This window comes from Strix uralensis, chromosome Z, assembly GCF_047716275.1.
Source record: "Strix uralensis isolate ZFMK-TIS-50842 chromosome Z, bStrUra1, whole genome shotgun sequence".
In the NCBI taxonomy this organism is placed as follows: Eukaryota; Metazoa; Chordata; class Aves; order Strigiformes; family Strigidae; genus Strix; species Strix uralensis.
In genome coordinates, this window is record NC_134012.1 from 52,828,161 (window position 1) to 52,972,339 (window position 144,179).

Genomic DNA, 144,179 nt, shown 5'->3' on the forward strand with positions numbered 1-144,179 from the left:
TGAGGGACTGTGTGCTAGCAGAGTCCTCTGGTCTGCTCCATGATGTGCTGAGTACACTGGAGAACATTTGAAATGTCCCTGTACTAATGTGTGCAGCACCGTAGCCATCTCATTGGACATAGGGTGTGGAGATTCATGCAGTAGCAAAGATGCAAGGATTGTTGAAGTGTTAGAAACCACGGAAGCATCTGAAAACAGTCGCATAGGAATTAGGGCTTCTCCTCCAAAAGAGGTGGCAGGATCAATAGACCAGCCAAAGTGCATCTACACCAATGCATGCAACATGGGCAGCAAACAGGAGTTGGAAGCCATTGTCCAGCTGGAAAACTATAATGTAATTCAAATCACAGAAGCATGGTGGGATGACTCACTCAACTGGAGTGCTACAATGGATGGCTATAAACTCTTCAGAAAGGATGGGCAAGGAAGGAAAGGCAGTGAGGTATCCCTGTATGTTAGGGAGCATTTTGACTATCTAGAGCTTGACGGTGGTGATGAAAGCTTTGAGTGTTTATGGGTAAGAATCAGGGGAAAGGCCAGTAAGGCAGACTTCACAGTGGGAGTCTGTTATAGACCACCCAACCAGGATGACGAGGCAGGTGAAATATTCTGTAAGCAGCTAGGAGAAGTCTCATGTTTGCTAGCCCTTGTTCTCATGGGGGACTTCAACTTACCAGATCTCTGCTGGAAATACAATACAGCAGAGACGAAACAGTCTAGGAGATTCCTGAAGTGAGTAGAACATAACTTCCTGACACAGATGGTGAGCGAGCCAACCAGCAAAGGCACCCTGCTGGACCTGCTGTTTGTGAGCAGAGAAGGACTTGTGGGTGATGCAATGATAGTTTTTGATTCCTGGAGAAGTAAGGAGGGGGGTCATCAGAACTGCCACCATGGACTTCCAGAGGGCAGACTTTGGCCTCTTTAGGGGCCTGATTGACAGAGTCCCTTGGGAGGCAGTCCTGAAGGGCAAAGGAATCCAGGAAGACTGGACATTCTTCAAGAAGGCACAGGAGCAGGCCATCCCCACGTGATGAAAGACGAGCTGGTGGGGAAGAAGACTGGCCTGGCTGAATAGAGAGCTTTGGCTGAAACTCAGGAAAAAAAAGAGAGAGTTTATGACCTTTGGAAGAAGGGGAAGGCAACTCAGGAGCACTACAAGGCTGTTACAAGGTTATGCAGGGAGAAAATTAGAAAGCCCAAAGCCCAGCTAGAACTTTATCTGTCTACTGTGGTAAAAGACAGTAAAAAATGTTTCTATAAAGACATGAACAATGAAAGGAGGGCTATGGAGAATCTCCATCATTTTTTGGATTCAGGGGAAACATAGTGACAAAGGATGAGGAAAAGGCTGAGGTACTTAATGCCTTCTTTGCCTCAGTCTTTAATAGTAAGACCAAGTGTTCTCAAGGTACCCAGTGCCCTGAGATGGAAGACAGAGATGGGGAACAGAATGAAGTCCCCATAATCCAAGGGGAAATGGGTAGTGACCTGCTATACCACTTAGACACACACAAGTATATGGAGCCAGGTGGGATCCACCCAAGAGTAGTGAGGGAGCTGGCCGAAGTGCTCACCAAGCCACTTTCCATCATTTATCAGCAGTCCTGGCTATCCAGGGAGGTCCCAGTTACCTGGAGGTTAGCAAATGTGATGCCTGTCTGTAGATGGAAGGACTGGAAGGAGGATCTGGGGAACTACAGGCCTGTCAGTCTGACCTGAGTGCTGGGGAAGCTTATGGAGCAGATCATCTTGCGTGCCATCACGTGGCATGTACAGGGCAACCAGGTGATCAGCCCAGTCAGCCTGGGTTTATGAAAGGCAGGTCCTGCTTGACTAAGCTGATCTCCTATAACAAGATGATGCACTCAGTAGACAAGAGACGGACTGTGGATGTTGTCTACCTAGACTAGTAAAGCCTTTGACACTGTTTCCCACAGCATTCTCCTGGAGAAAATGGCTGTTCATGGCTTTGATGGGCATACTCTTTGCTGGGTAAAAATCTGGCTGGATGGCTGGACCCAAAGAGTTGTGGTGAATGGAGTTAGATATCCAGTGGTGGCTGGTCACAAGTGGTGTCCCCCAGGGCTCAGTATTGGGGCCACTCCTGTTTAACATCTTTATAAATGATCTAGATGAGGGGATTGAGTGCACTCTCAGTAAGTTTGCAGATGACACCAAGTTAGGTGGGAATGTTGACCTGCTTGAGGGTAGGAATGATCTACAAAGGGATCTGGACAGGCTGGATCGATGGACCAAGGCCAATTGTATGAAATTTAACAAGACCAAGTGTCTGGTCATGCACTTAGGTCACAACAACCTCATGCAACATTATGGCCTTGGGGAAGAGTGGGTGGAAAGCTGCCCAGCAGAGAAGGACATGGGGTTGCTGATCGACAGCCAGCTAAATATGAGCCAGCAGTGTGTCCAGGTGGCCAAGAAGGCCAATGGTGTCCTGGTTTGTATCAGAAATGGTGTGGCCAGCAGGACTAGGAAGTGATTGTCCCCCTGTACTTGACACTGGTGAGGCCATGACTCAAATACTGTGTTCAGTTTTGGGCCCCTCACTACAAGAAAGACACTGAGGTGTGGGAGCGTGTCCAAAGAAGAGCAATGAAGCTGGTGAAGGGTCTGGAGCACAAGTCCTGTGAGGACCAGCTGAGGGAACTGGGGTTGTTTATCCTGGAGAAAAGGAGGCTGAGGGGAGACCTCATCGCCCTCTACAACTATCTGAAAGGAGGTTGTAGTGAGGTGGGTGTTGGTCTCTTCTCTCAAGTAAACAAGTGATAGGACAGGAGGAAACTGCCTCAAGTTGCACTAAGGTAGGTTTAGATTGGATATTAGGAAAAATTTCCTCACTGAAAGGGTTATCAAGCCCTGGAACAGGCTGCCCAAGGAAGTGGTTGAGTCACCATCCCTGGAGGAATTTAAAAGACAGTGTAGAGATGGTGCTTAGGGACATGGTTTAGTGGTGTACTTGGCAGTGTTAGGTTTATGGTTGGACATGATGATCTTAAGGGTCTTTTCCAACCTAATGATTCTATGGTTGTATGGTTCTAATACTGTCTTCTATTTTTGGCTGCTTCTCATACTCCTCCTTAGTAATTACCCTAGATCACTGAAGAACTAATTTAGCTAAACTATTCTTCCCATTCCTTGCACTGGAATACTTTGCCTGCACATTCTTAAAGAGTGTTTTATAACAGCTACAAACTCTCCTAAACCACCTTTCTAATAAGCATCTTTTCCAAAGAAATCTTACCCATTTAGCCTTTCAGTCCAGTAAAATCTGCTTTCTTGAAATTTGTTATGCCTTTTACTAACAGCATTTTTTGACCCCAAACTGGGACAACCTAATGACTCTCAGACTTGAATGAATATATTAGAATTGCAAGGGCATCTAAACAGAACCATATAAAGATAATTATTGTATTAACAAGATTTTAAATGTTACTGCCATGCAGCACACCCCTTTTAAATAATTTGCGAGATGGTTTTTAATCTATCTGAAAAATATACACTTAAAAAAAATGGGCTAGAGCAGTCAAAAGATAATCACTAAGAACAATCAAAGCATTTTATTCATAAAACAGCCTGTGTTAAGCTGCAGTTTCTATAACACTCTATGAAAGTAAATGTGTTTTTCCATTTTCTGAGTTCAATTGTTTAATGCACATTAGGCAAATGAACGTCATTATACTACTCTTTTAGGAACAGAATTAGAACTGTAGCACTTTCAAGATTCAATTGTCAATTTATAATTCAATTTCCATGAAGAGGATAGAGTTTGTCCAGTACCTTTTTCTTCATTACTATCTTCACTTATTCCACATCTCTAAGGAATCATTATAACTAAAATTATGTAAATACAAATGATAATGTACCTCATAAAAGCAAATAAGTAGTGAATATTAGGGACCATATTTAAATTAGTATTGGTTATGAAATTTTCTTCATACAGCTAATGGTTAAACTAATTATTGAATTTATAAATTATGACTACCATTATTAAATGCTTTAGTCAAAATTAGTTGTTTTCATCTTCTTGTATTAGAAGCTATTGAGCTGTAACAGTTCTTCATAATTATTGACTAATTTTCCTTGGCACAGCTATTTTTTCAATCCCAGATTCACTTCCCATTGATATGACATGTTAATTTTGTCTCCATATAATAAGTTATCCCTCATTTTACGAAGTTACTTACTCTGCCTTCTTTGCTTTGTTCTTTTAAATAAACATTTTAAAATTTATTTCTATTAACATAGAAAAATTTGTACTTGTTACATTTCTGTCTAAACTTACAACTAAGATGATTGAGTTATTCCTGCTAAAATTACGTCTTTGATCATTCTCTTTATCTACATCTTAGGTTTCTCTTCCTACATGGCATTCATAATTGCAGTAGCCATGCCAAATTAAGGCATTGAATATTGCAACTAGCATGTCTTAGATGTTTGGCCCTCTCCTTAATAAGAATATACACAAACAATGTTTGCTTTGGATTTATTTTTAATAATGTATGCTTATATTAAAAATGCCAGGGAGGTGAGCTTTCAAATAAAGTGAGAGGATGATGAGATTGGTAAATGTTCTGTATCAGTTGCAGGTTCACCCCACTCAAGGCAATCAGTCCTTTTCCATCAGGCATGCCTTCTATTTGCTCAAATTGGGAACATTGTATTTCCCATTACAGATCAGATGAGCAGTCAGTCAGCTGTAGTATGGCATTACTGAGGTTTCACAGCATGTTGTGATAGCTTCAGAGATTCCCCTTTGCCACCTCTAACAAGCTGGAATAGCAGCATCATGTGTACAGCTGAGAACAGGTCATACACAATGCAAACAGGGATGAATTATCCTCTCCATTCAGGAATCATTTCAAGGTAGCTTAGTCCTGAAGATCTTCCTGCTTGGAAGCTGTTTTGTTGATTAAGGATACCAATTAAACTCAGACACCAGAGTGAAAAGAGTAGGTGTATTTTATTGGTGATAACTAAATAATGTAACAGTGTAATACAGAAAACATGCAGTAAGAAAAGGCAGAATAATGCACCTAAAGCAACAAATAGGAAAATACAAGGCAATGCATCAAATCATTACTACATGATGGGGAGAATAGTGATTAAGAAAGATCCATCACCACTTGCATACGTTACCATCATCCAGACCTGCAGTCACTGGGCAGCCCCGGTTACAGCGAGGATTTGGAGAGCCTGTCCCGGCAAGTGGGAAATCCTACGCGGTGCGTCCACCCGTAGGTGAGGCTTCCAAAGTCGCTGTGAGCGGGTCCAGCCTTATATACCAAAAATCAGCAAGCCAGAATAGCTGGCACCTTTGTTTTGAGCGGAAAATTTCTGGTTTCGTTCTCCTGTTGGATTCCACCCGAAGCCTGGCCAGGGCTCGGGGCGGGAAAACCAAGGGAGTTTCTAGCAAGGCCAAATACTTGGGTTCTCAGCCTTGAACAAGGCTGAGAAAGGAAAGTTGGATACATTCTCTTGGCCTTTCATCCTCACTACTGATTATATTCTGTCTAAGCTGCATCTTTCAGTAGTGAGTTTACATATTTTGTTAATGACTACATGCTAAGCAGCTTTGGCTTGGGGCCTGTTGTTCAGGCTTCGGAATTTCAACACTTTAGCACTTTCTACAACAGCGTAAGTGGGTTGTTATAAGTTAGTACAATACCTACTAGCACAATGGTTATCAGTTATAAAATATACAGGATTCATCTGTAGGTCAACTCTGGCTTGGGCCTGTTGCCCAAGCCTTAGCACTTCAGAAGCTTGTGTTGTTTCATTCACTATTTGTGTTGGAGAGGGTTCTATAAATATAATCCCGATTTAAAAAAATGACTGGTGCTTTTAACTTCATGTTGTTTCCAGCATTTTCAGCTCAAAATGCATCATATTTATTTCTGAATTAATTAACGAATAACCTTAGGGTACCTATTAAGTGACTTAGGATCACTTATTTGGTTCTTATTTAACCTGTCTTGCATCTTCTTTAACACTTGCAGATTGTTAATGCACAGAGTGTGGTAAATAGCTGTATCCCTTTGTAGCAAGGATTTAAATTGCACATAAGTATAATATGTGTTCTAAAAGGGTAACTTGAATTACTCTTCTTATGGTCGTTTGGTTACACTTTGGAAGTGTTCTTAAATGTTCTGTTTGTTTTACCATAAACCAGAACTTCAGTAGGAGTATACTTTATATGGAGGTTGAATATGGCAAAAAGATATAAAATACTGTCTTTAAGGCAAAATTTGGAACTGCAATCACTGATCCTTGGTGCATGACCTGGTATTCTCAGGAAGAGCAAAATGTCATTTAAACAGACAAAATTTAAATTTAAGAAGAGGGGCGGCTGGAGGCTGTTTTTAAAGATTGGATTAGAAGAGCTATAACCTTTATTTTCCTGGAAAAGAGAGAACTGAATGGTAAGATATATATTTCTTCAGAATAAGTAGGAAAATGTTATTTCTTCTCCACTGACAACAGTAGCACATGTAACCAAACGGTATAGATGTCACTGGAAAGTTTACTGTGATGCCTAATTCACATAAACTGTAGTCGTAAATAGTGCTATCAATGAAAACTAGAAAACTGTTGTACTGGGTTTGCACGGCAAGGTTTTGGTAACAGGGAGGGCTACAGGGGTGGCTTCTGTGAGAAGCTGCTACAAGCTTCTCCTGTGTCCTATAGATCCAATGCCAGCTGGCTTCAAGACGGACCCACCGCTGGCCAAGGCTGAGCCCATCAGCAGTGGTGGTAGCATATTTAAGAAGGGGAAAAAAACCTGTGCAACAGCAACTGTAGCTGGGGAGAGGAGTGAGAATATGTGAAACAGCTCTGCAGACACCAAGGTCAGTGAAGAAGGAGGGGGAGGAGGTGCTCCAGGCACCAGAGCAGAGGTTCCCCTGCAGCCCATGGTGAAGACCATGGTGAGGCAGGCTGTCCCCTGCAGCCCATGGAGGTCCACAGTGGAGCAGAGATCCACCTGCAGCCCGTGGGGGAACCCCACGCCGAGCAGGTGGCTGCACCTGAAGGAGGCTGTGACCCTGTGGAGAGGCCGTGCTGAAGCTGGCTTCTGGCAGGACCTGTGGACCTGTGGAGAGAGAGGAGTCCACACAGGAGCAGATTTTCTGGCAGGACTTGTGACCCTGTGGGGGATCCATGCTGGAGCAGTCTGTTCCTGAAGGACAGTGCCCTGTGGAAAGGACACGAGGAAGGGACCCACGCTGGAGCAGTCTGTGAAGAACTGCAGCCTGTGGGAAGGACTCACGCTGGAGAAGTTCATGGAGGACTGTCTCCTGTGGGAGGGACCCCACACTGGAGCAGGGGAAGAGTGTGAGGAGTCCTTTCCCTGAGGAGGAAGGAGCAGCAGAAACATCAAATGATGAACTGACCAACACCCCCATTCCCCATCCCTCTGTGAAGCTTGGGAGCAGGAGATAGAGAAAATTGGGAGTGAAGTTGAGCCTGGGAAGAAGGGAGGGGTGGGGTGAAGGTGTTTTAAGATTTGGTTTTATTTCTCATTATCCTATTCTGATTTGATTGGTAATAAATTAAACTAATTTCCCCAAGTTGAGTCTGTTTTGCTCATGATGGTGATTGGTGAGTGATATCTCCCTGTTGTCATGGATGAAAAGTATCTCACACAGTTATGATTTAATAACAATTTAAGATTTATTTGTGGTGTGAGGTAGATCAAAGGTTAAATTTTAGCAGCACTCAATGGTTGATTGATTTAAAGAATAACAAAGTGATTCAGTAAAATATATTCTGATTAAAATAGTGACTTGATTATAGATTCAAGAATGACAAGATTCACACTAACTTACTATAGGGCATTCTAAATCAAAATATGTATATATGTGTATATATAAATAGTCAAAACATACACACACACAGAGACAGTGTGGAAATATTTGGATATCCAGTGAAATGTATAGACAGCTACACTCATAAAGGCAATTGTGTGTATTTAAGCACATAAATAAGTAAAGAGGTGGATGGAAGAGGCTAGCCTATAATTAAAATTTCCCTCAAGTTTGGAGCAAATATTCCTGATGCATTGGTATTTCTCAATGGGTGATCATTTAGAGTCAGGAAGACAATGACTTCACCCTGGCCTTCCGTCAGCTTTGTGGGCAGACAGTCTTCAAATTTTGAGAAATCTGTGCCTGAGAGGCATCCCAGCTCAGGGGACATGCTGGTCACAGCCCGCTCTGATCCAGGAGAGGTCAAAGGGTCTAGCTTAGAACTGTTATTTATAGGGTCTGAGGTAATTGACTTTTGTCAGGTACTTTTTCATCTCAGTCCAACTTGGATGATGGAATATTCCAGTACATTCTACCAGTTGCGCAGGCCCAGAACTTGCTAGATCTTGGAGTTCTGGTATCACTGTGGCTTTGGGCCACAACCAAATACAGATGTACTAGGCTGTCAGGAATAATTGATGGTTCTTATTGTTCTTTAAATGTAAGAGAGAGAGGCAGAAACCAGGTGGTCTAAGGGAGTGCGTTAATGCTCTGGTCCCTTGCCTTTGTCATTGTTCTCAAACAGTAGGAGAGGAGGGGGCAGGAACCAGGTGCGTTAAGGGGGCACCTTAACGCTCTGGTCTACTGCCTTTCCCAAGCCATTTGAGTTGGCATGTGGTCTGTTCCCAAGCAACAGGGGAGGCAGGAATCAGGAGCATTAAGGGAGTGCCTTTGTGTTCTGGTTCCTTACCTTTCCCTGTTCAATTTGGGTTGGCATGTGATCCAAGGGGGGAAGATTGCGCTAAACACCGAGCGGCCTGAGAGAGGGGGGTTGCACCACCACACCTGTCCTCATCTCAACCCATGAGCCTTTTGTTATATTCTCTCTCCCCTCTCCAGCTGAGGAGGGAAGTGATAGAGCAGCTTTGGTGGGCACCTGGCGACCAGCCAGGGTCAACCCACCACAGCTGTTAGAAGAATTGAATCTGAAAAGGAAATGGACAGTTACATATATGAAAAATGAATGAAAAGTATCCAGTGGATATTCCCAAATTAGGTACAAAAGCAATGGCTTTGTTCCTCTTTCAAGTCTAGGACTATCTAGAACTGTATGATAAAAAATTAGACCATCCTGAAGAATATTGGGATATATGCTGGATCTCCCTTTAGCATGCCTGTGCTGTGACGCTTCCAGCAGTATTCATGCAACTTACCACATTGTTCCTGCTTCTTTCCAGAAATTTTCAGTGTGAAAATATCTGTGATAAGGATTTCTAAAACTGAAAACAGCTAGTGGCTTTTAATATCTAAAAATGCCATCACTGGATACATTCCTGATGATCTTCTGTCACATGGTCTCCTGTTATTTGACTGCTTACCTAGTAAGTATTGCTAATATTGAAGAACCAAGAATTGCTAAATCCTAAGTATTTAAAAGGAGGAAAACTTTGAGTCAATGTTTTTTGGGGAAAAAAAAAAACAGTAAAAGTGAGCATATTTCACAGACTCAATTCTTCAGTGCTCTGGTATTCTTAGAGAAGTTTACATTTTTCAAAGTTTTAACGTACGTGTCTAGAGATAGGACTTCTTAAAGGTTACACTGTGAATGAAATTTAAACTGAAATAGTTTCAGCAAATGGCATTTCCTCATGATTAATAATGAAGGGAATCTCTTATATCATGAGTTTCCCGTCATCACTCTTTCAGTTCCAGGAAACTCCTTGCCTCTTGAGAAAACTAGTAAGTTAAAAAGGAAGTTAAACTAAGGGCCTAATTCCAAACCTATGTGAGTCAGTGAGAAGGCTTCTTTGAAGGTATAACTTTAGTGGATTTTGAATCTTGTCCCAGGTGACCAGGAACATACTCCTACATCTCTGCAAGCAGAAAGGTCACCCGCACAGTTCAGGTCCTATTTGAACAGCAAACACAGTGGATTTTTGTCATTTAACCAAAGGGAATGGTATCATTTTGTCTTGTGTAACCTGAAAGATCAGTGAAAAACTGAGAACCTTGATCTCCTGAATCTTAGTTCTTTTACCTATACACTAGGCCTTGCTGGTTTCAATATAAATCAAGTGTGGTGGGTTTGAGTGGCGGGGTTTTGATAGCAGGGGACGGGGCTACAGTAGTGACCCCCTGTGAGGGGAGTCTTAAAGCTCCCCTGGCTCCAAGTTGGACCCACCTCTGGCCAAGGCTGAGGCAATTAGCAACAGTGGCTGTGCCTCTGTGATAACGTATTTAAGAAAGAAAACATGAGGGGGGGTGCTTCGAGGAGGGGTTACAAGAAGGACACTTGTGTGATCACCAAGGTCAGTGGAAGGAAGGAGGAGGAAGGAGGGGAGGTGCACTGGAGCAGAGAGTTCCCTGTACCCCATGGTGAGACAGTAAGGCCGCCCCCCTGCCATCCATGCAGGTAATCAGAGAAGCAGAGATTCGCCTGCAGCCTGTGAAGGACCCCTGGCACTCTATGGGAAAAAGAAGCCCCCATTGTTGTAGTTCAGTGCTGGGAGGACTGCCACACATGGGGGTGACCCACACTGGAGCATCTCGAGAAGAATGCATCCCATGGGGAGGAGTCACAGCAGAGAGAGTTTGTGGAGGACTGTCTGCCATGAGAGGGACGCCACGTGGAGCAGGGGGAAGAATACAGAGGAGTGCTTCCCCCGCTCCTTGGAGGAAGAAGCCATGGACTGACTGCACCCACATCCCCTGCCCCGGTGGCTGTGGGGGAGGAGGTAGAGATATTGGGAACAAAACTGGGAGGGGAAAGAAGGAAGAGGTGGGTAGAGGTGTTTTTAAGATATGGTAAAGCTTCTCACTGTCCCATTCAGTTGGTTAAGTGTCATTAGTGTTTTGAATTAAAGTGATGTCGTTTTTCTTCCCCTAAGGAGCCTGCCTTTTGCCTGTGACAAAATGGGTGAGGGACCCCTCCCTGTCCTTATCTTGATTCCTAGGCTTTTTGATTCATTTTTTTCTCCTTCCCCCGTGCTGGGAGGGAAGGGGTGAGAGAGTTTCATGGTGCTCAGTTGCCCTCTGGGCTCAAACCACAACATCAAGACATTATCTTCCTTTTTCAAAGAGACCATTTGTGAAGCTGAATATGCTGTGTAATATAAGAAAGGAGAAATTAAGGACAAAACCATCAAAATACTTCTTCAGACTGAAGTCAGTGGCAGCAAAGATGCTAAAATGAGATACATTTTAGAGCTTTTTAAAAAAAAGTCACTTGGGTCTGGTATTCCAGTTTGGGTTGCTACCGGATCCACTGTTGACAATGGGATATATGCATCTAATTTATTTAGACTTGATAGGTTAAGAGTAGGCAGAAGCACATCTGATGAAAAACAGAAGAGAACATGGACTCAGAGATGACTTGGATACTACACAGGAATTTGGATCAGCTTGTCTGTGCTAAGGTTACATAGTAAGTATTCTCCACTTTAGTGAAGAAAAGAAAAAGGAGTCCAAACCCTCCTTTACACACAGTGTTACCCCTTCGCCTCACCTGCCCTGCCTGTCTCTTCTGAAGAGCTTATAACCATCCACCACAGCACTCCAGTCACAGGGCTCTTCCCACCAAGTCCCACTTAGCACAACATTGTCATAGCTCTGGGACTGAGCGAAAGCTTCAGGTTCCTCTTGCGTATTTCCCATACAGCAGGTATTAGCGTACAAACATTTGAAATGTGCTCCACTGCATTTGGTACATCGTGGAGCAGAGGGAAAGCCCTCACTTAGCATACCATCACTCAAACCTTGTCATGCTGTCCCAGAGTTTATCACTAGTAAACCTGTCCTGCCTCGCACCTCTGCAGAGTCACCTTCCCGAGCAATGGCCGTGGCCTGGGCTTCTGCAGGAGAGGACAGCCAGCACCTCTGGCACGTGGAGGGCTGCTACACTTCAGTGCAACCCTTCAAGCAACAGACCACAGCACGTGCCACTGCACTGAAGCTTCATGCTGTGGACCCAGCTGAGACCTTGGTCCTTGGAAAGACAAGCTGGCCTGAGAAGGCAGGCCAGCCCCTTTGCCGACTGCCACCTTGTACTGAGTGGCAAGGATGGGGTCAGCCTTGTTTTTGTGGGACTTCAGCTTGTCCCCATTGCACAAACACCATCTTGAGAGCTCCAGGATGGAGAAGCTGTTGGGAGGCCTCTTTCTTGTTTCTGTCTCTACTCCCTTGCAAGCTGCGAGTGGCAGAGGAGGACAATGTCTCAGAGCAGAGCCAGGAGTGTGGGGTAGAAAGAGGGGGCAAGTATGTGATGTGGAGCAAGGCTTTGCCCCCACCCGCTGGTGCACCGTGCAAGTGCCTAAGCAGAGTTGCAAGGGAAGAAACAGGGGTGTGCAGAGCACCCAGTGCTGGAGGCAGTTCTTGGTGCATCCCTGAGGCTGAGCTTGAGTGGGCAGGAGGCAGCAGCTGAGCATGCCTTGTGCTCTGGCTGCTGAGACACCTTGACCCAGGCTAGTCTTGGGCAACCAACCAATCCTCCCAGTTCTACCAGGGCACTGCTAGGCCTGTGGGCATGAGTGTACATGCCATCGCTGGTGGCACAGGTGCAGGACAAGGCTCCCAGGCCAAGACCAGCACACACATGACACAAACACAGATCAAGGGAAAAACTCCACTTTCATTGCACTCAGGGACAGCTGAAAAGTGCTGCTACACCCCAGTGCAACAGACCACAGCACATACCACTGCATTGAAGCTTCATGCTGTGGACTCAGCTGAGACCTTGGTCCTTGGAAAGAAAAGCTGGCCTAAGAAGGCAGGCCAGCCCCTTTGCCAACTGTCACCTTGCACAGAGCTGTATTGATAGGATCAGACTCATTTTCATTGGGGCTGCCCCTCCTTCCCATTGCAGAGCCACCGTCTTGAGTAGCCTCCAAGTACCAGATCACCCCCAAGTCCTTCTCTGTTCGCAAACAGGTCCAGCAGACACCTTCCATAGTTGGTTCACTCAGCAGCTGTGTCAGGACGTTATGTTCTGCTCACTCCAGGAACCTCCTAGACTATATTGTATTTCCAGCAGAGATGTGGTAAGTTGAAGTCACCCCTGAGAACAAGGAATAGAGATCATGAGAATTCTTCCAGCTGCTTGCAGAATATTTCATCTGCCTCTTCATTGTGGTTGGGTGGTCTGTAACAGACTCCCACCATGCTATCTGCCTTACTGGATTTTCCCCAAACTCTTACCCATAAACACTCGACCCTTTCATCATTAATGTCACACTCTAGGGACTCAAAACATTTCCTAACATAAATGGCTACCTCGCTGCTTTTCCTTCCTTGCCCTTCTGAAGAGTTTATAGGCATCTATTGCAGCAGTGATATTTAATGTTCGTGAACGCTCTTGAAAGATCTCAATGTCACAGCCCTCTATTTCCTAATAAGAAGACATAAACCTATGTTTTCAGCTCACAATAAAAAGTAGATAGAGAACAGTCCAGGATTTACAAATCCTCAATCAACTCTTAAATCCTCAAGCTCTTTCAGAAGAAAGCTAAAGGCAGTTTAGGGATCAACATAATAAATGGTCAGGTACAATGATCACAATTCACTGGATCCCTGCTTCCTTATGATTCACACATCCATCAAGTGCTTTTAAGTTTTCATGAAATTATGAGTATCTGATTATCACCAAAGGCCATGTATCAACAACTTCCTTGTTCCAAGCAATAGAAAAGCTCAGAGCACTGAGGTAGATCTGGTGTACAAAACACCTTTCTAAAAACTAAATACAGTCTCTGCCACAAACATGACAATAGCCTAACCACTCAAATCTTTACAAATTAGTTTGAGTGTTCCATATTTTTGGTTTGTCCATTTCAATCTAAGGGTTAAACACTCAGGGCTAGCTAAACACTCTAGTGCTTTTCAGTACAGAAGAAAACAGAAGTGTAGTCTGAAAAACAACTTGCATCTCAAGCTAGTCATGAAGTTGGTGAGTAGGTTGTGTTGTTTGTTTTTGTTTTAAACAGTACTTTTAGATTCAATAGACTTTAATGACAACAGGGTAATATTCCAGAGCAAGTTGTATGAAGACTTAAATCTCTAGTATCTCTAATGGCTTTTATTCTATGTGGCACAGACAGCACAGACTTTAATCCATGGAGACCCGGAGCAGATTTCACAGTTACAACCATGTGCATTGCAGTCTCTTCACTCTATTGTTATCATTAGGTGTATTAAAGCACATATAGTAACTCCTGTTAACTAAGCAAACTATAACTGCAATGTTGAGGTAGCATATCAAGTAACATGCTTTCAGAATCCTTGCTGTCCACAAAGATTAAAACTGTTCAGCAATTCTTGGAACAGCTCCCATTATTTCATCCAAGACTGTAGAAAAGGGAGAAAAAAGGCAAGTTTTAAAAAACTATCTTTATTTTTTTTATCTTACATTTAAACAGGGATGTATTGTATTTCACTTTTAGACATTCAGCCAATATTGACTTGATTAGCTTAGACAGGAAAAAAGGATACAAATGTAAATCATACTGGCATAACCTGAACATACCTGCATTAGTACTGACTGCTCTTCTAGAAGAAAACCTTCTTCAGCATTGAAATCAAGCTCTTAAAAAAATATTGCTGAAAAGCAAGTGCCTAGATACCAGTAAACTGCTTCCATATATTCAAAATATTTTAAGTCCATAATATGCACACTTTCTTGTTATGTGTATGGAGTTCAGCTCATACAAACGTTGTACAGATCAAAAACCTCTGAGAATAAAACTAATCAGGTGTGTGAGAAATACACATACCACATGTACTTAGAAATCTTATGAAGCAACAAATTTGGTCAAGTACTACAGAGAGAGATGTGTTTTCATATGAGAATGGTCAAGTAATCTACCTTTTCAGCTCAAATAAAAACAAGGAAGTAACTTCATGAGTTTGAGATAAGAACATGACCTGTTGTACAGTATGTTTTTGTAGGCCAAGTGCAGGTTTTTTAAAAGAAAGACTTAAGATCATGAACAGTAATAATGACAAAGATCAAAGTATACATATGAGCACATAATGCAAACAAATACAATACACTTTTGGCTGTTAAGGAAAAATAAATTACAAAATACAATTAAAATCCTTGTAAATGCAATAATGAATTCAAAGGTGTGCATTTATTTTCAAATACATTTTAAATGCTATCACAAAACAGATTAAAAATAAATAAGTATGCCAAAAGACATGTGTGGATAGAAAAAAATGCTTATTAGCTCTTGAGAATTATTAAAAAAAAGGAGATAATCTGAGTTTTGGTCAACAAGTCTGTCTAGTCACTTCCATCTTTCACACCCCTTCAACAACTGGCAGTAAACCTCTGTCATTACGGCTTTTAAAGAAGCATATATTTTCTGAAGAAGGAAATTAAAATGGGATGCTTAGTCTACAAAACTGTTGGTTTGTTCATATTGCAGGCACTTCATTCAACTGTGGGGAAGTACCTGATACATCCTTGCCATCCTACTATAGTGGTGACATTACACTGAAAGACAAGAAATTTCCAGGAAAAAAAAATCTCGGGAAATTTTGGGTGCTATGGGCTAGTAGGCAGAGAAGGCAGAAGTTCAACCCACTTTCATTTAATTTGTTTTCTAAATTAAAGAGTAGAATAATTTACAGATATCTAACATTACATGGCACATCGATATTTTCAAGTTAAAGATGTTGTCAATCATCATTTACCTTTGTGAATATATAGGCTTTAATACATATTCCACTAACCAGATTCACATTTATTTCTTCTTTTATAATTCCTCTGTAGATATCTTCTGAAGGTATTTCAATTTTATTGGCATTACAGGAAGCACAACTTAAATTATACAAACTTCTATATTTTTTGTACAAACTCTTGTCATTACTACTGTACTGCAATTCCAGTATGTTATGTATGCATAAAAAAAGCAGGTTTTCAAACCCAGAGACTACAGGAAATAATTTCTGTTCATTAGTAGAGCCAGCATTTAGACAACTGTCAGCAGTTAAATCAGACTTCTCAGTACCTCTAGACAGTGACTGTACCACAATATCACAGACAGGGTTTAATGCTGATACAATTTGACTACAGTATCACCAGTAATACTGGAAGAAAAAAATAATCAATACAGCTGTCAGAAAATAAAATAAATCTCAATATTTTGTTATTTTTCTATATGGTTGTGCAACTGTATTTTTCTTCTATATTCTTGAAGAAAATTGCTTTTGATATGCTGCTACAAAATCAAATAACAGATTTATGCCGTCTGTCTTCAGCTAAGACACTGCTAGTACTTCCTAGGACAGGAGGAATACTTTTCAGGTTCAGTTTTGCTGAAGACACCTTTCATTTGTACCATTTCATTGGTCCATTTGTTGAAGGTCAAAGAAGCACTCATATTTGACAAAACCTTAAAGCTTTCAGAATAGATGAACTGAAAGAAACAGAAGATGGATGCAGAAGAACTAAATCAAACCACACAGGCATGACATTGTTTCTAAGGGAGTCCTTGGAAAACATATGGTCATTATGGAGGCTTGGTTGGGTTTTTTTTTTTTTTTTAAGATTACAAGACAGCAGTTGAACAAATAATTTCCCATGTTCTGCTTGGTTCTAGTCATTTGTGGCGCTGAATGGTTTTCCTTTTCCTCCGCTTGAAAAAACAGCAGCACCTGCAGGTGTGACATGAATTACATATGATATAAAAAGAAGTCACAAAACTAAATTGTTTACTGTATTTTTTTCCACTTGAAGTATGAGTTCAGGTATAGCCAGCACCACAATGAACACATTAAGCTATATTGTAGGTGATTGACTTATTATTAGTGAAAGAAACTAAAGTAAAGGTATTTGACACATTTCACCTTTTTTTTGAAAAAAGTATCAAATGAAAAAAGCTATAATAAAAATAGCTATTAAGTTTAGAGTATTGTGTGATGTTATCAAAAGCATGGGCATTATAGGCTGACTTAATGTATTTGTAAGAATAGAACATTTCATTATCTGAGTACTCTTCAATATTAACTGGCAATATGCCAAATAGAAGCTTGAGCTTAAGATTTTGTCACGAGAACTATGCACTTAAGACACTACTGTTCCTCATACAAGAAAACAATTGATCCTTTGTCAACCACAACTTGGAAAAGCCTTCCCAAAGGCTATTGCCCAAAATATTTTAGAAATGAACCTTTTTTAAAATGTTCTGATTCACTGCTGTGATGCTATTACTACAGTGAAAAATCACAGCTTTAAGTATAATGAAGTATACTGACATTCATTCTTCTGCTTTATCGCATACTACATGAAGGAAACTCTAAATAGGCAAATACTGCAAATTTCACTTAGCAAATAGAGACAGTCTGAAACTAACTGAAAAAACACTACAAAAGGAAAAAAAATTGGAGGGAGTTAGAGATAAATACAGAGGACTGCAGAAGTCCAGGAAGTATTTTTGAAAATAAACTAAAGAGGAAAGCAACAAATACACAAAGAAAACTTTTTCATTCGCATGTAATGTTAGCCTTATTTTAAGCAACTCCCAGCTCCTCACCGCCACCTTTAAAATAAAGCTTCCACTTAACATTCACAATTTGTAAATCAAAAATGAACATTTCAGCAGTCTACCTTAACAGAGCTTGCCCCATGGAGCTCTGCAGTTTGGTTATTGAATTCTCACTCAAAAGAGTCTGTCAAACTATGAAGTACAACAGATGTGAAAACACAGAAGTGGTGCATCAATAGCTTATCAGTAAATTCTTAAGTTCACCAAGCATTTTATGCCACTAAAATTCAAAAGAAATCCTGATGATTTAGTTTGGAATATGGGAAATGGGGAAAGCATTTGAAAACCATGGAGAATAAAGATCTAAAAATAAGGTTCTACAGGGGGTGAGAACAACATCCAAAGTAATGGGAGACAGAAGTTACCTTCTCAAAATATCCAAGTGCACCCTGTCGCTCAGTCACTGAAAAAGTAGCAGTGGGCAGAGGCAGACCAGAGCTGCTCTGAGAGTTACATAACTTTCAGTAGAAAAAAACATTGGTTATTGATGGAGAGGAAGCCCAAAATTAAAATTCAGTAGGGAAAACTACATAGACAAATATTTTTAGAGATGGCAGAAATAATCACACTTATTTATTAACTTTAAAGTACTTCTAAAAGAGACATTGTTGCTTCTGAAGGCTAGTAGCCACCAACTAAAACTGAAATTTCCCCATAACTACTAACCTTTTTTCTTAGCATTTGTCTATAACCACTAATATCTATCATCACTTAAGCTTTGAATTTATATGCAGATATATGGAGTCCAGCTTAGTTTAATCCTTCTTTCACCCCAATCTTTTCCCAAGTATTTTACACATGTATATACAACAAAAAGAAAAAAAGAAAGGTTATAGACAAATTTTGTCTCAATTCATAATTTTAGTATATACAGAACACAGGTTACATAAGTAACTGTAGGAAGATAGAAGTGTGGCAGACAATTTATATTCATAGAGTCATGGAATGGTTCGGGTTGGAAGGGACCTTAAAGATCATCTAGTTCCACCCCCCCTGCCATGGGCAGGGAGACCTTCCACTAGACCAGGTTGCTCAAAGTCCCATTCCAGTCTGGCCTTGAACACTGCCAGGGAGGGGACATCCACAGCCCCCCTGGGCAACCTGTTTCAGTGTCTCACCACTCTCACAGTAAAGAGCTTCTTCCTTATATCTAATCTAAATCTACCCTTTTTCAGCTTAAAACCATTACCCCTCACCTTATCCCTACACTCCCTGATAGAGTCCCTTCCCATCATTCCTGTAGCCCCCTTTAAATACTGGAAGGCCACTGTAAGGTCTCCCCAGAGCCTTCTCTTCTCCAGGCTGAACAACCCCAACTCTCTGCCTGTCCTCATAAGGGAGGTGGCTCCAGTACCTGATCATCTTCATGGCCCTCCTCTGGACCTGCCCGAGCATATATTCTAGAAAAACAATCTAGAATTTTAACTCTTCACTGTCTAGCTACATTTTGCTTATACGGAGCATGTCTCAAGGGAACAGCAGATCACACTTCTTAAATGTTTAGGACTGTTTGGATCCTCTGTGTAATTCAAGAACCCTTTAAGTTTTCTTGCTTTCCTTCCCAGAAAATTTTAACGCATCCTTGCTGCAAATCTCATACTGTCCTTTATTCCTTCTCCATAGCCTATTTCATTTGCTACTTCTCTGTCAACCAGAGAAGGGCATCATGCAATGGGGAGTTCAAGAGTTCTATCTTTAACGAACATAAAGCACTGTTTGGTCTTCTGGAGTTTGCATAATAGTATTACAAAGGGTATAATTTATATTAACGGTTGGGGGTTTTTTTAATTATAAGAACTATTCAACTGTATTTTAGTTCAGGGAAATTCGCTGAATGCTGAAGACTTACTTGGTATGGGAAAATAAATTCCTTATTAATATATACCTAAAATATGTTAAAGGAATGCAAATTCCATAGAGCACTGTAAACCACAGGACTGGCTTGGAAACTTACTGAAATGTATGTTTATCAGCCTAGAAGTGGTAGACCTGTCAAATGTTCCAAGGCCAAATAAATGTAATTTTAAAATATATGAACATTTACATGAGAATAAGACAGGTCTAAGTACATTGCCTGACAATAATTTTTATGAAAGAAAAGTAACCCTGAAATTAGAGATCCATAGTACATAAACCCTTGAAGAGTATAATTAATAATAAAAATGCAGACATGTTCCTAAGAATACTGTCACTAGAGAATGTCATTATCACTTTTATATATACATATTATATTGCTTGAAGCTGTATTTAAAGCTACAGATAAGTGCATTATTAATGAGTATTAAACCACAGACATCACATTATTCACAACGCATGCAAAGTTCATAAGAATAAAACTGAAAATTTCTGATTCTAGGAAAGGAACTTCTTTCTTTTTAAAGAACGCATTTAGTGTCTGCTAACCTCTTTCTCTGTAGGGTATAAAACATTTCTGTAGCTGGCAGTATAATACCAATTTATGAAACTCAAGAAACAACTTAATTTTCCTGCACAATCTAAAGTGACCTTTGAGATATTATCTAAGATAGCAATCTCAGTATTATGGTTACAAAGATTTCTTTCCTATTTAAAACATTATAATACCTTTTTTCTGATAAATACCCTTCCCACTACTACTTGAGCAGTCCTTTGGCACAATATGCTAAAGCAACTTCAGTTCTCATTTGTGTTTAGATAGCTGTGTTTTTATATTTGTCACCTAGCATGTGGCAGCACTTCAGGATTATTAACAGGTTTGAACTGTCAAAAAGAAGATGCAAAAAGACCAGATTATGTAATCTTTTCCTGTTTGCCCTTCTCTGTTCTCCTGTAGCAGAGCCTTTTTGTTACCCAAACTACATACGCTTCATAGAAGCAACTCTTTGGATGGTTAGCAAAGAGTTAAGGAAAGAAAGGCTAATTGCTCAGTGATAAATGCAAGTCCAGCTGTAGAAAGCAAGATTTACAAGTGCCAGGGCAGCAGAGTGATCAGGTTATAGTTTTCTCTCTGCTTTACAACTCCAGTAAGTAACAACTGAAATAGGGCTGAAAGCTAATCTTCTAAAAAAAAAAAAAAAAGAAAATAAAAACCAACCACACAAAAAAATCCAAACACACACCAAAACCAAAACCAAGAAAGACCCCAAAAAAACAAGCCCTCCCAAAACAAACCAAAACTAAAAGAAAAATCACCCCAAAAAAACCCAAAACCCAACACCCACTGCTAACTCATGCTTGCTGCACAGCAACAACACCTGAGGAGCATGAAGATGACAAGGCATAAGATTTAGAATACATATGGCATGTGAGTACATAAACATATATCAAACAACAGAAGCGTTACATAAATGTCTTAAAACAATAAAATTCTTACTGAAAAAAATCCTTATCATTTCTGATTTACAGCACTCCACTGAAATGGTAACAGATGATCTAATATTCAGCTAAACAATGTTTGTGTTCATAGTTAAAATCACACATGATAGGGCACCCATTCTTCAATCTTTTAAACAAAAATATAGTCATGCTAAGCTTCTAAAAATATGAAAACATCTAGAACAAAGAATTAAGTGTTTCTAAAATATATGCAAGTTTGTCTCCTTAGAGTATGACATAATGTTACAAACAGAAGATATCAGCAAGGGAGGTTAACTTTGTTCGTATTTTCAGATGGAGAAAAAAAAATTATGAAAGAGGCACAAAGTAAGAGTCTTTTGATAAAACAATGTTTCCTTAAAAACAAAAATGCATCACAGACATGAAAGATACTGGTAGGTGCATTTCCTTACACTCCTCAGCAGTGTAAAAATCTATAAATGGTTGTTAAATATCTCACAATACCTTTTGATATTAAGCTTGTAACTATCATGGTAAAATGTAAAATTACCTAAACCCTCTAAAGTATTGTTACTGTGAAGAGATATATACTTATACATTCATGTCTGATAGCAGTGCTGGGGGCAGGGGGGGTGTGGTGATGGGGTGTCCTCTGATATGAGGAAATTAACTTCTACACTTTTAAAGCAGCTGCAGCATCTTGGCTTCTGAAAATTCTGGTACTTTCTGTACATAACTAAGCATAGGTTTAATTGTGCTACACACTATTCAAAGCTTTAGAAATTTAATCTTATCCTGTATGTATATAAACTGGGCATAACGAAGGTTATCACTGCACTTGTGAAGGGAAGGGATAGGGAATTTATCTGCAGCCTTATCAACAACCTTGCTCTTTGGGGTCTTTTTTTTTGTTTTAAATATATATATATATTTTATATATATATATATATTATATATATATATATATTATATTTTATATATATATATATATATATAAATAAAAGAAAACTGAAATCTTGCCAGAAAAAAAAATACAGTGAACTGCAAGGATGGCAGATGAAGAACTGGTCTTCTCAGTGCTCATAGAAAACCAGTGAAAGTGTGGCTCAACAGACACCTCCATTCACAATTTTTAACTACACATGTACATAAGTCTTACATTCCAAAACCAGAACCTACAGAACACTTCAAGAAAAATTTATACTTGGAAAAACTTTCCCTTATCTAGAAGTTAAGAAAACGAGCCCTCCAAACTTACTGCTATTAAGCAATGCTTACTCGATTTTTCTACTAATGTATCCTTCATACTTGAATGCCTCTATTTTATGAAACTAGATCCATGCCCTTGTAAAATCCTATTCCAAGCACAATTAAAATAGAAAACACGTTGAAAGTTATACTGCCTTTAACTATCAAGAATATTTTTCTTTACTATTTTGCAAGTCTGACTTTACTACTCAAATACATATATATTAAGTTGTCCATCCCATGCTAACAAACCTTAATATTTTCCCCTTTCATTACACTGTAACTTTAAAGAACCCTGAAGTTACGTTTTAGTAATTAGTTAGCAGGTTGTCAAAGACTAATACTCTGGTAAATACTATGTTTACAGAGATAATGGACAAAGTTCAAACATTTGATAGCATTTATTACTTGTTTGGGTGAGGTATTTTCTAAATGTTAAAATACTAGCTGAATGCCACAGCATCTGAAAAGAATGTTTGCCCCTCTAAAACAGTATTAAAAGTGAAAAAATATTCTACTACCCACTAAAAAGGATTAAATAAAGTACACTACAGACTACATAAAAGCAAGCAAGATTTGAAGCAGGCAAAATAGCTCCTGAAGCTGGCTGTTTGTAAAAACAGCTGCTTCACAATATTAAAAGATGTTTTGTGATTTCCAAATGGACTTGTTAGTTTAACTTTCTCTGAAATTAGTTTTAAACCAAGTAACAATAACAAAGCCCCTGGGGCTATTTCTGCCTGCCTGTGCTGTAGAACTCACCACATGCTCAACACTTTCTGGCAGCTATACAGAAAGAGAGTAAGGGAAAAAAAGAGAATCAGAATACCACACAGAAGAATAATTTTACATCTTTCATACGTAACTTTTGGTAGAGAGAACAGTATCTTAAAATACTTCAAAATTAGTTGAAATATCAAAAATGCATGCACTTCTCTAGTATAGAGAGATGTGCTGCTGAGGGCTTAACCTAGAAAGCACAAGCTACAGAAAATCTATTATTGAAATATTTAAAGCCAAAATTAAGTATAGCACTATAGTTTTGCCCCTCACCAGTGACTATTCAGTTTAGACAGTATTTTTTGAATTAACTATACAAGAAAAATTTTGAAGCAGCTGAGCACACAAGATCCAAAGAATATGAAAAGATGGACATACTTAGTTTCATCCATTACTTCTACTTCTGCAGGAGCTGTGATGGGTGCATTTGAATGGCCTGCAGTTGGGTCATCTGTGTTCAGTTCTCCATTTGTTGAGCTTACTACCTGAAATCACCAGAAATACCTGAAATTATGCTAATGCCAGACATACATTTGTCAATTCCTAAAGTTACAGTATATCTTCAAAAATCAATAGTTTCTGTTAGTTCCATAATTCTTTTTATTCCAATATTATCATCTTTTCCAGGTTTTACTTCTGCATCCCTGCATTTCTGCCATTCTTCTTTCATATCTACTAGTGGAACTGACATCTACTTGACAGACTCAAAGTGAGTGGACTAAGCAAAGCAATTTTGTTGATCAGATTTGCTGATCTCCTTCATATCTCTTCAGAGCCTTAAGGGAAGGCACTAACCCCTTTCCTGATATCAATTCAGTCAGTCTCACCCTATCTCTGCTTCTTTACTGTGTTTAAGCTCCTTAGTTTCCTTCTTTGTGTGGCACAATTCAGTTGTACCTCAAAGAGTACTCACCAGAAAAGGGGAAAACCAAGACATTTTTTAGACCTAAGAGTGTGGGTGCTGTTTAGTTTTCACTCTTAAAGCACAAGAACACTTACTGCCATCAAAAAAAGAAAAAATTCAGATTACTCTTCATTCCCATTAATTTAGACTCAAATTCCATTGTAAATTCTTGAGCCACCTGGACAGCTCTGGTTCTCTGGGAATGTTTGTTTTGATTTTAAACCAAATGGAACCCAATATTCTCTCTCTCAGTTCCTGTCAGCTTTTCTGCATGATAAATGGAGCTATTCTAAAGGCCCTTCCCTTATTCACCTCACAATCTGCCAGGAAGATGGTTAACTGAATACAGACAAGTACATATCTGACCAGGGTAGTGATAACTAACCCATTAAAGTTTCAAGAGGTCTACTGGCTACAATGTATCAGTAAATGCTTGTCAAGCAACCGCACAAAAATATTGTCTGGCCAAACAATGTAAGAGCCTGCAGAAAACATCTGTAAAATATAATCAGCTACAGGAAAGTGGACCATTAGTAGTTCATAGTTCAAGATTCTTACCAGCTGTTGCCTGAAGGTCAGAGATTAATGTAGAAGAAAACAGAGGGAAGGAAAGTCATCATCATAGTGTTACTATTTTGCTCACCCTTTCAAACTCTCTTCTTAAAGTAGCAGTTATGTCTCATCTATGGGAGTCCAAGAAGGCTGGACATACTTCAAGAGAGAAGTCTTAAGGGCACAGGAGCAGGCTGTTCCCATGTGCCAAAAAGCAAGCAGGAGGGGAAGGAGACTGGCCTGGCTAAACAGGGACCTTTGGCTGGATCTCAAGAACAAAAGGAGAATCTATGACCTGTGGAAGAGGGGCCAGGTCTCTCCTGAATCACAGAACCTTATAGGTTGGAAAAGACCCTTGGGATCATCAAATCCAACCATCAGCCCTACTCTACAAAGTTCTCCCCTACACCATATCCCCCAACATCTCATCTAAACGACCCTTAAACACATCCAGCGATAGTGACTCCACCACCTCCCTGGACAGCCTATTCCACTGTCTGACCACTCTGTCTGTGAAAAATTTTTTCCTAATAAATTTCCTTCTCAGTGGTGGCTTTCAGCTGGAAGATTTCTTCCTATCCTTGATTCTTTTACAAAAAGCACAAAAAGACCCCCTAGAGCCCCTGACTCTTAACTGTAGTGCAAGTGAGAAATCCCAGTTTTGTAGTGTTCCTATGTAAGACATCATCGCTGAAAACCTGTTTGCAAAATTGGAACATGAAAAGATTATTCTGATGGTATGGCTGCATAGCAAGACAGAATCACAGAATCAGAGAATTGTCTAGGTTGGAAAAGACCTTGAAGATCATCTAGTCCAACCATCAAGCCAACATTAACAGTTCCCAACTACACCATATCCCTCAGCACTATGTTGACCCTACTCTTAAACAGCTCCAGGGATGGGGACTCCACCACCTCCCTGGGCAGCCCATTCCAACACCTAACAACCCATTCTGTAAAGAAATGCCTCCTAATAGCCAGTCTAAACCTTCCCTCGTGCAACTTGAGGCCATTAACTCTTGTCCTATCACTTGTTACTTGGTTAAAGAGGCTCATTCCCAGCTCTCTGCAACCTCCTTTCAGGTAGTTGTAGAGGGCGATGAGGTCTCCCCTCAGCCTCCTCTTCTCCAGACTAAACAACCCCAGTTCCCTCAGCCGCTCCTCATAAGACCTGTGCTCCAGACCCTTCACCAGCTTCGTTGCCCTTCTCTGGACATGCTCGAGTCATTCAATGTCCTTTTTGTAGTGAGGGGCCCAAAACTGAACACAGTAATCGAGGTGCGGCCTCACCAGTGCCGAGTACAGGGGTAACATCACTTCCCTGTGCCTGCTGGCCACGCTATTGCTGATCCAAGCCAGGATACCATTGGCCTTCTTGGCCACCTGGGCACACTGCTGGCTCATGTTCAGCCGGCTGTCAATCAACACCCCCAGGTCCCTCTCTGACTGGCAGCTCTCCAGCCACTCCTCCCCAAGCCTGTAGCGCTGCTGGGGGTTGTTGTGGCCCAAGTGCAGCACCCAGCATTTGGCCTTATTGAAACTCCTACAGTTGGCCTTAGCCCATCACTCCAGCCTGTCCAGGTCTCTCTGCAGAGCCTCCCTACCCTCGAGCAGATCAACACTCCCACCCAACTTGGTGTCATCTGCAAACTCACTGAGGGTGCACTCAATCCGCTCGTCTAGATCATCAATAAAGATGTTAAACAGGAGTGGCCCCAAAACCGAGCCCTGGGGGACACCACTCATGACCAGCCACCAACCGGATTTAACTCCGTTCACCACAACTCTTTGGGCCCGGCCATCCAGCCAGTTTTTTACCCAGCAAAGCGTGTGCCCATCCAAGCCACAAGCAGCCAGTTTCACCAGGAGAATGCTGTGGGAAACGGTGTCAAAGGCCTTACTGAAGTCAAGGTAGACAACGTCCACAGCCTTTCCCTCATCCAGTAAGCGGGGTGTCCTATTTTAGAAGGAGATCAGGTTTGTCAAGCAGGACCTGCCTTTCGTAAACCCATGCTGACTGGGCCTGATCATCTGGTTGTCCCACATATGTTGTGTGATGGTACTCAGGATGAGCGGCTCCATCAGCCTCCTGGGCAGCAAAGTCAAGCTGACAGGCCTGTAATTTCCCGGATCATCCTTCCGACCCCTCTTATATATGGGCGTCACATTGGCCAATTTCCAATCTGTCGGGACCTCCCCAGTCAGCCAGGACTGCTGGTAAATGATGGAAAGTGGTTTGGCAAGCACCCCAGCCAGCTCCTTCAGCACCCTCGGGTGTATCCCATTCGGTCCCATAGACTCGTGTGTGTTTATGTGATGCAGTAGGTCACTGACTGTCTCCTCCTGGAATGCGGGGGGAGTCGTTCTCCCAGTCTCTGTCTTCTGGCTGAGGAGGCTGGATTCCCTCAGTACAACTAGTCTTGTTACTAAAGACTGAGGTAAAGAAGGCATTAAGCATCTCAGCCTTTTCCTCATCACTCGTTGCCATGTTTCCTCCTGCATCTACCAGGGGATGGAGGCTCTCCCTGCTCTTTCTTTTGCTGTTGACATAGTTATAGAAACATTTTTTTGTTATCCTTGATTGCTGAAGCCAGGGTAATTTCCAGCTGGGCTTTAGACCTCCTGATTTCCGCCCTGCATAGCCTCAAAGCATCTTTGTAATCACTGTGAGTGGCTAGCCCCTTCTTCCAAAGATCATAAACTCTCCTTTTCTCCCTGAGTTGCAGCCAAAGCTCCCTGTTTAGCCAGGGTGGTCTTCTCTGTCGCCTGCTTCTCTTACAGCACCTGGGGACAGCCTGCTCCTTTGCCATTAAGACTTCCTTCTTGAAGAGTGCCCACTCTTCCTGGACCCATATACCCTTCAGGACCATCTTCCAAGGGAACCTGTCAAGTAGATGCCTAAACAAGTCAAAGTCAGCCCTGTGGAAGTCCAGGATGTCAGTTCTGCTGCCCCCTCTCCTGGCCTCTCTAAGAATAGAGAACTCTATTATTTCATGATCGCTGTGCCATAGTCGGCCTCCAACCGCCACATCATCCACCAGTCCTTCTCTGTTCACAAAGAGGAGGTCCAGCAGGGCACCTTCTCTGGTCAGTTTGCTCACCAGCTGTGTCAGGAAGTTATCTGCCACACATTCCAGGAATCTCCGGGACTGGTCCTGCTCTGCTGTGTTGTATTTCCAGCAGATGTCTGGGAAGTTAAAGTCTCCCACAAGAACAAGGGAAAGTGATCGTGAGATTTCACCTAAATGCCTACAGAATATTTCATCCACCTCTCTGTTCTGGGTGGGTGGCCTATATTAGACTCCTACTACAACATCTGCCCTGTTGGCCTTCTCCCTGATTCGTGACAGAACAAGAGGGAATGGCTTTAAACTGCAACAGGGGAGGTTCAGACTGGACATCAGGAAAAAGTTTTTCACAGAAAGAGTGGTTAGACAGTGGAATAGGCTGCCCAAGGATGTGGTGGAGTCACCATCCCTGGAATGTGATTAAGGGTCGTTTAAATGGGATGTTGGGGGATATTGTGGGGATATGGTGTAGGAGAGAACTTTGTAGAGTGAGGTTGATGGTTGGACTCGATGATCCCAATCATCACTTGATGATTCCAACCTGAATGATTCTATGACTCTATGATCTATACATAATCAGAGCTAATAGCCTTGCGTACTGAGGTTTGCTTTGTGGTTCCTATTGTAACTAAGTACAGAGCTTCACAAGTTTGCTGAACTTAAGCCATTTCCGATGCTGTATGCCTATATCAGGTCGAGCTTTATTCAAGTTTTACTAAAACAGGAACCACTGCCAAAAACCCTGCAGCCTAATAACAAAACAAAAGATGAAATTGGAAGAACCTAATTAAATTTTGGTCAATATAACTGAAGGAATTCTAGGAGATTGGACTTTATTTCTTTGACAACAGGTAAGTCAGTGAGTGGATTTTCAACCAGGTGCCTTTAGCTTAGTTACATATCATTGGAGATTACAGAAGCACTAAACATTCAGTGACAGAAATAGGTAGAAACTGTACTTTAACAAATCACAAGATGGTGGGTCAGGCATCTTAAACTAAATGCCCTGGGTTAGCAGATTTTTTTTTTTTAACAACTATCTTAATGTTTGTTATCATCACTGTCCATATTTGCTAGTAAGGGGAAATAGTATGGGAAACAGTAGATCCCAAACATCTCACCAGGTATCTTACTGGGTAGATAATTTCATTGCTTGCAAAATACCCAGTTGTAGCAGTGATAAGCAGAGCAAAACCATATGGTGTTTACATGGGAAGTACTTACTAAATAAGACAGGATCATTCATGAAAATGTAAGGTAAAAAAATTTGCTCAACTTGTCCACCAAATGAATTCTGGATCCAAAGGATTCAAATCATAACTCCATAACCAACCATAACTCCATAACCAACCATAACTCCATAACCAACCATAACTCCATAACCAACCATAACTCCATAACCAACCATAACTCCATAACCAACCATAACTCCATAACCAACCATAACTCCATAACCAACCATAACTCCATAACCAACCATAACTCCATAACCAACCATAACTCCATAACCAACCATAACTCCATAACCAACCATAACTCCATAACCAACCATAACTCCATAACCAACCATAACTCCATAACCAACCATAACTCCATAACCAACCATAACTCCATAACCAACCATAACTCCATAACCAACCATAACTCCATAACCAACCATAACTCCATAACCAACCATAACTCCATAACCAACCATAACTCCATAACCAACCATAACTCCATAACCAACCATAACTCCATAACCAACCATAACTCCATAACCAACCATAACTCCATAACCAACCATAACTCCATAACCAACCATAACTCCATAACCAACCATAACTCCATAACCAACCATAACTCCATAACCAACCATAACTCCATAACCAACCATAACTCCATAACCAACCATAACTCCATAACCAACCATAACTCCATAACCAACCATAACTCCATAACCAACCATAACTCCATAACCAACCATAACTCCATAACCAACCATAACTCCATAACCAACCATAACTCCAGCCTACAGTAATCCATATAAAGCAATATCACCCAATTAAGACTGTAGTCAACCTTGCCTGCACTCCTAATAATTCAGCATTTCTGTTCCATGAGCTAGACTTGAAATGAACTTTTCTAAAGAGATCCTCAGACCTGTGCTCAAGGTTTAGTAAACAAGGATTGATCAGAAACAGAAGCCTTTATCTTCAGTTCACTGAAGTAAGGGTAGGGTACCTCAAGAAACAAAACAGGTATATATGCCCCTTTCTGGATGGGAAGCAAACCCATACACCTTATCATTCTTTACTTCTTACTGTAAAAAGCAGGTGACAGTTTGCACAGGTATTTGCAAGACCTCCTGTTTTCTTCTTTCTTCCTACAAAAAGCAAATGAAAACATTTATGACTCTTACTCAAATCTCTAACACACTGACCAACTCTAGCATCTATGGAGCATGGCATTCTCCTTCACACTTCTTTCCCAGGAGTGCCTATACAATCATTCACCTCTATCTTCTTGGACAGAAGATTCAAAAAAAAAAGGAGATCAGACTCAAGTAAGTATACATTCTTCATTTGAACTGGAAAATATGAAAGTAGTTATCTGAAAATCCTTTCTACATCAATAATCTAGTTATGAATACTATTTTTCAACAATAGGTTGAAAAAATCCATCTTTCCCTTCTGATGGATAAAAACATTAGGAGAAAGTAAAAACATTTTGACAGGAACAAAACTCTACCTAAGCATGTTTTTACAGTCCGCCCTTTTATTACTACTAGAAGAAGTCTATTTTGGAGAGGCAGACAGATCAGCAAAAAAAGGTTTGCTACTCCGGTTCAGGATTCATGGACGGTTCCTATCAGTCTTTGTCAACAACTTTCTTCTGGTCTCTTTGGAAACTCTTCTGGCAATTGCCAGACATCTGCAGATATTGTCAAACATCTGCAAGATTTGAGCAACTCACAGAAACAAAAAACTTCCTGGTTCATAAAAGGTTTGGGTTTTTGCTTGGTTTGGTTTGGTTCTGGTCTGGGTTTTGATTTTGGGGTTTTTTGGTTGTTTTTTTTTTTTTTAAATCACAGTTGAAGTCATACTAATCTAAGCTGACTTCAGCTTTAAAGGAGTAATAGTAATTTTCTGCTTGGGTCAATGCACTGCCATATGATAACAAAGAACAAATTTCACCGTTTCCCAACACATTTATATGCTTTTAAAAGAGGAAGCAGAGAAGCTCTAACAACCTGTTTCATGATCCTTTTCTTGAAATTCTTCAAACTGGCTTCAAAACTGAATAGTATTTCTTGACAGTGGTTTCACTTTGTGGTAGAACTCTTTCTTTCCAAGACAGCATGTGTCCTAAGGTGGTTTTTTATTAGTTGAAGATGACTGTTTAAGAAACTTTGACAGAAGCTTTGTAGAAAGCTTCGCACCAGATAGCAGAAGACCGTCCTGCCTCACTCTGGGTTGGTCTCTATCAAAGAGATAGAGATCATGGAGAAAGAGACCTCAGTCCTTCCCATATACATACACTAGACACATCCACCAAATACACAACCAAATATGATCAAGTATAATTGCCCGTGCATGGCTTAGTTTAGATGGGAGGAAAACAGTGTTCATCTTTTCAGAAAAACTTGTGACCTCTGAAAGCATAAGTGAACCAAAGGGTATTGGTAGTCAGAAACACAGCATCAGTCATGTTTCTCTAGAATCACAAATGCCAAGTTTCCCTCTAGTCTACTACTGCTGAAAACAGCTCTAGGAACAGTCTCAGTAAACTGAAGAACCAAGGATGAACACACCTGAAACAGAGCAAAATATTTACCTTTAAAAAAACCTAACAAAGACTCATTTAAAGGAGCACAAGAGATTGACAGGAGTGCTTCAGTTCCATTAGCAGTAAGGCTACAACTGTATGATCTTACAATTATAAATTCTGTACCTTGCTAAAAAGAACTAATACCAGAAGTTAATTCTCTGTGACATCAGTAAAATATTTTGCAACCTGACCAAAAAAGTTCATTTGGTACAAGTCTGATAATGCAGAGTAAATGAAGCACTGTTAACACTCAGTAGTCTGATGAAAGATGAGAGGCACAATTCATCTCTTCGCAGATTTGTATACAATAGTAGTGGAAAAAATGGGGTTATTGAGTTATGTTTTTGCACCTAAAAATTCTGTTAACAAGAAATACATGCACATTTTTCCATGAACAGTCACAGAATTACGTTTCCGAAAACGAGTATTTTAAACTAGGTTTCAAATTAGAAGTGTTGCAATGTCAAAGATTAACTTAAGCTCCTCAATTATACATAAATGGGACATTAACTGCTAAACTGAAAATCTCTAACAACTTTAAGCATTTTGATAACAGATCTTATCCTGGTTTGTATTTAGTTCCTTCAAAATTAACCAGTTCTTCAAAAGTTAAATTTGAAGAGCACATACATAAAGAAGCATATGCATCACATTGGCTGTTTCCTGCTACCCTCTAAGGCTAACAAACTTAAAAGTACCAGACCCACTACCTAATAATGAGACACATTAACTGTGGAACAGATTAGTTTCTTAGATATATGGTCCTTTAGAAGCTTGACAAGGGCCAGTAATAGTAAGACAAAGTTAAGCCTGCATATAACAGTAAATCTTCAGGCTAGCCCCATGCTTTGTTTTGTATGTAAACTAATTTTTTACTTGCTATGTTCAAAAATGAGTCAGAAAGTCTCTCAAAACAACTTCTGCTGATTTTTATGCTTATAATCACACTAAGGTACTGTAAAAATTTGAAAAAAAGACATAGAAAATACTCCTTCATTTCATTACCAATCTCAGTAACTGAATTCTTCACTCTTCAAAACAATAAAGCCAGACTTCATGCCTAAGCAATTCCTTAGTGATACCACAGAATGCTGTATTTTACCTTCAGAAAGGTTCCTGTTAAGACAAATGAATGAGAAAGATTCACACTACCTTTTTAATTCACAAAATCTTAGGGAAATTGATTTGCTTCATCTAACACATTGCTATCTTGACTTCTTGAAGGAGAGGTGACTTGCAACTTAAAACTGCTTACATCAAATACCTAACCTTTCAAGCTGTTCCTAAGGACCTTTCAAGACCTGTGGCACTTCACTGGGAAGTTTTTAATCTGAGATTTTAATCTAAGATCCTTTTAAAGAATTTCCAAATGGGAAAACAGAAAGAGAAAGGTTAAGAGGAAGACTAGTTAGCAAGTGATGAAAAAAGTACAGGTTAGTACAGTCTTTATCAGTGCATAAGCAGTTTGCAGTTCATGCAGAGAAGGAAACAATTCGGTGTTGTATAACTGACATTTCTGGGAACCGAGGCAAACAAAAATAAAGTCACAGGAAGCTGCTGAATGAGTTGCTGGGAGGTACAAGTTGCTCTCATTAATAAGGCTACACAAACTAGAAAGACAGCGTGCCATACTACAGCATTTTTAGATTATTCTATATAGAGATAAGTGGAAGAAGGGATGTGAACTATTTCTAGAAGTCTTCCCTTTAAAACTCAATTTACTAATAGTATTTAAATTTTAAACATGAACTGATGCTACAAAGTAAAGTCAGACAGGATTAAGCACATCAGTATATCTTTAACATAGCCCTAGAGAGTCTGGGATAACTTAATACAAAACCAAGAATGATTACTATTAATGAACAAACCATTTAGAACCTGTATATTTCCCACCTGAATACCGCTACTAAGAGCATAAAATGTATTCTAACATACATATACACACAGAGCAACATTCAGTCCACTTGCATTTAATGTCATGGTGAAGAATCACTAACACATTTTAATAATCTTCCACAAAAGAATCTCAAAGATGACATCAGCAGTAGTATTACAGATGACTAATAGCAGTGACCTAAAAAACCATTCCATTGTCACTTTAAAATAATCTGCCCGATTTTCATATCTTGCAGAAAAACAGTTAATTCAGCATAAAACTGATCTCAAAGATGAGCAATGACTCAATGTCACAGAAAAAATAAATAACTTTAATTTCATACCTCAGACTCAACTATCCTTTGAACAATTATCTGTGGCACTGCTAGAACTTGTCTTCTTGGGGACAACTAGGAATCCAGCTAAACTAGCTAGCTAATCGTCCAACTTAATAGCATGGTTCAGTTGGTATCACTACAACAAAGGGATATTTGACAACGGTGCAGGGCTCAAACTTCAAAACAAAACTGAATATATTATGTGTTTTATAAGTGCCTTTAACGAGAACGCATGAACACTCAACATTAAAAAGCAACCCAATTAAGCTGGCTTCTGTGCAACACTTGATCTTCAAAGACAGAGACCAAATGGTTGCACTTGTGCACACTGTTCTTTTTACATGACAACTGTTTAGTCTCAACTGATTTAAGTGATCTGAACTCAGAATGCCCATATCCTTTGAGAAATAAAGGAAGAACATATTAACAGAAAGGAATACTACTGGCATTTCCTAGAAATGTTCTCCCTGCACCCAATGAGTATTTAACATATTACAATGCATCAAATCTCTTTTGATTGTTACATTTTATCTGAGAAAGAGTAAAAGGTTTCTTAAGTGCTACAATTGCCAAAAGAGTAATATGATACACAATTTGAAAGTTCTACTAACTGGAATTTAACATGTGAAATATGCGTCTTTCGAACCTAAAAAATAAAATTAAAAATATTACAAAATGTAATAATTTTGAAAGATAGAATTTCAAATCCAATTTTGATTTCACATTACTATACTGTTCTCAAAAGATAAATTACTACCTTTAAAACTGATGTTGAGAGAACTATCTCAATTCAAGTTAAATTTACAGCAATGTTTTTTAAAATATTTGTCAATGGGAAGCACTGAACAATTTTTAAACTTTTCTTGATACACAGTGGTAGTTATAATCTACCAACTTTTCTTACATGACACATGACAGTACTTTATAAAGCAGCAAATTCTAGAGAATGTTAAGTTTGAATTGAGTTTTGAAGCATTTAAAAAAGATACTGAATTATCACGCTGGTGAGAGTACAGCATTGTTTTCTTTACCCTAGACTTCTCAATCTTTCTTCAGGCACTGACAAATTTATTCCAAAACAAAACTTCAGAAGAAATATATCTAACTTAGATTGTCAGAATCAAAAAAAGCAGCAGACAAAAAAAATTTTTTCTCCAGATAACAATTCACAAAGCTAAATTACTTTCATTTCGGACTGAAAGCTCAAAAGTTCATACAGACTTTGCAGCTGGCATTTTGCATCCTTCTACATTAAATTTAGATTTGTGTTCTCCCAACCATCTTGTCCCCAAACATATTCAAAGAGCAAGACACCAAAAAGTAAAATTAAGACCAGATCAGGAAAAAAAAGCTCTTTCAAGACAAAATAAACTAATAGTAGAAAAAAGATTGTTGGGTTTCTACTCATTTTTCCACTGATAAGTGTGAAGTACTGCCCTGGGAAACATTATTCTAGTCAATTGTTATTTGAACAAAAGTAGTAAAGTTAAACCAAAATTCATTACTTAACACTTTCATTTGGAGTTTGCTTAAGGAACAAAAAACATGACTTGAAAAACACTGAATTCAGTCAACAGTGCTTTTGTTGCTAATACAACTAACACATCAAAAGTCTAAACTTCAGTTGCTTGCACTACTGTAAGTGGATATTCCTTCAAAAAGGGAGAGTTCCATTGGTTTAGACTTTCACTAAGGAACATGTAGCAGAAATTACACATACAAAAAGATCCATAGTTTTCCGCACCTATTTTAATTTCTGTTTGGCAATTGTGAAGTAGGCAATAATAGGAACATTCTGAACATTACTGGAAAGTGAGTTTAATATGAAAACAGGAATCATGGCATGCACTAGGAAACTAGTATTATATAATGCAAAATGACTGGTCAAGTTATGCAAAGAAGCAAAAAATACCTGTACCGAGCCACCATGTTTGTCAGCTGCTAGGTGAGCCCTCAAATGATGTGGATTGGCTTGCTGTGAGTCCCAAGCTGCCCTACGGTCTGTTGACTATCATTTTTGAATGCATTAGAAATATATGCAAAAGAAAAAAAATTCAAAAATAAACAATTCATGCATTAACTATATATTATTTTTTAAAAGCACAGAAGCAATACGTACTATGTACACACATAGATTGTACATTATCTGCATACTTATATATGCCTACACATACATTTTCATAGAGAAGTAAAGTCAGTAAAACTCAAAATTCCTATTAAGAAACAAAGTCCAACACAACCTTATAACTTAGCTTAGGTAAGTGGACACAGATCTCAATTCCTAATGTTTTTACCACCTTGGTCATTATCCCAATTTAAAAAAAAAGTGAAAGTGCTATACATACATGTTAGAACCACATTAGATGATATAGCTTATGGGGAAGAGAGTTAAAAACAGAGAACTATAAAAAAAAGAAGTATCAGCAGAGAGAAAATTCACTACTAATGTAAGCTACATTATATTATAGCATCAAACAAGCAACCTTTTAGGACATTTAATGTCTACAGATACAGAAATATATTAACAAGGATCTTAAATCAAACAAAAAACAAAGAAAACCTGGAGTCAATTTTATTTTGGAGTTCTAATAAAAACAACAACATAGGACAAATCATTAGACAAAAGACAAAGTAATGCTGATAATCTTAGATGAGCAGTTTACCTGATTTTTGGATTGTTGTATTTTATCTCTGTGCTGATATGCTTCTCTGTTTGAAGACAGTGCAGGGTCTGAATGTACTGAACCCACTGGAGTAGGCTACAAATATAAATAATACGTAGCAACTGGTAAAAAAAATAAATTTCTAAGTCTTACCAGAAGTTACTGGTTTTTAATAGCAATTAGTCTTTAATCTGACAGTTTCCCATAACCCAAAATTAACAAATTAAAGCAAAAGCTTCACTAGATACTTACTAATACCAAAGAGAAGGAATCGCAAACCAACACCCACATAATTTCATGAAGTAGCAATTCTGTGTATTATCAGACATTGATTTGCTGAAAGACTTTAGGCTGATATTTTCAGTAGTTAACAGTTAGGACATTCTGATGAAAGCCTGAAGAAAGGCTTAATGTTTAACAGTAAACACTGAAAAAAGTTTTAGCAATTAAATATTACGATTCTTCCAGACACACAAGGAATTTCAGGGTGAAACGCATAATCCAAAATTGACCAACACACACACAATCCCTGCATTACTTATTAAGAAGCAGCAAGGAAAAATTTGAGGTGCTGAAAAATTAATCTTTTACCCTTTCTTTAAAGAATATAAACACAGTATTTTCCGAAACTTTAGATGCACTGTGATGGAAACTGATATTCTATATCATATTTAATTAGAACAGTACATTATAGACAGTTTCTTCACAATGAACTGATAAATATCTGGAGCATACCTCAGATGCACAGAAGTGGTTGCTCTATATTTTAAAGACACTGGGAGCAAGAAAGTCTCCAAAGCAAGAAATTACATGCAATAATGACAATCACCTGCAAAGTTTCAAACTTTCTTCAACAGAAACAGTCTTCAAACTTCAACCAGTCTGAATTCCTACAACCTTGTTTTGGACCAAACAGAGATTTACTCTGATATTAAGAGTACATGTTTGGAAAGAATTCAATATGAAAAATCTCAAGCCAAAAGATAATGTTTGAAAATGCATCTGAAAACAGGTTTGTAATAGCAGCTGTTCATAACTCTAATAGCAGCCATGAGATTCTGAAACTCAAGACTAACACTGGCTCAAAACTGACCACACAAAGAAAACTGTATATTGCTAATAGCTTAATTGTACTCACCAACTGTTTGCCAATCCAGTCATATTCGTAATCAAACACATAGCCTTTCCGATCAAGTAAGTCTGTGAAGAGCTTTTTTAAGTAGTCATAGTCTGGCTTTTCAAAAAAATCTAGCCTTCTTACATAACGTAGATATGTCGCCATTTCCTCTATATAAATAAGAAATGTACATAATTGCCATACCTGTTATAATGGCACTCAAAAAACAGTACTTACTACATTTTAAAGCAACCTCTACCTCTCACCATAAAACCTGAACATCTGTTCACCATGAATCTGTGAATTACCAGAAAGGTTAGTTAATAGTAATAATATTCTTCAAGATATACTGCCATATTTAATTTTCCCTTTGCATTATCTGTCGAGATCTTCCATTCAACCTTCCAACTCTGATGCACAGTGTGCCAAAAAAAAGCAGAAGAAAAACGCCTCTACTTTTCAGGGGTTGTCTTTTGGTCAATTAATTGTACAATGGCAAGCCTAAGGAAAGGTGAAGAAATGGGTATATGAATGTAAAGGGTAGACTATGTCTCAAAGACCACCTGTTACTGGAATGTAACCTTCCTTTCTTTAAAAGGAGATCCACACACATGTTCTAAAGTGGGCAACTCCAATTGTCCTGACAAAAACCACTAGGTGTAGGCTCTGTTAAGCTGAACTATAGTATGACTGTGGAATGCTGCAACAGTGCTGAATGCTTCAGTCATCATGTTATGTGAAGGTGTTGAGCAGAATTGGCAAATATCCTGAACAGAAACACTGCAGAGAAGTACTAAGGTTACTTGAGCTCTTGTAGGATGATTTCTGACCAGTGCCAGTTTAATATCACTGTTTAAATACCACGTCAGCACACAAATGGCAATTCATTAGGGTAGGTGTTACATGGAAGTTAAGATTCTCCCAGTGGTGGAAAGAACCACAGAGATTTCTGAAAGGGCCTATACCTGTAAAGATAAAAGGAAAGAGCATTCCTAGTCATTAAAGGATATGAAGCCAGGACCTTCTAGTTAAGACAAGAGTTCCAGCATAAACCTCTTGGCAGGTGAGCAAGGCATATAGAAGTCCCATTCTTGATAACGGGTTTAAACCATGAAAGGCTTCTGTGACAGTAACTGTAAGGAACAAACATCCTTATAGATGGAAGACTTCAGGAATCCAAGGGCTGAAAGGGAGGACCCATGAAGCACAAGCTTCAAATCCCATTGAGAAACTGCTCAGACACGTGACCACATTTGCAGTAACTCCTTCAGGAATCAGTGAAATAATGGGCATGTGGAAATACAACAATCAGAAAAAAAGCAGATGGTGAGAAGAGATAAATGTTAACAAGCTTTCACAAAAGACCAGGTCCTATAGGTCCTTCACTCCAGCAGGTATTGTAAAAAACAACTGAAGTATTGAAAGAGTGAAGGGAGCAACAACCTAACCATGCTGAAGTTCTGGTTCATTCAGACTGCATCCATCCACACCTTCCTGTTATACAAAGAAAAAAGGAAAAAAAAAAAAAGAGAAAAAAAGTATCACACTGCAAAAACTTCTTACCATCTGGTATGAATCAGGTGAAGCACTTAACCTGAGTCCTGGGTCATGAATTCCAGATGGACAGAACTCTTAAAATCTAACATGTTTAGGAACCTTTGTAGTTCATGAAAGAGTGGGAAATGACCACTGGCAAGCCATTCTGACAAAACCAATGATTCCCCAGTCTCAAGCCAAAAAGGCCCCAAAGTACAAGAGAAGGCACCTCTGTAAGACCAGAAAGTCAGAAGAAAAAGTTAAAAATAGATGCCACCAGCACTCACTGATCCTATGAAGAGGTATGTATCAGAAGCAGAACAACAGTATCACTGCACACTCACCCTGACCCACACATCACATTCCACTTAATCTGGTGAAGCTGACACTTTATCATACAAACAAGGTGCTGCAAGAAGTCTATATTCTGACAGAGGGTGGCTGAGAAGTGCACAGGCAGTGCTAAGACTGACCTGTGCTAAGTCAGACTTTTCCAAAGATAGTGGGGTAGAAAGACAATAGAGAAGGTTTGAGACCAGTTCGATAACAAAAACGTTGTGAGGCAGTGTCATGTTGGTGCTGTCAAGAACGTGCCACAGGAGGAATTCCTTGGCACCTAAGGTCCAGCTCAACAGACAAGCAAGACTCTTCAGCAATACTAGCCAAGATCAGTGTTTGAAGAAGGAGAAATGTTGACACATTGCTAGGGACCTCTTTAACCATACTTCCCAATGTAAACTGGAGATCAAAGCATGTAAGGCATGTCTTCAGAGGTATGAAGCCTGGAACTGAGCCATTTAATGCAGCTGAATCTCTACAACTGACCGACTCCAAAAACCAAATACCATCCTTACCATGCATTTGAAGGAGAAACTCCAGAGTTTAGAACCTTGCTCATATTTTATACAGTACAGTTGCACAGAACAGCAGATGAAAGAAGTATTTCACATGTGACAAATCTTTCAGAGATACTACAGAGTCCTCTTGCCTTAAAGGATATCAAACAGCTAAACAAGTCGGCAGGCTGACTGAAAAGAATTGAAATGACAGCTGGTGTACTTCTCATTCTATTCTATGTCTTAAGTGACAAGAAGGACAGAAAAAGGTAGAAAAACCTTGGACATCTGACATGCAAAAACTTCCACATACAAGAATGTATTTATTCTGAAATGTACATATGTACTATCAAATAAGTTTATCTTTTGTGTTCTCCCAAGTTCACGTATCTTTTCCCCGCTCCATTTTCAGATCCAATCCTGTCAACAAGCATGTACTTGACTAAATTTGGAGGAAACAGTCCACTAGATATATAGAGATACTCATGCATAATTATTTCCAGGAATTGCACCATATACACCTTAAATTAGACGTTTAAAGGATTCTGTCAACTACATAAAAATTAACATGCAAGACATGCATGCATTACTGGATGCAGAAGATTTATATTCCAGAACAGGGTTTTTTCCCCACATTCAAACTTTTGTCAATTCACTAAACACATGTTCAGGCATTTGCTCTAAGTCCTGTAACAGAAGTCAACTTCATTTTTTGTATTTTTTTTAATACACAGAAGAAAGTGAAGTGAAAAGCATAAGAAAAATTGATAATGGACTAATTTTTACCACAGGGTTGGAAAGAAATTCAAAAGGCCATATAGGGTACTCCCCTATCCCACAGCAAATCAGTTACAGCCTTGTCGGTCTGGTTTGTTTTCACACAACTCCTGTGAAAGAAGCTCCATAGTATCCCTGGCAATGGCAATCCTCTCATGCTCTTCACTATATTGAAACACAGGAGTTGAAGTCTAAACTTCACTGATTTGGATTACATCCAATACTTCATCCTACCTGCTGCAGATGTAGCAAACTGATTCCTTTCATGTTTGTAGCAGCCAAAAGGTACAGCAGAGCTTCTTTCCATCACAATCTTGACTAAACCAGTCTAAATTCTTTCAGCCTGGTGATAGGACTAGCAAATATAGCGTACAAGCACTCCCACTTCTTTATGAGATACCCTTAAAATAGGATACATTTTCCTGAAGTACAGTCCACAAAATTGATCACACTGCTTCAGCTGAGTCTTTAGAAAACCGAGAGTAAATGGCAAGTCATCCATCTTACAGGCTATATCCTGTTTATATAATCTAATTCACTATAGGGTTTTTTTGTTTGTTTTTAAAAATATAGCAGCATGACACTTAACTTGCATTTATTTTGTGACTGAGTCACTACCCAAGGAACTTTTTCATACTCAGTAATTCTTAATTTGGATTTGACCCTATCTTCATATACTACCTTGAATATGATTTATTGAACTGTACCTTGCATTTTAAGACAGTATTTGTAATCTGTAAGGATCCTTTCAATCTAACTCCACTGCTGAGCCTACAAATTTCAAATTTATAATTTTCAAGTTTAATAAACATTCTCGATTATACAGGGCATTCAAAAATACTGAACAGATCCAGCATAGATATCTGTGGAATACCATTTCATGTTTCAACATGTTTCAAATTTCAACAATTGCAAATGTTGAACATTTGGCAAAGATGTACTTAACTATTTCAAACTGTTCTACACTCTTCTTCCCGTAGTAGATTCTTCTTGATTATGCTTTTAGGGTTACTTGTGAGGATATTTAAAAAGAGCATCAAAAGCAAAAGTACTAAGATTTCATGACATAAAACATCTGCCTCCTATCCACAAGGCCTGCTGTGGACAGAGTTTTCTTTCTTAAGAGGAAATCAAATCAGTTTGTCATGAGCTATTCTCTGATTTGCCTATCAATGGTACTGTGATTATTTGCCAAGGTGTTTACTTTTATTCTGGAAAAACTGTGCCCATGTCATATGTGTGTGTCCCCTGTCCTGAGCTGATTAGTTCAGCTTTCAAAAAATGTTATATTTGCTTCTCTCCGATTTTCCAATACTTCACTGATTCTCTGTGCACTTAAGAAAAACTAGAATTGACACCTGAAGCTACTTGCAAGTTAAGTATTATTTCAAGATGTTCCTAATGAAGTTTGTTCAAAAAAAGAGATATGATATCAGATATGAGCTGAAAAGGCTTGTAAAATTTTATGTGTGAAGATCCAAGTGTAGACTAGTTGATCACTCTAAGAGTCTGTATCATAATTTTTTAATGTTTCCTTCAGAAGAATCTATCTTTAAAGAACACCAGCACTGGCTTACTGCTTCTTCAAAGGATAATTCTTGTATCTATTACCATAGTAATTACTATAGTACATAATACCCATATTTGGAAGCATTATTTCATTTATTTTTAAACTTAAAATTAAACTATTATCTATGCCAGTTACATTTTCTAAATCAATACACATTAACAGTAGATATTACCTGGGAAGTTTTCACATAATACTTCTATAGGGGTTGCTCGTTTTGTGTCTCCAATTTTCTGATAACGTTCTTTCAATGTATCAGCCTATGATACAAGAACAAAACAAGCTTCTAAAGTTATACAGCTTGCAGACAAACTTTCAAAAAGAGAAGGATCATGGCAGAAAAAACAGGATAGAGGGAGATATAAAAAACACTACCTTTAAACCTTGCCACGGAAGGCTTCCTCTGAGAAAATACAGAAACATATGACCTAAAGCTTCCAAATCATCTCTTCTGCTTTGCTCTGTAATGAAATTAAAGTATTATTAGAATATTCAATATGTGTAATTTTACATAAGATGTAAATAGTTAGCTTCAAAATTATGTAAAAAATAATTGGGAGGGATAAAGTACTTGAAATCAAACTGGGCATGTGGGGGCTTTCTTGTGTGCTATGGACTCCATTGAGAACACAGCTAAAACAAAAAAAGCAGATGCAGACTGCAGGTATAGTCAACTCAACAGTGCTTTAAACACGTTATCTCTCTGTAAGAAACTTAAAATATATTTTGACCCTTTACATATATAATTGCATTTTAATTCTGATATTTTTTTCATCCATTAATTGTGAACCTGAAACAATTTAAGAAAGCTTTAATTGAACTCATTTTTACTGTATAAAATAATGGAAAAGACAGTAGGTTTCTGAGGGACCCTTTATAGAATTTCTGAGGAAGCCAAAGGTGACTGAAGAAGGCTCAGAAGTTGTATTATTTGATCAGAAAGCAGCATGGAGAGGACATACAGCCTGCTCTCAAGTCTAGCTGACTTAAAAGCTAAGTTACAGAAGACAATGTCTGGCATGGTTACAATTTTTCATCTGTAGTAGAGCAGTGGCAGTCCTTCAAAGAGTTCTCACAAGATTAAAGAAAAAGGAAAGTAAAACAAAATGCAGTGCATTCAAAGTTCAAAGTTGTCAAGGTACATTCCATTTTATTTTTAAATAAAATCCACTATTCTCAGGAAACCTGAATGTAACAGAGAACAGTAGAAATCTTTAAATGACTAGTAGAAAACAGATTTTTACATTTTTACCTGACTTCATTCTGTACTGCTGTCGAAACAACTGTTACAGTATATTATGTTTTGTAGTAACAGGTAGTATTTACCTCTAACTCTGATTTCCTCCCTGACACAAGGCAGAAAAATGAACTATTAACATTGCTTCTACTCAGTATTTTCACAAAGACAAAACCACTATGCTCTGACAGCAAAAGAAATAGAGCAGAAAAGTCCACAAAAAAAATGTTAGATTTTGAACACAGGGAAGTTAACAAAGCCAACCTGGCTTTGATTTGATCCTTACAAACTATTGCCACAAATACACTGCATCTGAAACATAATTCCTAATCGTCATATAAAAAGAACAATTTACTTATTACTTTGTTTTCCATCCCCATCTTCTCATTTGAAGACTGAGTAAACACACACTAGCAAATGAGTAAGAAAATGCAAAAGAAAAAAGTATGGTAATTCAGAGCATGGGCTACATTTAGCCCCTTCATCACACATCTGCTGGCCATATGAGGGTCTTTCACCATCATTAGCCCTTCACTCATTTCCATGTTTCCAATTCCCTTGTCAACACTCTTCTTGTTTGTGTCCACAGTGCCACTGTGTCCACTCCTGTTGTCCATTGCTGTCACCTTCCTCAGCGAGCGCTCTCCAGACAATCTGGTCTTATTTGAATTTCCTGTCAATCCTGCAACATCCCATTTGTTGACCATATGCTATCCTGATGCAACCTCATACATTAAGAAGAACGAAGGAATAAGCAGTAGAGTTCTGTGCCTGACAGGTTTCAGTATGTGAAAGTAACATTTGACTCCAATTGACTGCAGAAATCCTGTGCTCTTTATGGGACAGAGTGGACATGGAGATAATGAGTACTTCGTGAACACTGGTCGTGACAAACGTTTTGTGCAATGCAGTGTGTTTTATGTAACAGATCAGTGGTAAGATGATGGCAAAACATACAAAAATGTTACAATGGCACAACAGATTGTCCATCTATGGGTAACATTACAGCATGGCCCACAAAAACATATTGGAAAGTTCTGTTTGGTCTTTGCTAAGGGAAAGTAACTTCCCTCTTTTGCATCACCTTCTACAGGTTATGCTGATGAAAAATTAATCTCTTCTTCAATTGCTCTTCATTGAGAGTCCTTTCTATGAAAGGAGAAACTCAATTGTTACTCTGAAATTATTTCTAATTAGGAAGATTTTTTAATTTTTAATGAGCTTTGGACAATTGGAGACATTTCTGCAGGATAGTTCTGTGGGAACTACACTTTTAGGATATCCTCAAGAATTTTTTATGTGAAAAATTTTTTTTGCTTGTTTTAATTTTTGGGGAAGGGGATTGTTATTTACAATCCATTTGAGTTCTTCACTGATCACTTTGGAGTAATTAAAGAATAGTAAATATCCTTTCCTATGCATGGAATTCTTCAAGATAAGCCTGAGAAACAGGAAACCAAAATATTATATTCCTATTGTTGGAAGAAGGACCTCTGAACCCTGGAAAAAAAAGTAGCAGTGGACTACCTGGAACACAAAAGGATTTCAAGCATCAGCTGAAGGAAGGGCTGCTGATGGATGCTGATCCTAGTGCATCACAATTTAATGAGATTGACAAGATCTGTTGCCTAAAAGGTAATGCGATCATAAGATGACAAACACAAAGCTTTGGGGCACATGGCCTCCTCTCTCTCAAGGACGTCACCTGAAGCTGTAAGAAACTAATACCTGCTATTTAGTTCACAAGCTATAGATAAATTAATCACCTCAATTCAAATAGGTTGATTTTAATAAGAATTAGTACCTCATTCAGCAGACTGTCTTCAGAAATTAATTTTTTTTAGCACACACTGTAACCATAACACAGTTAAAACAACAGACATTCAGCTTTCAGTAAATATCTGTTATAAACACTGCCTTCCCCTCCAAAGAAAGTTTTACTATAGGAATCCTGAAACAGTAGAAACATGCTATCTATTTGGATCAAAAGACACAGTATTAGCTACCTGGTTTGATACACAGACTTGTTACTGTAATCACAAAGGAGATGAGAAGTGATAATCTACATATCCTGAACTATCAGTCTATAAAATTCAGCAAAAATAAACTCAGAAGTTATCACCCGGAGTCTGTAGTCTTACTAAAAATTGTATGATTACATACAATTATTCCATATAATACAATTCTTTGAGGAAAAGAATACCATCCCTTCCTGAATAAAATCACAAATCCTGAGTTAATGATTCTGGTTCATAAAAATGACACTGTATGCCAATTTTATCATAAGCGCACATTGTATGCCATACTGTTTATGTTAAGAATAATGTGGACTTTATGGAAAACATCCTATTTTCAAGTTGAGCTTTTTGTTAAGGAAGCAAAGATTTATTAGCCCAGTTTGTCTTAGAAGCATTGTTTCATCTAATTACAGATTTATAAGGTTAGTTAACACAAAAAGAGGTGTTTAAGTAAGGCAGTTACAGTCCTGTCCCTGAGGTCCAGTGATAATTCAGTGGGTATGAAAAGGAGACTAGTGAACTTCCTACAGGTGTCCTAGGTCTGGAAAAGTTGTTCATCCTGCACCACTGGCTCAGTGACAAGTAAAAGTTACTAGGACTCCTAGAGGGTCATCACCACAAAGCATAGCCTCTAACTGCACACAACATCTTTCCCTCTGAGTTTGTGGAAAAACTCCAGGATCTAGGCTAATACAATTTTAGGTCCAAACATTTACTGTCCTTATAACAAGAAATGCATTAAAGTTGATCCAATTTAGAATTATTTTTTGCTGATTTAAGATTATAAAATAAGTCTGGCTCTGTCCTGGTTCAGCTAGGATAGGGTTAAGTTTCCCCAGCAGTGGGGGGGGAGCTCTAGCCGAGTTATTCAATACCATGCTGACCTCACATCCTGGCGCCCAAGCGCGGGAGCGCCAGAGCGTCTGTGAACAGGCGTGTTATGCGATTTCTCTGCTCTCACTGCAGTATCAGTAGATATCTTGCTCTGTTCATTGTTATTATTGTTATTGTTGTTGTTTGTTGTGTTGCTGTTGCACTGTTGTATTAAACCTTTCCTTATCTCAGCCTCGGGGCTTTGTTTTTTCATTCCCTTTGTGGGGGAGGGGCAGCGGCCACGTGGTCTCAGACCCCATCAGAGCCTAAACCACCACAGGTCCCTAGAAAACTGATTTTAAATCTAGAACATATGGCAGCTCTGATAACAGAGTAGATTTATTATAAAGGTAAGGGTGGGGTTCTTCTGGTTTTGTTTGAAGATAATCACTGTTTGAAGAAATTGACTTCATTTGGCCTTTCAATTAGCATTAAAGAGCAGAGTTGTTTCCTTCCCAAAAACAGTCAGGCATTCACTGCAAGATAACTAACTTCTGCTTCTTCAATAATTAAGCACTACCAAGAAAAGACCAATACAATCTAAGACATTGGTTGTTCCCCAGAGACCACTGGAGACAGCCATGTTACAGTAATTACAAATTCATGTGCCTACACTTCCTGTAGCCAAATAACTTAGACAACAAGTCAGTACACTGTTTTTCTCAATTTAGGGATATCCCCAAACAATTACCAATTTAGATTTCCAGCAAATACATAACATTGACTACAATGCTTTTACAGATGCAGATTTTTGTCTTCCTTAAGCTCCCTGTCAGAATCTACATCTTCTGTGATCCCTCTGTCCATTCCTGAAAATGAAGAGGAGTGGAAAAGAAACATGGAGTAGTTTTATCCGCAAGAAAAACTACCTTATAGAAGTAAGGGCACCAGCTAAATGCTGATAAGGGCTGCAGTATATTTGTAGTTCCTTCAAATAGCTATCTGAATAAAGACACATTATTTCTCACATAGACAAAACACATTCTATTCCAGATACAAACTCCCAACTTGGCCCAAAACTACCAGAAACCCTTGAGCAAACATCTGTTTCTGGAGCAAAAGTTCGTTGAAATAATTGGCTATACAGTGTTCGGTAACTATACATCACCTATATACACCTCAGAAGAGCGGGCATTGGTAATTTTGTGCAAGTTTTGACTAATGATATGCAAACATTTATAAGTCTTTCTAGTTACTATGCACTTATAAGAGTTTTAAACACTATGGATCCTAAAATGTACTTTTGATCAAAGGACAACTACTTCCTTATTCATACATACTAATGTAGAACAAGTTATTGTTCAAAAAAATGCATACTTGAAATAACCTATAAGAGAATGTGAACCTGACAGTCTTGCCCTTTACTGAAAACACTTATTTTTCACAAGGGTCATCTAACACCTTGGATAGTCAAGCAACAGTAATATATGCATTAGTTTTGCTATCAGACCATTCAAGTTGCTGGGAAAATTACTTACAGACTAAAAATACTGCCCTAAAAGATTCTCTTACTATCAGTATTTTCAATGCTGAATGTATCCTATATGCCACTGACTGCAACCAAAGGGACAACAGAGCATGAAGAGCTTCAGTGTTCTGTGCATCCCACTGCATGAATTAAAGAAATATTACATTTTTAGAGGGGAATCACAGAACATACAGAAAAAACAAACTCCACATAAAGGACAAGCTATGAAAGCAAGAGCCCCATTCATACCATTCAGTGTTTGTTAGACCTACGAGATCATGACAAATACTTCTGTCCCCCAATAAATTCCTGCAAAATAGGTCAAGAACCAGCACTGCTCTGAGTTTGAATTGAAGCAGATCTATTACATGAGGTTGTGCTCCTTTACATGGCTTAGCAACATCACCGTGAAGATTTCAAAAAGGCATTCTAAGCCTTTTCCATCTACATTTAAGAATTATCTGTATATTTGAGAATATCTTGCAAGACAGAGACTTACCACAGTAAAGTAAGACAAGCTACTGAAAAGACTATTAGCTTTGTCACAACTACCTTGGCCAGACGAGCTAGTATATACCTACCCACTCATCCTCACAGCTTTGCATCAGGCTGAGGAGTACAGAACCACCCATGATACACAACTTAAACTTGGCAGAACTTTAGTACATATTAAAGAAGTTACACTAGACAAAAATAAATCTGTCCGACCAGAGATCAAGATTCTATCCTAACGAATGACAAAGTCTCCCTTGAAGGAGAAATTGTCATTTACTATGTTCCTCTGTTAATATCAAACATGTAATCCCCTCAAAATTCAATCATGTTCTTCAAGCAATTACCAGTTTTACATTTTGGTTTATTTTCTTAAGTGATATGGGGGGGGGTGGTCCTTTTATTTAAGGAGGACTAAAAAAGCCTCATTTTATTTTAAAATTCGTTGTATCACCTTAAGTTGACACCAACTTGATATACCATGCCTGAAAAATACAGTGAATGCTTCCTTTACTTGAGGAACTTGTGTTCTAGAAGTTGTGATTAGGAAGCTCAAACCCTGCTACCTAGGTCTTTTTCACTATGTGAATGTATACAGAATTAAGGCCAGCTTCATATAACAATTCAGTTTGGGATGGTTAAGTGTGGTGGGATGTCTTTCATTATATTTAAGTTACCTAGAATATGCTATTATACTGTTTTAATTAATAAACTGCTTCTTATCAAGAATTTCAAAACCCACTGACATCAATGATAACAAGACTTGAAGCCATGACAAATTTGTCACCGTTGTGGACAAAACTATAAAATATCATAGCACTCTAGTAAATACTGCTGTAATAGGATTCCACTTCCGTTTTCAAACATTAAAAGGAACTGCTCAAATAAAGGTGGCATACTGTACTTCATTTCTAATGTGGAGGAAAAGCCAAAATTGTGTTCTAGTAGGCCAGTTCTTGGATCTGGTTTCAATATCATCATGGAAATAAGTTTAATTGAAAAAGGAAAAATATTCCTACTTTTACACAACTGAAACAATAACCAGAAAAAAATGTTAGTTTAAGCTCATGACTTACTTCTAATAAATATGAAATAAAAAAGTTAATAAATAAACCTTTCACCCATCTGACAAACTTCTAACTGCAACTACTAAAACAATAACAACTTATTGTGGTGACAGAGTAGGGAAAGGTTTCTGCACTGTATGGACTACAGGAACATGTATTACTGGTACAGCTTGCCCAGAGAGGCTGGAGAGTCTCTCTCCTTGGAGATACTCAAAAGCTGTCTGGACTCAATCCTGGACAACCAGCTCTAGGTGGCACTACTTGAGCAGGGAGGTAGAACAAGACTACATCCAGAGGTCCCTGCCAAACTCAACCATTCTGTGACTAGCAGTCCGCTACTGGAATCTTTCTTTACTTGCAAAGGCACCAGACACTTCTGTAATGAGTAAAGGAACCACAGTGACCATGATGCTATGGAAAATGGGGATACTGATATTTAAACTGTCCACTACTGAAACACATAACCAGTACCTTCTAATTCTGAGACATTTTCTAAGACTTAAACCAGCAGTTGAAGATGCAAAAAACAGAATGAGCATAATACCTTGATGCTCTGAATTATCGGTTGTAATAAGGAGAGATTTCCCATTCCCCTCCTTTCCCCTGTTCACATGAAAATAGGTGAGTAGACAGTTGCAAGCAAAGACAGCAAAGTCATCTCTGAAGTAGCCAGTATCTAACAAAATCAACCTCTGGAGGCTACTGGTCACTAACTGTGGAAGATGAGTATCAGATGGCTTACACTAAGTTTGGCCTTCTTACACCCTGAAATTGCAGCCCTGTGGTAGGGATAATTGAATGCTTTGTGAATCAACCTCTGAAACATGATGGGGTTTTAGTGTAGTTTAGATTTCAATAAACTGAAGGGTTTGTTAGCTTTAATATCTAATGCTGAAACCTGTAGTTGTTCACAATCTTCTTCATTATCCATTTGGTCTTCCTTTCCATGACAGCTACTACTACTCATCATTCTTTCCTTCTACAAGTAGGCATTACCTTCAGCAGCCCAACTTTTACTCTGCTACCACACTGCAAGCTATATGTTTTAATCTGGAACCTACAATAAACCACTACATAATTTCCATAAATTTTACTTTCATCAATTTATTGAAAGTCTTGAAATTCATAAGCTTTTTATCACTATATTCTACTTACAGACAGAATAAATCATTTAGAATAAATACTAATAATCTTTAAAGATATCAAATACAAACTTGAAAATTTGCATTTTTAACTCTGTAGATTGCTTTGCTTTCAAAGGAACAACTATTCATACTATTTTATAAAGTTTACTTTCACTTAAAAATAACAATCTTTCTCATCAGTGAAGAGCTGAATAGAAAAGTACATGAAAACATCATATATCAGATGCAAAAGCAAGACAGTTACACATTAAACAGTAAACAGCACTTTTTTTTTTTCATTTTCCTTAAAAAAAATATGCAGTGTGTGAATATGTAAAAAGTTACTTAAAAGTTATTTAAATGTAGATGTGCAGTACCCAAACTTAACTCTTACAAATTGACTGGGATCATCTTTTGCCAACTGTCCAATTCAGTGATTTCTGACCATATGCTTCTAATAATCAGGGGATTTCAGACACACTGTTAATCTTACATATGGATACATAACATAGCCGTAGTTACACCTGTTTTTTTCTCACAGAATTGTCTAGGTTGGAAAAGACCTTGAAGATCATCCAGTTCAACCATCAACCCATTAACAGTTCCCAACTACATCATATCACTCAGCGCTAAGTTGACCCTACTCTTAAACACCTCCAGGGATGGGGACTCCACCACATCCCTGGGCAGCCCATTCCAACGCCTAACAACCTGTTCTGCAAGAAATGCTTCCTAATATCTAGTTGTCCTGGTTTAGCCAGGATAGGGTTAAGTTTCCCCAGCAGTGGGGGAGGAAGCTCTAGCCGGGTTATTCATATGCCCACATGCCCAGGTGGGGTTGGCGCAGCCGGGTTTTCTCTAACTGCTATATTGGTAGATATTTTGCCCTGTTCATTGTTATTACTGTTATTGTTGTTGTTTGGTGTGTTGCTATTGCACTGCTGTATTAAACCTGTCCTTATCTCAGATCGGGGCTTTGTATTTCACTCCATTTGTGGGGGAGGGGCAGCGGCCACTTGGTCTCAGACCCCAGCAGGGGCTAAACCATTACACTAGTCTAAACCTTCCCTGGTGCAACTTGAGGCCATTAACTCTTGTCCTATCACTTGTTACTTGGTTAAAGAGACTCATCCCCAGCTCTCTGCAACCTCCTTTCAGGTAGCTGTAGAGGGCGATGAGGTCTCCCCTCAGCCTCCTCTTCTCCAGACTAAACAACCCCAATTCCCTCAGCCGCTCCTCATAAGACCTGTGCTCCAGACCCTTCACCAGCTTCGCTGCCCTTCTCTGGACACACTCAAGTAATTCAATGTCCTTTTTGTAGTGAGGGGCCCAAAACTGAACACAGTAATCGAGGTGCGGCCTCACCAGTGCCGAGTACAGGGGTAAGATCACTTCCCTGTCCCTGCTGGCCACGCTATTGCTGATACAAGCCAGGATACCATTGGCCTTCTTGGCCACCTGGGCACACTGCTGGCTCCTGTTCAGCCGGCTGTCAACCAACACCCCCAAGTCCCTCTCTGACTGGCAGCTCTCCAGCCACTCCTCCCCAAGCCTGTAGCGCTGCTGGGGGTTGTTGTGGCCCAAGTGCAGCACCCAGCATTTGGCCTTATTGAAACTCCTACAGTTGGCCTTAGCCCATGGTTCCAGCCTGTCCAGATCTCTCTGCAGAGCCTCCCTACCCTCAAGCAGATCAACACTCCCACCCAACTTGGTGTCATCTGCAAACTTACTGAGGGTGCACTCGATCCCCTCATCTAGATCATCAATAAAGATGTTAAACAGGAGTGGCCCCAAAACCGAGCCCTGGGGGACACCACTCATGACCGGCCACCAACCGGATTTAACTCCGTTCACCACAGCTCTTTGGGCCCGGCCATCCAGCCAGTTTTTAACCCAGCAAAGCGTGTGCCCATCCAAGCCATGAGCAGCCAGTTTCGCCAGAAGAATGCTGTGGGAAACGGTGTCAAAGGCCTTACTGAAGTCAAGGTAGACAACATCCACAGCCTTTCCCTCATCCAGCAAGCGGGGTGTCCTGTTTTAGAAGGAGATCAGGTTCGTCAAGCAGGACCTGCCTTTCATAAACCCATGCTGACTGGGCCTGATCATCTGGTTGTCCTGCATGTGTTGTGTGATGGTACTCAGGATGAGCTTACTCATCTCTTACTCTCCCTACTTAATGAAGAAATTTGAGGTTGTTTCAGGAATCCACACAGAGAAAACAAGATCAACTCATGCCAAAATCTGCAATGAATGTCAGAATTGGTTTGCACATCATGAAATTAAATCCTTGAGCTTTTTTTTTTGTGAAGAAACAAAGAAGCCAGAGGATGCAGAGATGCAAGTCTGGTGAAACACAATTCAAAACTAATTTTAAATTAGAAAGTAATGTTTGGCTTTAAGAAATCAAGACCCTTTAAAAATGTTAACATAGAAAAACATCATCTTTTCATCATCAGTTAAATGTATCTGTTTAAGTCTTCCTCCTATCTGTTTTGAAGAATTAAAGGTTTTGTTTAATTTGAAGAAACTCCACGTTCTTTAATTTGCCTAATGATGATGCAAATTTCCCAAGTTTGTTGTCCTGCAGTGCTGTTGAATAACATTCTGTAAACATAGAGCTACATTTGCCATGGAATGCGCTAAACAGTAGTTGTATATATATTTTCTCTAAATTTTCACAGAAAAGGCATACCTAAAGTCAGTTTAGTAGTCAAGAAAGTTAAACAGGTCTTCCATCCTGATTTATTTTGAGAATAAAGCAGGCACCAAGAGAAAAGCAGAAGTAGACAGAAGAGCCTCATACTGATTAAGTAAAAAAAATTTTGCCTATAAACGAGGTAATTCAATTCCTTTTTAAAGTAGCATAATGACTGAACACACATGCCTATTATCTTTTAAACAAAATCTATTATGGCTTTATTACAAAAAATACATTAAGTTGAACTACATTTTTGTGGTGCTGGAGCATGTCCAAAAAGCAGCGAAGCTGGTGAAGGGTCTAGAGAACAGCTCTTATGAGGAGCGGCTAAGGGAACTGGGGTTGTTTAACCTGGAGAAAAGGAAGCTGAGGGGAGACCTCATCGCCTTCTAGAACTACCTGAAAGGAGGCTGTAGCAAGGTGGGTGTCAGTCTCTTCTCCCAAGTAGAAAGTGATAGGACAAGAAGAAATGGCCTCAAGTTGTACCAGGGGAAGTTTAAACTGGATATTAGGAAAAATTTCTTCACTGAAATGGTTCTCAAGCACTGGAACACGCTGTCCAGGCAAGCAGCTGAGTCACTATCCCTGGATGTATTTAAAAGACATGTAGACATGGCACTTAGGGACATGGTTTAGTGGTGGACTTGGCAGTGCTAGGTTAACGTTTGGACTCAAATGATCTTAAGGCTCTTTTCCAACCTAAATGAGTCTATGGTTTTACACATTAATATCCTTTCATCAGCTACTGCTGCTAACCACAAGCTACTATGGTCTGATTTTATTAAGCACTTTATTACTACCTGGAAAATGTGAATGGATTCTCATTTGCCATATTACCATGAAGTACCTTTGAACTACAAGTATTGTGCAATAGTTTGTACAACCAATTCAGAGAACAATCTAAGTAGTGACTACCATACAACGATAAGCAACTGATTTACACAAATTCAAAAGTGTCAAACCTGTTTTCACTAGAAAATCTCTATATAACTGGAATAAACCAAGACCATTTTGAATGCTCACTCACCATTTTCCACTTAAATTTATTCATTCAATAATAACAACTTGCCTCTCTATATGTATTTTGTAATTTCTTGAGCTCATCATATTTACAACACTACCATAACCTGTAACTACCCTGACAAAGCCTTATAAACAGTATAAGCATTAAAAAAAAAATAATCAAGAAATCAGCATCAAATATAAGCTATTTTTATTCCACTACATGGTGTATTTCAAAGGGATCAAAAAACTGGTAAGGTAGCATTGAAAGCCTATGTTGTTGCAATCTATTAATTTTGATATCTTTAATAGGCATATCTCCTTCCTGACCATGAAGATGTTATGATACAGGAAGATACACCTTATCTTTCTTTTATGTATATCTACCAAAAACAACAATTGTTTGCTGCGACATGACCATGATAATTAGTAATCCAGAGAAACTTATTCCCATTAATAGTATTTTCATAAGGACAAACTATAATTTTGCATAGTACGCAAAACTTGCAGTTCTTAATGACTTCAGACCGAGAAAAATTACAACTTGAAAACAAGATGATTTTAGACAAATTACTGCTGTTGAATTCTGGTTTCTGCACTTAAAGCACACATACCTTTTCCTAAATGTGTATTTATACTCATGTATCTAGCTGTTCCTGTAAGGCTCTTGTGTTCTCGATATGGTATGTGCTTCTTTGTTTCTGGATCTACGTACTCCTTTGCCAACCCAAAGTCTATAATATGAATAGTTTGCTGGGTTTTGTTTCCAGGTCGTCCTATTAAGAAGTTCTCAGGCTTTACATCTCTGTATATCAAGTTCTTTGAATGGACATATTCCATACGAGAAATCTTTAATAAAAGAAAAAAAACAGAAAGTTTAAGTTTCAGGTTGCCACATTAAATTGTGGTAGAAGCTAAGTATCTTACACTGACTTTATATTTAAAAGGCAATCATCCCTCCTATCGCCTCAAAACCAAAGGGCTATGGCCCTCTGAGCTCAAACCACAACACTCTTAAAGGTATCTCCCAGTTAAAGTCAATGGAAATTGTACACAACCCCTAAGTAGATACACCACACTGTGTATTGGAAACTTTTACAGTGGACATTAGACATGAACCAGTATATAACAGAAGTTATCTTCTTTAAGAACAGCTGGCACCAAGTATGTTTTGTGCACATTAAAACTATAACCAGAAATTATGTCATCAAGCAGTGAATAGAGTTCCATGTAGATCTATTACACATTACAGGTATAAATGAAAGAAGTACTGAAGGTTCACTGCTATGCATATAACCTCCATTCTAGATGGATCACCTTCTGTCAAGATTTATATACTCAGAAAGGACCAGCAAGTATTAAATAAAGATGATCTTTGGATCTGTGATGATTTGAGCAATTTAAAAAAATAAACTTTATCATTTTAGCTGCAAATAAGCTGAATATGTCTATATGTCTATACTTGCAGACCTGTTATACAATTACAGTCATGTTTTAAACAGCTATTTTTGCCCTTCATGGGTAAAAACTACCTATTTAGGGAAGTGGAGGTTCAGTATCATCATTTCATAAGGACTTATTTAAAACACATTGTATCAAAAGAAATATTCAAAGCCTTATTTCTCTTTCTCTCTCTTTCCACTTCCACCCACCCTTGAGTGGGAAACAAACCAGGAAATCTTAAAAAAAAAGAAAAAAAAGGAAGATTTCTTCATTGAATGATTTTGTGCTATTTTAATATTTCTGGAAAAGTTTGGGGGATTATTTTGTTTGTTTTCTTTATAAGAAAGCCCAGGAAAAATGTTTATGCTATTTAGAAGTCCCACCATCCATTAATGGATTAAAATTGTTTTTATTTCAGGAAGGTTGACTTTTTAACTGAGTATATGAACCTGAAATTCATTATTTCAGGTTGTGATTATAAGAACTCAGAAGACAATGGAACTACATTCATGAGATGATTCTTGAAAAACTAGCACTAAGTAAATTAAAGTGACATAAGACAGTCTTCCTGCTAAAACTCTATCACAGGGTCTTTAGAAGCCACCAGTATCAATTTAAAATATGGGAAGTACAAATCTCTTAAGTGAAAGCATTTAATCCACTGAAAACTGACTTAGTTATTCTAATGAACACTCAAATTAACATCTATTCTACTTACCAACTGCACGGCTATCATAAGAACGGTTTTAAGAGAAAATGTCCTACCACACAAGTCAAATAAATCTTCCAGACTAGGTCCAAGTAGTTCTAGCACCATAGCATTATATTTGCCACATGGACCAAAATAGTAAACCTGAGGTATTCCATCTGTAAAATGAAGATACAAAGTAATTACAAAGGGTTAAATAAGATTAACGAACATACCAATAAAATTCCTACTCGATTTCAAGTTGATCTGAAGTTAAAAATACATTTTTCACACAAGAGAAACAACAAAACCTCATAAAAGCTACAAGTAAAACATACAACAGGAGTCATGACAATAGTACCAGTTTCATTAAGTATTTTATATTACATGTTTGACTTGTAGAAGATTTAAAAAAATAATAAAAATCAGGATCTATCTGTTAGGTTTTGTAACAGTAAATTGAAACAGGATTTTAAAAAGTTATGTAGAGAGGTTTAAATAAGCTCCTTTTCAAAAAAAATAGGGATTTAAACTAAACTTGTTAAATTAAGGTTATGACAAACATACATCCAGGAATAAAGCCACATTATCTTTAGAAATAATTTAAAAATCAAAAAGAGATTAATGAATCCTCAAGTTTAATGAGACCTTAAGTCAAGTTTTAAATACGTGATCAAAATAAGAATACTATAGATGACAAACAGTTGTAGTCATCACTAGTTAGTATTAATTTTTTTCAAAATACAAGTGTTTTCTACTTAAATTTGCACTGGAAGGCTTCTCCTGTCTTCTCTTCCTCCATTATTTTTGCTTTCTGTTTAGATAACACATAAAAACCCCATCCTTCTTAAATGCAAGCTAGCCCATTAAAAAAACTAAACACCACAGAGTAGAAGTTTGTTTTTTTTAAAAAAAAACCTAGATTTCTAGTAAAATGTGTGGTAGACTGCAATTTATTGATTCAAACTATATGAAGGACAGGAATTTTTTTTATGTATCCGTAAGAACAGATGACATAGGGAATTTTCAGAAGTCTCAGTGGGAACCTATTATAAAGATTCACCCTGATTTCACTTGTGAAGTATCACACCAGACACCACCCTTAACTTCTTAAATTCTTTCAAAAATTGATGTCCAGACAGAATCCATTAAATTCTGTTCTTACAATCAAATCATTAAAATTATTTAGAAGAGTAAGATACTTGAATAAAACACAATTTCACATTTAAAATTTTAAAGTAACAAACACTATTTTTTAAGTTTTTGTGTTTGGGCATTTTTTTTAAACTTAGAAAACTATTAAAATAAAAATTAAGTTCAGAACGAAACATGCATCATTTCCAAACACAATGTATGGGAACAAAAATATCCTACTGCATGTTCAGTTAGTAAACAGGTATAAAATACATCTACCTAGAAGAGCAAAAGGAAAATTTAGTGTTAAAGCTACATTTGTTTTCTAATGTTGTATGGAGTCTAAAATGTGAACTGTCATTCTGATACCTTATTTCCAAGTCTAACAGTTTTCCTTATGTAACATAGGTGTTATATTCTCCAACACAAAACACATGAAAAATACGTTAATTTGTTGTTCATAAAAAAATATAAAAAACTAATACCGTACTAAGGTGTTGAAAAATTTATTTTTGTTGGGTTTTCTAAGGCGGCACTCCACAAACACTGGCAGGAACACATACTTAACAGTACACACTTCCTCAGCCAGCTGGTGATACCAAGGCCATAAACGTCTTGAAAACTAGGGCTAAAAGTCATATGCATTACACTGAGATCATTCCTTTACTGTCTAGTCTGTTACCGGAATCATTGAACAAAGGTCTCCTGATGTGCACAGCTTAGGCCAGCAAAACTACATGCTACCTGAAAAAAATTACTTCTGTTTTTTTCCCTGAGCAGAACCATAACAAGCATGTCCATATAACAAGGCCTCTCCTGGCACAGCATGAGAATCAGTTAAATACATTTAACAAATCAGAGATATCTAAACCTTCAGCAGAGACATAATCAACTTCCAGTTTAAGTTAGCAGTGCACATAATCACCCGCTTCATTAGAAACTGCTTCCTGAAAGAATATTTGACAAAATAAATGCAGGCATCAAGACTAGAAATGTTCTTTAATATTTTCAAGCACTGCACTTACAATTACATAGCAATAATGCCACGCTCTATTTTCATTTTCATATAATTCTTATATATACTTTATGAACGATGAGCACCACATATATTCCAAAAATTAATACAAAAATATTTTGCACTTCTGGACTTTATAGCTTTATATAAACACCTGCCTTAAGAAGCCAGGCAATCCAGGAGTTTGAAAATATCAATATTCAAAGCCTTATTATCAAATTTTACTTTTGCTTTTTTGTACATATGTGTTGTATGACTGCATAATTAAAAATAACTTGGTAACACTACCTCTATTCATCTTGTACTTCCCCATATGCACAGAACCTTTTCCTCATTCAACAGAATAAATTTTGTTCACTCAAGCAAGCCAATTCTTCCAGATATTTTTTGTGTTTCAGTATGTATTGTCTCTTTCTTATTTATTCTAAATATTCAACACTGAAAAAGTATTTCTCCTTTCATGTGACCTTCTTCTGTGGTGTCCATTGTTACAATACAGAACAACAAATTCTATTCTCAGAATACCCTAATGAAATAGTGTATTTCGCCTTCCTTCTCTGTAGATCACATCTAAACTTAAAAATGAAAACATCTCTAACTCTGGGTGTTTTTTGAGCTACATCAAGTCTCAAGTTTTTCATACCTTACTATAATGCTACCTATTACACTTAGGGCACAGATCTGTAATTGTGTCCACTACAGCTTTGGGTAAAACAAAACAACTTACTATTTTAGCAAAACTAAAAACAAATGATTGCATCATGTTTAAGACCATATTCACTGATCCCATTTTCTTCAACTGAGAATAACGAAAACATAACCCCTAAAAAAATCCAGTCTAACTGTTCAATTTTCTGAAGACTAGAGCTTCCATGTTTTTTAAATGTGTAATCATACCCATACCTATACTAATATTTAACTGTTCAGTCTTCTGAAGACTAGAACCTCCATTTATTTTTCAAATATGTATAATTATACCCATATCTATACTAATACACCTAACATGCATAATCACACTGATTTCAGAAAGACTTCACAGGAGTAGCTTATTGATACTAATGAAGGAGCATAGACCACATTGCACACTATATCAGAACATGGTACAAGACAGTGGTTTTAATTTTAAAAAGATCATCCCTAATTATCAGATAATGGATCAGAAAAGACGTTTGTACACAGAAGGGAATATCATAACTCTAGAATTCAAACTTTCTGCCTCCACTTTCTGCTTTGGTGGAATTGCACATAGAAATGTGGATGTATCTGCAGCAGCAAATTAAGTTATCCAACAGATGTACAGAAACATCAGTCAAAAAAACCACAAAACCCCAACCACCTGAACACAGAAAGAAAAGAAGAAAAGCACTTGGGAATTTGAAAGAAGGAGCACCACTTGTAATAGCCTGAGACAATATTCTGAGAATCTCTGTTCATCTATTTGCATGTTTAAAAACATTAACTCCAAAATATTCTGAATAGAAGTTAGTTTCCTCCATTACCACTGCATCTGCTCTGTGTCTCTTTATAACATTTTAAAATATTAAAGGCCCTTCAAAGATAAAGACAGAACACTTTTGAGCTTTGTCTAGATTTCTAGAACTCATTTGCATGTCTACATGTTAGCAGAAAGGAATTTGTGATGTCAGACTTGTAGGCAGCTGCCGATTTCAGAAATGTGTTTATAGATGTCAAAACCAACCTTTAACATTTTATTCTACCCTATCATATCATGAAAGCACCACAGAAACTCCTGTTAAGTATAGGTCCAGGGCAGAGAGATAGCAGTTCAGCATCTCATTTTAACATGGCAAGAATAATACTTACTCTACCTACAACACTTGATCCTCTCATTAGATGAAAATTCTAGAATACCCCATGTGGTTAACATGCTGTTACTAACTTCTGCAAGGCAGATATGCAGTATTATGTCTAAAGTTCCCCATGTTTACAAAATCATCTCATATTAACAGTTCAAAGCACTAGAAGTTTGGGGGTTTGTTTTTAATCAAAAGAGTCTTACTGCTTTTTCTTAAGAACAGTAACCTAACATCATTCTGTTATTTGTGTTATTTCATGTCTCCAGATCTCCAGAAGAAGAGTCAGAAAGTTACATGTTACTAATAAAGAGTACCTGAGATTTTTTTCCCCACAACAGAGATATAAACATAAATCAGCTTAGAAAAAACAAAGAAGCTTTCATTTCTAGAAAATGAGGAATTCACCCTTTTGTTGACAGGATATTCCAATACTTAGCCAATTAAGAACGTGTATTTTATTGCCATTTTTAAGTAGTCTGGCTTCAACCATTGAAGCCCTTCGGTGTAAGAATATAAGGAAATACTGGGAAGCAAAAAGACACATACCAGTCTTCTTCCTGTGAAATTAAAGAAGTCAGTGTTCTTAAGTATCTTGCTCAATAATTACTTTGATTACTATTCAACCCTTTCTATTAGCTTGATGCAGCTTCTGCCGTGTTCTCAAAAATCTTTTTAAAAGTACACACACACACACCCAAATTATGTGCTGAATTCCATGCTTGTCACACTAATGTCACTATAAAGTTACAGCTAACTTCCTATTCTTCCGCCAAAGAAAAAATTGCCTGTGGACAAAAACAGTTGCCCTCACTCGGTCAGACGGTTGTGTCACATGTGGTATGCACAGGAGAGATCCTCGCATAAAAGTGGGAATGCGGAGATGATGACAGTAGTGTACTTGTTCATTCACTCACTATTGGCTTATTGCAGTTTACGTGTGCCCAATGAAGTGGCTTTATGGATTATATTGTCTAGTTTTCACTAAACTACCTCTCACAAAATGGATAAGCTGCTTAAAACGATTCCCACAAAGAAACCATACATTGAAGATAATGCTACTAATGCTAACACAGAAAGAGACAGAGCTGACACTTCTCCTTATAAGAGATAATTTTCAAGAATTTCTTGAAAAGCTAACTACCACCTTGTGTTTATTGGATCAAGAAAACTGCATTAAGTATTCTGCATAAATTATCATGTGATAAAATTGTGCATCAAATTAAGAAAATATTATCAAAATAATAATCAAAATATCAAATAAGGAGCACATATCCTCCAGTTATGCGTTTTTTTCATAACTGTATACACTGCAATCCTTCCAGTATTTCACTATTAGTAAGCCAGATTTATACTTTGGTTCGCATTCAGAGAGTAGAAAAGGAAAACAAGTGTTGTTTTCTTTTCTCCTGTTCCCAGCTTCTTCGCACCGAGTAATGAGTTACTGAATAGAACCACCTCTGTCATCTGTCAAGACTGGTTTATCACTCAAAAGCTTTAATCCACCATGTTTAGGTACATGATGTCCAGAGAGTTTTTAAAGCTGACATGTGTGACTTACCCTACAACAATGCCAAAGTAAAAACATTACAATAAAAGGAAACACCATTAGTAGATTACAACTGTATCTGTGAAACAGCTTTAAAATAAAGAAAATCAAGTACATTATTCCTAGTTCATAACCATTATACACCTTTGCTGCTATCTTTTTCAAAGACTTCAGTATCAAACCTTATTTAAGCCTGAGGCCACGTATGCTGTTCACTGCAATTACCTAATGCAATATTGGGCTGGTTCTGGCTGGGATACAGTTAATTTTCTTCATAGTAGGTAGTATAGGGCTGTTTTGGATTTGTGCTGAAAACAGTGTGGACCAAACAGGGATGTTTAACTTACTGTTGAGCAGTGCTTACACAGAGCCAAGGCCTTCTCTGCTTCTCACACCACCCCACCAGCGAGTAGGCTGGGGGTGCACAAGAAGTTGGGAGGGGACACAGCCAGGATAGCTGACACCAACTGACCAAGGGGATGTCCCATACCATATGACGTCATGCTCAGCATATAAAGCTGGGGGAAGAAGGAAGGGGCAGATGTTCAGAGTGATGGTATTTGTCTTCCCAAGTAACCATTACACAAGATGGAACCCTGCTTCCCTGGAGATGACTGAACACCTGCCTGCCAATGGGAAGCCGTGAATGAATTCCTTCTTTTGCTTTGTTGCATGCACAGCTTTCACTTTACCTATTAAATGGTCTTTATCTCAACCCATGAGTTTTCTTCATTTTTCCTCTTTTGATTCACTCCCCCATCCCACTGCAGGGAGTTGAGTAAGCAAGCAGCTGTGTGGTGCTTAGTTGCTGGCTGGGGTTAAACAACAACAAATATACATAACAACTAGGATGAACACAGATCCCCATCTTAAAAATTCCAGCTACTTGCATTAACACAGATACTACATAGTACCGTCAATTACTGCATGTCTGTGTCCTCATTCAGAAAAGAATAGCTTGATAAATAAGCAAAGACTGTCGAAGTAGTATGTAACACAAGTCAATGGCAATACCAACTGCACTTAACCTTGTGTTCCAAATCAACCACTGACTTAATTTTGAGCCATATCTTGACAAAATATAGATACAATCTAAGTTTGTAAAGCTATTAAGCAAGTAAGCAGCTTTTCAGTGCTTTTCAGTTTCTTGTAATATTAGTTTCCTTTTAGAGTTTCCTCTAAGCCAGTCAAGAATCACAGCTACTGATGCTATTTGCGTTATATCTTGCTGTTTAGATTGTCTGTTAAATCAGATCCATAAATGGCAGTAAAATACATAAGATTGCACTTGCAGAACAAGCCGTTTTGTGTTCAGCTTCCTATGCCCCACTGCCTTTTATCTGTAGTTTTAATTTTCATATGTAGTTTTAATTTTCATATTCACTGGACACAAGCAAAATACCCTGAACTGAGTAGACTGAAGATATGCAGTAACAGCCATCTTCCATGGCACATTTGTACTGGTACGCTGTGAAGGATGCAATTCAACAACTGTCACAAACACAAATATTCTGTACTAAAACTACAGAATCTGGCCTGAATCCTCTGAAAGTAAGTGATCATAAAATATAGGATAGTGCCATTTGTGGTTTTTGACTTGAACCAAAGCAGTATGCACAGAAAGCCATACAATCTCTGGAAATGTAGCACTTCATGGCTACTGAAACCAAGGTCATCTATGCACTGTAAAACTCTAAATATGGAATGAAACATTATATAAGCAATATGACTTCAGCACTGCTAAAATGCCATGTTGGAGGCATGCACAACACACTTAAACTACATTTCTTGTTTACAAATATAAGAATATGTTTGCAAATATAAGAAAAAATAATATAACAGTAAGCTTTTTCCATTAAAATATAACTATTTACGTTACTAAAACAGAGTCAGAGTTAGAAATGCATTTTTATTATAAGCCTTATTAAAACAAATATTCATTTATCTAACATTCGCAATGTTCTGTGAACCATACTGTCGAGTCTCCCTCACAATTACCGCTATCTATTATATTTTCTATGAAAAACACTGATTAATCTCTGTAATCTGTGTGTGATATCACATTCCAAAATCAATACAAATTTCTGTATACTGCCAGGTTTCTTCTGGTAAGTAATTATTGTTACTCAAATATTAACATGTGCATTCCTAAGCTATATTTAAATTTACGCAGCTGCCGGTCTTACCAGATCTCTTGAATTTAATCTAGGGAAAAAAATTCTTTTAAATATAATTGAGAAAATTCTGTACATTTCCTTAAGCCAAATGCTAGAAAGGACTGCATAAAACAAGAAAAACTGCCAGCAACATTTCTTACAGTTTTTGTTGGACTGTACTTAGAAAAATAAACATAATCATCATCGTTTATTCAGTTAAACATAATTATTAGCATATTCACATTAATAATTGAGCAGCTCAACCTTCCTGTTAAAGTATATTGGCAGCAATGGAACTCAAAACTCTGTTAGCTTTTTCCCCAAACAGCTCACAGCAAAACCCTAACAGTCATCAGTACACAGATTAACAGTGCATCTGCACAGACACCTCTTCAGTCAAGAGCTTCATTATTTCATTCAGTTTAAGTGCTTTTAATAATAAATTGTTTAATTAAGCATAAAGCATGATTTTCTAAGTTCACCCGCCCTATATTTTTATTATTTAATAGAGATTAAAAAAACACAACTAACTGCTTATTATTTATTCTTCTACATAATCGCAAAGTAGAACAAAAGTAATAAAGCAGGACAGCATTACTAAAAAAAATTAAAAGTGAAATAAAGTTCAGTTTTCAATTTAAGAGCAAATTGTCAGCTACCTACCTAAGACTATATCTCAAAGCAACATTCATGGGGAGTTACTACAAGAATCCACTTTGCATTTATACTGAATGACTGTTAACAAGATAAATGGACAGGTTATAAAGTGAGAAACTCTTGACAAACAGATAAGAAATAATGACACATAATTTACGTATGTAAAACTACGACTACCCTGAACCAAGTTACTTGCTAGCTCTTATAGTTAACAGCTAGGCACTCTGTCTCCAATTTTAATTGTTACTGATTGTTTGAAACATACTGCACTTAGAAATGAAATTATACTTTAAAATCTGAAGCTCTAGTAAATTATTACCACTTTAATTAAGTACTGATAACATTCAACTACTTAATATGTTTGTATATATACATTGCATTAGAGTACCTGTAAAAAAATCTTCTAACTCACTTCAAACCCTGGCAACTTCCATGATTTTCATCCTATAGTAACAGCAAGTGCAGGATGCTATTCCCAAAATATTTTTAAAAATATACAATGGGATAAGTTATTTTCCATTGTTTCTATAAGATCCATGAACAAAAATGATCACTTGCCACATAAATTTAGCAACAATTTACTTCTAGCGCTACAATCAAGCAGACTTGTTACTGAGATACTTCCTCATGATATGGTAGAATATCAACCTAGTATATAAATTACAATCTACCAGTTGAGAAAGGAATTAAGAGATCATAATAAAGTGATGATAATTTTGTCTTGGGAAGAGTTACAGGAGAGCACAGATGCTGATACACTGTGATGAAGTCACATTTTCTTCCACAGGCTGAAGTGGAAAGCAGAGTAGCTATGGCCCAGGGGATGAGCTAGAGGTGATCTCAATAGCTATCTGAAATCCCTTTGTCTCCTACCATGTAAAAGTAGTATTTTTAGTGGCTCCCAATGAAAGATTAAAAAAAAAAATCACTTATGACTACCTTAAATACAAAAGATAGACTTCCTTTCAGTGCCAATATCTGCCTCATGAATTCTATATACTGAATAGAGTTGTATAAAAAAATTGAAAAGGTGTCACTGAACCTTCAAATCACACACACACTCTCAAGCTGGTCTGAACTGAAATTAGATGAAGAAACATATTTTTATTACCATAAATATTTTTGTCTTCACCTACAGGAAAAAGCACAGAACACTGAAGTACAGAATTTCATTCTTGTCCTTTAGCACAAACACCTTTTCCACACAGAAAACAAGGAAAAAACTATGAACAGCAACATCTACCCTACAGTCAATATTAAATTGTGTATAACGAACACTTCTTTGTTACAAGGTACAATCTCGAGCTGAAAAAAAAAACAGAAATTCAGAGTATTTAAAACTGACTCTGCTACATTCCCAAACCAAAACACCATCTGGAGAATCTTGATATGCTCGAAATGCTGAAATAAATATTCTACTAAGCTTGATGATGAAAATGGTGAGAAGACTCCAATCCTCTACAACAGCAGCCAACCACTATGCACAAATGCTTTATGCTTCCCTGGCTGCAACTTCAAGATTACTCTTTCTCACACTAACAGCATTTAGTAGCCAATACATACACAAGTGAACTGGGAACATTTCTGTATCTTCCAAAATCACATTATGCCAGCACTGCAATCTTCTTCAACCACTAATCCAACAACAACCTTTTCATCACCACTGTCCAAGTAGCATGGTTCTGCTACATCAAAGTCAGGCTCTCATGACCTCAAAACTGAAAAATACATTTTTAGTAAGCAATGCAGAGCACATTTACCACATAACTGTTAGTACCAAACCAGGAAAAAGATTCTCATGTACAGAATGCAATACTTAACATTCATTTCACACTGGCCGTAACCTTTTAAAATACAATACCTTTTTCCATAGTACACAAATACATATCTTATGCATAAACTGGCCAATAGTCACCCTGTAAGAGAAGTGTTTGACTGCCAGTTTTAAGAGTCTTAAGTGTTAGACTTCAGCTAAAAGAACAGAAGTTCAAAAATTAAGAAAAATAAAATACCATTAAGAGTATTAAGCATCTGCCTTCTCCAGAACATCAATGCAGCAGTTTCAGAAGTAGGATAATCCACAGCTGACCAGGTCTTTGTCTCTTTCAAAAATTACCTCAAATGAAAAACTAAAATTGAACAATGGATACACCTTCTTGATATAGTCAGGTACTACAGTTAACAGTCTGCTCTTAGTAAAACAGCAGCATCGCAGACACAAGCTCTACTAAAGCAGATTAAGCAGCAGGACTCGTCGGCCATTCTTTTGTTTCACTTGTCAGCTAGGTAAGTACAAAAGAGTCCTCATTCACTTGTAAAGACTTCCAGACATTAAGATCCATGACCCACAGGCTTATTAAAAGACTTTAGAAAACTCAGACAATAGAAGTTGAACAGTTTTTATGCTCTTCAACACATACAGTACGTAACTTCTTTAATATATACACAGACTCCTTATTGCAGAAGGAACTGAATCATACCATAAATACCTACCTGTCAAAGAAATAAAAGCATTTTAAAAGTTTTCACCAACAAGGTTTTTAAATTGAAGAAATCCCACACTAAAAAAACCCTCAGGTTTATTCCTCAATACGCAAATTGAACCAGCAGTTCCCCCCTCAGTTCCTCCTAGTAGGAACTACACTGAATTGAGATGCAGTTAAATTACGGCCATAGCACATGAAATAAATCTACAGTTCATCTTCTCACCATGAGGAGAAAGACTGATAGCATTGAAAATGAACACAAAAATCAATAAAACCCACAAAACTGTTTTCTACTTGTTCTAAAAGTCTTAGTGTAATTTCAGGTAAGAATTCAGCTACAGTTTTATTTGTTGTACTGCACTTATGATAATGTATCGGTTTTCCTTATCATTCATACTTGGATATTAAGAAAAACAATTTTAACTAAAATTTTGTTAGAATTAAAGATATTTTAAACTCCATCTGTAGGTTGCTCATTCAGTTGACTAGGAATTCCTGCATATTGACTAAATGATCTCAAACTTCATGAGGAGAGCATGTTCAGTTACTGAATGACAAAATTATGGCAGAAAAGAAGTAAAAACCTCTATCGGTATATAAAACTTATACGAAAGCTAAATAGTGATGTGACTAAAATAAGCCACACCTTTAAACCAGTTCATGAACTATTTTTAATAAGTTTCAGATCCATTCCCCATTCCCCTGAATAATTAAAAATGCTTTGAAACAAGCCCAAAAGTACATAAAATGTTTCTTGTTCAAGAAGAGTTCTTTACATTTTTTCCTGACAAACACCTACATGCATGTTTAGTACACACTCACAGGCATGTTCAGTAAAAAGCGTATTTGCTTTTTTTCAAGGGCACTCACAAGATCAGAAGTACTAAGATACTCTATTAAAAAGGCTTAGAAGGTAAAATAATCTGTTGCCCAATAACATTTTCTTTACTTGCTTTCAGGAAGATATTTCAGGAAAATAACCTAATTTTCTTCCAGAACTGTTCATCCACATGGTTAATGCCTCTCCCTCCTTCCCATGTCACCCCCAAATAAACTGGGATTTCACAAGGGCTGCAAGTATTTTACCCCTTAAGCTTCAGGTTATTTCACACTAAATGTGAGTCTTTATAGTAAAACCTGTGGAATTAATAGTTCTTATTTGTGAAAAATGAAGTTTTGTTTATAGGAAATAATGGCTCTGCTTACAAAATTGGGAAAGAAAGGGAACACTATTCCCTTTCCACCAGTTGCTTCTGAAACTATTTTTCAGTAGTAATTTGCTATTAATACACATGTATGCATGTATACATGAGGAGAACAAGTGGAAAAGCTATCTCATACAATTAAACGCAAAATAAGCGGTACACACTCAGGTATAAAGCTATCAGCCAAATTACAAAAACTTTTGTGTGAATAAACAAAAACAGCTAAGGAAAAGAATAATTTATCATTATTAATAAAGCCTGCAAATGTGGATTTTTAGGAGCTTGGAAGACTCCAGACAACTAGAATTCCTAGTACAGCAAGTAATTACTTTTCACAGAAACCTGTCTGCTCACAATTACTAAACTTCAAATTTCTTCCAGCAGTAATAGCTATGGACTCTTCTGCCACTTGCACAATGAAGATACACTTCCTTCAATTTACTCTCTGACAAAAATACAACCACTGCCCATAAAGCAACACTATCTACATCTGGCATAACATCTCTAGTAACTCCTGGTTCTACATAGAAAGGATTAGTTGCTTCCTAAATTTATTGCCTGGTCCATCAACTTTCCACCACTATGTTTTGTAACTGTCCATGTGACAAAATACCTTAAATCTACACTTGACAGCAAACACACGTCATGAAAAATCAGTAAACCCAATCACAGAAACTACAGAACACAGCATTTCTTTTTTTCTAGAAGACCCTTAGGCTGCATAACTTCCTGGGCTTGAGGGTCCAACTCCTGCAAAGATGGGAAAAGGGAGAGTGTTGCAGAAAGAATTTGCAAATTTTAAACTTCTCTAACAAGACAGAAGCATGAATACTACCTTCTTCATGATGAGTCTTTCCCACAAAACCCATTAAAGTAAGTCTCAAGCGGGGAGCCTGAGAAATTCAGGCAAGAGTCAAAAAGGAGTTCTATGCCTGCTGGGGTGAGGCTTTCACTCCTGAAATACAAGCAGGTTACTTCGAAAACAGAGGAGGTCTATAACAAGGTGGTTCATAAATACTGAAGACGGCTAGTAACTCATCAGCATTATCATCTTGTTTTCATCCCAAATGTCTCCTCATCTTCACGCAAAGAATCTGAGAGATCATTCTCCCTTACAGTACTTCAATAAGACAACAGAGAAAGTGATAAAACTCATTGCAAGCAACAAATAGGGTTACAAAGACTGAATGATATCTGAAGTGAAGCAGACTAACCTTGACTTGCCTACATTCTTAAACACTCCCCCAATCTTATTCAGTAAACAAAAACAAAGTTACATTTGTTAAGACATTTTTTTCCCAAGAAATATTTCCATAAGGGTTCCTACCTCTGAGAAGCCTTGCTTATTTTCTGCAGTCTGAACCTGTATTTACAGCTTTATTCTTACCTCCAATACACAGCTATTTCACAATTTTAGATAGTTCAACCTTGGTTTTCACAGGTGGGTAATGTCCCTAACTTGTGGGTTGGGGTGTCCCAGTAGTTAAGCAATTAAGATTTACTATTTCACAATGCTAGTCTAGTGTATGCTGATGATTCACAACTACCAACAAAAAAATAGACATTATACCCTGATGACTTTCTCTAATTAGTAAACATACGAGACTCAACATTTCAACTTGACATTCTGCAACTTAATTTTCCACCTATGAACAGAAATAGACAATGTCATGTCTTGCAAAGACTTATCTTTAAAGATTCCTGGCTCCAGAGCATTCATACTACAGCACCAAAAAAAGTTCTATATGAAAGTATGTTTCCCTGGTGAGGGTCTTTAAAGAAGAGCACAAAATGTTGAACGCTACCTAACTAGAGAAACACTATCAAGTCTGTGCATCAATGAACATATGATTCTGACTTTTTGAAAGTGAAAGCATTTTAAAAGTATTTAAATTCATCATAACACATATATACAAGGCAACAAAATGAAAGTGGTATGGGCATATTCATTTTGTAATCCCTGACTTGCAGATGACTTTTCAGTTTAAGTAGTATTTTACTGTAGTTAAGCATAACTTGGAAATCACACTTACACCGCCTTTGATAGAAAAAAACAAATGAATGTGCATGTAGAAAATAACTACCAGTACTCCATTTTATACAACTAAGTTCTATATTAGTAAAAAATGGAAAAAGTAACTAACTACATGACCTGTGAAAAACTACTCAAGGAATTAAAGGAACATTTTCAAGGAAAAGATATCGTAAGATTTTTTTCCTAGGGTATAACCGATTTAGAAAAGGTTTGTACCCAGTTTCCTAGTTTAAGAAGCCTCACATCTTGCTGACTATATACAGTTTTGTGAACAGCACAAAAATACGTGAGAAGGTTTAGGTATTGCTCACCTATAAAAGCAAAATGTGATAACTGGATCATTGAAGGGACCATCATAAGAGTATTTCTGGGTGTAAAAGCACCAAAGAGAGCAAAATGAGAAATTCAACTCTTAAACTGCACTTAATTTTTTTTAAAAGTATTTAAGAGACTTAAAACTAGTAAGCACCCATATACACTTATCAGTGGAAGTGATGTAAAACTGAGACTGAATCTATTTAAATATCATAACTTAAAAAACGATTAGCAGATTAGCCGTTTGGTCATTTATAGTCTTCATTCGAAGAGAACGCACTGGGAATAGTCTAAGACTGCTTAGTTTACAGTTTAAGGTATACCCATATGCACACAAATTCTGTGATATTTAAGACATTAAATATTCTTATGATTTCATAGACATACTATAAAGAGTAGAATAAAAGTCTTACAATACTAGAAAAATGTATGCTTTAATCTACTGACTCATGGGGCTCTTTTCTGCTTAAAGTAACTAGGGACACTTTATTAAATAGATTTATACCCCTAAATCAGAAAACTTCCATCAAAAATTGATCCTGGATTACATCACAGTAAAATGCATGACACTGCTTTTTACCTCCACATCCTAGCTGCTTGTAGAATCTGTATTCCAAATGTAGCTGTGGTGCTCTCGACTTCATTGGCTCCTGATTTAAAAACAAAAACAACATTTAAAACAAAGCCTCTCTGCCAAAGCCTAAAAACTAATACACTAACCTACTATCAGCCAAACTAACCCTACTGCTTCCAAGTTATGTGAAACATTTGAATGTTTCTTCCAAACTTACTTAATTAAGAAACTAAGGAACCTAAACCTCAGTCAGGTGAGACTACAGTATACAGGGACATTTACAACTTGTATTGCTCCACAGGACTGTGGTCCAACATCCAAGTCAAATCACAGACCCACAATGGAATACTTAAAAAATAATCTGTCTGAAGTATGTGGGTGATGTGCCTTACAGCTCTCAAAAGGTGGCACTGATAGGCAGTTTAACAGATTGAAAAGACTCTCCACACACCTACTATATATGATAGATGTATATCAAAAAAAATTTTATCCTAAGATCTTGACAAAAAATTATCAAATCCTTCCACCAAATAACAGTTTAGCAGAAATTATGTAGCACCATTCTAAACTATATGCAAAACAAAAAAGAGCGCCAGAATAAGTTTGTCATTTAGATCTTTCTTTTCCCAACATAATTTACATAAATTAATGAAATCTTAGCTCTGTGTTCTACATACCAATGTGGCAAGGTCTCTTAGAATAAAGTGACATGAGATCAAGCACAGGAACACACAACCAGCCTAAATGAAAGTTCTAAATTCTTGAGTGTTTCCCTTTGCAAAGTAAACAGAGTTTATTGTAAGATTCTTAAAGTAATTTCCTAGAGCATCTTTTAAGAAGATATGCCTGGTTTCTTGCAATATGTAACATCTTCCAATGCATCAGTGGTAATCTGGACATCAACTGTGCATTATTCCTACTCAGACTGCTCCTACTAGAACTGCAGCATGTAATTAGTAAGATGGTTAATATACTTATCAGCAATAACTGATACTGCTGGACGGCAGTTTTCAGGAAATGTTTGGGCAAGGTGTTAATCTCCTTCCTCCCACCATCTTCTCCAGAAGCTAATAGTTTATTAACCTGTGTTTTTTCCCTGTGGCACATCCAGGCCATGGAAACCATGAGCCAATGTGCAATCATTGAGAAAGAGTCCTCTTCTTCAAGCCATCTCCCTCCAACACTCAGATGTTTCAAATTGCTGCTACTGCTACAGTCAAAGTCCCTGTCAGGGTACATTTACGCATTTGATTTTGCCAGGATACCAAAGGTTGAGGCCCAAAAGGAAAAAGGGGCCAATGTAACAGTTTCTACAAAAAAACCCAAATAGAATTTAATATATGCTTTTTATGCTTATAAGCATTCACCCTAGTTGAACACTGGAATTCTTTACAAAGAACTGAGCAAGAACTTTCTAAAACAAAAAGATGTTGATTCTTCACAAAAATTAAGCAAGACTAACTAAGCTACCAAAAGGTCCTACTTAGAGCTTATGAGTAGAACACATGAAATTTATTGTCAAGCATTGAAGACAGACATCCCTTAACAAAACACTTTACTGCAAACATAGGCCCAAGCAAATCAGTGCAACTACCAACCTTTAGTACTCGACGTTCAGAGGTATAAGTAAACCCACTATGAAGCACATTACTGAAACATTTTAATCTTTTACAAAACCACACAAATTTAGCTACTAGTTTGCCTGCAGTAGTATTATACAAGTCTGATAGTTACAAAATTTACCGCTGTCTACATAGTCACTAATTAAAGCTTGTAATTCTGCCTGCTAAGAGGAAAATATTTCAGTCCATAAAACTGCATGTCTGATGAATATACTTAGACAAGACGCTGGCTTATGGGCAGTTTGGTTTTGTTTCATTATACAAGTTCTTCTTTAACTGATAGTACACATTAACAACTTACTCACCACTCAATGTTATAAGATGTTCCCACAATAAGGATGAAAAAAATTTACTAATGTAAATAGACCCAAAAAGAATTGTCCTAAAGGAACAGCTTTCAATTTTTTGACATACACATCTACACTTTTTCAAATCAATGCTGCTTGTTCAAGTCATCAGCAGTAAAGAGCTCTGCTAAGCCTCCAGACAACAAATGTTCTCAAACAGTCGAACAAGTCTACCTGACACCTGCACACCAGCCAAAGACTGAAGTTAAACCCTGTCTAGCAGAGACACAATTAAGTACTTTTACTTCCTCCAGTAACGGTGGGAAAAAAAATGTGGTAATATGTACTTATTGGCTGACAGTCTTCTGGAAGTGCCTTATATTTGTAAAGAGGCTTAGATTATCTTCCTGACCATTCAGAAACTCCAAATATACAAAGGAAATACAATCTTTTGTTCAACAAATCTTGTGAGAGGGCAAGCACAATAAGCTCTTCACATAAAATGTTTTGTTCCTATACATCCCACTTCACAGCATTCAGTGAACTACTAATAAACAAGAATAGACAGATAAGGATAAATCAAGACAAAGGTATGCTAAATGTAATCTTTCACCTTAACATAAAAGTGAAGAACACACCACTAACTACATTTTTATGAGTAAGCCTAAAAAGCATGTTCAAAAATAAAAAAGAAATGGTGAATCATGGTTCTTTCTATTTTCATTAGTATTTCAGTATCTAAAAATAAGCTTGGGAACACATTAAGTGTTCAAACATCACACTATTCCCAGAGGGCTTTGAAGCCAACTTCTCCTCTTACCAAAAGAAATTAGTACATTTCGTTTACTTAGAAAAACTAAGGTCTTCACCAAAGTATTCTGAAACAACTGTTCCAGAATTTCTACAATGTTCTATAAACAACCTTCACTACGCTACTTTTACATTCAAGTCTAATTATTTCAAAGTTTCTATATTAAAACCAAGATAGCTTCTGTTCTCTGAAAAGAAGCATCTCTCCTTAATGAGTGACTCTGGGTCTTGCTGCCACAAAGAATTAATGTGCAGTTTACTATGCACCAGATACCTGAGGAGTAGAAACAACAGCTCCTTAGTTCAGAGAGGTTCTTCTGAACCAAGTTTTTCGCCTCCTGTTTTCTTTTGTGCAATGCTTATACATCCAAACAGAAGTATAAAGACATCTGAAATGTGAAATCTGTTTCAATTCATAATGTGGCATTTTTTCTTTTTTTTTTATGTCAAATACATGGAATAAACTACTATACAATTTTCAAGATATGTCACTTCCCCTCTAAAGAGCGTTGAGAAAACATTTTACTTACTCTAATCATAAGGTCAGAAATTTTCAAGAACTCTAATGTTAACCCAAAGCACAATATAAACATTCAGCTATTACCTACTTTTCATGTTTTTAGTAATCCAGTGAGAACTCCTACTCAGTGTATCTTCTGTCTCTGCTTCGTATTTTCTTAAGCAACATCAAACAAAAGCTATTTTCAGGAAAAAAAATCTTTAAGAGGTAGGGCTCTTATTACAGGAAAAGCAGTCTATTAAACAGTTGCCTTTGATTTGGATTTAATACAGCCTTAGAGAGAGGTTCTGAAATGCTATCATTCTAGACTGCAATAATTCTTCAAAAACAGGAAAGGAGGAAATAACATTCCAGCCTTGGAACCAACTGCAATCTTCTTTCCACACACATCCCATTTAAAATTTTAAGGATTAAAATCTTAACAGTTGAGTGATTAATGAATCAATGAATTAAAGATTACTGATTAAAAGCAGCAGTGACTACCTCATAACTTGCTATCTTTCACAAAGACATAAAGAAAAATTGACTTATTTCCAGAAGCAGCTCAAGCAGAAATTCCTTTAGTTGGTATTTGGTTAGTAGTTAAGCATCCTGCAGCGGAGATAAGTTCAGACAATGAAGAAATTTGTCAAAGGGAAAGGGAAGAAGAAAGAAGGAGAGGGTAGAGCTGAATAGCGAATAGGAGATATAAGTAGAGGATCACGTAATAAAAGAGGTAAATCTAACAATAAATGAAAAGGTAAGCAGGAAAGGTACAGTTCATGCATACCAAATGGTTATTTCTGATGAACTACCTGATCACAAGATACCAATCTGTGTACTAAGAGACCAGCAGAAGCATACAAACACTAGTAGACAGTGCGCTTCAGTTCTTCAGAGTCTCATTCCAGTCCTTAAAAAAAAATCTGTTCTAACTTTTCAGACTTGGGTATCTGCCCAACCAGAATAGGCCATGATGAAAGAAGCCAGGTTGAGTTTAAGATTCTGGAACTATAGACATTTTACCAGAATATGTGTTTACATACAAACTTTATACATTAAAATGCATACTATGTATGATCTTCAGGCCTCACACAGAAAAATCATTTAAGCTATTTCCTTACGTGAGTCCTGAACTTGCCATAAGCATCATAAACAGGAAAATACTTGTATGACTTTGTCCACAAGGGAAATAAACTTTTCACTGCATGGAATTAATAAGTCAAAATAGTAGATATCAAATCCATTTACTTTCAACATCAGAAGCACTCCTGGAAGGTGCTGTACAGATGCAGCCATTATAATTCGTGCTCTTCAGAGAAACCCACACAATCCTCCTGCACTAGGATATACAGTTACCATTTACACACAAAACACCTGGCACAGGAGGTGTCTTGAAAACAGTATGTCAGCAACTGAATGCTACCATGAGGAATACAAATACAATTTTGGGATACTGCAGGAGAGATACTACCACAACTGTACCTGTCAAGGGTAACTGCTCAAACTAGAATACATACATAATTCAAGTAACCCTGTTCAGGAATGTCAAACTTGAACTACAAGGGTTGGAAAGCAGAGAGAAAATTAAGAGTGCCTTATTAAGGATAACAAAACAAAGACAGAGTATAGGCCTAATGACCCCTCTCAAAGCACAAAGGGAGTATGTGTCAGAGATAGGGAAAACCTGTTAGGCTTACATTTTAAAAGGGAGAAGATGGTATACTATGAGGAAGTACAACCTACCTAACTGTTAGAATAAAGTCCTGACACTGCTTCCAATAGAAGAAAAACAGCAAAAAAGCAAAAATCAACTAAATCCTACAATTTGATGCAGTTGCTTTTAGCAGACTAAAGTTTGTGACCTAAATCACTTCCGTTTTGGAAACAAATTCCAAAGCACTGAAAGATATAATAAACATGAGAACCATGTTAAAAGAACCCACTAGTTCCACCTGCTAATAAATATATTTTTAGCTTACAATCACGATGCGAGCACCAGTGTTGATTTTCACTATGATTCCTTCTATCTGTTGTTTATTGCAAAGACACCATAGCTTTTCCTACCACTAAAGTAAGAGGACAACCTGAAAAGTCAACTACATATTCAAGAGTTCTTTATGCACTAGTAGTAAATGAGACACACTTTTCTTTACTGGTTCTTTAGTGACTTCAAAGAAAGTTATTCAATAATGATACTTCACACTTTTTGCACAGCTGTATATGAACAGCTGTAAGATTGAGTATTTTGGAAACAAATAAATGAAAAAGTTGCCACTGAACAGTATCTTTGAAAGTTAAAATGGGTTGAAATAGCAGCTGAGTTTAACAGTTACATATATAATAGAAATGGTTTTACCATTTTTGGTTTTAACAAAACCCACTGACCAGATTAAAAAGTTCTCTTGTTCTACATCAAGTAATTAGTGCTTAAAAAGAAAACAAAATTCATTATTTTGCAAACTATTTCTGAAGTGCTTTATAGTAAACAGCCTTTAACTAGAGGAATTCTCAGACTATTTGCAAGTTTTACCAGACATACAGAATAAGTTCAAGATGGTTTAAAACAAAATGAGTTTAAATCTGCTAAAATGCACACACAATAACCCTCAAAACTGCATCCAATATTGCTCTTTCAAACCATAACTTGGATGTTTTTAAATCTGTAACTACTCCTGAAGTAAATATTTTTCTAAACAAGGATAGCAATACACATATTTTTCAGGAGTTTATTATATCAATTTGTAATGGTTTTTAGATTGCTCATCTAAACCCATGTATTTCTGTTTCCAGAGTTTACCCTTTATGGAATAAGAAATTTGGCATACTATCCTATGAAAAACACTCTGTCCTACTGCAACAATAAGAAATTAATGGGAGTCCTAAAATTCTTTCAACAACAAAAAGTAAACAACTAAATTTCATCTTGAAATACTTTGGTTATAAAAAGTCATTTACCAAGATGTTTAAAGTGTCCAGAAAAACATGAAGCGAACTGAGTAGTTCTGACAAAAAGATTCAGAAAAAAGCAGAACAATGACATATTAATAAAATACCCACATTTACCATGTTTGTAATACAAATAAAACATGTCTACCAAAACAGATGTGCAAATACCAATGATTACAGATAAAAAACAGGGACAGGAATAAGGTTGTTAAAATACAGGCAGTCTGCAGAATTCTGTAGTCACCTGATGTCAGATTCCCACTAAAGTTGGTGTTCCTCTACTTACTACACAAAAAAGAAATCTACTAAGATGACTGCTGAGTATCTTTGAAGCAGCAGTCAATCATCATCAACTTAACAAACATAGATTTAGCCTTGAGAACAGTTACAACAATTAACACTGGCTTTATTCAATATGGCCAAAGTATATAATCACATCTATCATTAACTCTATTCATCTAGTCTGTTGAAAACACACAAGATGATTAAGGATTTCAATTATGGAAATCAAACCATTATATATGAAAGGAAAATTCTGATTAGTTTCTCATTCGAAATCCTTAAAAAAAAAATTAACTTACCAGCTTAATTGCCACATATTCATTTGTGTATAAATTTTTTCCTTGAAAAAAGAACAAAAACAAGAACATGAGACATTGGCTTTCCAGTTTAAGTAAATTGCCATTTAAACCTCAAGAAAGTCTTTGAAACATTTTTGATCTAATGTGCTAGGTGTTCTGGTAGGGACTTAAAAAAAATGTGGCTTTATTAGCCTGATACTGTAAGGAGAACTTTGTTCTTGAATAGTGTAAGAAGTGGCAGTTTCATTGACAGGCTATCAGCTATTTCACCAAGTCTGCAAAATTTTTATACACTAGAAAAGCCTGAAAAGTGGTAAATTACGTGAAATGTGATATTCTACATTTTCTTATCTATTGCTAAAAACTATTTAAAATTTATTTTAAAATTATCATATGCTTTTAGAACACCAGACACTAATTAAAGTTAGAACTAACCAGGTCTACTTTTTTTCCTCAATTCTGTAATTCGCTAAACTTAAAGTTAGGACAAACAGGGCAAGAGTATTACTGAGTTAAATGCTTACACCATTTGGAAAATGCATCTGCTGCTTTGAAAGTGATTCTGTAACTGCATAAGCATATTTCAACAAGCATTACTTCAAACTGTATGCAATAACTAAAATATTAAGCTTCATAGGTGTAAAATTAAAAAATAGTAGAGAAAAGAAAAATAAGTTGTCACTTGCAGCACTTTTTGTTTCTCTACAGGCTTCAAATGAGTTTCATGTGTATTATTTTCAACGACAATACTTCTTTTTTCTCTGTAGTATTACTCAGGTTTGAATTTCCCATGTTTAGATCCGTTTTGTTAAAGAAATCAAACACAGAAAAAACATGGACCAAGACAAAACGGTTGCTTCCAAAACCAGTTACAATTTATAGCCAAAGACTATGATCTCAGCTCTAATTCTTATTTTTAAAAATAGAATACTCTTGCAAAGTTGAAAAAAGATGTATTAAAATCACATGTCTGTGAAGGGATCAACTTTACAAAACACAAGTTACCTGAAGGCTGTAAAATAATAAACACAGAATCAGTATGGGCAGGATGCCCTGATCTTACCACCAAAAGCATGGGTAACTCCGAAACCTATGCAGGGACTAGAGTGGAAATTCAGGCATTTCAAATTGTTATTTCTTATGATCGTTTGAGTTACATTTTTGACAAAAAGCATACTTTGTTTCAAGTTGCTTCTGTGTCTGTGCATACAATTATTATCTAGACGACATTAAAAGAAACTCTTGCAGGGGCCCTGCTTATTCAGTCTATTAGATATCTAAATCAGCTACTACAGTAGTTAACAAGTATCCAGTTACAGTTAAGTGACTGGATATTGGGTTCCAGTAGCCAAATGCAGCAGCGACAGGCTTATCCTGAAGAAACACCAAAAGGGACATCATAACTTTCCATGTGGTGATTCAAGACAGTTGTCTCTCTCAAATACGGAAGACAGAAATATCACACTACTGTTGATGTACCTCTAAACATAGAACACATACAGCAGCAGCAAGCTTTCTTTTACTACCCCATTAGTTTATCTTAACTGTAATTCAGAAGAGCCTTAAGATTAACAGCTCAATATTCAAAACAATTTAGTCCTTTGCAAGTTAATGGTTGCACATCACAGATACTTGTTTGCTACATACAGGCAATCTACCATTTGATTCACAAGCCAATACAGAAGTCTAGCCATTCCTTTTTTCTCAGGTGGAAGAACTACAATGGCTACTGATCTGTAACTGAATTTTTATCTCCTGAAGTGCAACTTCACTGCTCTAACAACTTTATTGCTCCTATAAGTCTTTGAGATTCGACCCTAAGAGAGACGCTCAAAATATATTCCAGTTTTTGGAAATACATAAAACAAATTAAGTGCTTATATGCATCTTTAAGAAGGATGGCCACTTTAAGTTACTTGCTACTGTAGTAAAGAAAATGCAAAACTAACAAATTTAAATCAGAATTTGTAATACCAATCTTAACTCCTGCTTTCAGTAACTTACATTAAAAAAAAATCTTGCCCCACAAATAACAGTAAATAAGGATTTGAAGTATCTACTATATATGCAAAAAGAAGCAGATGTGAAAAACAGAAAGCCTGCACTTGTCCTGGTGGATGTTGCAGGACAGTACACTACATGATTATCTTCCTATTTCTTTTACTTGTTTGTCCTATTTTATTTCAGTACTATCTATGTCAACATATTAACTACTTTAATATTGTATTTAGAATTATTTCACTCAGCATCTGTGCAAACAAAACAGTTAATCTGATATTGATCTGAAATAGATAATCAACTCTGTTGTGACCACTCCAACAAAACAGACAGGAAAAAAATTTAACTTTATTAGTTTGCAGTTGCCTTCAGCAGTAAATGTGACACTAATAATACTGGTTTGATTTGGTTCATGGACAGGTTTAAAAGAAAAACTATCATTCAAAGCCAGTTCATAAAAGTTTAGGAGAAGTTGAAGACAGAGTTACAGCTTGACTTGTGAACTGCAGAGGCACAAATATAACACTGTAAAGGTCAAAATATATCAGTCTTGTTTAATTATTAATAGAAGTATCAAGAATACCTGGGTTAACAAGAGACTCTTAAATTCAGTACCCTCAGCCAGAGCTCCAACACTGTTACCTTTCATCCCCCTACAGCATTAATATACTAAGCTTGTTTACATTCCAACTCAGACTGGATATAAGGCCCCCAGAAAGCACTATATTAAACACATGTTATATTTTATGCATGTTATAAACATGTATATATATAAACATGTTATATTTTATGCAAGTACTGTATTAAAAGCATTGAAGGACAATGAGTAGTGATTCTACCAGAAACAGAAGATCAACAGAAAACCAACACCTACACAGCCCCACCCTACTCTCAAATACCCTACTTTCCAACCCATCTTTCTTTAAACCTTAAGCAATGCATTAACTCAAGCCTTCCAGAAATACTACAATAAATTCTTGCCATAAAGTGTCAAGCTATATTTGTTAACACATACAGAATTAGCAGATCTAGAAAACTCTGGCTAATCATGCCGTCATCATGGAAATTTAAGTCCCCAAAACTAAATATATACTCTTCCACATGCACACACTCATCATTTAGTGTGTATTTTAATAAACGGTAATATTTCCAGCTTTGCTGCCCATATTCTTAAAAATTCCACAGATCCTCCTCAGTCCATCCCTTCTTTACCATTTGATTTTCATCAATCTGTTCAGCAAGAAACTGACTGAATTACCCATCTCCCAGATTCCCTCTACAGATGGATTCTCACTGCCCCAGTGTAACAGCAGCTCACTGTTTAGCCTCACTACACTGTTACTGATGGAAAGGAAACCTAGGAATCCAAGACCGTGCTGCTATTAAAAACACCATAGTGCCTGCTACACTGTCTCCAAGAGATCTCCAAGACCACAGTACTAAAAGCTGGACCTATGGGAGGAAGATGTGTTTCACATACACTTAGCCCCAAAAGCATCCAAATAAACTGCTTCAGGAAGCCAGGAAAGGTAGCTAAATACAGTAACCATGAAGTAAATTCCAGCATCTTGCAAGAGACAACTAACTGAATTTGGGATAGCATGACACACAGTTACCAAACATTTTTAGTCCCAGAAAGACTCCTGCTACAGAGATGCTTAATACAGAATAGAGCTTGCACTGGCTGGGGTCAAGCCACAAAAGACGTGCAAGGCAAATTTAAACCTATGTGAAGCGTGAAAGTAGTTTGAAGAGCTGTATGGTGAGTTCATGTAGACATTTTCATGCCTGGACTGCATACAAGAGCCTTGAGTAATGTAACTCAAATAAAGAAACAAGGATCTTACCTAACCGTAGTTCTCCAAAATTACCACATCCAATTTTTTTGCCAACTCTGAAGTTAGGGCCAACCATTAACACTCCAGAATTTGAAGAACCAGATCCACGCAGACTATGGCCTGACCTCCCACTAGGCCGTGCCATTCTTTCATCTGGCTTGTCTTTGTCTTTCTTTTTATTATCCATGTCAAGTTTACGGTACTCCACTTTGATTTCTTCCTCTCTTTAAAAATCAGTGTGAGCAAACTCCAATTGGACAATGTGAGAATAAAAACATCACCAGTGAAGTGCCCAGATGGTTACTGTCAGTAAGCAGTCAACAGCAGCATGTCCATCCCATTCGCAAAGCCTTGGTAGTATTTGTAGTAAAAATGTATCTCCAGAATGCACACCACCAGCAATATTGACTAGTATTTACAGGAATTCTGTTAAAGAAAAACAAAGTTATTCAATACAGTAAGATTCTTGTACAAAATTACTTCTCTCTTCAACCAGTCACACAATTAAGCTATAATTACATCTGTTTTACAGATCCTCTATGAAAAGCACTGTAATATTAAACCCTCTGACTCTAGAACATAACGGCAAGAGAAATTCGTGCGACTGAGTGACCTAAAAAATCTCAAGACTTAATGCAACAGATACTTTCAAAGAAATCCCCAATCCTATAAAACTACTTCGTAAACACTTAAAATCGACATTTAGACACTGATTGCATCTTAGGTCAGCTCTGCAAAACAAAGTGTTTGTGGGGTTTTTTCCCCTCCCAAGTAGTATCTGTTGATCTAAGGAAATGCTCAAACTGCAAGTTATTGAAGGTATAAAAAGATACTCAAACTTAAAATTACTCCATTACCTTTTCTTAATTATAATTTCTCAGATGCACAATTTAAAAACTCATGGCAATGACACTTCCATTCTTTCAGAAACTCCTACAGTCTGAAAAAAAGATGTATTTATTCTCCCCTATCCCATTTCAATATGTCATAAGTCTGCTTCCCCACTCCCCTTGTCCCATTTACCATCATTGTCTAGACACTAATTCCAACATGGATTTCAGCAAAAACTTGTTAGCTTACTACTGCAATGAAGAATCCCAAGAAAGCTTTAATTTCTGTCTTGCCCATAAGAATAGTGGATATTGTTTTCTATTTGACAATAGTGGTTTAAAAACCCATAATTCAGAAGATAGTTGGCTACTACATAGGCAAAATTTCAGAGTGAGTTAAATATCTGTTGAAAATTATTTTGCTACATTTGCTTCAATGCTGGGAACACACCACAGTAAAAGAAAACATCTTCTGAAAAGGTAATGTGTTTCGTGTGCTGCAGCCTAATTTAAAGGTAAATCACTGGGAGCTTATTTTAAACACTGAACTGAAGACACTTTCATTTCTTAAACCTTTTTCTCACAAAGTAAAATTATTACTCACATCATAGCTTATTACAACATTTAAAAAACCAAAGAGCCAGTAGAGAAAAAGATACCTAAGAATATAAACAACCAGCCGAATACTTGCATTACTGATTCATGGATATTCATAGCATGGTCATAACTAGAAGATATTTTAAAATCACTAATCAACAGCTCACTAACCTATGACCTGAACAATGAAACACATGAAAATCTGTTTTGCAAAGAAACATGATCACCTTACTATGAAAAGGGGAATGGAATACTTGTTCTGAGAACAATCAAAACACGCAAACATAGGTTTCAGTCCAAGTAGACTTGCTTAATGCAAGGGAGAAGGACTTCAGTACTGAGTGGAACTCAGGGAGAAAAGGAGAGTTTACAGCCTTTGGAAGAAGGGACTAGCGACTCACAGTGATTACAAAGATGCTTTGAGGCTATGCAGGGCGGAAATCAGGAGGTCTAAAGCCCAGCTGGAAACTACCCTGGCTTCAGCAATCAAGGACAACAAGAAAATGTTTCTATAAGTACGTCAACAGCAAAAGAAAGACCAGGGAGAGCCTCCATCCCCTGGTAGATGCAGGAGGAAACATGGTAACAAGTGACAAGGGAAAGGCTGAGGTGCTTAATGCCTTCTTTGCCTCAGACTTTAATAACAAGACTAGTTGTAGTGAGGGAATCCAGCCTCCTCAGCCAGAAGACAGAGACTGGGAGAACGACCCCCCAGCATTCCAGGAGGAGACAGTCAGTGACCTGCTGCATCACATAGACACACACGAGTCTATGGGACCAAATGGGATACACCCGAGGGTGCTGAAGGATCTGGCTGGGGTGCTTGCCAAGCCACTTTCCATCATTTACCAGCAGTCCTGGCTGACTGGGGAGGTCCCGACAGATTGGAAATTGGCCAATGTGACGCCCATCTATAAGAAGGGTCGGAAGGATGATCCGGGAAATTACAGGCCTGTCAGCTTGACTTTGCTGCCCAGGAGGCTGATGGAGCCGCTCATCCTGAGTACCATCACACAACATATGTGGGACAACCAGATGATCAGGCCCAGTCAGCATGGGTTTATGAAAGGCAGGTCCTGCTTGACAAACCTGATCTCCTTCTAAAACAGGACACCCCACTTACTGGATGAGGGAAAGGCTGTGGATGTTGTCTACCTTGACTTTAGTAAGGCCTTTGACACCGTTTCCCACAGCATTCTCCTGGCAAAACTGGCTGCTCGAGGCTTGGATGGGCACACGCTTTGCTGGGTAAAAAAATGGCTGGATGGCCGGGCACAAAGAGTTGCGGTGAATGGAGTTAAATCCAGTTGGTGGCTGGTTCACAAGTGGTGTCCCCCAGGGCTCGCTTTTGGGGCCACTCCTGTTTAACATCTTTATTGATGATCTAGACGAGCGGATCGAGTGCACCCTCAGTGAGTTTGCAGATGACACCAAGTTGGGTGGGAGTGTTGATCTGCTCGAGGGTAGGGAGGCTCTGCAGAGAGACCTGGACAGGCTGGAGCGATGGGCTAAGGCCAACTATAGGAGTTTCAATAAGGCCAAATGCCGGGTGCTGCACTTGGGCCACAACAACCCCCAGCAGTGCTACAGGCTTGGGGAGGACTGGCTGGAGAGCTGCCAGTCAGAGAGGGACCTGGGGGTGTTGATTGACAGCCAGCTGAACAGGAGCCAGCAGTGTGCCCAGGTGGCCAAGAAGGCCAATGGCATCCTGGCTTGGATCAGAAATAGCGTGGCCAGCAGGGACAGAGAAGTGATCTTGCCCCTGTACTCGGCACTGGTGAGGCCGCACCTCGATGCCTGTGTTCAGTTTTGGGTCCCTCACTACAAAAAGGACATTGAATTAATCAAGCGTGTCCAGAGAAGGGCAATGAAGCTGGTGAAGGGTCTGGAGCACAGGTCGTACGAGGAGCAGCTGAGGGAACTGGGGTTGTTTAGTCTGGAGAAGAGGAGGCTGAGAGGAGACCTCATCGCCCTCTAGAACTACCTGAAAGGAGGCTGCAGAGAGCTGGGGATGAGTCTCTTTAACCAAGTAAAAAGTGATAGGACAGGAGTTAATGGCCTCAAGTTGCACCAGGGAAGGTTTAGACTGGATATTAGGAAGCATTTCTTTACAGAACGGGTTATTAGTCAGGCATTGGAATGGGCTGCCCAGGGAGGTGGTGGAGTCCCCATCCCTGGAGGTATTTAAGAGCCGGGTTGACATAGCGCTGAGGGATATGGTGTAGATGGGAACTGGCAGTGTTAGGTCAATAGTTGGACTAGATGATCTTCAAGGTCTTTTCCAACCTAGACGATTCTGTGATTCTGTGAGTAATGAATGCAGTGTTGTGGTATGGTACAAACAGAGGCATTTAAGAAAAAAATACAAGCACATTTGGCTACAACATAAACTTGCAGGTTGAAGCACTACCACTAGATACCGTAAAATCACTTTCCAAACCACGCATCTCAGAGGAATAGACTTAATGGGAAGCAACAGGTAATTTTTCCTCACCCACTGTACTACGAAAGCTAGGAAAGAAATAAGAAACTAGAAATCGACTGTGCTGAGGTAGGACTTCAAGGGCACCATTTAGTACTTAGAAAGAATGTCAGTACATCTGATGAAGCAGAACACATAAATATTTTAAGTACCAAAAAGACTTATGTTCCATATCTTACTGCTTCTCCAGTGAGAAATAACAAGCTAAACAATCCCAGAATTTTTAGTGCTAATACACAGGCTTCATGGCAAATAGAAGCAATGCACCTAAGTGCAGCATATTACTACCATCACCAAAGAGTAAAACGGTATAGACAGTTATTAACACTTCGGTAATGTTAGTAGCAGTGGAAGGCCAGACTGCCTGGCACTATTTTCCACATACCAAAACCTTCATAATAATGCCAAGCACTGAAAGACATACCTTGGAACAGTTAAAGGCTAGAAAGGCACTAGTAGTTCTTACCAATGATATCAACCAGTGGGCTCCACAACAGACCACTAGGACTACAGAAGGGACAGGGTATGCAGGCAAACCTGAAGAAATCCAAATCTGATTTGAGAGGTAACAGGATCATTAGTTTACAAGTTTTCCATAGTTTACCAGTTGACATATATATAATATCTAATCACATGTCAAAGAGGTTTAAAATTGTATTCTTCTAATGCATCACAACTTCATTTTAAGAAGGAGAAAACAGTTCTAGCTTTGTCATCTATTTCAGATTTCCCCATTTTGTCTTTGTATTTAACTATCACCTGAGCACAGCATGCAGCCTTGCTAACTGAGCAGAAAATAACAAGCTGGGTTCTGAGGGTGCTGAGAAGTAACTCAGGATGCATCAGGACATGTAATAACAAGGAGGCAACATGAGGACAAAGGACACCAGAAATCCAGTAGCAGCACTACAGCAATGGTGATCTCTTAACAAAGCAGTTGTGAGCCAAACAAAGTCCATCATCACTGGAAAAGCTTCCAATCCCACACTGTTTCAGTTCATGTAGCAATAAAACTGCACCAGAGAAACCAAGCTGGGAGCTCAGGGAAAGATTATTTAGTATTTATGAAAAGCTTGTTAGCTGCTCTGTGTGCCTGCTTGTCCAGATGAAGCCTAATAGATAACAAGACACTGAAGCTTTGTCAGCAAGAAATTCATTTGCACAACACATTTTTTTAACCTATCTATAACCATAGGAAGATCTTTCACTTGGAAAGTCCAAATCATAACCAAGCCCACCCCTTCATAATAGTATTAAGTTACCAGAGATGAAAACTTGCAATACATTTAGAATCTTCATTTTAAAAATATCCGATCAGCACACACAAATATCTTCTTCCACAATTTAACAGTCTAATATTTTAGATACCAGTTTATTAGGCACTAAAGGCAATAGACTTTCTCTAGTCAGTTTATACTAACACCAGTCTTTATCAAGAGAACTTTTTCCTGATTATTCAATAGACACACAGCCTCAGACACTGAAACTGTCTTATTATATGACACTGCACACTTAAATATCAAATCAGATGCTCTTTTAAGCAATTTATAAGTTCATACATTAATTGAAACAGCCAATCTGGAATAGAATCCTGTCAAAGAAACTGTTGACAGTGTTTTTTAATTCCAGTCTTCGCTCTGAAACTGAAGCTACAACAGTTAAGTTTTAATTAGTTTCAAAACCTGAGCTAATTATGGTGAAATCTTTTTGGGTTTTATTTTTTTGGTTTTTTACAATGTGCCCACCCAGCCACTCTGTCACTCCCCCTCCTCAAGAGGTCAGTGGGAAGTAAGTAAGATGCAAAAACTCATGGGTGACATGGAGATCACTCACAATATCTTTTCTTCACCATAATGCTCACATTCTAGAGGAAAAGCAATAAAAGGCAAAGACATATACATATATACACATATAGCTTTTGCAACTACTTGGGCATGCAAAAACTTCTGATACAGAATGCAAGTAAATTATAAGTTATGTAAATTGAATTCATTTTCCTAGACCAAGAAGATCCAGCAGATTTTTTCCAAAGACTTAACTTAATTTGTAAGGCTCAGAAGTTAGCATTCAAAAGTGTACATCATCTTCAGCAAAAAAATTAGCACATATACTGTAAGCATTCTAAATTATTTGCATAATCCTTTTCTTGCTATGTGCTAGTTATATGGGCTATATTCTCCCCACATGCGATCTGCCTGAAAAATGTGCCATCCTTGTCCTCATTTCACAGCCTGATTTTCTGTTTAACTTTCATTTTTCATCTCTGCCTACATAAATGAGCACACTTGACCCATAAACTTCAGCCAGACATCAGGGAATATTATTAACATTTAAATAAGAGTTCTTGCTCAAGAAATATATGATCAATATAATGGCAAACACACCACCAAAGCCAAGCTCACAAAGCAATGTCGTTGGAGTGAAATGACTATTTATGCTGAAGTATGAAGAGGAAGAGAAGGCAAAGAAAACTATGAAAAAACTCAAAATCTTATTACATAGCAGGAAAAGGAATTAGATATTATATCTACAATCCATATAGATTGAGGCTAAAACATGAAAGAAGACTGGAAGACCTGTAAGGAACCAGTCAGAGTAACTGAGATGTGCAAAACTAAAATCAGCTAATAGAGGTTTTATTTATTTGATGGAATTTAACAGACATTCCCAAGCATTGTAGACAGTCTGTCTGAAAAGCAAGGAGAGGAGTGGTGAAGATAAGCAAGAAGAGTGAAGACAGACAGATACATGTTTCAGTTGACTGACAGCAGTTATACCCCTACCACCTGCAGAAGAGTAAATGATATCTCAGGCTCAGTTACAGAAACCTACATTAAAATCAATGGCAAAAACCAGCCAGGCTACTGATCTGTGTCAACACATGACTTAAATACAAGAGCATACAGTCAAATTAAGCAAATATATACAAACTTAGACACAAGAGTATAGTAACACCATCCAGAAACAAAATCCCAGTTTGCAATGGAGACATGTGAAGACAACAGCATTTTTTGGGTCCATATATTATTAGCTATTTCTGCTAGCACTGGCTTTATTTACCACATTTGATGTAAGAAGTCAAAGACAAAGCTTATTAGCTTGGATTCACCAACACATTCGTATGGCTCAACTGCTAACTCTGGAACTACAGTAATTACAGCTCAGGAGGGTTTCCTCAGTTCTCTGCTCCCTTAAATGAACATGCTACAATTCACCTACATGTATTACCACTTCCAAACTTTGTGCCCTTGACCTCACTACTTCAGTAATGTTCTTTCTGCATTACAAGAGGTGATTAAATACTACTTCAGTAAAGCCAAGGCAAGGATTAGAGACTCTACTGCCTAACAGTTAGATGAACAATTTTTGATATTTGAAGAGGAGAGACAACTATTTCCTTGAAGGAACATTTTTATTCTACAGAATGTTTTACACATTGATAATTTGCACACAAAGCTTGCTTACTTAGACGAGGAGATTCCAACTCATAAAATCCAGCCTGTTTGAAATGTTTGTCTTGTACTCTCTCTCTGCTGCACAAAATTCTACAGAGAGCAACTGAATGAGTTTTAATGGAACTCTGCAGGTATACAAACAAAAATGATCCTTCAATTCACCACTATACTCAAACTATTCTTTATTTGAATTCATGTTATGCAGTTGTATAATCCTGAAGAACTCAGAACACTGAAACCTCCCTAAGAATACATACAGAATATATAGAAATAAAAATTAAGCAAATATCTCACTTCCAAATTAATTAACTATGGGAAAACAGTATTTTTCTTCCTCTAATAAATGGATTATGTTCTCTGAACAATTTATGAGTATTTGCCTAAACATCTAAAGAAAACTGTTTAAAGGCATTGAAGAAAAACTGTAATATTATATACATTGTGAATAAATGGGTGAGCTAAAAAAACATATTCAGGCTCTATTGTGTCTTCTGTTCCGTTATAGTCTTGGTATATTCAACAGCTTTGCTGCTGTTGTTCCAAGTTCACACATCACCCAAAAGAACACATTATATATTAAGCAAACATATGCTGTTACAGAAAATCTGTGAAGCAAAACCATCTTTACCTAAAGCTACACTGGAGAAATTTTCCTTTAAATCCTCTTGATCTTTTCCCCGATTCAGTATTCAAAACCTAACAGAGCAGTGCAATACCAGCTATAAGAAAAAAATGGTAATTACACAAGGCCACAAAAATTTGACCAGATCTTCCAATCATATTCATATTAAAGTTCTCCTTTTTCAAGTGCCCTGGAAACAACTGCCAGTTTTTTAGGTTGCACCACTACCAAAGATCATACACACCCACTCAAACAGTTTTTTTCACATCTACCGGTGACAAAAAAATCTCAAAGTCCCAGCTGGGTTGGCAATTTTAAAGTACTGTTACTATCACGCAAGTATTTCTAATTTCTTGTGTAGCCACACTCACATAAGAACATCCCATTCAAAGTTTGCTTCAGTGTAAGCATCAAATTCAAATTCTAACACAGGGATTGGCATATATAAAGAAGTGACACCTAGAAAGCATTTTAGACATCCCTAAATTATAGATGTATGTATCCACACGTCTCTAAATCTCAGTTGAAAGTGTCCCAGTTAACACTACCAAAGACTACATACCACATAACAAGAACCCTACTCTGCAGCAATAGACTTTCTAGGACCCTGTATAAGGCAGGGTAAAAGACTAACTCATTTAAGCACCTTCTTTATTCATACATCTCAAATGCTGAGCCTGCAGCAGCAGCACTACTGTAATAATATGCAAGTTATTGTATGCCAAGGTGTATATCATAACAACATTCACATTCAAATGTGCAAATTACCTTTAAAACAAAAAACTACTGGCTACTTCATTCCTTTTTCATCTTCCAGATTTAAGTAGACATATTAAAAGAACATTAAAGCTACTGAATAAAACATTCCACTGCCCAGAAGTGACAAAGTTAAATGAAACATACAACCATAACTGCTCCCTTAGGTATCATATCCATTACCTTTCAGAGTTTAATTACAAGATCCTCTATCACTGCTAGTATCAGTATACAAACATTTTACTGTAGCTTTAGAAAAAGCATATAGTAGCACAAGATCTAGGGAGGAAAAGAAAAGATTCCATGAAACAAAAGGACAGATGGTCAAGAAACACTTCTGGTTTAAACACAAGGCATTTAAAAATTCACCCATGCTCCTACCATTTTCATACACCTTCAGTTTTTCTAACCCCTCAAGCTTCTTTGTTCACATACTTCTACTCTCAAGGTCTCATGGTTTTTGGCACTGACATTAATCTAGCAACAAAGTTTCTCCTCACACCTTCTATAAGAGTGCAGAGAAAATTTCTAGTGACTCTGCCACACATTTCCAAGAGCCTTCCTCTAACATTACACACAGTTTTTATGGAATAACCCACCTTCTAAGTAGCCCGTATTTCAGATGGAGAACAGTCACATTCAATTTCCAATATATATTTGAGAGTTACAAATACATCTGGACCAGATAGAGCTACATGGGATCTTATTCAGCAAAACTCCTTAGAGTATTTAACAGTAGAAAAATTCCAATTCATTCTACAAATCTGAAATCAAGCTCAGAATGAAAGTTTCATTGTGAGGTAATCAATACCCAATTCAAATACCCACTCAACTACTTCTGGTATTGTTTGTATGCCTTATGGAAAGATTAAACTGTTCTTTCTAGACTAGCTCTAAGATGACTGCATCATTTTCATTCATTTTTATATACATGTCTCCATGCAACAGAAGTCACCTGTGGAATTTCAACTCCACAGCAAAAAGTTCCACAATTGAAGAGCCCTTGAAAGTTTAGGACATCAATTTCTAACCTCAAAAAACTCTTGGGATAGAATTTGGAAAATATCTCTAAATTGAGTGATTTAGTAAGATTCACTGTTTACCTAAAATGAAAAATAAATCCACTCTTTAATCAAGAATTATTTTCATTTAAGTCCAATGAGAGAAACTGAAACCTTCACACAATCTTCATGTAACCCAAAAACGTGGTTACTATTCCAACAATTTATGTTACAAATAAAATTGTCTATTGTCCTGGGTTCAGCTACAATAGGGTTAATGTTCACAACAAGCTGGGAGAGGGCACAGCCAGGATAGCTGACCCTAACTAGCCAAGGGGACATCATGCAGACATCATGCTCAGTATACATCTAGGGAGCAAGATGTGGGGTTAATCGATTGCAGCTCAGAAAGGGGCTGAGCATGGGTGGTGAGAAACTGCATTGTGCATCACTCACTTTTTAAATATTCTTTTATTAGTATTATTGTTGTTATTGTTTCCTTCTCTCCTTATGTTGTCCTACTAAACTGTGCTTTTCTCAATCCGTGAGATTTTACCTTTTTCTTTTGATCCTCCTCCCCATCCCACCAGGGGGGAGGAGTGAGCGACAAGCTGTGTGGTGCTTTGTTGCTGTCTGGGCCTAAACCACAACATCTATAGCTTTATTTTTTGTACAAATAGATGCTTATAATATTGGTATCACACCACTTTGATGGTTGCTTTCTTTTATCACTTATTTGAACTTGAAAAGAAAAGTACTTTCATATTATAGAATCATGGAATGGTTTGGAGTGGAAGGGACCTGAAAAATCATCTAGTTCCAACCCCTGGGCAGGGACACCTTCCACTAGACCAGGCTGGTCAAAACCCCATCCAACTTGGCCTTGAACACTTCCAGGGAGGGAGCATCCACAGCTTCTCTGGGCAACCTGTTCCAGTGTTTCATCACCCTCACAGTAAAGAGCTTCTTCCTTATATCTAATCTAAATCTACCTGCTTTCAGTTTAAAATTGCTACCCCTCATCGTACCCCTACACTCCCTTATAGAGTCCCTCCTCATCTTTCCTGTAGCCCCCTTTAAGTACTGGAAGGCCGCTATAAGGTCTCCCTGGAGCCTTCTCTTCTCCAGGCTGAACCACCCCAACTCTCTCAGCCTGTCCTCATAGGGGAGGTGCTCCAGCCCCCTGATCACCTTTGTGGCCCTCCTCTGGACCCACTTGAGCAGGTCCATGTCTTTCTTACTCTGGGAGCTCCAGAGCTGGACAGAGTACTCCAGGTGGGGTCTCACAAGAGCAGAGGGGGAAAATCCCCTCCCTTGGCCTGCTGGCCACACTTCTCTTGATGTAGTCCATGATACAGCTGGCTTTCTGGGCTGCGAATGCACATTACTGGCTCATGTCCAGCTTTTCATCCACTGGTATCCCCAAGTCCTCTGTGGGGCTGCTCCCAATCCACTCATCACCCAGCCTGTATTTGTGCTTGGGATTGCCTTGACCCATGTGCAGGACCTTGCACTTGGCCTTGTTGAATTTCATGAGGTTTGCACAGGCCCACCTCTCCAGCCTGTCCAGGTCCCTCTGAATGGCACATCCCTTCCCTCCAGCGTGTCGACCGCACCACAAAGCTTGGTGTCATCGGCAAACTTGCTGGGAGTGCACTCAATCCCACTGCCCATGTCTCCAACAAAGATGTTACACAGCACTGGTCTCAATACCAAACCAAGGAACGCCACTCATCGCTGCTCTCCACTTGGACATCAAGCCATTGATCACAACTCTTTAAATGTAACCAATCGGATTTTGACTTAAGAATATTATTTCATCATTTTCCAGATTTTGGAAGCAGAAAAAAAAAAGGCAAAATCATTAGCATCTCAGTCAAAACTAAAGACAAAGTAAGTGCTGAAATATTCAGTACGTAGAACTTCACAGATGCTACATACTCATGATATGAGCTTTGAAAAAAAAAAATTTCCAAACAAATTTCTCCTGACACAGTTTCTCTCTCCAGCTATCCATAACCTGTACTGAAATTGCTCATTACCATATAATTTTACTTTTCTTAGAAGGTGTTGTCTACATGTAACATCAACATAATGAAAACTTATTCATCAGCAACACAGCAACAGATACATATGGGGAATTTCAGTCTAACTTTTGCAAGTCTAATGCAGCTTAATTTTCTAGTTTAAATCCTTTAACATAAAAAACAAAATACAGCTTGGCATTATCTGCTCTTTCCTTTCTACCATTTCTAGCACACCTCAAGATTCATCATACTTTCAGATGTTAGTTGATCCATCTAACTCTCCCATTTCTTTGGTAGTTCTCGTTCTGACTTCAGTCAGGTAAAAAGTATCTTTCACAGATGCTTCTGTTGACCTTCTTTCTGTGACTACCTCAGACAACTGTGCTGTTCAGGCAGCATCCAGTCTTTTTCTGCTTCTACCTTTTGTAATATCAACCCATTCTGGTTTAACAGAACAGTTTTGCAAAGCAAAACAAGAACAGAATTTATGAATTTTGGCATGCAAATGAGATTATCAGCATTCCTGAAAATGATTAATTTTTTTAAATCCATTTGTTTAATTTTACACATTTGTAAGATTCTCCCCAAACAACATTAAATTTCATGTATCTGAATCCCAGCCTACATACACACAGTCTCAGTCCAAACACATATGAATGAGATTCACTCAAACAAGCAGCCTAATTGAAAATGTCAAGGTAAGTCCAAGTGGCTTCCTCATGAATAAAAATCTACACAGCCAAGCCTTCTAAAAAGTCAGGTTTTCCAAGTTGCACATATACATATATAAAAAAATCCAAAATTACATTTCCCTCTTACAGTATCAACAGCCACACATTATTTTCAATTAACACAATTAGTTCAAGATTCTAGAATGAGCTTTCAAGCTTGCACATATATAGCTATTTCCCTAGGGCAAGTTTATCAGCAAACTGCATATGGCCACATGTAATTCTTCTTTGATCTCAAAATCTAACAGAAAAAACAGCTTGTTTTACTAACACATTTAATTAAATCTTCCGCTGTACAAAAACTAACCAAAAATATACCTTATTTTTATTGAAGCTTGTTTCAAAAGTCCATTCTAGTTAAGCTACTTTAATTTTTCTTGTACTAAGGTTTAAAGTCACATGAAAAAATCCAAGGCCTATCAATATCCAAAATATAGTGTCTGATCTGTACATTTAGTTTTGTCACTTGAAAGACTACTACCTGGTCAACAATAATACAGCCTTCTCCACCACCCAACTGCCAGTTCTGGTCAAAATACTGTCACATGAGAAGACATGTACAGTACTCAGGGTCACCCTAACTCAATACAATTTTTCCCCAAATGACAGACTGGACTAACTATGTAACAATTAAGATTCCCAAGCAATCTCTTCATCTCTGTAAACTTAAATTAAACATCAACTGAAGACTGCTATTCTCTGTTCAATGCATAAACATTTATATTTTCTCACTGACTTAGAAGAAAAGTTTGGCCCTAAACCACAAATCACACTTCATCATAGACTTTCAATATAGAATTCCACCAACTTCACTTCAGGATTCCATGCAATTGAATGCATTTACTTGGTCAATTTTTTTGCGCATGCATCTTTCTTGAAGGATTATATAATCATCATTCTAGATTAACAGCTGAAAGTCAGTTTTCAGAAAGGAATGGTATTAACATAAGAATAATTAAAAACATCTAATAATGACAGTATTAAAGCTTATTTGCTGAAGATCAGAGAGAGGAGGTAACTGATGGTTAAGCAGCATTCCAGTGACCTGGTTTTTCACTTTTCCAATGCCACACACACACACTTAAATGGGCTATATTGTCCACAGCTGACAGAAAGCTAATGCTGAGCTAATACTGCATAATGGATGCTTCAATTTTCTACATCAAGCATTGTACCATCAGCACTCCACTGTTACACCAGAACAACTGAAAGGTATAGATTAGCTTAAAGATAGACTAAAGAAACTAAAGTTGAACACATCTAAAAGTTAGAAAACAAAGCAAGGAAAGCATTACATTTCATCTAGCACCATAACTATGTCTGAAGACAAAATTAAGCACAATGGTGAAGCACTCCACAGCTATGTGGAAAAAAAACTTTTTCGAGGAGCCCTAAAGTCACTAATTCTGCTTTGAGATTATAATTTGGATAGGATAAAGTACATAGTGGGCTCTTTCATTCCACAGTGATTGTAAAGAATCAATAGAACTTTCAAAATGAAGTCTATTTAATTCACTGAGACCAATTCCTCCTCACCCTTATCTTTAATTACATGGTCATATTCAACTGTAGGAACTTAGAGGGTAGCCAAATTCAAGTTAAATGATTTTAACTCTGGAATTTTTCAACTTGCAACTGCAGTCACATCGGTCATTAACTACTGTGCTACACTCCCAAAAAACAACTCTAGAAAATAAGACATCATATGCTCATGCCTGACATATGATGATTTGGTCCCATAAAAGTCATCTATTATCAGTACTATTGAACATCATTCCTTTTTATGAGGCCAGACCTCCAGAGTCATGTATTTAAGTTTCACAGGCTTTGACAACACAGAACTACTGAGAATATGTTTTAGTACCTCTGCCTTTCCTCATTCTGACTTTAACAAAATAAATTTGCCTTCTCAACTGTTCCTGAATCATTTCATTTTTTCCCCCCTTTATAGTTCTCCTTCTGCTTTAGTCCAACCACAACTGTACTGAACTGCAGCTCAAAGCATGCTCTTCGATACATGGCCGGTATGGATACATGCACAGGGATCTGAGAGGTAGGAAATACTCCTTTGTTCCCCAACTCAGACAAAGCCCAGACCACAGACCTAACCACCCAGTCACTGTTGAACTCATGTGTTTCCTCTTTTTCCTGGGTAGAAGCAAAGAAAACAAAAAAATCAAGCTGAAAATTTACTTTGTGTTAAATTCCAGTGCCCGGGAGCACAGCAATCTCTCACCAACATGACAGAGCAAGTTCCAGAAAAGTTTTGGGCTGCATGAATGGAACAGACTTGAACACAGTCAGGACATAATTTTTGTACAATTTCTTCCAAACTGTCACCTCTGTCGGACTGTTATAAATGGTGTTTTGAAAACTCTAGCACACACTTTACCTCAACAGCACCAGAACTTACCAGCAACGTGGTTAGCTGGGTGAGAGTTTTTCTTTGGTTTTGTTTTGGGGTGCCCCCTCATATTGGTAGGTCTTTCCCTATGTTTATTTTCCAAATCAGTCAAGTGGTTTAATCAAAACTATTCCTATTTCTCTTTGATGCAGAAACTAGTATGAAAGACGTCGGACATAATTTGACAATGTTTTTGCCAGTAAAAATAGACACTAAAACAGATGTTAACCATAGATGTTCCTGCCAACTTTGCACATAAGGAAAGAGATAATACAATACAGGAAAACATCTCCAGAGTAAGTTTTCTGACAGTAACAAACTACCTGGCAATCAAACCATTCTGCTGTTTTAATAGTCTCCATAAATTAGATACCTTCTACAGCAATGAATTCCAAGTACTTTGCTATCAAATACACTTGTAACTCTCCTCTCACATGCACAGCTTTCACTGCAACATCTACCTAAAAGGTCTTTATTAAAATGCAACTAGAGCATTACATTCTCAAAAAGGCTTCTATAAAGTTTTATTCTAGCTTTATAAGTTTAATAGGGAATAAAATGCTATAGATAAAAAAGCCTCAGACACCACACCAATAAGAATCATGCTTGCCACCTTCGTATTGCACACAAGATGCAGTGACATGAATCTAAAAAAAAAAAAAAACTTAGCCACAGTTAAGATCTTAAATTCATCATTAGTCATCTAATGTAGAACACACTTAAACCAATGACTTCCTGTGAAACACTGTGGAAACAACAAGTCTCCCGAAGTTTTACACAAAACTAAAGAATACTGAATATGAAGTCATTTGCTGTAAATGAGAAGTTATGAGAACAAAATAATCTGTATGCTAGTAACATCAGTTCTGCCAGGATCTGATGACAATTAACTAGCTACACCAATTTTAATTTAAAACAAAATTCTCATGCACTAAAAGGAGAAAATGTCAGTATCTTGATGCAGGCATTGTGTAGTAAACTCTTAATTTACTAAGGGAGACTAAAATAGATTCAGATTAAGCAAACTGATCCTCAAAAGCAACAATGTTAGCTAAACTTAGCTCTCTACAGATTAGTGTTCAACACCCACACAGCCTCATTACAGCAACTTCAGCTTGTTGGCTACCTTCCCACACTTCCACAGTATTCCCAGGCCTCCCTCTGTTACCTCTCGAGCTCTCTTTTTTGGAAAACCCCTAGTTTCTTCCAACAATAAAACTCTTACCTCCTCATTCAGCAAAGAAGAGTGATGTACGGTTGCTTGTACAAGTTGCAAGCCAAACAGATCTCAAGCTACTGCCACACAGAACAGATAACATCCTTCCCTCACTGTGGACAGTTAACAAATATCTACTGTACCTAAACTGGTTTTTATAAAGCTTATAGGAACATATCTTCAGAGACATAAAAATCTAAGCTTGGTTAAAACTGCCCAACAAGTTCCACATTTGTATAGGCAGCAGATGAAAGAATTGCAGATCAAAAATACCTTATTTCCTTAAAAAAACAGACTTCTTTTTTCAGAAGAAAATTCCAAGTACAATCAACAGATTTAACTCAGAGCTCAAAGTCAGAAAATTAAAAGCAAACATTAGAAGAACATTTCTGGAAGGCAAAGACATTCACCCGTCAGTCTGGCAAAAGCTTCAGAGTAAGTACAGCCATTCTGTCTTCCTGCTGTCAGTAAAATTCTTCTCTGCCTGCTTACTGTTACCTGTAAATTCAAGTTTCATCATTTGTTATCTCTCTACATTTAGAGATGCCTCAGCCTACTAGCAGCAAATGTTAAACAGACATAAAAACTTTATAACCTGATACATTGAGCAACCTGCTCCTGGAATACTGTAAGAAATGAATGAGCAGCAATGGTTTGAGGCAATCTTCAACAAAAAGAGAAAGGAGAAACATTTTATACTGTACTACTTCGTTTTCAGAAGCCAGTGTTTGCAAAGCACAAGTAAGAAAATACTAGTGGTTGAGGTTAAAGTGAAATATGTCTCACACGACCCTTGGAGCAATCATGTCCCTGACTACAACTTCTACAATATTACTTCATCTTCCCAAGATTACTGCAGAATTTAAGATACCTGTATTTATATGGACATTATCTACATTTAAACTGAAATCAATGATAATAATATCTGAAATTAATTATGTACTTCATTTTAAGCTAGTGGAAATCCTCTAAAGCAAGTGTGAATACCTTTCTAAGACTGCTTTATACCAATAAAAACTGAAACATGAGAAGTCTTTCATATCTTTAAATACAGAAATGCAAGTTGCTTCATTTAAATCCAGATACAAATTTGTATATAAATATGGATGCGCACACGCTTCGCTGGGGAAAAAACTGGCTGGATGGCCGGGCACAAAGAGTTGCGGTGAATGGAGTTAAATCCAGTTGGTGGCTGGTCACGAGTGGTTTTGGGGCCACTCCTGTTTAACATCTTTACTGATGATCTAGACGAGAGGATCAAGTGCACCCTCAGTAAGTTTGCAGATGACACCAAGTTGGGTGGGAGTGTTGATCTGCTCGAGGGTAGGGAGGCTCTGCAGAGAGATCTGGACAGGCTGGAGCCATGGGCTGAGGCCAACTGTAGGAGTTTCAATAAGGCCAAATGCCAGGTGCTGCACTTGGGCCACAACAACCCCCAGCAGTGCTACAGGCTTGGGGAGGAGTGGCTGGAGAGCTGCCAGTCAGAGAGGGACCTGGGGGTGTTGATTGACAGCCGGCTGAACAGGAGCCAGCAGTGTGCCCAGGTGGCCAAGAAGGCCAATGGCATCCTGGCTTGGATCAGAAGTAGCGTGGCCAGCAGGGACAGGGAAGGGATCTTGCCCCTGTACTCGGCACTGGGGAGGCCGCACCTTGATGACTGTGTTCAGTTTTGGGCCCCTCACTACAAAAAGGACATTGAATTACTCAAGCGTGTCCAGAGAAGGGCAACGAAGCTGGTGAAGCGTCTGGAGCACAGGTCGTGCGTGCGAGGAGCGGCTGAGGGAACTGGGGTTGTTTAGTCTGGAGAAGAGGAGGCTGAGGGGAGACCTCACCGCCCTCTACAGCTACCTGAAAGGAGGTTGCAGAGAGCTGGGGATGAGCCTCTTTAACCAAGTAAAAAGTGATAGGACAAGATGTGATGGCCTCAAGGTGCACCAGGGAAGGTTTAGACTGGATATCAGGAAGCATTTCTTTCCAGAAGGGGTTGTTAGGCATTGGAATGGGCTGCCCAGGGCAGTGGTAGAGTCCCCATCCCTGGAGGTGTTTAAGAGTAGGGTCAACATAGTGCTGAGGGATATGGTGTAGTCGGGAACTGTTAATGTTTGGTTGATGGTTGGACTAGATGATCTTCAAGGTCTTTTCCAACCTAGACAATTCTCTGATTCTGTGATTCTCAAAAAATGTTTAGAGCCTTAAATACAGAAATGTTCTAGGGTGCAAAGGTATGTCCTACCCTGGACTAAAACACAAATTCCAGCACCACAAAGGTAATCTGCTGAAAAGCCCATGTACCCTTCGAAACATAAGAAATGAACATTTACTCGGTAATCAGCACCTCAAGCCAAAAGACAAACTGAACCAAAAATAACAGTTTTAAGGCTACAATATCATCTAACCCTGAAATTTCATTTTTAAAAATACCACTAGGCAATATAATGGGTCAGCATGGCAGCTCTCTTCTCCTGCTGCATCTGGCCACAGGTACCTGCTGCTCCTTTTCCTTACTTTAGGCCAGCCTTAGCACTTAAACACCTCTATAAAGCCATCAAACTCACTAACCTAGTAGAAAATTTACAGTTAACAGGAACTAGCTACTGAACAGAAGACGAATCAACTCGATGGACAATAAAAGAGACCGGTACAGAGTAAGAGCAGAGATACAAAACTACACAGCCAGGAATGGGGCAGGGGAAGAAACACCTGGCAGTAGAGAGCCTGCAACATGATTTCAATGACCACTGTTTTGCAGTAGGTTTAGTGCATCTCTCAAGACAGCCCACTTGTTCTCAGTGACCTCCATAGGCTAACCGCCGTCACCATTAACTAAACTTCTGTTTGAAATTGTTGTATCTACTTTCTGTTATTGTACATGGTCTACTGAATAGAGCATGGCACCTCAGGAATTACTTAGTGAATAAACAGAGATTACAAGAAAGTGTGACAAACCACAATTTAAACTGGAATCTAGGCCCTGATTGTCATAAAACTTCTCTGCATTTTTGCACCATTCAAGAGGACATTATCCTCCATTGTTACAGTCCACATTCTGTCTTAATCAAAAATAACATAATTTAAACATGTGGTTGATGAAGAGTATAAACTCCCACATGGGTAATTACATCCATGTAATCTTAAAAAAATCCTTCCTAGGAAAATGACATTAAATTACTAACACATTTTAGTTAAGTAAAACAGTTACTAAAAAACCTTTGGTATGTTAAAAGTTAAACAGGCTAGTAAGTTTACAGAGATCATAAAGCATAGGAAAACACTGTTGAAATTACATTAGTGATGTTCTACACAAAGTCAGATTAAGTAAAAAACCCACTTGAAGTACTCGAATCTTACCTGCGTGTCTGTCATGGACTGCTGTGACCTAGTTATCTGAGTAAACTTTTTGCAGACAGTTCTGACTGATCAGTATGTCTCCTCCCATTTCAAACTCCACTGCACAAGGGAGGAATAGGATACTAGACACACAAATAGCAAAAAAAATTTTTCACCTTTACACACCTACATGGTACACTGATTTTGTATAAGATACATCTCTTTGAACAGGCAAAAGTGGACATTATCTCTCTTGTACTAAAAAGCTTTCCTAAAATGTATGCTGAGCTTTTACACATAGGTATACTCAAAAATCTGAGAGAGAAGAGTGGATGAGGGGTAACTACAGTGAAATATGTTCAAACCAAAATGCTCTAAGCAGCTCAATAAACATGCATTAGTATGCATAGAGAATGCACTAGTAAACACATCTGTAATATTCTAGAAGTGTTGCATAATTAATATTTACAAGTATTCTCTGTGCTTTTTCTTAAAAAGAATCCTTCTACTCATTCATTTATGGTAATGAACATATCTATTGAACACTAGAACTAAATATAACAAGTGAGCTAAATCTAATCAAAATTTATTCATCTATATTTTTTGAACATAGCTGTGTACTTTACTACTTATTAAGAGTTTTAGAACTTCCTTTGAAAGTACTGCTTTCAGTAAGCTGTCCAAGTAACCAAAACCCAAACCAATTCTACAGCATGGACTGGTGTGTAATGTCTCCTCTTCTACATTCTCCCTATGCTGAAGAGGAGACATTAAATTATAAGTGGCTTACCTAAGATCACATGGAGGGACAGATGTTATAGTCACTCGCTTTACCTGTGATCATCAGCCTAGCTTTTAACCACTTTCTTACTAGTCTGCTTTTACTTACGCAACTATTTATCTTAAACACACACATTTTTCTTCACTAAACTATTTCAGCTGTGGCCCACAAACTCCTAGAGCCCCAGTGACAGTGTCTAGGAGGCTACTAAGATTAACACTTAAAAACAAGCTCAGCAGCAGCAGCCTTGATTTCACTGCATTGGTTCTGCAGCAGCACTGAGGAAGCAATAAAATACCTGCACAGCAAAAAAAAAAATTAAAATTAAGGATTGCCAGAAAGTATACAATTAGATAAAAGTTACTTTTTTTAAATCTTTTAATAGATCAAGGAAAGCAATTATACAGAAGTCTCAAAACACTTTTTGAAACAATGTTAAAGGCCCAGAAGTAAAACAATGTTATAATTCTTATGCTTTTGCCTACTCTTCCATTGTACTTTAGTTGCTCCTTGGGAACATACCATCCCATTTTCATTGCTAAACAACCTCCAGGTGTAATGAATAGTTTAAGATCATCTAAACACAGTTTGCTGCTGAAAAGCACTGTCCCACTCTTTCCCTAAACACTGTGTCAGCCTCTTAATACAGCTATGGGTGCAGTAGGTAGGACTCACTGAAAACTCCTGCAATTAGTTTTCAGTTGAATCAGTGACCTTAAACTGTGAAGAAGCACCCCCCAAACTCCTTTACAACTTTGTTCTGCCTGCGGTTTGTGTGTGCCTTTGAATTAGCACTTTTGTGTATGCCATTCCAAAACAATCAGTTAAAAGTAAAAACCTAAAGAACAAAAAGTAGCTGTATGTTTTGTTTACATCAGACTGAAAAAAAAGTTTAGCTGGTATGACTTAAGAAAATTTAGATAGAGATAGTGAATACAACTGATCTTTAGAAAGTTGGTTTTTGTAATTACAAGATACAGGAGAAAAATGATTAATCTCTGCCACTTCCCTATTCCTCACATTTAATCTATTGTCTCAAAGTCATAACTAAACTAAATTCATCTTAAACACCAGTAGACTTCCCAAGACTTTATTAAATACAGTTTCAAGAGTAAAACTGTTACAAATGCATGTAACTTTGATACTTCAATCACAGATCAACATCATAGTCACTACTAAAGCATAAACAATCCTATTTTTCATAGGACACACTTTGCAGGTGCAACACTAAGTTTTGATACAATGCATCAGCTTTAAAAATGTATTTAGTTATAAGAATATTAAAAAGTGAATAATTACCACTGGAAGTAAATTCAGTCTTGTTAATTGTACATGAGTAAACTAGATGAGGAAAAACTCTTTTGCAGGTTCAGTGACTTTTTTTGTTAGGGAAGAACAACTTCACAAATGTTATTAAAACAGGGCCTGCAAGTCTTCCAAACAAACAGGTTGAATGTCATAACTAACCCTGAATATCTTTATCTTGATCACACAGAAGAAGAACTTACAGGAGACATGATGTATCTCTGTATCAGAATTGGTATTATACATTCGGAAATTCATTTACATTTTATAATCAAATAGATCTATTTGATTAAAAATACAGTAGCAAGAGAAAAAGATTCATTTCATTAGCTGAAAGTCATTCTCAGCTGATGAACTAGTCTGCTGTTTGTCAGGTAATTTCTCTATTTCAGGCCAGCACAATAAAATACCACTTATTTCCATTGCAAATACTGTTTCATTTGTTGAAACTTCTCCATTCAAAGGAAACTGACAAAAGGATGTCGAGGTCAGTAAAAGACATCTCCAAAAATATAGTTAACAAAGAAACCTCTATCTCATCTTTTCCCTTTAAAAGGAAAACCACATTACTCCTATCTTGGATTTCAACATCCCAACACAGCTCAGGATAAAATGCATCTGCTAGACATTTATTACTGTTCAGAAAAGGTATGAGTCTACAGTGCAGGTAAGCTGTTTAGCCTTACAAGTAGTCACAACCCAGGCAGCAACACTTAATACACTTAACAGTGTGCTTCACATATTATCATGCTTAAGAATATGCAAAATAAAGGACAATTTTGCACAGTATATATTTGTAACTACATATGTACTTACAAAAGATCTTACATACAAAATGTATTAGGAAAAAAAAAAATCTTCAACTGTACTGCAACTCGTCTTACACACAGGACGTCACTTCAACATCCACTGAGTGTTTGCCAGCGAAGTCAACAGGGAGCCCTGAAAATAAGTTCTGTAAAAGTTTCAGAACAATCCCCTGAAACATCACTCTTAGAGATTTTAATGAATCAAACTTAAAACCACTACATTCAGAGTGTGTTTGTAAGTTAACTTAAAAAACAACCACTGGCAGCTCAGTTTTCCTCCAATCTGCTAACCACGCTGGTACAAATGCACTCCAGCAACCTGCTTCTACAGAACAGGAAAACGAACTTACTCACTTGTTCCTGCAAAAACAGCTCAGTGGTCGGCCGGACTAGCCACCGCCAGCAGCACAGAAATCGGCGATTAGTCAGGAAACCGAGACAGCCGCCAGCAACGCTTCTTCAGGAGACGGCTGGTTTTGCCACTCAGGAGAGAAGCTAGAGGAAAGCGAGGGGCCCTTCTACCGCGGGTCGCGTCTCCTCGCTCCGCGCAGCGGGCCCCGCCGCGGCCCGCACTACGAGGCGTTAACTCCCGCCCGGCTCACGCCGCGGACGGCCCCGCGGCGCCCCACCGCCCTCCGGCGGAGGGAGGGCAGCGGGGATCCGCGACTGCCCCAGGACGCCCGGAGTCTCTTCGCCCACCCCAGACGATCCCGCCCGCCAGCCGGTACCGGGAGCCCCCCCAACCTCCACCTGCAACTGCCGCCGCGTACGGCCGCACGCAGGGAGCTCTGCCCTCCCTCCCCCCGCCGGGGGCTGCCGGAGGAAGAAGGATGGAGTCGGTTAAAGGCCTCGGTCGCCACGACGGACGCCACTCCAAAAGGCGGCCGAGAACAGCTACGTACCGGCTCCGCGGCGCAGCAGGAGCCGCTGCGGGGGGGCGCAGAGGGAGGGGCTGAGGGCAGCCGGCTGCACTGTGCGACGGGGAAGAGGCTCGGCGTCCAGACGGCAGGGTCGTCGGCCAGCCCTTCACCTCCGGGCACTGCTCCCTGACCGTACCCTGCCGCGGGAGCTCCGAGATGGGGCCAGCCAGGGAGAGCGCAGCCGGAGAGCTGTTCCGAGTCAGAGGGGAACTACCGGCGGCCGCAGAGAGCGCCCGCCCCGCTCCTCCCCAGCGCCGCAGGAGCCCCGGGCGGGTCGCGCCTCCGCCCGGATGCGGAGGGGGCGGGTGCGTGGACGGGGACTCTCGAAAGGGGGTGGGCGGAGCAAGCGGCGCCTCTCGCCCTCCACGCGAAAGATCGACAGCGCCCACCGGCCACTCGGGAGACGAGAAGCGAACGCCAGGAATCGGGAGGGGGCGGTGCTCGCTGGTGGGCAGAGGGGCTAGCCAATGAGAGTGGGCTGGGCGTGGCAGCGCGAGGAGCCGCGGTGCTGGGGGCGCGGTGGGTAGTGTTGCCGCTCGGTGCTCCCTCAGCGCTGGGGGCAGATAACGGTGTCCGCGGCGGCGGGTGGTAGGGCCTGGAGGGCTCCGGCTGGGGCATGGCGTTTCGGTGCTCTCTGGGCAGCGGGTGGTGTCTGCCCGGCCGTGCTCAGCCCCGCTGCTTCCCCTCAGACTTGGAGGTCTGGTTTAAATTAAGGAGGCGTCGGCGGGCTGTGCTCGGCGGGCCCCTCCGCCTCAGCTCCTCGCCTCCCTCGCCTTAAGCTTTGGTGAGCTGATGCGCTTTGCCGCTCTCCTTAGTAGGTGCAAAGACAGCTGCTTAAAACGTGAAGGGCGGGCTTCCGCAGACTGCCCTGGGCCCGGGCGCGGCTGCCTCAGTTGCAGACCACAGCCGCGGCGCCAGGAAATGCAAGCTCACAGTTCTCTGCTGGGCACCAGTCCCCGGGATGCTAATATCTTTCGACGTGGAACTGCTCACATTTGGTAGTTTCTCAAAAATGCTATTGCCTGTCTTGGAGTGCCCACATTTGATGGGGGTAACACCGCTTGTTTGGCACTGTAGTTACAGGGCGGGGAGGTTACACACTGTTAACTCCACTCAAACCTCGTGCGTTCCCTGTGTATCTATCCAGGAAATGGGGAAATCTGAACCCCACTCTCCATTGATGGCAGCAAGACCTACCATGTAAGGGTTAAAAAATAGACTATAAATCCTATATGACGGACTTTGTGCCAATATTTGTACAAAATAAAATATCTTTAGGCTCTTTTTTTTTTTTTCTCCAATCGGGAGAGCAGCATTTAGGCCACTGAGGGTCTAAAGTTTTAAGTAAAAGGATTTTTTTTTCTCATTTGAAAACTTAAAAATAGCTTTAAAAGTTTAACAACATCTTGTTTTACAGTCATAAATATGGAGGAGACAGAATGCAAGGGATAAGTGTTGGAGCTTCTCTGACAAATCTTGAGTATTGCTTGCCAAAATAATTTTTTAGGGAAGGTTTCCATCTTTCATGAACCTTCTAGAAATCCTTGCAGAACAAAGAATTGAAAACAATATAGCCACAAGAGACTTTAAGAAGTCATTTGCTCAGTCTTCACCAACTGTAAATTTCCTAATCTCAGACACTTTTGTCGAAAAGCTCTATCAGGCGATCTGTGCTGTTACTCCCATTATGAAAGATTTTGCTGACATTTAACTGTGATCATGTAACTTAAGCCCATTGATAATTGTCCTGTATTCATGCTAAGTATTCTGTGGTGAGCTGTTATACAAGGCAGACCTCAGTAATGTCATTGTCGTTCATTCACAGAAATGTATAGCCCCTTGCTTACTACGTGGAGTGTGAATTCACCTTCAGAACATCTAACTTTCTTCCAGCAATTCACCTGGTCTTCTCTAGCATCATACTGATGCAGTCTTTGGACAATGCAAAGAGGTTTGTACTGTTTTGCACTGGAAGTTTCCCCTCTGGAAAAGCTGGTTTCATTGAAGAGGAGTGAGCATATACTGAGTACTTCCAGTGTTTAATCCTAGACTGAGCATTATTGCCTTCATGGAATCCTTTGAAAATTCCTGCACACACAGCAAAATAACAGAGTTTGCAAGATACCATGCCTCTTAACTTTCCAAAGCTTTTTATTTTTAAAAAGTACTTTATCATAGAGTTGACAAGATATTTCATTCCCTGTAAAATTTTAACTTTCATTTTAATATTCATTTTGCACTGAGATTTCAACAGATGTTTCCACAAGGCAACACATTTTCATTTATGCAGAGTTTTCCTGATGAACTAACTCCATGCCATGTTAAAATATTTTACTAGATACTAGTAAATTAAGAACTTCCACTAAAAAAACCCACAGGCATAACTTCTGTCTTTTAAGTATTACAGTTCTTAAAAACTTAACAGCTCTTCCCGTTTATGATCTTTGTTCTTTTCACACATGTTGAAGAAATAATCATATGATTCCTTCTTCCATCCTATGTTTTAAACTCATGTTCAGTTCTAAATATTGGTCTTTCCACCGTCAAGCTCATTTAGAATAATTGCTCTCACTGTGCTATCTTGATCACAGTCCTTTCAAATTTCTGCCATTCAGGATCCTGTAACTTAATCCATGTACCTAAGAAGATCTCACCACCTAAAAATAGAGCTAAACAGGCAGTAATATAAGCTGCTGCAGTAAATTAATTCTTTCTTATGGATCATCCAAATTCTATTTGACTAACCTTCAGCTTTTTTGTTCTAGACTAAGAGTTCACAGGGTGTGATACAAAAATTACTGCAACATAGTAAACTACAGGGTCATGAGCCAGCACTTAGCCAACTTTTAGCCCTCTGTGGGAGTGTAGAGAACCTGTTCCTGGCTGCTGTAAACATATGCCTACAGAGAAAACAAACAACACTGGGTACTTTTCATTTGTTCTAAAGTTCATGCAGTTTGGCAGCACACACTGTGAAGGAGAAAGCCTTACCTGGCTGGACATAGCAGTATGCATTGCAGATTAGAGCTGAGGTACACTTGGTTCCAAAATTTCTGGACCACAGGGAGTCTTTTATAGTCCTCTTCTGAATGTAGAGAGCACAGCAAGGAACCTAGACTCGTTAACACCATGTGACAGAAAGATGGGGCTTGCCTTCTGCTGTGCATGACTGGGGCCCAGCAAAGAAGCAGGAACTCAAGTGATTGCTGGTGTAGTGCTGTCATTGCTAATGATGGTGGCAAAAAGTATGCCCAGTTTGAGAATTCCTGTAATACATCATCCTCATACATCATACAAGTAATGTCATTACTTCAAATGAAAAAGCAAAAACAGGCTTCAGCTGTTTATGTCATCTGACCCAGATACAAATATTACACTACTTGCTCTCTGTAATCCTGAAGTTGCTGGTTGCACTGATTTCTCAGCAGTTTACTGTTCTCTGTTTTTCATCAGAACTCCCTATAACCTGGGAGGAGTACTCTTACAGAAGGGAGAGATGTGAAAAAGTGCTGTGCTCAGGCAGATCCCTTCCCTACTAATGCTTTTAAAAGCAGGTGGAAATCAGAGTTGCACAAAAAGCTGAAAGAAGACATGTAGATCTTCACTGGTGCAATGCCTCAACTGCAACAAAATCTATTTCAGTACAACTGGGGAATTAGCTCATTAAATTGTATAATGAAAACATTATGAGTCATGTCAAATGAAAAGACTGAAAAGGCCACATGCATGAGAACCAGGTTATGAGGTACAGAAACACAGACACTTTGGCAAAATTCTAGAATTCTCAAGTTTGAGATATTGATAAGTGATCTGTCATTGATCTAAGGCTGCTTCATGTACAGAGAGGATTTTGTTTGTTTTAAGCATTTAATCATAGACCGCTTCAACCAATGGTAATCACTTTGTCATTTATCCAAGAGGTTGAATGGAAGTTATGTAATTTTTCATTTAGGTAAAAGTGATAATCAAAGCTCAAAGTTTAGGGAAAAGAGTAATGGATAGAAAGATTTCTTCAAAATTTTTAAGAGGTGTTTGAAAAGGTTTTCTGACCCATAAGCACTTTCAAAGCTAAGCTTCCCAGTAACTGTTGAAAATAAAAATAGATCCTTCTGTTAGAATATTTAGAAATATATGTATCAATTTTACTATAAAGCTACTTTATTTTCATTCTGTGATTCCAAGTATAATTAATTTAATTTGAAGCTGATACAGCCTTTTAAAAATGGAGCTTTTATCAATAATAAAGGATTTTTTTAGAGTAATTTTTTTTTCAGTATTATAAACTTCCTTATATTCTCTTTACCCCGTTTACTGTTTTTAATGTTTTAGAAATGTCTCCATAAACCTGCAAGTTGAATTAAAAAAAAAAAAAAAAACAAACAGAAGAAATACTGCTATGATGCAAACATTTTCAATATTTTTCAAGCACTGCATCTTTGTGTTTCTTTTCTTCTCTTAATGTAACAATCAGGGAGTATAAATAAACTATTTATGTGTTTCAAGCTATTCCATAATATTTCCACTTCCTTTCATAACAGCAATTAGTCAAGTTCCAGGGTTTTTAAAATGCTGCATTTGCTAATATATCACAAACTACACTATAAATTTTACTTGGTTTTTATGCCAGCTGCTAAATGATTCACGATCTGTCTTCACCAGTGTTTGTAGCTCTTCCTAATCCTTTCCCTTGACGAGGAGCAATGAATAGTCCTCTGCCTGAATCTAGATTTTTACCCTTCTTACCCCCAATACCCTGCCCTTAAATCTTGTTCTCTAGTTTATGAATTGTTTGAATTCTACCTTAGAAAATCAACAGTGAATTAGTCACAAAACACTAATTCTTAACACACAAAGAGTACTAACAAGGCGACTCTTCTGCAATGCAAAATTTACATTTTCCAACCATTGTTCTAACTGCTGTTTCTCAGTAACAGACTCACCCGCTCTGCCCTCTAATCATTTCCAGAATAGGTTATGTGAACAACAAAGCAAAAAAAGAGAAGCAGCTGGTAAAAATGCAGAATAAACTTTCTTTTTTTTTTTTCCTGTGAACACTTCTGCCTTCCTTTCATTGTCTCTTAAAGCTGTTACTCTTTACCACATATCAGATGACGGACTTCAGTGTCTTCCAGAGGAAATGTCTGTATTCTGTCTGTTTCCCATGAAACTCTCTTGGTCTGAGAGATAAGCCAAAATGTTTCATAATGGTACCAAGTTAATTTGTGTGCCGTTGTATTGAGTGTGGTCAAAGGTCACCCAATATAGTAGGAGATCATTTAAATGGAAAGCATGTGGGAGAGCAGAACTGTACTCAGATGAGGGGACTCATTAATTAGCTGGCTGATTCACTGCAGCTCTTGCCCAAAGGCATTTATTTTTCTTTCAATGTCATATAACATTATCAAGAATATCCTGTTACTTATTAGGAGATCACATATTCCATAATCTCTGTAAAACAGATTTCTTGCACACAGAGGGGGCTCCCTCCACTTCAACACAAAAGCATCCTGTGTGCCACCCTTCCTTAGGAATCTTTTGGAGTCTGTATGTACCATTAATTCTGTGTATACTCTAATTTTGACTATCCAAAATCGCAAGGGTTCCTTTTGTCCTTTTTCCTTACATACCAAAAGCTATGCCATTGGTGTTCCTTATGTACATTCTAAAAGTCATTTTCCAGCCTTGTTCTACAGAGTATATTTCCATTCTGCCCTTTCTGTGAAACCAGTTGTTTGATTAGTGGAAAATTATGAAGGTGCTTGAGTCTGTCACTCTGCTAAACAAGCAGAACAGATTCTACAGGTTTTCCATTTTCCCCCTTTTGGCTTTTTAGTTGTCCACGCAATCAATAGCATTCTGCCTATTGACACTAAAAATTATTCCTAAAATTGAGAAATTGATCAGATAAAGAGCAACATGGCAGAATTATGGCCGTGCTACCCAGACCAAATGGTTTTTGTATAGTAGAAGCTAGAGGAACTTACTAAGTATTTGTATCCCATTATACTTTCTCTTATGGAAATGGATGGGAATGCATATTTCTCACTAAAATATTAAAGAGAAGCAAATCATATCCATCAACAACCAAGTCTTCCTTTCCTGTTAGAAATAACTAGTTTTACAGTAGTAAAATTCCTATTCAGATTTGTATTGCTTTTGTTTGGTTTTCCAGATATAAGTATTACACTTGATTGATCACTGTATTTTATGTTTTCTCTGAAAGTTGAGATCAATGGACTGTATTTCACAGACAAAATCAAGGCAAAACCTGGCCCTAAAAAAATAACTTTGCGGCTAATTCACATTCAAAAGGAGATTCTCTTGGCTTTATTTATGTTTCTAGCTCTGCTGTTGATTTATTAAGAGTTTCTTCCACTAGTTATGAATGAGAAAGCTTTGAACTTTTATTTTATTTGAGCATTAACTGTAAAGAAGCCCTATGTATCTTTTTAAGATAGGAGTATTAAATTTGTGGAAATCGGATTCACATGGATTTGGAGGGTAAAATATGATTTCCTGCTTCATGCAGAAATGGAAACCGTTTATACCATCAGGTAGAACTTAAGGGATGAGGTATTAATTGCTTGGCTTCCTTAACATTATTGCCTTCTTGTTAATTCAATAAAAGTCTGTTTTTAAGGGCTCCTTATGTGCTCTGTGTTACTGCTATTATATAATTTTCTCATGAAACTCACTAATGATGTGCTGAAAACATGGCTATTTCCACAGAACTTGTCTTCTTTATTCATGAAAAGTAATAGTATAGCCAGTAAAATGCTAAGCTCAGGGGATGATTACTATGACAAGATCAAGGATATTTCTATGAACTGCTTTTCTGTGAAAATCCTTGGATTTGTAATCTACAAATTCTGGCAGCTGCTATATAAGAGAATTGGATTGTGTAGGAAGGGTAGAGAAACAAATACAACATGAGCCTTCTTTTACAAATAAGTCGCTATACATAAATTATTAGACATTCTATAAAAATAGATGGAAGGGGGGGGCGGGGGCAGGGCTGGGGAGGAGTGTGTTTCAGGAATTTAGGTTTTACTTTAATCAATTAAATTGAAGAGAGAATTTTTTGTCAATCCAAAATCACATAAGCAAATTTCTAGTTCTACAGATCACATTTTATCCTTAGTTATATTCTGTCTCTAAAGGTTGCAAAGGTAAAATATATCCTGATTTATATTCCTATATGAGCAAATGAGGCATCAGAATATAACTAGCTTGAAGCAGCTAGTGGATCCCTGAACTGACTAGCTAATATATTTCTTAATTTTCCCTCCTTTGCTTTCTGAAGACAAAGATGTACCACTGCCCACAGGTATCATTGCATGCTTCCCATTTTCATCAGAAAAAAAGTTCACTTTTACAGAATTTCCCCATTCTGCTAGAAAAATTATTTTGATAAGATACATTGCAACTGCTTTGTACTCATAGCAATCCCATCTGAAGGAACACTAACAAAAAGATAACACCAGACTGACTTAAAGACATACTGAGGGATTTCCACTGGAACCAGCAAGACTGGAAGCCTGCCACATCTTTGGAAACAGGCCCCTGGCCTTTACATGAGAACAAACACAACCAGTGCTCCACAGCCACCTCATTATTTGTTCAAATAACCTGAACCGTCGATACCCAGGGATTACTAAGAACATAGCAATCACATATGAGACTGCCCCATATACTTTCCAAGTCGATGACTGCTGTCAGGTCAGAGAACTCCTTTGCCTTTTCTGTTTAGTAACCCTCAATAGATTTCTTCTACAGTACTAGTCCAGACTCAACTTGGCCTAACGTCAAGTTTTTGCGTTGACAACATCCTATAGTGAGGAGAGTCACAGAAAACTTAGCTGCTGTCTCAAGAATTTTTCTTGTTTTGAACTTGGCTCCTCCTGGCCTCAGCTGTTTTGTTAGAAGTCCTGCTGAATTTATGCTGCCAGTGATTTTGCAACCTCTGCCATAACCCTTACTAAAGTGATTTTTTCTTTTGAGACTGAAAAATCCTACCTTATTTAGTTGTTCCTTGTAAAGAAGCTGTTCCATGCTGTGATCATCCCTGTTACGTTTCTCTACGTCTTTTCTAGTTCCAATATGTCTTTTCTGATATAAGGGGATCAGAATGGTTCCCCTGTTTTATTTCATATTGCTTTTCAAATAATTCCTAACATTCAATTTTCTTTTTGGGCCTCTATAGAGCATTAAACTGAAGTTTTGCACAGATGTTTCATAAAGTAATGTCTAGCTCCTCCATAGTTATGATCAGCCCACAATTTTATATGTGAAGCTAGGATTGTTTTTTCCTATGTCCATCACTTTATATTTGTCTGTCTTGAAGTTCATCTGGCATTTCAACTGCTATGTGATTTGGTCTTATAAGGTGCAGTGCTGTCCAGGAATATTTATCATTAGATCATCTAAAAAGTCAGATTGGTACACATTTCTAAGATACTTAAAACTTAGATCAAGCTTGGGTTTATACTTATCTTTTATTTTTGAAAAGTGAAGTGGCATTATAAGATGAAAAAGTGAAGGACAAGAGATTTATCTTAAGAAAATTGGAAATTCCTTCATACTAAGTTTGGTACAGGAAGCCAACATGCCACTGAAGATTTATCTTTGTGCATCTGACTCAAAAAAATTTACTTTTTCTTTCAAAGAGTAAACAATTTACTCTTTTCCAAACACTGCATTGAGGTTATTTTTTTTCTATTTGAATTGGCCATAAGTCCATATCTTTGTTTTTCCATGTGGCAAAAGAATATCCCATAGTGTAGTTTTAGGTAGAATCCATACTGCATAAGAGGGCATTTAATCCCAGTTCCACTACATACCTGAAGTTGCAAACAAGAGTATGAATATCCACTTCATGGACAGTAGAATATAAAAACTGTATAGCAGGATGTGGCTCTTGAAGGTTTTTGAATTTGTTGAACTTGAGGAATAATGAAAATAAGTGTTAGGACAAAGAAAATATAGGAAATATTTTCTGCTGGGAGGAGAGAGAGGGGGGAGAAAGTCTTTAAGGGGTCTGGACAAAACATACATTTGTTGTGAGAAAAGTGTGGCTCATCTGTTCTTAGCGTAGTTAATAAAAGCTCTGACAGTATGAAATATATGCATTCTACTTCTTTCCCCCAGAATCAGAAATGCCAGAAGGAAAAAAAAAAAAAAGTAAGGATCTGAGTTACCAAGGCATCACTGAAGTTCATAAAATCTAAACAAAGAACTATATGAATAACCACACAAGCTAGACTGAATACTGTATGTTCCCAAACATTGAACTACCCTTATGCCTCAACAATCCCTTCAGATTCCAGAAGAAAAGTAATGAAGAAAAAGGCTTGGATTCTATCAGGACATAGCTGTAGCTGAAAGTAGATTTCAAAGAAAAAAGAGTGGAATGACTTTAAAGGACCACCCCAAGCCTTGAAAAGGTGTCAGAGATAACATCCTTCTATTTGAATATTTTCTAATCTTTCCAGTATGCATTTGTGTGGTTCTCTCCTGGGATGTGATATCCTGCAAGTTTTATGATCTGATTCACTTTATGGCTGTTTATTCCTAACATAAATCCCACAGAAATAATTTCACAATTTTCCTTCCAGTTGTAGTTTAGTAACATTTATAATTATCTGTCAATAATGCTGTATTTTTCAGCAATATCAATTTAAATGTGCTGAGTTATCTTTCCACTGTAATTTCTCTACTGCTGTTTCTGTTACAGTAATTTCATGGACTAGAGCCTTGTAGAGATATAATTTGGAATCTATATAAAATTTATTACACGTTCCTATCAAGCCATAGTCTGTAGCGCTGCTTGCGCTATATGCTACATTGTATACTGGTAAATGTATATTCTACATTTATCTTGATAGCTTTATTTCTGCTATTATTATTCAAATTATATAAACTTCCGTATACTCTACAAAATTCTATTTCCATAGAGTGAGTTCTCAATTATTTTACTAGTTCCATGCCTCTTATTTTTCCTCTGGCAAAGCTAACATAAGTGGAACAATAAGAATTTGCAGAAATTATGACAACTTTCCTTATTCTTGCTATTCAGTTAATATGGTATCCACTCTCAGCCCACTGTAAAAATTTTTATAGCAACTCTTAGTAGACTACTTTCTCAGTCATTTAGATCATTGTGACAAAAAAAAAGCTAAGCAACTACAGCAAGGGAAAATATTTTTTGTATCCACACACAATATTGCCAAGATTAAATATTGTTGCTTACACATTTTTTTAATGGGTATTTTTTAACATTGCCATTTAATGGGAATGTTTTAACATTCAGTCAAAGGATAAAGGAACTAAACATTCTTTTATTCTCCATCAGAACGATACTACTATTCAAAGAAATACTTTCCTCCCATCAGGGAGGAAAGTACCTCCCATCATAGAAAAATATACCAGCATTTTACCTAACCATTTTGCCTAACACTGCTTTTTCACTTCCGATAAATTTGTTCCTTATTTTTGTGACCTATACTCATGTAATTTCCTGAAATCATAAACTAATTAAATCTTGAAATCATCTATTTTAAATTTTCAATACATGTATTGTAGGCGTCTGACAATTTGACAGTTAAATTAAAAAATAATGCTCTAAGGGGCCCTTAGAGATCATAATTTCCAACTCCCTGTTTCAAGTCTATACCTACATTAATTCAAGCAGATGCTTGTCTAATTTTTCCTAAAAGATTTCCAACAGCCATGTAATGTAGAATATAGGCCAAAAGATAGTCTTGCCTTTAGTCAATCTATAAATTCTATACTACTTAAAAATTAGGGACCATCATGAAAAAACTTCATTTTCTTTATGGTGATGATATTTATATTATTATGTTTCGTCCCAGCTCTATTGGAAAAGGACAGACCTATAAGTTAAGTTTAGAAGAAGTATATAATCAATAGTTGCAGCTGAACTTCTACAGTAAAAATCAGGAAGATGGAACTAAGTTAGTACTGAAGTAGCTTGATCTGAATGAAATTAATGTCCTAATCTAAAACCCTTTCAAAGTCAATAAAAAAACTGTTGAAAGGTGAAATGCTATCAAGCACTGGAGTGTATATCAATTTAATTTATTTATTAATTTTATATTTAGATGTAAGCACCCAAAAGATTTGGTTGTAAAGGCCTAATTACAAATACATATACAATCGAAAATGTTCCAAAACAGTAAGTAGTAGAAATGCACAAGTGTAAACTTGGCAATCCAGGAACAAAAGGAAAAGACAAGACAAAGTGCTACCAACCAACTTCTTTTTAACTCTGCACAGTATTACATGAAAAATATAAATGGTGTGTGTAGAGTTAACCTACAGGGAAATTATGAAACAATAATTATGTTCACTCCTCTAATAATTTAAACCACCTTTCACTTGAAAATTAACTATTTTTATTCATGTAAAATTATTTTTCTCCAGGAACATATGTGTTTATTTTGTTTTGCCATGCAATAGAAATGTGAAATAGTCATCAGGTATCATTTTCTCTCTCAGTATCTCAGTTTTTGAGATCTCAAGGACATACATCTCTCTACCATGTAGAATGACTGCAAGCCAATTGTAAAGTTATATGCATTCTCACTATTGAGAAGCAGTCATGCAAAAAATTTAAGACCTGAACACTCTCAAGAATATTAATAGCTTTTCTTCCACATGAATTATCCTGTTGACTTCACTAGGACTGCTTACATTTTTCAGGCTCAGCAGGATGAGGATTACCATTTTTATGATGTTAAAAAAATTACTTAATAAGATAAAACAAAGGCAGAAATTTGACAGTGTTAAGAAAACACAAAAACTTGTCAATTATCCCCAGAATACAACACAGTGAAAACCCACTGCAAGTAAACCAGATTTAAATATGCAGGTAACCAGTAAAATGGAACATTTTTAAATTACTGCTCTTTTAGTTTTAGTATCACCTCATAAGTCAACATTCTCCAGTGTATCTTTTGCTGTCAAAACATGCTTCTCACTAACATACACATCAGCCTTTGATTCTAAGCTATTCATCTTTTGATCGTGTGTAACACCTCTGGTGGAGCCCACCACCCATCAGTGCCAATGGGAATTGTGCCCTTGACTTCAGTCCCAGAAATTCCTATTTGGAGTCCTGGTTACAGGACAAGGCAAATTATTCTATTCAACCCCTGGAAAGAGGTATGCTTCTATGATATAACACACTCATTTCAGCAATACAAGTAAAGTTTTCAATCACTTTAGAATATGCTTTTAGATGTTATGTTAATTTATGCTGCTATGTCATTCACTTAACTTTTTGCCATTAAAATGTTATCCAACAAAAGGACAAGCACAGAACATCCTAGAAATACTTTCTGAATTAGCAACAATGGAAGCTTCTAGAATTCAAAAGAAATATATTAAATTCTTAGATAAATTTTTTTTTCAGACACTGAGACCTTATTGATCTTCTGCAGAGAGATTTTTGAGGCTTGGAAATATTAACATACAGCAGAAGGTATTAACTTGAGAATTCATACAGTGTATTTATTCACCCCAGAGGTGGAATGATATAGAAGTCATCTTCTTACAACTCTGTGTATTGCTAAAAATGTATGTCTTGGGAGCAGTGTCCTTTGCAACCTAGTTACTCTAGTTGCATTCCAATATAATCTCAACTGATTCATTCTAATTTTTTCAAGGTTATTTAGAGGATGCAAAAGAAAAAAATATAGGCACTGCTAAATTTTGCTTATCTGGAACTGTAAATTGAATATTATTGATTTTTACACATCACTTTTAAAACCTAATAACATTTAGATTGAAAGCAGTGACAAAACTAAAATTGCTTATGTCAGTAGTGTACTAAATAGGTAGAAAACAAGTAAAATATTCTAAAATAAATTATATCTTGTTTACTCTTTGGACACTGCCCAATTTAAGCAAAGGATTTAAGACTTTACAATATTTCTCTGACACTGCTGTGAAAGAAAGAGTAGAAGGGAAGAATCCAGGCTAGATCACTTTAAAAGCATTAGAATGCACTAGCAAGACAAAGTTCCTGGGTTTTCAAGTATAAAGTCTTTGGAGTGGGAAAAATATGCAACATGCAGGATATTCAGTAATGTAATATTCTATAATAACATAAAATTAAACACTGTAATTTGCATTAAGTAGTCTCCAACACTTATCCTAGGCTTACAATTAAGTGAGAATTCTTGTCAGACAAGTGCTATGCCTAACAGACAGTTGATAATTGATTTACCTCGGTAGTGAAGCATAGAGCAAGAGACATTTTTTTCCTTTAATATATGTCAACACTTTGTATAAAGGAACCTCGATTCTTCTTTGGAGCATCTAGGAATTAGTACCAGTAAAAAATAACTATGGTTGATGTATAATTGTTCTACAGTAGCTCTGAGTCTGTGCATTGTCATGCTATATTAGATGCTGTTCAACACGTTAAATATTTAAATAGTTAATATTCACGGCCATTTTATCATGAATAATAATTATAATGGCCACATTTTACACTTTCATCTCATGTAGTTCCAATAGTAATAGTATATGCTTTCTAACAATGGTGAAAGAAGGCCTCCGACAAAAAAGTAATTGAACCAACATCTCTGTAGTTTGTAGAGAATACAAACTTTGGATAAATTGTATTATACCTACAGAAACATTCCACATTTTTAGACTAGGTATTTCATGTGAGCAGTTTACCTTGATTTTATTTTCCTCGTTTAGCAGAAGCCATTTGCAGTATGGTTCAGTGTCACTTTATGCATTAGAGTATGTTCCAAAAAAATCTCAGAACAGCTCACATGCAGTATGAATTTATTTATTAGTGTTTTTCAAATAAATCATATTGCCTTAAATGGGCATGGTAAAATGAAGTAATATTAAATTAATTAATTAAATCTAATTATCCCTAGAATACATCATTTTTTCACCCAGCTGAGTGCTACTAGTAGTTTAGAGAACAATAATTCTACTTTACTGAAATGTAAGATCAATTGAAGATTGGCCACTGGATTCAGCAACTGTTGATAGTATTGCAATTCCTATAAATATGTATTTAGAGAATAAAATTAGCATTCTAATGAGTGGAGGAAAGCACTCAACCTCATACCAATTTTAACAATATTATTTAAACTAAGTGCAGGCTGAAAGGTATCTTATGAAAGTTGCTTTTTTTCCTGGTACTTAGGAGGTACAAATCTTACTATTCCTATTTAAAAACTATGCTCAAATAGTTGTTTACATTCCTTCTCTCACCCTGCAGCCCAAATGCAAAAACAGATATATCTTAAACTATCAATACAATTAAAACAACTGAACATTCACATACTCCATCTCTTGTGTGTAAACACACTATAGATGTAGCTGACAAGTCCAAAAGTTGATAATATCTTATTTGTAAAAACTAATCTTTCACTAAAAATGTTTCAGTTGTAAATTAATTATATGGGAAATAACATATCTGACAGACATCAAGAGACGTGATACTCTAGATGCACATTTTACAGTTCCATGAAGATCACTGAAAATGAAGAGCTATGTGTTTATATTCCTTTGCTTCAGTTTCCTGTAAGATTTCTTGAAGACTGAGTGGATGATGAAATTCTAAAAACTAATGCCAGAAATAATACGAAAAACAATGTAGAAAAGTAAAGATAAGCTCCTTTGTTTCCTTCTGAGAAGTACTGTAACCCATTGTCAGAAATCCTAAGGACAGCTGAAAAGCTTTTCACAGAGAATACTGCTGAGCATAACTCCAGGAAAAATCAAAGCAGAAGGCTATACATGGCATATTTACCTAAGCAAAATTTATAGCCGCTAGCTCATGAGGGACAGCTAGGATTTTTTTCCAAAATATGTCACCCTCATGAAAAATCAAAGGAGATCTTTTCTTAACAAGACTAGGAAAAAAATTTGTGTCCACATTGTGTCTTGTCTGCAGTTCTTTTTGATAACCACTTTAAATATGGGTAGCACCTCCGGCACTGTCAGGCTGGTGAACCTTCCAGTGGCATAAAAGGAGCATATGCTTGCATCCAGTGTACAAGCTAATTTGCAGCCAGCTTTGGACCACTGTACAGATACTTGATAAAAAACTGATCATACAATGAAGCAAATAATTGGGGTTTTCTGCATTTCATTTTCACATGCTGCACAAAATTTCAAAGTGATTCAGCTTGTTAAAAAGAGGACAGATGTTTCATTGCTGTATATTCTGTTGCACTTCCACTCTTCGTCTAATCCACACCAATATAGCAGGGAGTCTTTGAGAGACATCAAAGTGGACAACTGAGTCAAGCTTCTGGTTTCTGTGTCCTTATAGACTGACTTCATTGAACACAAATGTGTTGAGCTCCAAAGGCAAGACCAGGAACAAAATTAATTTTCCTCCTTGGGTATCTCAGAGGGGATTCACTCCATGTCCCTCAACGGAGTGAAAGCCTTTGATTCTGCATTAGTGGTGAGGGAAGATTTGCAAAACTTCCGGGAAACCTGGTGAAATTAATATGCACTTAAGGGATTTATATCTTTGGAGCATTCCATGTAGAAATATTTCAGCTTCAGGTAGGATCATATTGCCATATTAATGGTTATTCATTATGTAGTATTCTCCCCCCTCTGAATCAGTTATAACTAGTGCTATAATGCAACACCTAATATAGCTGATAGTATAACAGTTTTTTGATATTATGTTGTGTTAAGTTCTTAGAATAACATATAAAATCAAATGAAGCCCATTAATAGTCACTAACAGTACTTGGGAACCTTACATAAAATCTGTAGAGCAAGTAGGTAATTTCTAGCAAAATTCTACTTTGCTGAAAATCAAAAATTATTTTCCAAACACCTATGAAAAATATTTTTTTCTTTAATATTTCAAAATATACTAATTATTATGTCATTTGCACGGCTTATTATGCCATTTGCATTGCAAACTTTACAGCTAACTAAAATTCTCTCTGCAGTGCTAATCAGGAAGGTATTCATTTCACATCCCAAATTGTTTCATAATGTTCATGTGCGTTGTTGAATTGCTTCTCATTTTCACAATGCATCTAGTGATATGACAGCACTTGGTGAAGATTCCTGAATGCAAATTTTGTTTTACATTGTAATCTACTGCCAAATGTGGTAATTTATGTAAGGCCTATTGAAAAAGACTATCACACACACAAGTCATATAGTATAATTGTAAGCTTAGGTCTGTCTTCGTTTCCAGTCTCAAACAGACCTGAAGACAGCCCTGTGCTTTCCTGCTTTATGGCATCTGCAACAAATAAAAGAATAACAGAAGTCATGGTTCCATTGCTTTAGAAAATTTATTTCTTGAGAATTGATGGACAATGTTTTAACAGTTTTCCTCTGAAATCATAGTTATTTTTCCATAATGGTAGATTCCATTAAACCTGAACTATTGTTTTATCATTAAACGTCCAGGAAAAGTTAATAACAGATGTCAAAAAACCTTCATGCATTCATACCTCATGAATATTTAAAAATGCAGATTGGCTTTTAAATATGTGTAAAATAATTATGGGACAGTCTCAATCTGAGTAGAATACAGTTGGCCTGGAACAATTCCTACAAATTTAACTCAAGTTGGACCAGAATTTTAGAAACCTTCTTTTGAGATTACTGTGAAGATATCTTTTGAGCAATTTCACAGATGTAGTGTAAGACAGCTTCATATGAAACAAGAAAATGAGAAATCCAAGAGGGCATTAGGCAAAACTGCAATACCAAACCAGTGAAAAATAATATTTATAAAATCTTCTAGTCAATTTATGCACAATAGCCTGTACAATGTGGGTAATAACCTAAATTTGTCGCCTTTTTAAAGGTGAGGCAATTCAGGGACATATTTTCAACAGTTTCTGGCTTGTGGATAGTTGAACAATTCCAACCGAAATCAGTGATAGTTGTTAGTTTGCAATACTACTTAAGAAGTCTGAATAATGTATTTTAAATTAGATATCCAAAAAGCAAGATGCACTAAACATGCCATTTCTGAAAATGTGTCCATATATGATGCAAGCTGTGCTCCAAAAGGTTCAGCCTTAATGCTGGAGCTAAAATGGAAATAGTCCCAGCTTAAACCACTAGAGTCCATACTGATGGCACTAACAGAAGTAAGTACTGTGTTCCTCTGGTTTTATCTCACAGACACTGCGTTACCAAAGTGAAACTATGGCCCAATATACATTTCTTGTATGCTAGTTTTCTATGCCTTCATTATGCTAAAAAGTTGCAAAAATAAACAGTTGTTTTTCCATTACTTAATTCTCAAGTGATGAATAAAATCCTTATTCTTCTGTAACATTGTGCAGTGGTGGGTTAAATTTGATTGGCTGCCAGATGTCCACCCAACTGCTCTCTCAATCCCCTTCCTCACCAGTGCAGGAGGAAAAAGTAGGACAGAAAAGCTTATGGGTCAAGATAAAGACAGGGAGATCACTTACCAATTACCACCATTGGCAAAACAGACTTGAGTTGGGGAAGTTGGAAAAGATCCTCCTGGAAGCTATGTCAAGGCATATGGATGACAGGGAGGTGATTAGAGTCAGCCAACACCCCTTCACCAAGGGCAAATCATGCCTAACTAATCTAGTGGCCTTCTATGACAGACTGACTGCACTGGCGGATAAGGGAAGAGCAACTGATGTCATTTGCCTTGACTTCTGTAAGGCCTTTGACACAGTCCCACAAGACATCCTTGTCACTAATTTGGAGGGATATGTGTTTGATGGATGGACTATTCAATGGATAAGGAATTGTCTGGATGGATGCATCCAAAGAGTTGCAGTCAACAGCAGCATCTGCAAATGGAGATCTGTAACAAGTGGTGACCCTCAGGGGTCCATATTGTGATGAGTACTGTTCAGTATATCTATTAATGACATAGACAGTGGGATTGAGTGCACCCTCAGCAAATTTGTGGATGACACCAAGCTGAGTAGTGCAGCTGACATGCCTGAGTGATGGGATGCCATTCAGAGGGACCTTGGCAGGCTTGAGGAGTGGGCCCATGTGAACCTCATGAAGTTCAACAAGGCCAACTGCAAGGTCCTGCCCCTGGACTGGGACAACCCCCAGTATCAGTACAGTCTGGGGGATGACTGAATTGAAAGCAGCCCTGCAGAGAAGGACTTGGGGATATTGGTGCATGAAAAGCTGGACATGAGCCAGCAATGTGCACTCACAGCCCAGAAAGCCAACCATATCCTGGGCTGCATCAAAAGAAGCGTGGCCAGCAAGTCAAGGGAGGGGGTTCTCCCTCGCTACTCAGCTTTTGTGATGCCATGAGGCTTTGGAAGAGTTTAATAATAAACTGCATGAGATCCTAACAGAAAAAAGATGTTTCCAGCATGAAAAAATACTATTAAACTGGTGGGGTCACTTCACTGCAAAGTATGTATTTTATAATTTCATACAAACAAAACTAGGAACTTATGCATATGCATGTGTTAAGGTAGAGAGAACACCTTTTTTAATTTTAAATTCTCTTAAAAATAATTCCATTTTAGTATCTGTTACTGCTTCAGCATTTATCTTGAACTGATCTTAAACTCCTGACCCCAAATTCACCACAACCATGTTAGAATCAATGGGGCTGCAGTAATGTTTTATAGTTTGCTCAGTCATTAGCAAACTACAGATTAATTATCTTCATCCTGGTCTTCAAAATCATAGACTGAGAAATTACTGTTATATACTGTAAAATATCATGTTAATTAATAATCTTAATAACCTCAACACATCTTTTAGCTAAGGATGCCAAATCCAGTCCAAATTTTACACTATTTTTAGATTTCTTCAATACCTGAAGAAATTAGTAAATTAGACATCTGTATTGACAACTTTATTTTAGCTGTCTACTTTTTATATAATAACCTTTATATTTTATTTTAAAATACCAATGTTGAGAAGAGACTCTTTCTTGAGTGTATCCTTTCCTGAGCGATTCAGACATTGTATATCATAAACCTGAGGACCAAACAACAAACATTTCCTCCTTGTTAGATAATGTACATGTGAAGTGCTTCTTTAAAGTCTAATCTGGAGACTGTTCAACATGGTAGAGAGAAATCAATTAACACAGTCAACTCTGACATGGCTGCTAAATCCATATATTACATAAAAATAACATAGAAACAGGAATAGACCTTGGGCCACTGGGGCTAAGTGCCTGCTCACTGCTTTTGCAGCATCAAGACCACAAGGGTGCCCTGAGTCTGGGAGTCAGGGATGTCTTTTTCCCTGGGGGCATATGGGTACAGTCGAGGCAGGACAGAGTGTTTCCCACACTACACTGGTCCAGCCACTACGCCTTTTGAAAAGGATGAGCAGAGCAGGAGATGACTGAAAGGACTCATGGTCACTGCACGTCTTTGGATGACATCCTCTGTTCACATGAGCCCTAGGGAGGGAGCATGGCTTGCACAAGGGTTGCCCAAGGGGGATCTCCCTAGGTCCTAGTGGGTGAGGGCTCTGCTGAACTCACAGAATCACAGAATCAACTAGGTTGGAAAGGACCTTGAGATCATCTAGTCCAACCATTAATCTAACACTGCCAGTTCCCATCTACACCATATCCCTCAGCGCTATGTCGACCCTACCCTTAAACACCTCCAGGGATGGGGACTCTACCACCTCCCTGGGCAATCCATTCCACTGCCTAATAACCCGTTCTGTAAAGAAATGCTTCCTGACATCTAGTTTAAACCTTCCCTGGCACAACTTGAGGCCATTCCCTCTCGTCCTATCACTTCTTACTTGGTTAAAGAGGCTCATCCCCAGCTCTCTGCAACCTCCTTTCAGGTAGTTGTAGAGGGCGATGAGGTCTCCCCTCAGCCTCCTGTTCTCCAGACCAAACAACCCCAGTTCCCTCAGCCGCTCCTCGTACGACAACTCCTCCAGGCCAAGAGCACAGGCAACGTTGCCCTCAGCTAACAAGCTACCTCGCTGCTTGTGGCGCAGCAGGAGACGCCCCTGGCCAGGGCCAGGCCTTGACCTGATTCTTGGCCCTGCCATGGGTGACACCAGGAGCCAGCTGCACAGAGTCACAGGGACGGAGCCCAGCAGGCTGACCCAGCTGTGCCCAGTGCATGGCCGACAAGGGCAAGGACAGCCCCCAGCCCTGGGCACAGGGACCACCTCTGGGCCAGCACCCCAAGGGCCTTCCTCTTGTGTGGCCCTCCACCATGACATGGGCGGCCCCGCCACCCTCATGTCATGGTGCCACTACCCAGCAATGCAGCATCACCGTGCCCGGGCAGGATGAAAGGGGCATCCTCCTGTGCCCCACTGCCAGACTACCAGGCTGTGTCATCGGAACAGAGCTGGTCATGGGCTACCCCATGGCATGGGAGAGGATGTCTTTGAGGGGCCAGTGGGATTAATTGGAGGGGCTGCAGGGGAAGACTGGACAAGGCTGCTGGAGGTTCTCTGCCACAGTCCCAGCTCCTGGCAGGGCCACGTTCAAAGCTGTGTCTGCTGGATGGAAATCCTGCTTCATCCTCCCTTTGGGAAATGGAGACAAGCTCCTGGGGAGATGAGAAGCTCCACAAACACCTGGAGGTGCCCACAGCTGTCAGACCTTTCCAACTGGATAGCAGTGGCAAAGGTTGGCTTGGCAGCCTGCCAAGACCATGGGAATGCATTCTTGGTGCTTGAGGAATCACTGCAGAACTCGCTGTCCTCATCCCCTGTGGAGCCAGCGGCAGCGGCACCAAGGAGTGGGCTGCAGAGATGTTGCAAGGGGTATCGGAGTCAGCACTTTCCCCCAGTGCTTTGGAGCACACACTGGTGTCCTGCCAGGCACGGGAGGATTTTCGTCCCCAAGGTCGATCTGGCCAGGGACTTTTGCCACTCTCAGAGATGGATCCAGGTTGCAGGAGGGAAGGGATCGGACAGTGGTGACGTCCCTGTTAAGTGTGACCACCCCATGAGGCCGGGAGGCAGGTCTTGCTCACATGCTCAGGGAACAGCCGACAGCTCTAGGGTCAGGAAGGAACTTTCCTCCCAGGGCAGATTGGCACTGGTCCCTGGGGTTTTTTCGCCTTCCTCTGCAGCATTGAGCACGGCCCATTGCCAGGGCTCCTCTGGGCCATTTTGGCAAAGTGGCTGCTGCTCTTGCAGCACCAGGATGCCACTGGTGCCCTGGGTCTGTGGTCAGGAGGGACTTTTTTTCCCCTGGGGAGATTGGCACTGCTCTGCGGGGATTTTTTTCCCTTTCTCTGCAGCATTGAGCAGAGTCACTCACCAGGGCTCCTCTGGGCCCTTTTGGTTAAGTTTCTGCCTGCTCCTCTTGCAGCAATTAGATGCTTCTTTTTCAGCATGAAGGCACCTCGCGTGTCCTGGGCCCCACAGTCAGGAAGGAATTTCTTCCACCCGGGCAGATTGGCACTGGTGCCTGGGGGGATTTTGCCCTACTTGGCCACATTGAGCACAGCCTCTTGCCAGGGCTTCTCAGGGCCATTTTGGTTAAGTGCCTGCCTGCTGTTCTTGTAGGACAAAGACACCATGGGTGCCCTGGATCTCTCAGGCGCTACCACTTTTCAACCGTCCCTGAGTGCAATGAAAGTGGAGTTTTTCCCTTGATCTGTGTTTGTGTCATATGTGTGCTGGTCTTGGCCTGGGAGCCTTGTCCTGCACCTGTGCCACCAGCGACGGCATGTACACTCATGCCCACAGGCCTGGCAGTGCCCTGGTAGAACTGGGAGGATTGGTTGGTTGCCCAAGACTAGCCTGGGTCAAGGTGTCTCAGCAGCCAGAGCACAAGGCATGCTCAGCTGCTGCCTCCCGCCCACTCAAGCTCAGCCTCAGGGATGCACCAAGAACTGCCTCCAGCACTGGGTGCTCTGCACACCCCTGTTTCTTCCCTTGCAACTCTGCTTAGGCACTTGCACGGTGCACCAGCGGGTGGGGGCAAAGCCTTGCTCCACATCACATACTTGCCCCCTCTTTCTACCCCACACTCCTGGCTCTGCTCTGAGACATTGTCCTCCTCTGCCACTCGCAGCTTGCAAGGGAGTAGAGACAGAAACAAGAAAGAGGCCTCCCAACAGCTTCTCCATCCTGGAGCTCTCAAGATGGTGTTTGTGCAATGGGGACAAGCTGAAGTCCCACAAAAACAAGGCTGACCCCATCCTTGCCACTCAGTACAAGGTGGCAGTCGGCAAAGGGGCTGGCCTGCCTTCTCAGGCCAGCTTGTCTTTCCAAGGACCAAGGTCTCAGCTGGGTCCACAGCATGAAGCTTCAGTGCAGTGGCACGTGCTGTGGTCTGTTGCTTGAAGGGTTGCATTGAAGTGTAGCAGCCCTCCACGTGCCAGAGGTGCTGGCTGTCCTCTCCTGCAGAAGCCCAGGCCACGGCCATTGCTCGGGAAGGTGACTCTGCAGAGGTGCGAGGCAGGACAGGTTTACTAGTGATAAACTCTGGGACAGCATGACAAGGTTTGAGTGATGGTATGCTAAGTGAGGGCTTTCCCTCCGCTCCACGATGTACCAAATGCAGTGGAGCACATTTCAAATGTTTGTACGCTAATACCTGCTGTATGGGAAATACGCAAGAGGAACCTGAAGCTTTCGCTCAGTCCCAGAGCTATGACAATGTTGTGCTAAGTGGGACTTGGTGGGAAGAGCCCTGTGACTGGAGTGCTGTGGTGGACGGTTATAAGCTCTTCAGAAGAGACAGGCAGGGCAGGTGAGGCAGGGGGGTAGCACTGTGCGTAAAGGAGGGTTTGGACTGCTTGCCCTTGGGGGTAACATGGTTGAGAGCCTCTGGGTAAGGATTAGAGGAAAAACTGATAAAGCAGATGTTGTGGGAATCTACTACAGATCACCCAGCCAGGATGATGGCAACAATGTATTATTTTAGAAAGAATTAAGGGTGATCTCCAGATCAGTTGCCCTTGTCCTTATGGGTGACCTCAGCTTCCCAGATGTTAACTGAGACTGTCGTACAGCAGATCTGAAGAGGTCTAGGAAATTCATAGAATCATAGAATGTTCTGGGTTGGAATGGACCTTTAAAGAACGTCTAGTCCAACCCCCTGACATGGGCATGGAAATCACAGAATTGTCTAGGTTGGAAAAGACCTTGAAGATCATCTAGTCCAACCATCAAGCCAACATTAACAGTTCCCAACTACACCATATCCCTCAGCACTATGTTGACCCTACTCTTAAACACCTCCAGGGATGGGGACTCCACCACCTCCCTGGGCAGCCCATTCCAATGCCTAATAACCCGTTCTGTAAAGAAATGCTTCCTGATATCCAGTCTAAACCTTCCCTGATGCAGCTTGAGGCCATTACCTATTGTCCTATCACTTCTTACTTGATTAGAAAAACTCATCCCCAGGTGTCTGCAACCTCCTTTCAGGTAGTTGTAGAGGGCGATGAGGTCTCCCCTCAGTCTCCTCCTCTTCTCCAGACTAAACAACTCCAGTTCCCTCAGCCGCTCCTTGTATGACCTGTGCTCCAGACCCTTCACCAGCTTCGCTGCCCTTCTCTGGACAAACTCAAGTAATTCAATGTCCTTTTTGTAGTGAGGGGCCCAAAACTGAACACGGTAATTGAGGTGCAGCCTCACCAGTGCTGAGTACAGGGGTAAGATCACTTCCCTGTCCCTGCTGACCACACTATTTCTGATCCAAGCCAGGATGCCATTGGCCTTCTTGGCCACCTGGGCACACTGCTGGCTCCTGTTCAGCCGGCTGTCAATCAACACCCCCAGGTCCCTCTCTGACTGGCAGCTCTCCAGCCACTCCTCCCCAAGCCTGTAGCGCTGCTGGGGGTTGTTGTGGCCCAAGTGCAGCACCCGGCATTTGGCCTTACTGAAACTCCTACAGTTGGCCTCAGCCCATCGCTCCAGCCTGTCCAGGTCTCTCTGCAGAGCCTCCCTACCCTCAAGCAGATCAACACTCCCACCCAACTTGGTGTCATCTGCAAACTTACTGAGGGTGCACTCGATCCCCTCGTCTAGATCATCAGTAAAGATGTTAAACAGGAGTGGCCCCAAAACCACTCGTGACCAGCTGCCAACTGGATTTAACTCCATTCACCACAACTCTTTGGGCCCGGCCATCCAGCCAGTTTTTTACCCAGCAAAGCATGTGCCCATCCAAGCCACAAGCAGACAGTTTCACCAGGAGAATGCTGTGGGAAACGGTGTCAAAGGCCTCACTAAAGTCAAGGTAGACAACATCCACAGCCTTTCCCTCATCCAATAAGCAGGTCACCCTGTCGTAGAAGGAGATCGGGTTTGTCAAGCAGGACCTGCCTTTCATAAACCCATGCTGACTAGGCCTGATCATCTGGTTGTCCCACATGTGTTGTGTGATGGTACTCAGGATGAGCTGCTCCATCAGCTTCCCAGGCACCGACGTCAAGCTGACAGGCCTGTAATTTTCTGGATCATCCTTCTGACCCTTATATATGGGCATCACACTGGCCAATTTCCAATCTGTCGGGACCTCCCCAGTCAGCCAGGACTGCTGGTAAATGATGGAAAGTGGTTTGGCGAGCGCCCCAGCCAGCTCCTTCAGCACCCTCGGGTGTATCCCATCTGGTCCCATGGACTTGTGTATGTCTATGTGATGCAGTAGGTCACTGACTGTCTCCTCCTGGAATGCGGGGGGAGTCGTTCTCCCAGTCTCTGTCTTCTGGCTGAGGAGGCTGGATTCCCTCAGTACAACTAGTCTTGTTACTAAAGACTGAGGCAAAGAAGGCATTAAGCACCTCAGCCTTTTCCTCATCACTTGTTGCCATGTTTCCTCCTGCATCTACCAGGGGATGGAGGCTCTCCCTGGTCTTTCTTTTGCTGTTGACGCACTTACAGAAACATTTCTTGTTATCCTTGATTGCTGAAGCCAGATTAATTTCTAGCTGGGCTTTAGACCGCCTGATTTCGGCTCTGCATAACCTCACAGCATCTTTGTAATCACTGTGAGTGGCTAGCCCCTTCTTCCAAAGATCATAAACTCTCCTTTTCTCCCTGAGTAGCAGCCAAAGCTCCCTGTTTAGCCAGGGTGGTCTTCTCTGTTGCCATCTTCTCTTACAGCACCTGGGGACAGCCTGCTCCTGTGCCATTAAGGCTTCCTTCTTAAAGATTGTCCAGTCTTCCTGGACCCCTATACCCTTCAGGACCGTCTGCCAAGGGATCCTGTCAAGCAGATGCCTAAACAAGACAAAGTCAGCCCTTTGGAATTCCAGGATGTCAGTTCTGCTGCCCCCTCTCCTGGCCTCTCTAAGAATAGAGAACTCTTATTATTTCATGATTGCTGTGCCCTAGTCAGCCTCCGACCGCCACATCCTCCACCAGCCCTTCTCTGTTCACAAAGAGGAGGTCCAGCAGGGCACGATTCATTCCAGGAGTGGTCGGTTCACTCATAAGCTGTGTCAGGAATTTATCTTCCAGACATTCCAGGAATCTCCAGGACTGGTCCTGCTCTGCTGTGCTGTATTTCCAGCAGATGTCTGGGAAGTTAAAGTCTCCCACAAGAACAAGGTTAAGCGATTGTGAGATTTCTCCTAAGTGCCTATAGAATATTTCATCGACATCTCTGTCCCAGTTGGGTGGCCTATAATAGACTCCCCCTACAATATCTGTCCTGTTGGCCTTCCCCCTGATTCTAACACAAAGACACTCCACCCTGTCTTCACTATACTTGTGCTCAAAGCAATCAGAACAGTCCCTAACATACAGCACCACCCCACCGCAGATCTTTCACTAGATCAGGTTGCTCAAACTAGATAAAGCTGAACATGGATGGGGCATCCACAGGTTCTATGGACAACCTGTTCCAGGGTCCCAACACCCCTGTGTAAAAAACTTTTCCATACATCCAATCTAAATCTACCCTCTTTTAGTTTAAAATTGTTGTCCCTTGTTCTGTCACTACAGGCTTTGGTAAAAAGTCTCTCTCCATCTTTCTTATAAGCCTCCTTTAAGTACTGAAAGGCCACAATAAGGCCTCCCCAGAGCCTTCTCTTCTCCAGGCTGAACAACCCCAACTCTCTCAGCCTTTCTTCGCAGCAGAAGCAAAGTCCAGTCCTCTGATCATTTTTGTGGCCCTCCTCTGGACCTTCTCCAACAGGTCCAACTGTTTCTTGTAATGGGGGCACCAAAGCTGGACGCCATACTCCAGCGGGGCGTCTCACAAGAGTAGAGCGGGAGAATCACCTCCCTCAACCTGCTGGCCACCCTTCTTTTGATACAGCCCAGGATACAGTTGACTTTCTGGGCTGCAAGCACACATTGCTGGCTTGTGTCCAATTTGTCATCCACCAGTATAGCCAAGTCCTTCTCCTTCTCTGTTCTCAATCCCTTCATCCCCAAGTCTGTGATGATAGTGGGTATTGCCCCAGCCCCGGTGCAGGTTATTGAACTTGTCATTGTTGAATTTCATGATTTTTGTGTGGGCCCACTCTAAAAGGCTGTCAAGGTCCTGAAGCTCACTGGAGATTACTTCTTGATACAGGTGCTAAGGGAGCTGAGTAGGAAAGTTGCCCCTGTAGATCTGTTGTTTTTAAAATTATATCATCTTGTGGGTGAAGTGATGATTGGTGGCTGTCTTGGCCACAGTGATCATAAAATCTTTGAGTTTAAAGTCTTTGGCAATATGAGAGAAACTGTCAGCAGACACTGCCCTCGATTTTGGAAGAGCAGACTTTACGGTGCTCAAGGTACTAATTAGTAAGTTCCCCTGGGAATGTGCTCTTGAGCATATTTGGGTCCAGGTGCCCCACTGGACATGTTGTTTGTGAGCAGAGAAGGACTTGTGGGTGATGTGATGGTTGGAGGCTGTCTTGGGCATAGAGATCATGAAATGATAAGAGTTTTCAATTCTTGGAGAAGTAAGGAGTGAGATCATCAGAACTGCTGCCTTGGGCTTCTGGAGGGCAGACTTTGGCCTCCTTAGGGCCTGGTTGACAGAGTCCCTTGGGAGGCAGTCCTGAAGGGCAAAGGAATCCAGGAAGACTGGACATTCTTCAAGAAGGATATCTTAAAGGCACAGAAGCAGGTTGTCCCTGTGTGCTGAAATATGAGCCAGCGGGGAATAAGATCAACCTAGCTGAACAGAGTTTTGTCTGGAAGTCAGGAAAAAAAAGGAGTTTATGACCTTTGGAAGAGGGGCAGGAAAGTCAGGAGTACTACAAAGCTGTTATGAGGTTATGCAGAGAGAAAATCAGAAGGACCAAAGCCCATCTAGAACTTAATCTGGCTACTGTGGTAAAAGACAGTAAAAAATGTTTCTATAAAGCCATGAACAATGCAAGGAGGGCTATGGAGACTCTCCATTGTTTTTTTGGATGCAGGGGAAACATAGTGACAAAGGATAAGGAAAAGACTGAGGTACTTAATGCCTTCTTTGCCTCAGTCTTTAATAGTAAGACCAAGTGTTCTCAAGGTACCCAGTGCCCTGAGATGGAAGACAGAGATGGGGAACAGAATGAAGTCCCCATAATCCAAGGGGAAATGGGTAGTGACCTGCTATACCACTTAGACACACACAAGTATATGGAGCCAGGTGGGATCCACCCAAGAGTAGCGAGGGAGCTGGCCGAAGTGCTCACCAAGCCACTTCCATCATTTACCAGCAGTCCTGGCTATCCGGGGAGGTCCCAGTTACCTGAAAATTAGCAAATGTGATGCCTGTCTGTAGATGGAAGGACTGGAAGGAGGATCTGGGGAACTACAGGCCTGTCAGTCTGACCTGAGTGCTGGGGAAGCTTATGGAGTAGATCATCTTGAGTGCCATGTCGTGGTCCCACAGAATCACAGCTGATGCCTCATACATCTGGTGGGGAACGTTGACAAAAGAGATGGTCTCTATGGAAATGCTGGAGTCATGCAGGTAATGGCAGGAAGATTTGACTAGGTGGAGTGGGGTGGGCCCTGAAGCTGGACTTCCCTACCTTGAAGAACCAATGGGGAGGGTGTTTTCATGGCACATGCACTAAGAAGAGGGTTCAGAAGGCGGTCATACCTACGGGGCAGGCAGTAGCTCCCCAACAGCCCTCAAGCCCACTGACTCATTTCTAGAAGGCTCTGAAGGTACAAACTCTGCATGCACTGAAGCTGGGAAGGTTCTGAAAGCACAAACTACGCATGATACCTAATTAGCCTAAGGAATCCAAGTACCAGCCCAGAGGAGGGACAAGGGACAAAGGACATGAACTGAAGCCCCATGCGGTGCCCCTCCGGAACTGGACCTGCAGGCTGGCTGGACCAACGCTGGAACCAGGACTGGTGAAATCTTTCTCTCTCCTTTCCTTTCTCTTCTTTTCTTTTCCCATTCCTTCTCTTCTCTCCCATTCTCCATTTTCTGCATATAGGGCTTGTTGGAACATATTACATGATTTAAAGCTTGTTGGTGTGTGTTATATGATTTAAAGCTTGCTAGTATATGTTACACATTGTACAGTTTGTCTGTGCCTTTGCAGCTTGTCAGTATATGTTGTAAGCTTTGCCTCAGTCACTGTTTTCATTTTATTCGTGGATTTTGGTTGTCATTCAAGTTTTGCCTAGCCGTTATACTATCTGTTGTGCCACTGCTGGATTTCAAGTAAACTTGTTATTTGGCGAAACCTTTCAGGTGATTGTTGTCACTTCTCATACCATGCAGAGAATGAAAAACAACCTCACCCTAGCCCACAGAGTGGGACAGGACATGCCATCATGAACCATGTACAGGACAAACAGGTGATCAGCCCAGACAGCATGGGTTTGTGAAAGGCAGGGCCTGCTTGACAAACCTGATCTCCTTCTATGACAAGATGACCCACTTAGTGGACAAGAGAAGGGCTATGGATATTGTCTGCCTAGGCTCTATCTAGTAAAGCCTTTGATGCTGTTTCCCACAGCATTCTCCTGGAGAAACTGGCTCCTCATGGCTTGGATGGGCATACTCTTTGCTGGGTAAAAATCTGGCTGGATGGCCGGACCCAAAGACTGGTGGTGAATGGAGTTAAATGCAGTTGGTAGCCGGTCACAGGTGGTGTTCCCCCAGGGCTCAGTATTGGGGCCAGCTCTGTTTAATATCTTTATAAATGATCTGGATGAGGGGATCAACTGCACCCTCAGTAAGTTTGTGAACGACACCATGTTGGGTGGGAATGTTGACCTCCTGAGGGTAGGAAGATTCTACAGAGGGATCTAGACTAGCTGGATCGATCGGCTGAGGCCAATTGTATGAAATTTAACAAGACCAAGTGTCTGGTCATGCACTTAGGTCACAACAACCTCATGCAACATTATGGCCTTGGGGAAGAGTGGGTGGAAAGCTGCCCAGCAGAGAAGGACATGGGGGTGTTGGTTGACAGCCAGCTAAATATGAGCCGGCAGTGTGTCCAGGCGGCCAAGAAGGCCAGTGACATCCTGATTTGTATCAGAAATGGTGTGGCCAGCAGGACTAGAAAGTGATTGTCCCCCTGTACTTGACACTGGTGAGGCCATGACTCAAATACTGTGTTCAGTTTTGGGCCCCTCACTACCAGAAAGACATTGAGGTGTGGGAACACATTCAAAGAAGAGCAATGAAGCTGGTGAAGGGTCTGGAGCACAAGTCCTGTGAGGAGCAGCTGAGGGAACTGGGGTTGTTTATCATGGAGAAAAGGAGGCTGAGGGGAGACCTCATCGACCTCTACAACTATCTGAAAGGAGGTTGTAGCGAGGTGGGTGTCGGTCTCTTCTTCCAAGTAGCAAGTGATGAGAGGAAACTACCTCAAGTTGCACTAGGGTAGGTTTAGATTGGATATTAGGAAAAATTTATTCACTGAAAAGGTTGTCAAGCCCTGGAACAGGCTGCCCTAGGAAGTCCCCAGAGGTGTTTAAAAGACATGTAGACATGGTGCTTAGGGACATGGTTTAGTGGTGGACTTGGCAGTGCTAGGTTAATGGTTGGACTTGATGATATAAAGGATCTTTTCTGACCTGAATGAGTCAGTAATTCTATTCTAATATAAGCTGTTGCTGAATATTTGAAGGAAGTAATGAAGATCCAAAGGAATGAGCTACGTACTATGTACAACTGTGTGTAGTGATGAAAATCTAGAAGGCTATATAAGAGATACTATCATGGAATCTATTAGTCACGTTTGAGATTATCTATAACTAGATCGATTTATCAACATGAACTCAGATGCTAGAAACATGCTATTATACTGTTTTTCAAAGTATAATGTTTTTCAAATGCATCTTCTCTTTTCAACAATTAAGGTGGCATGAGTTCTGCAGTGACTTTTCATCATTGCATAACTTTCTGTCTTTGGAGCATGAAATAGAGATTGGTAGGTGTCTATATAATTAAATGTCTATTATAATATATATCGTAAGCAAATAAAAAATTGTAATCAATGTTAACTATAGCTTTTGAGTGCTGATTTGGCAGTTTTGACAGGAGGTCTTTCTAGGGTATTGTGTCATTTTGTAAACATGTGATAGTTGTTTCATAAGCTCTGAATTCATTGCTTAGATACATATCTAAATGAAATCAGAAGTAGGAGGATATAAGTTTGCTAGTGAGATTTTAGGAATTACTTGAAAGCTAAGAAAAGGCATGGAAATAATCAGATACTAATTATTCCCTCACCAGATTGTCATCTTAGTTTCCCCATCTTTTCCCCATCTCCTTATTTTAGGTTTTGTGGATATGTAGGTTCTGAACTTGTGCATCCACTTCAGTTTGAATTTATCTTTGGAGGGTAAATTAGTTTGCCTTATCAGCTGAGAACGTACTATCTGTACTCAGACATATAAGGTTGCCCTGAAAATCCCTGCTAAGGATTTGTTTTCAGCATTAGTGCCCTCTGTCAGTGAGGAACAGGAATTGGAGGCAAAGTTCTCTGTAATTCTAAAGTATTAGATGATAGTTAAGTATGCATAAATTACTCTGATTTGATTGATAAACCTTCCTGCATGGACTGAAATAACAGCTGGATTTAAGCAATCTAAATTTACTGAGGCAAAGCTAAACTTGAACTGTTTCTCACATGCAGGACAAGAGTATGTTCCTATAATAAAACGTTATTTTCTTAAATTTAAAAATGATATTCTATAGGCTGGTTGTGCTATACAGCTTTATACAATAGTTACAAAAAATACCTTTTCTGGAAAAAACTAGGTAAACTTTTATAGTCTACTCAGAAATACCCAAAAGTTCCAGGTGAAATGAGCCCTGTGTCAATGACCAGTATAGGGAATTTCAGTGTATGCTAATTCTGCCTCCAAGCTGAGCATCAGCTTTGTATAGTACATCATTAAGGAACCTACAACACCTAAATATCAAATGGTATACTGTGATTAAATGATAACATTTTATTTAGCATATTGCTTTGATTCAGCAGAAGTAATTCATTTGTCTCCTGGCTTTGGCTAGACTTTGGCTAAAGCTCCTCCTGTAAGGAACAGAAGTGTCAGGTCTCCCATGTTCTTTTTTGATTGCATTATCAGGATTATCTTCCATCTGTGGTTACTTTTTAGGAAGCTCTCTAAGGTCTGTGTCCATTTTGTGAGGGGTAGTTTAATTAAAATGAGACTATAGAATCTGTAAGTTCACATAAGTGGGTGCACATGAACTGCACTATGTGTCAATAAACTGAAAATAAGCAAATGAGGGAGACCACCCCTCTGAACTCCTCTGTTCTCTGGACACCTTCTCTTCCCCCAGGAGACCATGGTACCATGCATGACACAGGATGATCTGATGTACAAAGTGAGTTGGGACACCGGTGTCAAGTTTTGTATTAAATGTTAGTAAAGCTTAATTTCTTTCTTGATCTTTTTGGATATAAACTAAATAGAGATAGAAGTTCTACTAGTTCCTTCCCACAACCCAGGGGATATTAATGCTCACTCCTGAGGTTCATGCACCCCGCGTTGGAGCCCACAGGCTGAGAAAACTGAAGTGAGCCACAATCTGCGTGTCATCTGCAGGAGACCACAGTACAAATGATGTCCCCAGCTCTGGCTCAGTGTTTTTAACAGTAATGATTTTCTTGGGTACATTTTGTGCGTTTCCACCTCTGAACTGTACTGGAACTCATGTTCCCAGCTTAGGTTTGCTTTTATATGGATTTATGCAATCTTGGAAAACTCTCATATTAGATGAAAGATCTGTGATTTCTTAGAATGTGAACTTGATTGTTACCAGAAATCATGTAATCACTTGTGGAACAGTTGCTCCTGCTTTGACTGGTGAAATATAAAGTCAATCTGGGATTCGGGTGTAAAAACAGGACAGGACAACTGGAAAGGGTTTCTTATTGAGACAGTTTATTCCCAGATGTCTGACACTCTACTGGCTGGGTATGTAGTGTGTCTACTTGATGCAGTCTAACGGGTGTTGGGGTCCCAGCCCACCACCTGCAGCAGGAGGGTTTGGTCTCAGAGGTGCGGCTGGTATTTGGGTGTGCAGTAGCCCTGGCATGACCAGAGCAGAGGCTGCTTCCAGCATGGACAACCATGGGAAACCATGTGTGCCAGAAGGGAGGCAGGGTAGCCCCGGCGTCTGCAGATCTGCTGTGCCTGGCTGCAGGGGTGGAAAGGCACGAATCCCTGGCCCTTGTGTGTAGGGTGTCCAGTTGTTTGTGGGAGGTATGCTGTGGCTTGTTAAAGGAGCAGGTGCAGCAGAAGCTGCCTGCTGGAAGCCAGGCAAGGCCTGGCTGCACACTGTGGTGGTAAAAGGGAGGGAGCGCAAGGCTTGACAGCAGCGGCTGTGCGCCTGCGCCACCCGCACCCCCCCCCCACCCCACCCCCTCCCCCCCCCCCGGCCATTGCATGTGTGGGCTTCTTGTGGAGTGGTTTTCCTTCAAAGTTGGGCCTGGTGAAAATGCAGCGGTTGCTCTCCTCTTGCAGCCAAGTCTTTGCTTGCACTTCTTGAGCAGGTGGGGATCATCTTTCTTCAAGTTGGGATTGTAGTGGAAGAGGAACTAAAATTTGCAAAAAAAGAAGAGTTAGTTTCCAGCCTTTGGAGATGGGAAAACACCAGGACAGGAGAACAGAGTCTTGTAATGGCAAAAGACCAATGTGGGTCCTGAAAAGGTCTATTGGGCATTTGAAACTTAAAGCTTAGGCTGACCAAAAGTTTATGCTCTGGTTCTGTTTAACAATGGCCACTCTTGTGTTTTCACCTGGGAAAGAAATGAATCTATGACAATTTCCTGTCATCCTGTCATCCTCTTCCTCTCCTCATTGACAATTCTGAGAGTTGGTTCATGTGCAGGGGAAGTGATGTACCTTGCTGTGAGCAGAAGCTGCTACTGCTTATTCTGCCAGAAACTCATCAAGCAAGTCAGCTGTTTTGAAGTTGCGTTATGCTTTGGTGAATCCATAGAGATGGAGCTGACGAAGGAAACTTTTCATGATGTCAGTTTCAAAAACTCTGTGAGGTTTTCTCAGTGCCAGCACTTCCTTTCATAAAGCTTCTTCATCGATCGCAACACAGATGCCATCATCACGCCACCGAATGGACTGAAACCAGTGGCTTTGGAGCATTTTCCAGAGCTTCTTTGGAAAGGTGGGGGGTACAGTTATCAGAGGTCTCTTCAGAAGAAATGAGATAGACTCTATTGATCTGGTGGTCATCAATGCAAGCTTGGAAATACTTTCTTCCTTGATGGATGCTAGATCAGCATCACAAGGTGCTCTTTTATGCCATCCTGGTGGGACAGGACAAGTTGAGTCTGCCAACTTAATGAGCTTGTCTGGAGCAGAGGTAGATGATAGTTCTCCTGGAGATGGCTCCCTTTTAAACTGTCTTGTCAGGAATAGACCAAAGTGGTACCTATCTGTAGGCATTTCCCTGGGCACCTGGGCTTGGTCCTGCCAGACAGCAAGGAACAATGAACTGGCACTGGCTGGCTGCAGGTGCCAAGGGGAAGTTCTCAGACTTCACCATGATGCCTGTGCGGTGACATGACCACCTGTGTCCTGGCATGCTGGAGCAACAAGAGGGAAAGCTGCTGAATAGTGGTAGCTTCTTGTTATTTGCAGAGCTGCAGGTGTTTGGACTCGAGTTGAGCAGTAAATCCAACTGTCCTGAAATGTTGCAGGCAATGGCAGGGCAGTGCTGTGTCCCATTGTCTGTAGGAGCTGGTGACCAAGAAGGAGGAGGAAAGGTTGAAGCATTGGGCATCAAAGTGCCCCACTGTGGAGGTGACCCAGTTAGGCACCTCTCCCACACACAGAAATGTCCTTGTCTCCTTTGCTGTGGTGGTGGCTTTGGAGCTCCTGCTTGAGAGCCTGCTTGAGCGAGTTGTGATGGGCAGGATTGGGGCTGCAGCCAGTGCCCAGTCTGCTGGGCTTGCGGGGCGTCTCCTTCTCTGGGAATTGCTTGGCCTTGGCCATGTGGTGTTCTGAATATCTGCCTTCTGCCCTCATGTATTTCCCTCTGGGTTCTCCAGCTGTGTGTGGAAATGCTTTTCCCAAGTTGCGCAGGTGAAGGGAGATCACTATATCTGCCCATTTCCTCTCTATTTCTCCTGTAGCCTAACAAGGGCTCTGTGGTTTCAGTAGCATTCCTTCTGTCCTGGGCAGTCCCTGTACCCAGGTGAGACTCTCAGATTTCAGGAATTTCTCCATGACTGCTCTGTAGGAGCAACTGGAAGTAAAACACTAAGTATGTTTTGCAAACGATACAAATTGGAGATATGCACACACACCACTCCTGTTTCTTTGAATGGGTTCCTATGCTTTTATTTGATATTTAAAATTCAGGAAGCAAATGAACAAAGTCAATAATTTTCTGTCAAACTTCTGAGTCAACATCCTCTCTACTTTATCAAGTGTTTTTTCTGTGAAGGACAGGTTTGATGTATGAAGGGTGGGAATCATTGCTTCTGTTCCCCTCAGCATTTGAATCAGTCTCTGGGAGGTTTATGAATCCCTGAGCTAAATATTTGACCAATAAAGATGAGGACAACTAAGCCTTTGGACCCTCTGGGCAGAGCTGACTGATGGGAGTTTAAATAGTGTAAGGAGGGTCTCCTCCAAGAGCCAGATAATCTCTGAGACCTGGCCCAGACAGATGTTGCAGATCAGCTGGCCTTTGCTGTTACCTTGCAGTGTTGTTCAACTCAATAGCCTGTGGGGCTGTGTCTGTTGGCTGAGAAAACTTGGCTGGTCAAGCCAAGAGTTTGTGCCAGCTACTGCAACAATAAGTAGTACAAGATCTGTATAAAAACAATAGCTACTACTGAGAACTAGTACAGGTAATTGTCTGATGTACTGCCTTTACTGAAGTTCTTCATGCAAATGTCACCAGCTAGAAGGAAAATTGAGGAACAAGGCTTTGGCCATGGTCTGGGAGAACATGTGTTCTCTGGTCCATCTTTCCTGCAAACTTGGATATCTTTTTCAACCTTATAGATGCTAAGCATCACAAGCTGCTCTTTTGTCCCATCCTAGAGGGACAGGACAAGTTGAGTCTGCCACCTCAGTGAGCTTATTTGGAGCAGAAGCAGATGATGATCCTGCTCTCCTCACCAGCAGGCTTAGGCTGCAGCCCTGCTGGTCATTCAAAGTAACTCTTGGCTGTGCAAGCCTACCCAGAAGTTTGAGGTGTCCAGGGAACTAGACTTAGAAAGTCAACATGTTTCAAAAGAATGCACATTTTATAAGTGAGTGGGCCATTTTTTTCTGAAAACCATGAGGAGACTTGCCCTGCTGACAGAAAATGGTCTTCACCTGCTGCAACTGCAAGGCTGAAGCTGAAACCCAAATAGAAGCACTACAGCTTGCCTATGCTGACATCTATTCAGACAGACCTTCCAAGGACTGAAATATCTGTTCAAACCTTAGATTGGGTGGAGGTCCAGCATCTGGAAGTCCCCCTGGCACCTGAAGACAACAGTGGATGTCATAGCTGGGAGTATGCCCAGCTAGAACTTTTCAAACAAAAAGCTAAGTTACCAGAAGAGCTCAGCAGGCAGCACAGCCTCTGGGAATGTGAGAAGGAGGTCTATACATTAGAACCAATGCCACCAGATAAGCATGTGAAGTATTAATAGTTGGAGATTCCTTACTGAGAGGCACTGAAGCATCCATTTGCCATCCAGACAACTTTTCTAGAGAAGCTGGCTGCCTGCCAGGATCTTGCCTTCATGATGCCACTGAGAGGCTGCTGAACCTGGTGAACCCTACAGATTACCATCCATTCCTACTATTCCACATAGGCTACAATGATACTGTAATGAGGCAGCTTAGAACCGTCAAAAGAAACTATCCATTCCTTGGAGCAATGTTAAAAGGGTCAGGAGCACAGGTGATTTTCTCTATCCTCCCAGGCAGAGGAAGGGGTTTAGGAAGGAGGACATGAGTTGCATAAGTAAGTGCCTAGTTGTGTGGCTGGTGCTGTACTCAAGGTTTTGTCTTCTCTAGTCTCCTGATTCCCACGTGTAAGAAATCAGACACATAAGGCAGGAGACAAGCACAGCTCAGGAAGGACCTATTGGTCCAACTAAAGTGTAAGAAGGAAATGCACAGGCAGTGGAACCAGACACGTGTATCCTGGGAAGAATATAGGGAACCTTGCCTGGATGTTTAGGGGTGGGATCAAAAAGCTAAGGCACAGTTGGAGCTGAATTTGGCAAGAAATGCAAAGAAGAAGAAGAAGGGAAAGGGAAAGGCTTTTACAAGTACATTGGCCAGAAAAGGAAGATTTAAAAAATATGTACAGAGAGAGCAGTCCTGCAGAGAAGAACTTGAGCATACTGGTGGATGACAAATTGGACATCAGCCAGCAATGTGTGCTTGTAGCCCAAAAAGCCAGTCACATCCTAGCCTGCATAAAAAGAAGGGTGGCCAGCAGGTCAAGAGAGGTGATTCTCCCCCTCTATTTCACTTTTGTGAGACCCCACCTCTGTGTCCAGCTCTGGGGCCCCCAGCACAAGAAAGACATGGACCTAATAGAGTGGATTCAGAGGACGGCCACGAAAATGATCAAAGGGCTGGAACACCTTTGCTGTGAAGAAAGGCTGAAAGTTCGGGTTGTTTACCATGGAGAAGAGAAGGCTCTGAGGAGACCTTACTGTGGCCTTGCATTATATAAAGTGGACTTATAAGAAAGACAGAGAGAAACTTCTCACCACAGCCTCTAGTGACAGCACAAGGGGCAACTGTTTTAAACTGAAAGAGGTTAGGTGCAGATTGGACATAAGTGGGGTGGTGTGCTCCCTTCAAAGTGACCTGACCTTTATTTCCCGTAACCCTGGTCAAGTGATAACAACCAGTGGTGGACATAACGGATGTGTCTGGTTGTGATGGCTGTATCAGGCTCAAAGTGGATTCGGGAGAGACAGATAACACCGCAATAACCAAGGACTAATTTGGGCATGCACCAACTGAAATACAGCTGGTATGCAAATATGACTGAAGGTCAATTATCTTACTCCATAAATAGTGGACAGCCCAGGGTCTGTTGAACTCCCCTGCATGGCAGTGGGCTGCACACCTGGGTCTCCCCTTGAGTAGGGACACCTCTCAAGGTTACTCCTTGACATTGAGAGAGTCCTTGCCGCAACAGATTCTCTGTAAGTGATTAATAGCATGCTGAACTTTTAAATCCTAAGTGATATTGTTACAAAGGCTCTCAAATAAACAAACAACAACTAAGAATTTATTATCAACACAATTAACCAGCCCTCTGCAACCATTCAATTACAGGTTTGAATGTCCATGAGAGGAGAGCAAAACAACTTCCTAGGGTTTAATGACAACCCAAAACACAAAACAAAGCACCACTCCTTAGAGTTTAATGACAACCCAAAACACTCCATCACTTCTAGGGTTTAACGATGATCTAAAACGCCCTATCGCTTCCCAGGGTTTAACAACAACTCAAAATGCTCTATCACTCACCTAACAAGTGAGGAGTCTCAACCTTGAGGAAATTCTCAGGGCAGCATCCTGACCCAAGTAACATCAAGGACTTTGCTTGGGTGACATCCCAACCCAAGGGAAGAGACCTCAACCACAACATGCTGCTCCAGGGAGGGGACTAGCTCAAAATGGCTCCCCCAGGGGACTCCACTTATACCCAGCTGAATCTGATCTGTGGTCAATAGCAGCTCCCATTGGCCAAATGCCCCAACTACCGTGAAGCCTTGAGAACAGGGGCAATCAACAGCTGCTACACTTCAGCAGCCAAGCAGCCCTGTTTTCATTGGGTGGGTGCACTGGCCACAGATATAAAGGATTAATTGCACATATATAATCCTTTAGACATAAACTGTTGGCTGAGTCTGGGACTAAGAGTGGATCCAGCCACACCTAGACTCCTCTCTGAGAAGAGTTTGGAAAGCAAGGGCATCCTTTCTGAGTATCATGACTCAACAGGAGGGTCTCCCTGACAGTTTTGTCTGGCCCTGTCCTCTATGTAGTAAATAATCAAATATATCTTGCCATTAAATCTTGTTAAACTGCTGTTACATTTACTATCAAACTTTGTAAAATCGATGTTTTATATCAATAAACATACTGCTGCTTCTCTCTTATGAGTGGAGTGCATCACTCCATTCATGACAATAAGGAAGACACTTTTTATGATGAGGGTGGTGAGACACTGGAACAGTTTGCCCAGAGAAGTTGTAGATGTCACTTCCCTGGCAGTGTTCAAGGCCAGGTTGGACGGGGCTTTGAGCAACCTGATCTAGTGGAAGGTGTCGCTGCCCATGGCAGGGGAGCTGGACTAGATGATCTTTAAAGGTCCCTTCCAAGCCGAACCATTTTATGGTTCTATGAAAGTTAGGACTCAAACTTCTATTTCACAGCTGATAGTAATTCAGAGTCTGTGCTGCTGGAATTCTTCCTTTCCAATTTACAATAAGTGTTAGCTAGGTCTTCCAGAAAAAGAAATGGAAAATTTCAGTCTGAATGCTGAGGCATTTTTATTTATGATGAACTAATTTTAGATACCATGTTTCCAGATATCTTGTAGTTATTCCTTTAGGATCTTTTATATTTATTTTCTTGTTTTTATCTTTTGTGTCTTTTGTTGCTTTAGTTCACCTTTTAAGAATATATGCTATAACTTTTGAAACAATTGCAATAGTTACTGAGAAAGACAATTTGACATCAAAATGATAGATGAGATTTCAGATTTTTTAAAAGCCATATTGTTTTACAAAGCAATTACCAACTACTTTTTACAAATACAGCTGCCAATTTTGAGGAAACTGCCAATATGCCAGATAGTTCCTCTTAGCAGATGTATTAACACAGGGTGAAATTCACTGTATAGATGGGCAGTGCAAAGCTTTTTCTTTAGTGTTATGGAGGCTGGATTCATACAGTGTCTCATTTTGTCTACAAGACACTCAATCTGTGGAGGTTTTTTGTCAGTGCTTACAAATCTGGTGTGTTACA

General features: G+C 39.2%; 1 protein-coding gene across 7 annotated transcripts; it reads right to left on the bottom strand.

Moving 5' to 3' along the window:
- Positions 1-14,348: 14,348 nt before the first annotated feature.
- On the bottom strand, positions 14,349-105,181 carry CSNK1G3 (casein kinase 1 gamma 3). Of its 7 annotated transcripts, XM_074855419.1 has the most exons (17): positions 104,790-105,181; positions 104,242-104,382; positions 101,014-101,112; positions 81,554-81,970; positions 77,709-77,749; positions 70,967-71,036; positions 56,051-56,199; positions 54,504-54,738; positions 42,286-42,371; positions 42,086-42,170; positions 37,216-37,364; positions 36,078-36,173; positions 35,327-35,422; positions 23,246-23,352; positions 22,850-22,873; positions 17,890-17,982; positions 16,509-16,634 (listed from the first exon to the last, which is right to left on the bottom strand). In XM_074855419.1, the coding sequence occupies exons 4-16, from the start codon at positions 81,729-81,731 to the stop codon at positions 17,925-17,927; spliced, it is 1,374 nt and encodes a 457-aa protein (XP_074711520.1). In that variant the 5' UTR covers positions 81,732-81,970; positions 101,014-101,112; positions 104,242-104,382; positions 104,790-105,181; the 3' UTR covers positions 16,509-16,634; positions 17,890-17,924. The 7 variants fall into 7 exon arrangements, with proteins under 7 accessions (XP_074711521.1, XP_074711526.1, XP_074711522.1 ...); XM_074855420.1 differs by lacking the exon at positions 17,890-17,982 and having other exon boundaries at positions 14,349-16,634; XM_074855425.1 differs by lacking the exons at positions 17,890-17,982; positions 22,850-22,873; positions 23,246-23,352; ... (1 more) ...; positions 104,242-104,382; positions 104,790-105,181 and adding an exon at positions 70,383-70,438 and having other exon boundaries at positions 14,349-16,634; positions 81,554-81,573.
- Positions 105,182-144,179: the final 38,998 nt, after the last annotated feature.

Excerpts from the sequence above, each read along its gene's own strand:
- CSNK1G3 (XM_074855426.1), bottom strand. The coding sequence starts at position 81,731 with ATGGATAATAAAAAGAAAGACAAAGACAAGCCAGATGAAAGAATGGCA. Across the intron at positions 56,200-70,966 it reads CAAGCAGCTAGGATGTGGAG|ATGGAATACCTCAGGTTTAC; the intron begins GTAAAAAGCAGT and ends TTCATTTTACAG. Across the intron at positions 54,739-56,050 it reads TTATGATAGCCGTGCAGTTG|ATTTCTCGTATGGAATATGT; the intron begins GTAAGTAGAATA and ends CTTTTATTAAAG.